General features: G+C 41.6%; 2 protein-coding genes and 3 long non-coding RNA genes across 15 annotated transcripts; 3 read left to right on the forward strand and 2 right to left on the reverse strand.

Annotated features, from left to right (window-relative positions):
- Positions 1–5,243: 5,243 nt before the first annotated feature.
- On the reverse strand, positions 5,244–58,151 carry LOC105480241 (uncharacterized). 5 transcript variants are annotated; one of them, XR_011619994.1, is made up of 7 exons: positions 57,883–58,151; positions 55,489–55,533; positions 55,314–55,387; positions 48,656–48,753; positions 44,049–44,207; positions 31,305–31,484; positions 5,244–5,385 (listed from the first exon to the last, which is right to left on the reverse strand). It is a non-coding gene; the product is annotated as an uncharacterized lncRNA (long non-coding RNA). The 5 variants fall into 5 exon arrangements; XR_011619995.1 differs by lacking the exon at positions 5,244–5,385 and adding an exon at positions 26,956–27,077; XR_011619996.1 differs by lacking the exons at positions 5,244–5,385; positions 31,305–31,484 and adding an exon at positions 32,365–32,487.
- Positions 26,155–67,637, forward strand: LOC105480242 (ectonucleoside triphosphate diphosphohydrolase 3). Of its 4 annotated transcripts, none has more exons than XM_071091471.1 (12): positions 26,274–26,291; positions 26,628–26,750; positions 27,078–27,129; positions 31,342–31,469; positions 40,075–40,192; positions 51,666–51,816; positions 54,521–54,680; positions 55,678–55,911; positions 61,860–62,132; positions 62,301–62,411; positions 62,848–62,985; positions 66,288–67,637. In XM_071091471.1, exons 2-12 carry the CDS (start codon positions 26,748–26,750, stop codon positions 66,522–66,524), a joined length of 1,605 nt encoding a protein of 534 aa, XP_070947572.1. In that variant the 5' UTR covers positions 26,274–26,291; positions 26,628–26,747; the 3' UTR covers positions 66,525–67,637. The 4 variants fall into 4 exon arrangements, with proteins under 4 accessions (XP_011737127.1, XP_070947574.1, XP_070947572.1 ...); XM_071091472.1 differs by lacking the exon at positions 66,288–67,637 and adding an exon at positions 63,792–63,991; XM_011738825.2 differs by lacking the exon at positions 26,628–26,750 and having other exon boundaries at positions 26,155–26,291.
- Positions 67,638–82,716: 15,079 nt separating this feature from the next.
- Positions 82,717–85,471, forward strand: LOC105480244 (uncharacterized). 3 transcript variants are annotated; one of them, XR_986367.3, is made up of 4 exons: positions 82,717–82,813; positions 83,334–83,513; positions 84,407–84,446; positions 85,337–85,471. It is a non-coding gene; the product is annotated as an uncharacterized lncRNA (long non-coding RNA). The 3 variants fall into 3 exon arrangements; XR_011619997.1 differs by lacking the exon at positions 82,717–82,813 and adding an exon at positions 82,883–82,903; XR_986366.3 differs by lacking the exon at positions 82,717–82,813 and having other exon boundaries at positions 82,988–83,513.
- LOC105480243 (uncharacterized) lies at positions 85,024–92,080 on the reverse strand. The gene is made up of 3 exons (XR_986365.3): positions 91,897–92,080; positions 90,486–90,563; positions 85,024–85,600 (listed from the first exon to the last, which is right to left on the reverse strand). It is a non-coding gene; the product is annotated as an uncharacterized lncRNA (long non-coding RNA).
- A 4,263-nt stretch (positions 92,081–96,343) lies between these two features.
- Positions 96,344–101,076, forward strand: LOC105480614 (ribosomal protein L14). Of its 2 annotated transcripts, none has more exons than XM_011739700.2 (6): positions 96,344–96,464; positions 96,985–97,086; positions 97,736–97,830; positions 100,240–100,339; positions 100,432–100,485; positions 100,744–101,076. In XM_011739700.2, the coding sequence occupies exons 1-6, from the start codon at positions 96,462–96,464 to the stop codon at positions 101,032–101,034; spliced, it is 645 nt and encodes a 214-aa protein (XP_011738002.2). In that variant the 5' UTR covers positions 96,344–96,461; the 3' UTR covers positions 101,035–101,076. The 2 variants fall into 2 exon arrangements, with proteins under 2 accessions (XP_011738002.2, XP_070947576.1); XM_071091475.1 differs by lacking the exon at positions 96,344–96,464 and adding an exon at positions 96,554–96,575.
- Positions 101,077–111,772: the final 10,696 nt, after the last annotated feature.

Genomic DNA, 111,772 nt, shown 5'->3' on the forward strand with positions numbered 1-111,772 from the left:
ATTAGCATGAGTACTGAGCTAATGAATATATTTTATTAATTGCATGTTTTAGTATTTCAGGTTCCTAATTCTTCTAAAAATTGTGTGAGATGTATTTTATTTTCTGTTTCAAAAAGTAATTTAGTTACCATTTACTTTCTAAAGATGCCTGATTGCTTTATTCCCTCTGGACCAGAAGCTCTTGTCAGGATAGAAAAAGGCTGCCAGTCTTTGTCCTGAGCTTATCAAACTACATACTTTTCACTTGAGGACTCTGCTTTTTGTTCTCTCAGAAACCTGTGAGCACAGCAGTTCCTGGTGAGTTGCTCCTCAGTGCATGGCAAGCTGCAGGTCTCCTGTCCCTTCATTCCACACACATTCCCATCTTTATCCCACCTTGTCTATGGATATCACTGGAGACTTGACTTTATTTCTGGTTATTGCATGTCCTGATTTCTCCACTTACAATTTCCATTATCTATCTATCACTTCCTGAGGGTTTACTGCTGTGGTCGCCTCCCAGCATGTCCGCTCACGTAGGCCGTGCTGTTGACCAGGAGGGTCGGCGGTGGGGAGGTTCCTATGGGGGCAATGTCCTTCTCTTTGGAAGAGAAGAGAAGGAAATTGCCCAAGAGAAGGAAAATGCCCCCATAGAAACCCCTGCCCCACCCCTGACCCTCTTGGTTTCTTTCTCTCTTCCAGTTGTTCAGTTGGAAAAAGTCAAGGAGCCCATTTGATCACATTTCCAGAGCCTTACTATGAAGAGTCTTTGTTGTTGTTGTTGTTGTTGTTTTAACTATAAAAAGAGTTGTAGAACATCATTGTCTACAGTTATTTTCCACCTTTAATAATCTATTGCATGGACCACAAGCAGATTGAAAGGTGATTTTTATCTCAGTTCCATAAATACTGGTGAAACTCTGTGGGCCAGTTGCTTAATTTCACTGGGCCCTGGTAGGAAAGATCACTTCTAGGAAAGCTTCCAGCTCCAGAATGTATGATCCCATCAACTTCTCCAGTTAATTGGCATCACAAAAAATAAAGGGCATCTTCCCTGTCTGCCTTACTCCTCCTCTTTATAGTTCCCGAGCATAGCCCAGCACTGCCACATGGTAGACACCCATGGCAGACTTTTACAGACTACATGAAGCCTGCTTTGTCATGAACGTGGCATGTGACATGCCCATCATGGAGTTATAAGGACTGGGCTTCTCACGCCCTTTGAGATGCTGTTCTTCTTCTCCTCACTCCTTACCTTAGTCTCCTCTATCCACCAAGTATCATGCTTGAGAATGAATCCTGAGAGTCTTAAGGAAAAGTGTTTACCAAGTACTGGATAAAACACATGGTGATTAATAAGAAGTTAAGCTGCCCAAAATTTCATCTTGTCTTTATCAATATCTGTAATTGACTTTTAGCTAAACCAGCAGCCAACGTCATCATTAGCTCCAGAAGCAGCGTCTTTTATCAAGTTTAAGGGCACATGATTTGGCTAGTAGTCAGCATACTTCCATTCTAAAAATGGCAGCAAATATGAGAAAATTAAAATCTAGGACTCGCACTTCTGAGAAAGAGAGGGGAGTTATAAGAATTGCAAATTCCTTGATTTATAATTTAATGATATAATTATTTTTTCCAGAAAAACTTTTATTCAACAGTGGTATGGATTGATGGTTCCAAGGAATTATGACATTCTATTAACTTTCCACAGGAATTACTTCATTACATTGAGATTAAATTTATTTTATTAGACAGTGAGAACTATGTCTCAGCAGATTTCCTTTTTGCTTCAACCCTTTTGAAACTATTTATTTTAATAAAAACAATAAAAAAAATCATCTTTGTTTCTTATTATCTTATTCACCACTATGCCCAAGATAACTTTTTATTATTGCCATGTTTTATCTTTGGAACAATACACAAGAAAAAAAAAACTGTTGGTTGCTTTTGCAGAGGGAAAGTAGGTGGCAGGAAACAGGGAATAAGGCCAAATTTTTATTGTACCACTTAAATTTTGAAACATGTGAAAAGACTTTTTATTTGAAAAAATTAATAATGAAATAATACAGGCACATAACTAAAAAGATCAATAGTATTAAAAGACATTTCTCTGCCCCACCTATCATTATTCCCTCTACTTCTTTAGAGGCATCGGCTTTCAACTCTTTCACCTGCTTCTCATACTTAGCCTCACATTTCTAAATAGGATGCTCTTATTGCTACTTCTAAATTTATCAACTGTAGAGAGTGTCTGTTAATTTCCAGTTATGGGATTGGAAAGTTTAATCCTTTTATACATCATGACAACTAGTTCCCCTTTGTCATTTTTGCAATCTGGTGTATCATAGTTTTTTAGTTTAACAAATAGCTAACGTAAGTATCATATACTGGTAAATCAAGTTGGTTTACAATTTTCTTCCTTCCTCTTAGGGTTTTCTACTTTCCCTCTGTTTTTATTTGCTTAATTTTCTGTGATATTTTTTCAAGTGATTCGATAGAATTGTTATTACATGTCCAATTTTTTCAAATGCTCAAATGCATACCTCACATTTCCCCCAGAAATTTTTTAAAGAATTCTGGCTATGCTGAGATTGTCAACTCTGGTTATCAACTAGGGCACTCAACGTTACTCACTCCCTTCTTAAGAGCCTTCTTTGTTCACACTAACTTTTCACTGCAACTCTGTTACCAATACAGTTCTACTTGGAAAAAGGTAAATTAAATTCTGTTTCCCCAAGGGACATTTCCTCCTCTCCAGGAGCTGCCAAAACACCATGACTCTTCTTCCCTTGAACACCCTCTCTTTCTTCACAAAGTCAGTAAGGGCTCAAGATAATAAGCTTCATTCACTGCCAGAACACATTTTATTTATTTTATTTTTTAAATTATACTTTAAGTTTTAGGGTACATGTGCACAGAACACATTTTAATGTAGCGAACTTGTGTATCAGTAGACAAGTGTTTGTTTATATGCCAGCATCACAGTGGATGCCAAGTATCAGACATGTTCCCTAATGTCAAAGACTTTACAATCTGTCTCACATAACAAAGGAGTGAAACAGAACTAAAAATCAATAGTTCCCTTCTATCTCTGATTAATAGTTCTTCTATATCTTTAATGTATTAATCTTTGTAAAATTCTTTTTTTTTTGTTCTTTTCTTCTGTCTTTTTACCGTGTATGCTAGCTATGGCACTAAGGGCTCACTGCCTAATCATTGTTTTTTTTTTTTTCTTGAAACGGAGTCTCGCTCTGTCGCCCAGGCTGGAGTGCAGTGACCGGATCTCAGCTCACTGCAAGCTCCACCTCCCGGGTTTACGCCATTCTCCTGCCTCAGCCTCCCGAGTAGCTGGGACTACAGGTGCCCGCCACCTCGCCCGGCTAGTTTTTTGTATTTTTTAGTAGAGACGGGGTTTCACCGTGTTAGCCAGGATGGTCTTGATATCCTGACCTCGTGATCCACCCGTCTCGGCCTCCCAAAATGCTGGGATTACAGGCTTGAGCCACCGCGCCCGGCCTTAATCATTGTATTTTTATAATTTTTGGAAACTGTCACATTTTGCCTCCAAAGCTGACCTTTCACAAGTTACTTAATCTTTTTGCATCTCATTTCTTCATATGTAAAATGGGAATAATAATGTTACCTTATAAATTTGTTGTGAGCACTAAATAAGATCAATGTGATGAATTTAATCCGGTTCCTGACACTTGATAAAATAGTCAATAGATAGTAACTACTGTTTGTGTATTGGAATTATTTGTTATTATCGTCATTTTACTTGGACACAGGAGAGAATCTTAAAGCAACACTTCACTATCTTCTAGTAGTCAGTGTTATTATTAAGAAGTCTAATGCTAATTTCATTTCCATTACTTGTAAGTTACCTTTTCTCTTTCTCTTTCTCTCTCTCTCTCGCTGCCCTCTCCCTGTCTCTCATTTTCTCTCCCTCTCTCTTCTCTCCATCATCAATATTTTAAAAATTCATAATGGCATGTTTTTATTTAGCACTTTTAATCTGGACATTTCTTCTCTCCACTTTTGGAAATTTTCGTTCTACTTCTTTGATAATTTCTTCCCTCCATTTTCTCTGCTCTGTTTCTGGAACTTCTTAAAACTGCCAATTTTCTTTTATTTCCATTATTCATGGTCTGATTTATTTTTGGTATTGAGTTCATGCTAATATCTGCAGCTGTCAGTGTAATTACCATTGTCATCTTAGTGTGATGGTTCTAGAGCTTGAAATTTCTATATTTAAAAACATTATACTTCATAATTAAAACTAAAAACTTAAGTTGGAAGTGTAGGCTAGCAGCCTACATATCAATCTTTTGACTTTGCTCTGGAGTAATTTTTTTTTTTTTTTTTTTTTTTGAGACGGAGTCTCGCTCTGTCTCCCAGGCTGGAGTGCAGTGGCGCGATCTCGGCTCACTGCAAGCTCCGCCTCCCGGGTTCACGCCATTCTCCTGCCTCAGCCTCCTGAGTAGCTGGGACTACAGGCGCCCACAACCGCGCCCGGCTAATTTTTTTTTTTTTTTTTTTTTTTTGTATTTTTAGTAGAGACGGGGTTTCACCGTGGTCTCGATCTCCTGACCTTGTGATCCGCCCGCCTCGGCCTCCCAAAGTGCTGGGATTACAGGCGTGAGCCACCGCGCCCGGCTGCTCTGGAGTAATTTTTAAATTACACTATTCAAAGGAATACATTTTGCTCTGTTCTCTTCTCTGTAAAGAGTAATAGCAGAGGAATTTAAAAATGAAAGAACACAACAAAGGCCTTGAGGATGAAATGTGTTTCATCCATCTCTGAATTTTATCTTCTTTTCATCAGCTGGGCTATAGGATGGACCTAAAAAATTGGAGTTCTCGTTTATCAGCATGTAACATAGCTAGCAGTCCTGACTGTATCTAAACCCATCTGAACTAGTTAAGACCTTTGTAGATCTTCAGCATTCTTGTTTTGGAAAGCCCCACTCAGGGTCTTATTAAAACTTTTAAAATGCACTCATATCACGAATAATGTTGTCCCAGGCACTGTTCTAAGAACTTGGCATACATTAGTGAACAATACTAAGACCCTTACCTTGTAAAATCTTTATCCTATATAATGTATATCCAACTAAGGAAGAGTCAGGGTGAACTGAGTTGAGTATAATTAAATGGTTGGCATGTTATGTTAGGTAGACACGTTAATATGTCAGGGGTTAGTCTAGACTGAACTGAGGGAACAAACAGTCCCCCAGATCTCAGTAGCTTAACATAATAAAAGTTTATTTCTGGCTCACGACATGTTCATTGTAGTTTAGAGGGGCTCTGCTCCATAGATGTAGTCACTGGGAACCCAGACTTCAGAAGGCATCACTGTCTTCTAGCTGCACCAATGAGTACATACGACCTCTTCAGTCTCCACAACTGGGAAGGAGTAAGATAGAGAGTCATTCATTGACTTTTAAATGTTTCATACTAGAAGTGACAAAGGCCATTTCCAGTCACACCCAATGGCCAGAACCAGCCACAGGCCCCGCCTAATGGCAAAGAGATCGGAAAATGTGGGAAAGCCCAGGAATATTCATGGGTAGTAAATATCTCCAAAATAAAGCTTATTTTAATACTTATTTGTTTCATTCTGAAGTTTTCCTTTGACATTTTAAGGTCAATAAATGTTTTCAAGTCTCAAATATTTGCATGAAGAATTCATAGGCCCTAAGCATTGTTCCTACAATTACAATAGTTTGCATTATATTTGCTGAAAGGTTATTACATGAAGGCATTGTTTTAGGTGTTTTATATGAGTATGTAAATGTGTTGCTCATTTACTCTTCACAACAATGCTATGATGTAGGTACTGTTCCTACCCTCATTCCACAGCTGAGGAAATAGAGGCACAAAAAGGGTAAGTCACCTGCCCAAGTCACACAACTAGTGAATGACTATGCCTGAACTTGTGCCATCTAGTCACACTGCCTTTCGGATGTGAAGGATAAACAGCCTGTGGGACATGCAGCCATTTATCTTTTCTGCCTGTACCAACACTTATGGTCACAATAATGAAAGAGGAAAGAAAACAAAAAGGAAAAGCAAAACTGCTGTCCAGTGTGAGACCAGCAGTGAGCAGTTCTCATTTTCCTTTGGGTGTGTTTCTAGGCAGAATAGTACATAAAGAGACAGGAGAAATAGGAGATGGCTTTCTTCCTTGTAAAGTTTGAGATTACAATACCCACTACAGCCTGCATGCTGGAAAAAATGGGATAAAGCAGCTACCTAACCAGTACTATCCTAATGGAATTTATTTTGCCTTCAAATGAGCATCTAATGTGATTAAAGAATGGAAGTTATTAAACAAACAAGGTTTACCAAGGCATTTATTTCCATTTTTGTGTGTGAAACAAATGTAAATGTAGCCAATTCGCTCAAGATGTTGCCTTACCCGAAACCTTGCAATTAGAGCTTGCAGAACATTCATGACTCAGCACATCTATTCACAGTGCATGCTGTTTATTTCTGGTTTTGTATTCAATGTGTCACCAAAAACTGCAAGCAAGACTCAGCAGCATGCAAGCCTGCACTAACATGCACATGCTCAGTAAACTTACACTAAGAATCTACACTAGACCAAGAGCACATACTGTGCAATCCCATTCATAGAGTTCAATAACAGGCACCAACCAAGAATTTCATATCTTGCCAAACTAAACTTTATAAGCAGATGGGAAATAAAATATTTTCCAGACAAACAAGTGCTAAGGTAAGGTAAGGCAAGTGATCGTTACCACTATACCAGCTCAAGAGATCCTTAAGGGAGTTCTAAACATGAAAACAAAAGAATAACACCTGCTACCACAAAAACACATAAGTATGCAGCCTGCAGACCCTAGAAAGCAACCACAATAGAAACCACAATAGAAACCACAATAGAAACCACAATAGAAACTACAAAGCAACCAGCTAACAACTTCACAATAATATCAAACCCCACATATCAATATTAACCTTGAAATATGTAAATGGCATAATTGCTCCCACTTGAAAGGCACAGAATGGCAAGTTGGATAAAAACATACAAGACCTATCCATCTGCTATCTTCAAGAGACTCATCTCGCACATAATGACACCCATAGGCTCAAAGTAAAAGGTTGGAGAAAAATCTACCATGTAAACAGAAAACAAGAAAAGAGTAGGGATTGCTATTCTTATATCAGATAAAGCAGCCTTTAAACCAACAACAGTTTTTAAAAAAAAAAAAAGGACAAAAGGGTATTATGTAATGATAAAATGTTCAATTCAACAAGAAGACTTAACTAAATATGTATGCACCCACATTAGATTAGCCAGATTCATGAAACAAGTGTTTCTAGGTCTATGAAAAGACTTAGACAGCCACACAATAATAGCGGGGGACTTCAGCACTTCACTGACAGCATTAGACAGATCATCAAGGCAGAAAATTAACAAAGAAATTCTGGACTTAAATTCAACACTTGACCTATTGGACCTAATGGATATCTACAGAATACTCCACCCATCAATCACAGAATATACATTATTTTCATCTGCACATGGAGCATACCACAAGATTGACCACATGCTTGGACATAAAGCAAGTTTTAATAAATTTTAAAAAATCAAAATCATATCAATCGTGCTGGACCACAGTGAAATAAAAACAGAAATCATACCAAGAAAATGTCTCAAAACCACATAATTACATGGAAATTAAACAACTTGCTCCCAAATGACTTTTGGGCAAACAAAATCAAGGCAGAAATTTTTTAAAATCTTTGAAATAAATGAAAACAGGGACACAACATACCAAAATCTCTGGCATGCAGCAAAAGCAGTGGTAAGAGGAAAGTTTGTAGCACTAAATGCCCACCTCAAAAAGTTAGAAAGATCCCAAATTAACAATCTAATATCACACCTAGAGGAACTAGAAAAATAAGAACAAATTAACCTGAAAGTTAGAAGAAGAAAAGAAATAACAAAAATCAGAGCTGAACTGAACAAAGTTGAGACCAAAAAATTATACTAAGAATCAACAAAACCAAGAGTTTGTTTTTTGTAAGGATAAACAACATTGATAGACACTAGCTACATAAAAAAAGGAAAGATTCAGATAAGCACAATCAGAAACAGCAAAGGTAACATTACAATTTGTTCCCCAGAAACATAAAAGATCCCCAGAAACTATTATGAACATCTCTACACACACAAACTAGAAAATCTAGAGGAAATGGATGAATTCCTGGAAACATACAGTCTCCCAAGATTGAATCAGGAAGAAGCTGAAACACAGAAAAGACCAATATTTAGTTCTGAAACCAAATCAGTAATTTAAAAAAACCTATCAAACAAAATAACCCAGACCAAATGGATTCACAGCCAAATTCTACCAGACTTACAAAGAAGAGCTGGTACCAATACAACTGAAATTATTTCAAAAATTGAGAAGGAGGAGCTCCTCTCTAACTCATTCTATGAAGCCAGCCATCATCCTGATATCAAAACTGGGCAAAGACACAAAAACAACAACAAAAAACTGCAGGTCTATATCCCTGACGAACGTAGACACAAAAATCCTCAACAAAACTCTAACAAACCAAATTCAACAGCATATCAAAAAGTTAGTTAATTCACTATGAACAAATAGGCTTCATTCCTAGGATACAAGTTTGGTTCAACATATGCAAATTAATAGATGTGACATAAACAGAATTAAAAACAAAAGGCATATGTGTTAGTTCATTTTCATACTGCTGTAAAGAACTATCTGAGACTGGATAATTTATAAAGAAAAAAGGTTTAATTGACTCAGTTCTGCATGGCTGGGGAGGCCTCAGGAAACTTACAATCATGGCAAAAGGCTAAGGGGAAGCAAGGCACATCTTTCCAAGGTGAAGCAGGAGACAGAGCGTGAGCAAGGGAAGAAGTGCCACACTTTACACTATCATATCTTGTGAGAACTCACTCACTATCATGAGAACAGCATGAGGGAAACCCGCCCCCATAATCCAATCACTTCCCAGCACGCCCCTCCTTGTACATGTGGGGATTACAGTTCGAGATAATATGAGTGGGGACACAGAGCCAAACCACATCACCATATGATCATCTCAATAGACACGGAAAAAGTTTTTGATAAAATCAAGTATCCCTTCATGATAAAAACTAGGCATTGAACGAACATACCTCAAAATAATAAGAACCATCTACAGCAAACACACGACTAACTGGAAGCATTCCTCTTGAGAAATGGAATAAGACAAGGATGCCCACTCTCACTACTCTTATTCAACATAATTCTGGAAGTCTAGCCCAGGCAATCAGGCAAGAGAAAGAAATAAAAGGTATCCACATAGGAAAAGAGGAAGTCAAATTATTTCTCTTCACTGATGGCATGATTCCATACTTAAGAAACTCTAACTACTCCACCAGAAAGCTACTAGAACTGATAATTTTAGCAAACTTCCAGGATACAAAGTCACTGTACAAAAATCAATAGCATTTCTATACACCAATAATATTCAAGCTGAGAGTCAGATCAAGAATGCAATCCCATTTACAATAGCCTCAAAAACATAAAATACCTAGGAATACACCTAACCGAGGAGGTGAAAGATCTCTACAAGGAGAACTACAAAACACTGCTAAAGAAATTATGGATGACACCAACAAATAGGAAAATCATTCCATGCTTGTGGATTAGAAGAATCAATATCATTAAAATGGCCATACTGCTCAAAGCAATCTACAAATCTAATGCTATCCCTATCAAGTTACCAACATCGTTTTTGGTAAAAATGAAAAATCTCACCAAAGATAATTTTGGAGAATTGGAAAAAAAAAAAAAAAAAAAAAAACTGTGCTAAAATTCATATGGAACCAAAAAAGAGCTCAAATAGCCAAAGCAATTCCAAGCAAAAAGAACGAAGCTGGGGGCATCACATTACCCTACTTCAAACTATACTATAAAACTACAGTAACCAAAGCAGCATGGTGCTGGTACAAAAACAGACACATAGACCAATGGAACAGAATAGAGAATCCAGAAATAAAGCCACACACCTACAGCCATCTGATCTTTTGACAAAGTTGCAAAAATAAGCAATGGAGAAAGGGCTCCCTATTCAACGAATGGTGCTAGGATAGCTCTCTAGCCATATGCAAAAGAATAAACTGGACCCCTACCTTTCACTATATAAAAACTTAACTCAAAACAGATTGAAGATTTAAATGTAAGACCTCAAACTGTAAGAATTCTAAAAGAAAACCTAGGAAACACCATTCTGGAAATGGGCCTTGGGAGATAATTTATGACTAAGCCCTCAAAAGCAATTGCAACAAAAACAAAAACTGACAAGTGGGACCTAATTAACTAAAGAGCTTCTGCACAACAAAAGAAACTATCAACAGAGTAAATGGACAACTTATAGAATGGGAGAAAATATTCACAAACTATGCATCAGACAAAGGTCTAATATCCAGAATCTGTAAGGAACTTAAACAACTGAACAAGCAGAAAGCAAGTAACCCCACCTTAAACTGGACCAAAGATCTGAGCAGACACTTCTCAAAAAAAGACATACCAATGACCAAAAACATATGAGAAAATGCTGATCATCACTAATCATTAGAGAAATGCAAATCTAAATTACAATGAGATACCATCTCACACCAGTCAGGATAGCTATTATTCAAAAGTCAAATAACAACAGATGCTGGAAAGACTATGGAGAAAAAGGAATGCTTTTACACTGTTGGTGGGAATGTAAATTAGTTCAGCCACTGTGGAAAGTTGTTTGCAGATTTCTTGAAGCACTAAAAATAGAATTACCATTTGACCCAGCAATCCCATTACTGAGGATATATCCAAAAACAAAAAATCATTTCACCAAAAAGACACACCTATGTGACAGAGGCAATATTTTTGGAGATAAAATCTGAGAAGTTTTCAAAATTAAGGTATAAATTTTCAGACAAAAGGATCATGGAACACCCAAAGCGAGAATAAAACAAATTATTAATTCATTATAGTGAAATGAGCGATCAAAAAAAATGAGAAAATCTTAAAGACATCCAAAAAGAAAACAGATTATCTCAAGTGGAACTGCAATTTGGCTGACAGCACTTATTATCAGCAATAAATAAATGCCAAAAGACAATTTAATATCTTCAAAGTGCTGAAGGGAAATAACTGCCAGTGTTGAATCCTATACTAACCAAATTCTTAGTCAAGAGTGAGAATAAAATAAAATGTACCAGTTGGGGTTGAACCAGATAAGGAGAACCATTAGGAGATGGGAGAGAGAGAGAGAGAGATTTGTCAGAAATAATTGATTTATGCAACTGTGAGGGCTGGGAAGATCACAAATAGGCTGGAACTTCATGGACAGGTGCTGAAGCTTATTGTCCACAGATGGCAATCAGGAAATCAAGATCCAGGGAGAAGGGAGAGCCATTGCAGACCCATAACTGTTTGGAGTCTCCCACACAGGGAACGGCTAGGCCTTCCAAATGATGTCTTCACAGCAGTACCTAAATTAGTTTACTTGAATAGTTGAGAGAAGGTGTGTATACTAGAAAATTGCTACTATCTCTCTTCCATCCTCCAGCTCTTGGAGGAGAATATTCCTTGTGGCCCACCATAACTGGAAACATTCTGTAAAGGAGATTCTGGAGATTGTAGTTCAGTCTAGCCAAGTTGCCTCCCATTGGCAATCCAACCACAAGGCGGTTGGCAAGAGAGCGTGGGTGACACAGCTTGTGGGCCAGAGCAGGGAGAGAAGGGTGGAGAATGTATTTAGTGCACAAAGGACATAACAGCATTTATGTCTGGTAGAAAGGACTTTAAGATCAAAGCATTATTAGTAGTGAAAAGGAGCATTACTAATGATAAAAGGAATAGTTCACCAAGAAGATATAACAATACTGGACCTATACAAATCTAACAAAATAAGCTTTGATATTTAAAGAAAACATCACAGGAGTTATAAGAAAACATCCACAAATACACTATCGTAGTAGGAGGTTATAACAAAAATCTCCCAGAAAGTGATGGATCCAAATGACAAGAATTTTCTGTCTATAGAAAATATAAACAACCCAGTAAGCTTCATATAGTGAACATATTTAGAATTCTCCTCCCAATAATTAAGAACATACAGTATAACTGAAAACCATTCAAATGTCCTTCAGCTGGTGAATGGATAAACAAACTGAGTACCATTCAGCAATAAAAAGTAAATGAATTGTTGATACATGCAACAACATGAATGAATCTCAAATGCATTATGCCGAGTGAAAGAAGCCAGACTCAAAGGGTCACATGTTATATGACTCCATTTATATAATATCTGAAGGAGGTAAAAATTAAAGAAATAGAAAACAGATCATTGGTTTCCAGAAGGGTAGGGAAGGGGTTGACTACAAAAGAGTAGTACAAGGGAATCTGTGGGGGGGGCATTGAAAATGTTCTGCCAGCCCAGGCAACATGGCAAAACCCTGCTTCTACCAAAAATACAAAACAAAACAAAAAAATTAGCCACTGGTGGTAGCATGCACCCGTAGTCCCAGCCACTCTGGAGGCTGAGGTGAGAGAATCACCTGAGTCTCGGAAGTCAGGGCCACAGTGAGCTAAGATCATGCCAGTGCACTCCAGCCTGGGTGACAGGTGTGAGACCCTGTCTCAAAAAAAAAAAGAAAAAAAAAAAAAGGAAGAAAGAAAAATAATGTTCTATGTCTTGATTGTGGTGGTGGGGTGGTGGTTACATGACTCTATGCATCTGCAAATCTCACAGGACTGTACACCAAAAAACAGTGAATTTTTCTGCGTACAAACATGTTTTTAAATTAAATGTTAAAAAGTCTTTTCAAGCTCAATAAAATAACTACAAAATTGACCCAGAACATGATCACAAAGAATGTCTTAAGAACTATCAAATGTCAACACCTCAAACCCCAAATTTTCTAACTATGGCACAATAAAACTCCCGATCAGTTATAAAAATTTAGTTCCCAAATCTTCTACTTTTGGAAACCAAAAAAATACTTTGAAATAATTCAAGGCCAGGCACTATGGCTCATGCCTGTAATCTCAGCACTTTGAGAGGCCAAAGTGGGCAGATCACCTGAGGTCAGGAGCTTGAGACCAGCCTGGTCAACATGGTGAAATCCCATCTCTACTAAAAATACAAAAAATTAGCTGGGTGTGGTGGTGGGCGCCTGTAATCCCAGCTACTCAAGAGGCTGAAGTAGGAGAATCGCTTGAACCTGGGAGGCGGAGGTTGCAGTGAGCAGAAATTGCAGCATTGCACTCCAGCCTGGGCAACAGAGCGAAACTCTGTCTAAAAAAAAATACTAAAAATGAAAAAAATAATTCAAGAAGAAATCACAATAGAAATCATCAAATATTTAGAACTGAATAATAACAAAAGTATCAAATATAAAAATGTGTTGAGCATAGCTAAAGCAGCACTTGGAGTAAACAGTATAGTCTTAGATGAGTATATGAAATACAGAAATTTTTAAAATAACAAGCCAAGTGTTTTGCTTAAGAAGCTAGAAAAAAGACACAAAAATGTTTTTAAAAGTAGAAAGAAGAAGATAATACAAATAAGAATAAAATTAGCCATAATTGCAAACGAAGGCATATAAAGAGGACTATTAATAAAATGACAGTAGAATTGTGGCTGAGAGCCAAATAGAAAAACTATGAAAAAATACAGAATCCAATCAGGTAGAAAAGAGATAAATTGAAGCCAGTCAAGTGGAGAAGGAAATTAGGCGTATTCCAGCTAGGAGTATAGAATTTCATTTCCCCAAATCAGATGATAAAAACTGGAAAGCGATTACTATTAAAATTGCTGCCCAGGGAACATGTGAGGCACTTGTTTATAAACTAGATCCCACTGAAGGGCTTTGGCTGAACCTGTCCATGCCTGCTTGGTCCCAGGCATAGGCAGAGTCCAATTCTTAAAAAGGGTTTAGTGTGTGCCCATCTCTGCTTGGGTAGAAATTGGCTTAATAAAGAAGTTCTCAGGAACCCCAAAAGCGTTTATTTCCATGAGGTTTAGTTCTCAATATTTAATGCATTAGAGTTAAAAACTTTATTCATTTAAAAATAAAAATAATAAAACCAATACAACATCATTTGCAAACAATGCAAAAATGAGAACAATCAAAATATCCACAAGTAGGGAAATCCATTAGTGAACTGTAGTTTATTTATATAGTAGAATACTATACAGCCTATTTTAAACTAAATCTATAAATATCAACATGGATAAATCTCAGGGAAAAAACATTTTGAGTGAAAAAGACACGTGGCCAAAAAAGTGGAATATACAATATCATGTATGTAAATTTTTTAAGTCAGAAAAAATTAATTGGTAGAAGCAGATCTCCAAATGCCAGGTTGCCTTTGAATTTATTCCAGCAGGCAGTAAGAGATCACTGTTGAGTGAATGAGTCATAAAAAGAGTTTGAGCAGGAAACCCACATAACTTGACCTTTGCTATAAGGAGATCAGTCCTGCAGGGTTCTTAGCCTGGGAGCCACATAGAGAATTCAGGGGGTTGTGTCCTTACATGGGGAAAATATACATCTTTATTTATAGAAAATGTAATGTTTCCTTCAATTATGAACACAGGTAATGAAGCACAATATTAGCAAGACCTTAACATTGTCCCCAATAGACATCACACATATTTTCATGTCACATTATAGTTGTGATGGATGTCTTTAAATATTCTTTATGTTCATCACACTTTAAAATGAGAGTGGAAGTTAGACCTGCTTCTGGATTTCATCATGTAATGAGTTAATAAAGAAGCACATATATATATGTTAAACCACAAATTTGATTTTTGATATGGTTTGGCTGTGTCTCCACCCAAATCTCATCTTGAATTTTAGTTCCCATAATGCCCATGTGTCATGGGAGGGACCCAGTGGGAAGTAATTGAATCACAGGGGCGGGTTTTTCCCATGCTGTTCTTATGATAGTGAACAAATCTCATGAGATCTAATGGTTTTATAAAGGGGAGTTCCCCTGCACATGTTTTTTTGCCTGCTGCCATATAAGACGTGATTTTGCTCCTCATTCACCTTCAGTCATGATTGTGAGGCCTTCCCAGCCATGTGGAATTATGAGTCCATTAAATCCCTTTTTTTAAAATAAGTTACCCAGTCTTGGGTATGTCTTTATTAACAGAATGAGAAGAGACTAATACAATTTTTAAAACATTTTGAAATGCATTTAACATAAATAATTTATTGGTAATTCTGTTTCATTTTATATATTTAATAACATGTTTCTGAGAACATCCATCAGCTTAACCAGACTGCCAAAGGGGTTCATTGCACAAAAGTGGTAAAAACTAAGTAAAATGGCTAAGAATAGGAAGAAGCCTGAACAGACCAATAACAAGTAACAAGATTGAATAATAAAAAGTTTTTCATCAAAAAAAGTCCAGGACCTGATGGTTTTACTGCTGAATTCTACCAAACATTTAAAGAACTAATATCAATTATTTTCAAACTGTTCCAAAAAATTAAAGAGGGAATTCTTCCAAACTCATTCTATGAGGCCATCATTACTCTGATATGAAAACCAGAGTGAAACAACAAAAAAAAGAAAACTATAGGCCGGGCGCGGTGGCTCAAGCCTGTAATCCCAGCACTTTGGGAGGCCGAGACGGGCGGATCACGAGGTCAGGAGATCGAGACCATCCTGCCTAACACGGTGAAACCCCGTCTCTACTAAAAAATACAAAAAACTAGCTGGGCGCGGTGGTGGGCGCCTGTAGTCCCAACTACTCGGGAGGCTGAGGCAGGAGAATGGCGTGAACCCGGGAGGCGGAGCTTGCAGTGAGCTGAGATCCGGCCACTGCACTCCAGCCTGGGCGGCAGAGCAAGACTCCGTCTCAAAAAAAAAAAAAAAAAAAAAAACTATAGGCCAATGTCTCTGATGAACATAGATGTTAAAATTTTCAAATAAATGCTGGCAAACCAATTCAGCATCATATTTAAAACATTTTTCACCATGATCGAGGAGGATTCATCCCAGGGATGCAAAGATGGTTCAACATATGTAAATCAATAAGCATGATACATCACACTAACAGAATCAAATACATAAGCCATATGATCATTTCAATAAACACACAAAAAAGCATTTTGTAAAATTTGATATCCCTTCATGATAAAAACTCTCTACAAACTAGATATAGAAGGAATGTGCCTCAACACAACAAAGGCCATATATGACAAACTCACAACTAACATCATACTGAACAGGGAAAAGTTGAAAGCTTTTCTTCTAAGATCTGGAAAAAGACAATAATGCTCACTTTCAACAATTTTATTCAACATAGTACTGAAAGTTCTACAGATCAGTTCGGCAAGAGAAAGAAATAAAGGGCAACCAAATTGGAAAGGAGGAAGTCAAATTATTCCTGTTTGTGGACAACATAATTTTATACGTAGAAAACCCTAAAAGCTTCACAAAAAACTATTGAAACTAATAAACAAATTCAGTAAAGTTGCATGACATAAAATAAACATACAAAAATTGGTAGCATTTCAATACACCAATAGTGAACTTTCAGAAATCAAGAAGCAATCAAATTTACAAAAGCTACTAAAGAGAAGAAAAAGAGAAAGACAGGCGGAAGGGAAGAAAGGAAGAAAGGAAAGAAGGGAGGGAGGGAGGGAGAGAGGGAGGGAGGGAGGGAGGAAGTAGCTCATACCTGTAATCCCAGCACTTTAGGAGGCCAAGGTGGGCAGATCACCTGAGGTCAGGAGTTAGAGACCAGCCTGGCCAACATGGCAAAAATCCATCTCTACAAAAATACAAAAATTAGCCAAGTGTCATGGTGAGCACCTGTAATCCCAACTACTTGGGAGGCTGAGAAGGAAGGAAGAAAGGAAAGAGAGAAAGAGAGAAAGAAAGAAGGAAGGAAGGAAGGAAGGAAGGAAGGAAGGAAGGAAGGAAGGAAGGAAGGAAGGAAGGAAGGAAGGAAGGAAGGAAGGAAGGGAAGAAAGGGAGAAAGGGAGAAAGAGAGAAAGAAGGAAGGAAGGAAGGAAAGAAAGGAAAGAAAGAAAGAAAGAAGGAAAGAAAGAAAGAAAGAAAGAAAGAAAGAAAGAAAGAAAGAAAGAAAGAAAGAAAGAAAGAAAGAGAAGAAAGAAAGAAAGAAAGAAAAAGGAAGGAAGGAAGGAAAGAAACTAAGTCTAGGAATAATCTTAATTAAGGAAGTGAAAGTTTTATACACTGAAAACTGAAAAACATTAGTAAAAGAAATTGAAGAGGACACAAATAAATGGAAAGATATCACATGTTCATGGATTTGAAAAGGTAACATTGTTAAAATGTCCATAGTATACAAAGCAATCTACAGATTCGATGCAATCCTTATCAAAATATCAATTATACTCTTCACAGAAATAGAAAAAACAATAATAAAAATATTTGTATGGCACCACAAAAGACTTTGAACAGCCAAAGCAATTTTAAGCAAAAAGAACAAAGCTGGTGGCATCACACTACCTGACTTCAAAATATACTACAAAGCTATAATAATCAAAACAGCCTGGTACTGGCATTAAAAATAGACACATAAGCCAATGAAACGAAATAGAGAACACAGAAATAAATTCACACACTTACAAATTTATAGCCAACTGATTTTTGACAGAGATGCCAAGAAGACACACAGAGATACTGGAGGGGAAAAAAAAAAACAGTCTTTTTAAATAAATGGTCCTGGGAAACTGGATATCCACATGCAGAAGAATGAAGCTAAACCCTTTCTCTCACCACATACAAATAACAAATCAAGTGGATTAAAGACTTAAATGTAAGATCTGAAACAAAAAGACTACTAGAGAAAACATATGGGAAATGTTTCATGATATCAGCTGAGCAAGAAATTTTGGATCAGACTTCAAAAGCACAGGCAACAAAAGCAAAAATAGACAAATGGGATCACATCAAATTAAAAAGCTTTTGCACAGCAAAGGAAATAGTCAACAAAGTGAAAGAATAATCCACAGAAGGGAGAAAATATTTGCAAACTATGCATTTGACAAGGAGATACTACTTAGAACATGCAAGGAACTCAAAACAACTCAGAAAAAAAAACCCACAAATAATACAATTTTTAAGTGAGCAAAAAACCTGAAGCGATATTTCTCCAAAGAAGACATACAAATGGCCAACACATATATGAAGAAATGCTCAATATCATTAATCATCAGGGAAATGCAAATCAAAATGACAATGAGATATCACTTCACCCGAATTAGAATGGCTACTATAAAAAAGACAAAAAAATAACAAATGCTGGCATGGATGTGAAGAAAGAGGAACTCTTTATATACTGTTGATAGGAACATAAATTAATATAGCCATTATGGAAAGCAGTTTGGAGGCTCCCAAAAAAGTTAAAAATGAAACTAGTATATGATTCAGCATTCCACTGCTAGTTATATATCCAAAGGAAATGAAATAAATATGTCAAAAAATATCCACACTCTCATGTTTATTGCAGCACTATTCATAATAGCTAAGATATGGAATCAACCTAAGTGTCTGCCAACATAAGTGTCTATCACTATCAATGGATGAATGGATAAAGAAAATGTGGTATGTGTACACTAGAGAATACTACTTAGCCATAAAAAGAAATGAAATCCTGTCATTTGTGACAACATGGATCAACCTGGAGACTATTTTGTAAAATGAAATAAGCCAGGCACAGGAAGACAAATACTGCATAATCTCACTCCTATGTGAAACCTAAAAAAAGTTGATCTCATAGAAGTAGATAGAATAGTGGTTACCAGAGGCTGAGGAAGATAGGGAGGAGTGGGGCATAGGAAAAGTTTGGTCAACAGGTACAAAGTTACAGTCAGATAGAAGGAATAAGTTATAATATTCTATTGCACAGTAGGGTGACTACGGTTAACAATATTATTATGGTATATTTCAAAATAGCTAGAAGGAGGACTTTCAGTGTTCTTATCACAAATAAATGATAAATGTTTGAGGTGATGGATTTGCTAAATATGCTGGTTTAATTATTACACAATGTGTACATGTATCAAAACATCACACTACATCCCATAAATATGTACAATTATTATGTGTCAATTAAAAATAAACAGGAAAAAAGAATAGGGGAGAAGGTTGGGGTAGATTCCTGGAAGGCTGTTGCAGGAGTCTGCAGTCTGATTCCATGACAAGAGGGCCCAGATAAGGGTATAGTAAAAGGAAAGGACTGAAGTTCTGATACACGAGTGTCTGACTCATTTCCTGCCCAGGCCCAGTATCTAGCACAGTGCCTGGCACATAGAGGCCACCAAGTCAAATCTGTTAAATGAATAGAAAATGAAACTGGCATGAGAGGCAAGTGTGAAGTGTAATACACTGGGTTGGTCCAGCGAGTGGGCTTACGAGGTTAGGAAGAAGGAAGGACGAAAGGCATAGATGCTGTTGCATCAAACTCTGACACGTTCCAGTGAGGTCTGAAGCTAGAGCAGGTGCAAGTGGATGGCAGACTTGCAATGTGCCTACCAAAAATAAAGGGCTCATTTGTCTTCTGAGCCTTTGGATAGCCCATTATCACACAATGCTCTTAGTTTTTAATTTCACTAGATCTTGTTCCAGATTTGCTTTTAATCCTTTATAGATGGGACTCTTGAACATACTTGTCAGTCCTCCTGGATGTTTTCCACAAAGTCAAGTTTGGATGAGGCTTTTCTTAACCCAGAACTTCTATTGCAAGGAAGAGTTTGCCCTATATAATACCACCCAGGCAAGACCTGAATGTAGGGCCACAATCACAAATTTTTTCAAAAGCAATTGGATTTTATGATGGTTAATTTTACATATCAAGTTGACTAGACTGAGGCAGGGGGTAAGATATTTGGTTAAACAGTGGCTCATGTCTATAATCCTGGTGCTTTGGGAGGCTGAGGCAGGAGGGTTGCTTGAGGCCACAGGTTCAAGGCCAGCCTGGGCAACATAGCAAGACAGCATCCCTACCACAGAAAAATTTTTTAATTAGCTGTGCATGGTGGTAGACACTTGTGTTCCCAGCTACTCAGGAGGCTGAGGGAGGAGGCCAAGAATTTGAACTCAGGAGTTCAAGGTTGCAGTGAGCTATGATTGTGCCACTGCACTCCAGCCTGGGCAATAGTATGAGACCCTGTCTTTAAAAGTAAATAAATAATTTTTAAAAGGTGGAATAAGGGAGAATTCACTGTCTTTGCCTGCTGTCTTTTAGCTAATACGTTGGTCATCTCCTGCCTTTTGGCTTGGGCTAAAACCGAAATTTACGCCATCAGCTCTCCTGGTTTTCAGGCCTTTGACCTCAAATTACAACTATATCATGGGCTCTCCTGGATTTCCAGTTTGCTTACTTCAGATCCTGGGGCTTTTCAGTTTCCGCAACCACATAAGCCAATTTCTTATAATAAATCTATTTACATATATACATATATATGGTTCACTTTCTCTGGAGAACTCAGATTTATACAATTCATTTTGGAAATTTTAGTTGGACACAATCTTCTTTGTCTACAACTCTCCATCCACAAAAACATTACAAGACCATAAATTTAGAGCAAAATTGTTTGTTCCTTGTGCTTGTCAGATTTGCTGGACCAACAAGGTGCATCAAGAAAAATGAAGAAAGCAATAAATTTCAGAAGAACTGAAGTCTGGCTAAAATGGGGAGGGGGAGGTCTGCTTGGAGGGAGGCAAAAATGAGGGTTGTGTGGGACACATGCACACATGGGCACACATACATGCACGCATGCACACACACACACACACACGCACATCTGCTCCACTTCCTCCTCATTTACCCTTCATGACTTCTGGCAGTCTAACTTCCATTCCAAGGCTCCACTCTTAGCCTTTTACTCCTGTTCATCTCTACTTTCTCTGCAAACTCCAACTATTCCCTTTGTGGTAATGATATATATCTCTAGCCTTGTGCTTTCACAAATAATGGAATCACGGGCTGTCTGATTCATTTAACGCCTTCATTTCACAGATGAAAAAACTGAGGATCCTAGAGGTCTACAGATATGTCTCAGATAGCACATCTGCTGGTAATTAGCAGAGTTGAGACTAGGAGCCAGGTTTCCTAACTACCGGTATAACACTCTCTGATAACTTGGTTGTCCCTCTGGTCCGTAGTTAGCTATGAATTGTCTCCAATACTACAAGCCTCAACATACAATCAGAGAGATAGCAGTCACTTGTAAAATGTTGAGTCTTAAATAGAAAACTGGAGAAAAGTATTTATCATATAAGGTAGTAAAAGGGTTAATATTCTTAATCTATAAAAGAGCATCCTATTCATTCAACACATATTTACTGAGTGCTCACTAGACAGTTAACAGTGCTAGGCACTGAGAATGCAAAAGTGATGTAAGGAAAGCATGACTTCTGCTTGCACATGGTTTACTGTCTAGCGGACAGAGAAATACTGAGAGAATTCCTGTTACGAAAGCTAGTTGAGAAAGAATAACAAGAGAATTCCTGTTATGAAATGCAGTTGTGCACAGCTTCTCACCCCCTGCATGGTTACATAAGAGTAGCCTCGGACCTGGAACATTTTCTTGCACAGAGATAAAGAGTCCTCATAGCCTGTGCTAGGCATATCTCTGCTTTGTAATAACTTTCCCTGTTCCGGGTTTCATGTGTACTTCTTTGTTCTCAAGCGCATGGGTCAACAGCCGTCAAGTGCACCTCCAGCTTCCTATAGTTCTGGCCCCAGGGGGGATGGGTTGAGGATCTTCACCTGCAGCAACAGAGTGGTGTATGCAGTCCATCTCCCTGCATCAGTTAGAGGGTAAGACCCGCAGCCATGGGGACACACAATCATCACTGAAGCTAATCTTGTTCCGTCTCTTCTCTATATGAGTAAAGTGTTTTCCATCCAGTGCCTGTGTGAATCATCTTTCTTGGTGACATGGACATCTGCAAACCATACAGTGAGTTAACATCCTGGGGCTGCTGCTTTGGTGATAGGCAACAGGGGTCATTTGCTCAAGAATGGCGATAATGAAACTCTAGCTGAAAGAAAGGAATGCCTGATTTAAAAGCACATAGTTGAGGGACTTGACCCAGGTTGGATGTATGATCCAGATTAGGGGATGTCAGGGAAGTATCAGTGATGTGACTGAGGTGAGAAAAAAAGTATAAACAGGTGCTAATTAGGAAAATAATGTACAAAGGTCCTATGGCAGGAGTAAACATGATATACTTGAAAAACTGAAAGAAGGCTGGTTTGTCTTCAGAGCATGAAGTAAGAAGTTGTATGGGCTGACAGAGACTGGAAAGAGAGATAGAGAATATACCTTGCAGGGCCTTCTAGATCACGTTGAGAATTTGATTGTGAATCCACTAAGAAACGGACAGCACAGAAGAGTGTTTTACAGAGAGTTTTGACAGAGAGATCTGGGTTTTAAAGAGACGGGGCCTGGTGGCTTGGGAAAATAGATCAGAAAGGAAGAAAATGGACACAGAGAGATTTGTGAGACTGTTGCGGAGATCCAGAAGAAAGAGCATAGTAGCTTAGACCAGTGGTTCTCACCAGGGAAATTTTACTCCTCTGAGGACACTTGGCAATGTCTTGAGACATTTTTGGTTGTCACACCATGTGTGGGAGGATGTTACTGGCAACTAGTAGAGAAAGGTCAAGGATGCTACTAAATATCCTACAATACACAGGACAGCTCCCTCAACAATTATCTGACCTGAAATATCAATAGTGCTCCAACTGAGAAATCCTGGCTCAGACCATGATGGTGGCCGAGAGAGAGAAGGAAGTACATATTGGAGAGACGATTAAGAGGTTAAAATCAGCAGTAATTAGTGACTGATTGATCTTGCGGAGTGGGGAAAAGACTATCAAAGGCAACGCTCAGGTTCCTGACTTGCTCACCTGGGTGAGTGGGGAGTGCCGAGATGAGAAATGCTTGAGGAGTTGATGGTTTGGTAGGGGAAGATAAGGAGCTCTGCTTGAAACCCTGTAAATGTGAGGTGCCTGTATGACACTTGAAAGATGAAAAACACAATTCTCTAGGTCTACAGATCAAGAGCGGAAGCCTGAGCCCTGGATTTGAGAGCTTCTGTGAATAAAACAGAAGACATAGGCATGGATGAGATTACCTAGGAAGAGAATACAGACTGAGAAGAAAATAATCCTGAAGACTGAGTCTTGAGAAACTCCCAGGAAAGGAGCATGAACCAGCGAAAGTGTCTAGAGAAGTGGGAGGACATGGCACACATCAGATGCTTCAAGAGGGCCTGTTTTCTGGCACCTTCTCCAACACAAGCACCACTGATTTTTTTTTTTTTTTTTTTTTTCCTTTGGAGACAAGGTCTTGCTGTGTAGTCCAGTCCAGGTTGGAGTACAGTGGCATAATCTCAGCTCCTCAGCTCATTGTAGCCTCCACCTCCCAGATTCAAGCCATCCTTGTGCCTTAGCCTCCCGAGTAGCTGGGACAGGCATGCACCACCACGCCTGGCTAATTTTTGTATTTTTTGGTAGAGACGGAGTTTCACCATGTTGGCCAGGCTGGCCTTGAACTCATGACCTCAGGTGATCTGCCCACCTTGGCCTCCCAGAGTGCTAGGATTACAGGCGTGAGCCTCCGAGTCTGGCCTAGATCTTTTCAAACTTTGCTAAGCTAATCAGTTTGTTTTTAATCTTGTTTAAATATACCAAAGTTTTAGTTTTGGTAAATAATGAGATTAAGCATCTTTGCCATGTTAGTCAGCCATTCATATTTCTTTTGTAAATTGGCCAGTGCATGTGACTTGCCCATTTTCTATTTCAGATATTCATATTTTTCTATAGACTTTAGTATATATTTATGGTTTTAAACTCTTTACTGTCACATTCTTAGGCATTTCCTGAGAATTTATCTTTCTTTAGGGGGGTATTGCGGTGGGTGGTGTCTTTCTATTCAGTTGTTTTTCATTTTCATGGATTCAAATTTGTTGACATTATTTCTCTTCCTGCTTTGACCGCATAGTAGAAGAGACTGTTCTTTTCCAAGGATGATAAAAATGTTCTTCTACATTTTTTAGCACATTAAATTATTTTATATATTTAAATTTTTAAACCACCTAAAATCTATTTTTGTGGAGGATGAGTAATTAGAATCCTTTTCCAAATGAGCCAGTAGTTTCAATACCAGTTATTGAATAATATGTTATTTCAACCTCTTCTTTATCTTATAATCCTATATCCAATAGTCTGTTGTGGCCTATCTTTTTTGTTCTTTAGATCTCTCAGTATATTCCTGTGCCCAAGACAGGCTGTTTTTATTACTGTAACTTTACAATATGTTTTGATAACTGGTAAGGCAAATCTGTATTATTTGATAATCAGGAAAACTCACAAAGGTGAGTGTGTGTGTGTCTGTGTGTGTGTGTGTGTTCTTGCATGTGGAAGGTCAATGAGGAAATGCCTTTGAATGACTAGGTCTACTTTGGAAGCTGCAAAGGAGTTTGACACAGTGCCTGGAGCAGAGAGTTTCCAGAAAAGCTTGGAAAAATAAAAGGAGAATTAGAGACAACAGGGCTCTCAAAGGAGGCTGATGCTCACACTTACAAGGTCTGTAGGTTGATGCAAGCAGAGAGGAAAGCTGGCATGAACTGAACTCTGTTATTTTTATATACTAGCACTAACTGCATTTCAAGGCCCATTAGGCCTGGAAACCTTTTCCCAGCCCCTGGGAAGTCACTGGGGATGCTAAGGTTAGTCATTCACCCACTGGGGCTATCTTACTGAGCTCAGGTCTGGGTGCACTGCCAGCAGCTGTTTGTGTACTTACAGCCTCCTGGGTGCAGACAGACTTCAGCTGCCAGCCATATGCCTTACGTTTCACTGGCCCACAGCTTTCAAAGAAAACAAGTCTTTTAATTCAGCAAGTATTCACTGAATGTCTGATACCGCCAGTGCAGACCCTGTCCCAATCCCCCAACGGGGTCCACCTCCATCCAACTCTGGGTGAGTGACCATAGCTCAGGCTTGGTGACATAGCTCAGGCTTGGGGCCCACCTCTCTGGGCTCACAGGTCTCAAAGCAGGGGCATTCCTATCTTAAGGACTTCTTGTCTCAGGGACTTTGGCCCCACCTGCACAGGACAGGAAATTAGTGGATTTCTAGGAGAAAGCAGGCCATCGCAGGGTATAACCAGGGATTCAGCTCTTCCTTCCAGGCATGCAGGAACCACAAGAAGGGATGGTCAAACAGGGCCTGCTTAGGCCTCTTGCTGGGATCACTCCAAGGGTCTTTGGGGTCACTCAGAGGAGCAGGGCGGCTGCCTGCTGCTGTACACTGAGACAGACCCCTGGGGTGTTTGGATCAACGTAGCCCGCATGCTGCCTTTTTGTTATCTTTTCTGTTTTGCCTCTTCCGGGCTGTGCTTGTCTTGAATTTTGGCCTTATGACACCCGTGTTAAATGGGGTAGGGCAGAGCATTGCCCAGTAAACAACAAGAATGTCCCTGGGCATGGCCAAGGCGGTTCTGCTAAGTATGAAAGGGAATGTGCCTGCCATACTTTGTGCTTTAGGCCCAAGTGACCTAGGGGCCAGCCTGCCTATTGGTCTCACTCCCAACATTACAGGTGTTTGACTCCACTCCACCCCATGGAGAGACAGACCACAGGAGCCACCCACCGGGGGACCGCATGAGGTCATGCACACCCACAGAGTGCCCAGTCCCTGCCTGGCCTTTTGCCCATTTTCCCTTCCCCTAGGGTGGGGGTGACAATGGAGGTAACTAGAAGACAGATCAAAAGGTTCTTGGTCTTGACACAGATGCAAGAGGGAGGCAGATAATAGACACCTCCCTTCCCCCTCACCCACATAGGCTCCAGTGGGTTCTCAGGGCAAGGCCTGGCGGCTCTGTCCTCTCTGACTTCAGGTAGAGGTGAGCGTGGAGGAAACTGAAAGAGGAAAGGTGAAGTGCTGTTTGGCTTGGACCTGGAGGGGGACAGAAGGCTCTCGGGGCAGGCAGGGTCGGTCTTTCGGCAAGAGGCGCGCTCTCTCTCCCTTCCCCTTCCATCGAGGGCTGGGTGTGAAGGTGAGAGCAACCAGAAAAGAAGGTGAAGAGGCCCTTGGCCTTGACACGGACGCGGGAGGAGGTCCCAGGCCGAGGCCGCCCCGCCCCCGCCGCCGCCCCGCCTCACCCGGCGCCGCCTCCGGTGTTCTAGGTTGACACCTCCTCAGCGCTGGCCGCCGGCAGCCTCTGCGGCAGCGCTAGTCGCCTCCTCCGAATCGGCTCCGCATAGGTAAGGTCAGGGAACCCGGCGTCTGAGCTGCCAAGGAAGGAGTCGGGGGTGCTGCGTGAGACTAAGAGTTGAGGGGCAAGGAAACAAAATCGGATTTCCTCAGAGGGCCAGAGGAAGAGACTGAAGCACGCGAGCCCTAAATCCTTGGGAGGGGGGAGGTGGTCCCTGCCATGCCCACGACGGGTGGGCGCGTCTTTACCGACTGCCTGCACGGATCCGCAGATGTGCTGGGCGCTTAGATGCCTGCGGCTATGCAGAGACGCAGTCCAGAGCGGTGACCCCAGATCCTGGTGGGGGCTGGATCCCAGGGCCCCGACATCCCTTTGCAATTTCCAGCCAGCAGCTAAAGACTCCCCTCCCGGGGCTTTAAAGAGAGGCTCCAGGCTCGCGATCCACGAACACACAAAAACCTTCCTTGCTGATGTTCTGAAGAAAAGCCCCGCCTCAGCCCTATGAATGGTAATAATAGGGGGAAGATTTATTCTTTCTTGGGTGTGTGTACAGGTGGAACAATCTGCAGAAAAAGACCTTTTTTTCGGAAAATCTTTTCAGTTTGAAGTTTCAGCAAATCTATGTTTGATTTCCTTGCATTTGGGGAGATGACATGGAATTTCAGCTCCAGCTTTGGGGCTGTCTCTGAAGTCCTGGGTTGGGCTGACCTTTCCCGGGATGAGGTTTTGATTTGGAGGAAGTAGAATGGGTTTTGTCTGAACCTGTGCTCGTTCTTTAAACTTCTGAGGTCGGGGGCCGTGGACTTACTGACATCCTGTCTTCTCTCCCCTGCAGCTGGGAGAAAAGATGTTCACTGTGCTGACCCGCCAACCATGTGAGCAAGCAGGTTAGTATCTCTCAGCAGGCAGCAAGCGTGGTTTTGCCAAATCGCAAGAGAATCCCAGGTTCGGCCCACAGTTTTTCATCCATATCCCCTGCAAATTATTGTTTAACTTTGTTGGTTTGAGACTCAGTATTCAACTGGGTTTCGTCACTGGCATTCCTCAAATAAAAGTAATGCTCTTCATCAAAGCCACACAAAACAAGGACTAACATGCATGTTTCACTTAAAAGGTTTTTCCGGTTTGTATAATCCATTAATTTGGCCCTTGTGGTTTCCCTTACCTAGCTGTATGTAAGGTTTGCTTTAGAATACTGTATTGTTGATTTTGTGATCAATTGTAAAGTACTTGGATCTTTCCTGTATTCCCATCCAAATGTTGCTGGCACAGTGCCTACAACACCCCCACCCCTCACCGTGGGTCAGTGTTGTTATGATTGATACTGCAGGCAGGAGTGCGGGATTTTCTCAAACTCGCAGGCACCAGCGCGCGCGCGCGCGCACACACACACACACACACACACACACACACACACACACACTTCTAAGCTTGCCCCGCCTGTCTCTAGAGTACTTTTTGGAGTTGCTCATGTGGAAGCCCAGAAGGCTCTGGCTTCTCCACGCTCAGGTAGGTACCTTGCAATTACCATGTTTGTCCAGCCCTAATGACAGCGCAGCTCTAGGCTGCATTTCCTAAATGAATAAGACCTGGTCTCGTCCATTTTGCTTTGTAATAAGCTTTTCTGCTGGGACAAGGGTTTGCTTAAGGTAATCATAGCTTTTTACTTGAAAACTGCTGAAACACAGAAGACTTAGGAGGCCAGCCACGTAGCTGTGGTCAGGAAACTGCATACATATCACACACTCCTTCCCCATGGATAGACATTCTTTAGTCATGCCCCTGAACTGGGTATTCTTGTCTTCTAAAAGGATATGATTTTAGGATAGTAAGGGCAATCTATGTGAACTTTTATTTTTGTAAAGGGAGATTGCACGTGAGGAGCTGTTTTCCTTTGATTTTTAGGTTTTCCCCTGAAACACTTTGAAATGTTAACACAGAGATTGTAACATCACTCATATAGACTAACCTGTTACATTCCTTCCAAAGGAAAAGTTTAACTTGGCAGATTAAATTTCTACCACATTTTATTAGGGGGAAAAAATCCCTTAAACTTCTATAGCTGACACTGACAAATGCATTCTTTGAAAGCTGATGCAAAAGTTCGCCTCTGTGGATTAACTGGTTCCTGGCTGGTTCTTGTACTTTTATTTGGAATCACAGAAAAGTGATATAGGACCTCTTCATATGCTCTGCAGGTCAACTCCATGGCAGTTGGCTCTCCTTTCCATTGCTATTACCCACAATTCTGTAATGAGTAACCTTGTGTCTAAGTCATTTTACACATGTGGAGCTGGTTCTGTGGGATATTTTTCCAAAAGTTGGATTGTGAGTCAGATGGCATGCTTATTTGCAGTTCTGATAAATATTGACAAACTGCCCTCCATTGATGCTGTACTAGTTTACACTTTCAATGACAAGGTAGGAGGATTAAGGTGTTAAGTGACCAACTTTGACACCAAGAAGTGTCTGTGACTGCAGCTACACTGCAGGGGAATCAGTTGAGATGGAAAGAGTTAGTTGTTCTGAGCCACGAAGACCTACTGCGTGACTGCCCTCCTGTAGCAAATGTTGTGATGTGACTGAATTTGTGGGCTGAATCTGATTATATCCTGGGTGCATAGACACGCCCTTTTTTTCTTCTGGGCAAATGTCTTACAGAAATAATGAAAGGGTAAAGCATAGGTTATGATGATCTAGGAATAATGTTCTGGAATAAGACAGGATCTATCAAATTGCTGTTCAGTTGATCTTCCTATAATGATGAAAATGTTACATGGCTGCACTGTCCAATATAGTAGCCACTAGCCCACACGTGGTTATTGAACACTGGAAATGTGGCTAGTAAGATTGAGAGACTGCGTTTTTATTTTATTTTATTTTAATTAATTTACATTTAGATAGCCAATTGATTAGATATATATTGGAATTCGATGAATCTAGTGATCCTTCTATTAGTGTTCATCATATTTCAACCATTTGGGTGTCATTTATGCTTATGTCCCAGTAGTTCTACCAAGACTATTATTATTATTTTTTTAGAGACAAGGTCTCACTCTGTCGCCAGGCTGGAATGTAGTGGTACAGCTCACTGCAGCCTTGAGCTCCTGGGCTCAAAGGATCCTCCAGCCTCAACCTCCTGAGTAGCTTGGACTACAGGTGTGCACCACATGCGCAGTTGATATTTTTTCATTTTTTGTAGAGATGGGGTCTCACTATGTTGCTCAGGCTGGTGTCTAATGCCTGGCCTCAAGTATGTTCCCACCTCAGCCTGGATTACAGGCATGAGCCACTATACCCGGCCCAAGATTATTATTTAGTCAATATTTTCATTGAATGTCTTTTTATCTTTTTTAAAAATTAGATATAACTTCTATTCAGTGAAATGGATAGATCTTAAGTTGTGCCCCTAAGTTGGGTTTCTTGCCTTCTAAAAGTATGTTTTTAGAATAGTAAGGGCAATTTATAAGAATCTTTTTTTTTAAGGGAAATTATACCTAAGACACTGATTTGCTTTCATTTTCAAGTTTTCTCCAAAGGACTTTGAAAGGTTTGATGAGTTTTGACAAATACACACATCCATATACCCCACAATGCTATAATGTATAGCGCATTGCCATTACCCCAAGAAAGTACCCACATATTCCTTCCCAGTGAATCCCTGCCCCAACTTCCACCCCCTGGCAATCACTATTCTGATTCCTGTTACCTGCCTACTTTAGAACTTCAAATAAATGAAATCATCTCGGTATAGTATAGTGCTAATTTTTTATTTTGTTTGTTTATTTATCTATTTATTTATTTATTTTTGAGGCAAGGTCTCATTCTGTCACCCAGGTTGGTGTGTAGTAGTGTGATCTCAAGTCATTGCAACCTCTACCTATCGGCTTCAAGCAATTCTCCCACCTCCGTCTCCCGAGTAGCTGGGACTACAGGCGCATGCCACCACACCTGGCTAATTTTTGTATTTCTTGGTAGAGACAGGGTTTCACCATATTGGCCAGGCTGGTCTTGAACTCCTGACCTCAAGTGCTCCCAAAGTGCTGACTTTGGCCTCCCAAAGTGCTGGGATTACAGGGGTGAGCCATCAGCCCAGCCTAATTTCTTTTTCTTTAACTGAGATTATTTTTAAATGAAATATTCTATCACCTGGTTTAATTTTTTAAAAATAGATTTTTTGAATCTCCATTAAAACAAATGTTAGCTGGGCATGGTGGCTCATGCCTGTAATCCCAGCACTTTAGGAGACCAAGACAGGCAGATCACTTGAGCCCAGGAGTTCGAGACCAGCCTGGCCAACATGGTGAAACCCCGTCTCTACTAAAAATACAAAAATTGACTGGCGTGGTAGCACGCACCTGTAATCTCAGCTATTCAGGAGGCAGAGGCAGGAGAATCGCTTGAACCTGGGAGGCAGAAGCTGAAGTGAGCCGAGATCACAGCACAGCAGTCTAAGCTGGGCGATAGAGTGAGACTCCATAAGAAAGAAAGAAAGAGAGAGAGAGAGAGAGAGAGAGAGAGAGACAGAAAGAAAGAAAGAAAGAAAGAAAGAAAGAAAGAAAGAAAGAAAGAAAGAAAGAAAGAAAGAAAGAAAGAAAGAAAGAAAGAAGGAAGGAAGGAAGGAAGGAAGGAAGGAAGGAAGGAGAGAGAGAAAAGAAAGAAAGAAAGAAAAGAAAGAAAGAAAGAAAGAAAGAAAGAAAGAAAGAAAGAAAGAAAGAAAGAAAGAAAGAAAGAAAGAAAGAAAGAAAGAAAGAAAGAAAGGAAGGAAGAAAGAAAAGAAAAAAGTAAAACGAATGTTATTGTAATTCATCTCAGGGATAACCACAATATCAGAAAACTAGACCATGCATACCTTCCCTGCAACACTGTTTTAGTACACAATTTGTGAGGAAGGGCAAATGCGTACTGTTTGTCCTTCCCCCAAAACTGGGGAGAAGGGGAGCTTATTTGCTACTCCGTCTTAGAAGTGTGGGTCTCGCTAACACCAAAGAAAGTGGTTTATGCATGTGATTATGGGGCCAGTCCATCGATTCTACAAAGAATACCAGTGCCTGGTTTTTACCTTCCCCTCAAGTGCCTTCTGGGTCTTCTCGTTTTAGGCCTCAAGGCCCTCTACCGAACTCCAACCATTATTGCCTTGGTGGTCTTGCTTGTGAGTATTGTGGTGCTTGTGAGTATCACTGTCATCCAGATCCACAAACAAGAGGTCCTCCCTCCAGGACTGAAGGTAAGTGTGAAGGGACTGGCAACAAAGGGAAGAAATGGGCATAAAGGGGAAGAAATCAATTATTCCAAAACCATGAGTTAGAAGAGCAGAAAATCCTTTCCCCCACCCTCATTTCTGGCTTCAGCCAGGAGAAGGCAGTGTAAGACTCAAGGGAGAAGGTCTGGACATGCTGGGTTTGTGATATTTGAGGCTACAAATTGAGGGTAGTGACACCTTCTCCAAAGACTGTGTTGTCTTGCTTTGACTTCTGACTCCAAAGCTAAAATTTGTAACCAAAAGTTGCAGATGGCTATCAAAGATTTACCAGTTCAGCCAGGTGCAGTGGCTCATGCCTGTAGTCCTGGCACTTTGGGAGGCTGAGGCAGGTGGATCGCTTGAGCCCAAAAGTTTGAGACTTGCCTGGGCAACATGGTGAAACCCGTCTCTACCAAAAAAATAAAAAATAAAAATAAAAATAAAAAAAATTTACTGGTTAGTACAGTTTCCATTTTGACCAGTTTATTTGTTCTCCCAAGCACACAACCCTGATAATGAGTAAAGACCAAGGCTGAGCACAGTGGCTCATGTCTGCAATTTCAGCACTTTGGGAGGCCAAAGCAGAAGGATTGCTTAAGCCTAGGAGTTTAAGACCAACCTGGGCAATTAGAGAGACTCCATCTCTACCAAAAAAAAAATTTCCAAAAAAAGGAAAAAACAAGTCAAGACCAGGAGACCAAGGCACCTCTTCTGGCCTAGGCTGAGTGAACAAAAAAATCAAGAACTTGAGAAGGTCTCCTTGAGCTCTATTTGTGCTGCTACTCTTGAGTCTAGAACATGTGCTGTGATCCTTCCAATACTTCGCTCAACAATCCCGCCCCCACCAAAAAAAATTACTCAGGACCTTGTGCTTAGTCCCAGAGGCCCCTCTTAGCTCTCAACAAGTCCATCACCAAATGATCTTTAGGCTCAGAATCATAATACATCCCCCAAGCTTGGCTCTGAGGATGCCGTTGGAGACGGGAGGTGATTCCATGAGAGGCTGATAAAGGAAAGGTGAAGCGAGTTGATGAGTCCTCCAATCATTTTAGGTAGGGGTCAGCAAACATTTCTCACAAAGGGTCAAATAGTACGTATTTTAGGCTTTGAGGTCCATTTATAGTCTCTGTTTTATAACTCTTCTTTGTTTTTCGACTCATTAAAATTGTACAAACCCTTCTTAGTTGTGCCGTAGGGACCAGGTAATTCAGCCATGTTCTTTGAATCTCATTTAACCTTTACACTTGACCTCGCAAGTCTTTTCCATATCTTCCTACTGTTAGTGACTATTCAAAGGTAATATTTGAAATACATAGACTTTTTAAAAGAAAAGAAACTAATATTGTTTTGGACTCTCAGGACGGGTTTGAGCTAACATTCTAAGGTGGCTTTTCTAAAAGATTAGAGTAAAATCTCCAGTAGATAATATAATAGCATTTAGTTCCCTGATAAGATATTTTATTTAAGAATCTCAGCCCTCATTAATAACATGAATAAAAAAGAAAAAAAAAAAACAACCTTATGCAATCACCCAATAATGAGAAGAAAGCAAATTACCCGATTGTCCAAAGATACTAGCTAAGGCCTAAAAGAAGCTGTTTTCCCAAGCTCCAGGCACTGCCTTTTATAAACTACCGTATATAAAATTGGGACTTTGGGAGGCCGAGGCAGACGGATCATGAGGTCAGGAGATTGAGACCATCCTGGCTAACATGGTGAAACCCCGTCTCTACTAAAAATACAAAAAGTTAGCCAGGCCTGGTGGTGGGCACCTGTAGTCCCAGTTAGCTACTCAGGAGGCTGAGGCAAGAGAATGGCATGAACCTGGGAGGCGAAGCTTGCAGTGAGCCAAGATGGTGCCACTGCACTCCAGCCTGGGCGACAGAGCGAGACTCCATCTCAAAAAAAAAAAAAAAAAAAAAGGACTGCAAGTAAGAGTAATATGTTTTTTATTTTGAGACAGAGTCTTGCTCCGTCCCCTAGGCTGGAGAGCAGTGGCGCGATCTTGGCTCACCACAACCTCCACCTCCTCAGTTCAAGTGATTCTACTGCCTCAGCCTCCCAAGTAGCTAGGATCACAGGTGCCCGCCACCACACCCAGCTATTTTTTTTGTTGTATTTTTAGTACAGACCATGTTAGTACATCACTGTGTTGGCCAAACTAGTGTTGAACGCCTGACCTCAGGTGATCCACGCACCTCGGCCTCCCAGAGTGCTGGGATTACAGGCATGCGTCACCGCGCCCAGCTGCAACTAAGAGTAATATCTCTTTACACTTCGTATAGTGCTATTCAGTTAAGTGAGCACTTGTCCCTGATTATGTCACTTAGGTCTTATGCCAACCATAGAAGGTGGGCCGGGTTTGGTCAGTGAATGACAGGTCCTGAACTGAAACCTGGTTCTTTGTGTTCCCAAGGCCAGGGCTCTCTTCACTGTCTCCCACTTCTCCCTGACCCTGAGTTCTGAATGGAGATCCAAGTGGAGGGAAGGGATTGACCTCAGATAGGAGAACACTTCTTGCTTTGCACAGGAGTGAAGGCAGGGAGGCTGGATGCAGATGCAGGAAGGTTTGTTGAATTGAGGGCGAGGAGTTAAGCCTAATACCACCCTTAGACCCTGATAGCTGGGCTGCCTGCCCTGGGCCCCACATTTCAGAAAGACCAGCTCTAGCTGCACTTCAGGGTTATCTCTCTCTATGACCCAAAGGAATATGCTTACCCAGAGCCCATACTTCCCCTTCTAGAACATACTGTGGTGCCCAAGACTTCAGAATTTAGGGTCTTCATGGACCTCCAGAAGGTGGACATCACCAGTGGTCTGAGGGGTGGCCAAGAGGCAGCTGCTTACAGGGAGTGTAAACAGAGCATAGCCGTGTGGTCTGAACTGTCCCCACACAGATGCATGGGCTCTTTATTCTGTAGATTTGCCAGGGGTGGGAAGAGAACAGGTTTGGGAAAGTGACAGGGCAGAAGCCTCTATTCATAAAATTTTGTCTCTAATCCTACAAATGTTAGAAATGGGCTGGTTAAGGCAGTTGCCAGCTGATGGCTTCTACTTGTTCTGGACAGTAACAGGCAAGCCCTCTGTTCTTGCTGGAAGACTAGAAAATGAGTAGAGAAAATCAGATGGAAGACTAGTAAAATGAGTAGAGAAAAATAGATCCCTGGGCAGTCTAGAGGGCACTGTTGAAGGAGAAGACCACACATGTTGAATGCTAGTGTCTTAGGTTGGGCTCTCCAAGTCAAAGACATACATGCAAGTAGATCATCTGGGGATGATCCCGGGAAACACTGGTGTGGGACTAGGGAGCTGAGATGGGCAGGCAGCCAAGAGAGGGCCTGTTATGCAGCAGGTCAGCACTGTGGGCAACTGGGACTCAGTCCTGCTTGGGACCCTGTGAGATGGTACAGAGACCTCAAAGTTGTCCCATATCAAGGGGCATACAGGCATGTACCTCCCAGATATCCCACTCAAGGGCATATTTATCTACCAACTTCCATCAGTCATTAGCTGAGAGGCTGCTCCCTGGATGTTAACTCTCTAGTCTTTCTGGCATATTTTGTGATCAGGTAGACTCGGGCCACTAGATAAAGCCTTCAGGCAGGTGGAAGATGGATGGTTGTACATCACAGTAGTAAGGTCTGAGGGGATGTGGGCAGAGAATTGCCAGTGACTACTCCATGTAAATAATATTGTTACTATCCCTGTATTGCAGATGAGAAAACAGGAAAAGAAAGGGCAAATAGCTTCCCGTAGTTACACAGATTGAAAACAGCAGAACTGGTGTAAAGGAAAGAAAAGAGAACAGACAACAGTGGTCTTAAACAAGGGTTTGGAGGAACCAGGAGACACACCCTCCACCAATTAGCAGGCAGTTCAAAGAGGGGATTTAAAATCTCTTCTGAATCTTGCTAACAGACCCTAGCCACCATTGCGAGGGGCAGGAAATTGTAAAACATGGGAAGATGAGCTCGGAAGGTCCATTCTGCTTAATTGGGTGGATTAAATGTGAGAAAAGACAGATGTTCTGGGCCAGTTGAACCAGAAACAGAATGACAGCTTTGGAAGAGAGTGTTCCACATGCAGTTTTTCTCAGGATATGGAGAGATCTGTCTTTTTTTGTTTTGAAGAGCATTGCAGGTGATGAAGTTGAGCAAATACGAGGGATTTTACATTATTTGTTATGTTTATTTTTTTATACCATGAGCCCTGTTTTGCTTTTGTGTGCAGCTGACAGTTGGTTCTAAAGGGCCAGCTCTACAACAGCCTATCTGGAGGGCTCTGAAATGTTACAGGGGATTCTCATGCAAGGTCATACCTGGCTATTAAATCTAACCTTGGCTTGCCTAACCTTGGCTTATGTGAGGTTATGGGCAGAACTATTAAAACGCAGTCAAGGGGCAAAAATGTCCAAGTCTCTTGTGTTACTGGTCTGACTTGCTCCACAAGCTTGAAGAGTAAACATGATGCCATCACTTGTAATTTTCACTCAGCCCCCACTCCCGCGCTTTATTATCATGAAGTCCAACACCTTCCTCTTGAGGCTTCGCCCTCCCTACCCTTTAGAACTTTAGAGCTTCTCAGCCCAGTAATCAATACTATTGAACTGTCTCTTGCAGCCATGTGATGTCACTGCTGAAGATGGGTTCTGCACAGTCTTAAAGTTTTAAGGATGGGCTTTTCCACTGTGACCTGCTCAGTCCATATTAGTTCCCCACACTAGGTTCAAGATCATAAGCCATTTTAGTCTACACTCCCATGCTCAGCCATTACTCTCCAAAGCACAACCACTGGCCCAGTCTGTGTTGAAATCATTCCCTCATTGAGCCTTGCTCATCAGCGTGGATTTCTGGTGCCTTGTAGCTCACCCTGGTCTATTTCTTGGAGAGCAAGAGTTGAATACTTAGTTTCTTTTTTCTTTTCTTTTTTTTTTTCAGAAAAACTCGGGCTCCTTATAAAAATGGGTCCTCTTTTCCAGCCAGATCTGCACACCCCTTAACTAAGAGTTTACTTTCAAGGGACTTTTTGTTTAAATAAGAAAGTCTGCAAAGCGCCTGATTACTGAACAGTCACACCATTAGACTTGGTTTCCTTGGAGCTCAGTGAAAACATCATGGCTCTGAGTACAAGTTTTAGAGTCCGTTAGACTCAGGCTTGATCTGAGGTCTGTGATCTTGGGCATTTATGTACTACTGTAAGCCTCAGTTTGCCCATGTGTCGAATGATATGATATGATATGACATGACATGACATATGTCTTATACAGGCAATAACACAAAGCACTTTCTGCAGTGCCTAGAATAAGTGCTGGACAAGATTTATTACTACTACTATTCTTATTATCATAGTAATAATGATAATAATAATAAACAAATCTAAGAAAGTTGACCTTATGACTCTGCTTTTGCTATTGCTTTAGACAGATCACCCAATCCTTAAGTGTTGGACCACGGAGACTGGCCCTTTCAGTTAACATTAATTGCATTCACTGTTAGATAGAGAGTAATTTAGCCAATTTCCTGATTCTATACATTTCTAAACTGAAAGACTGTTTCCTTTTAGTTAACCCACTGCTTCAGATCCACATTCAAGCCATGATTTTTTCTGACACTGCATTAGACAGAAGATTACTTATTACTTTTTATCCAAACATCAACTGGCTAGCTGAACTGAAATTGATTCCCATCCCCTCTCCCCCAAAAGAATCACACTGAGTTTCACTGTTTAGGCAAAAGAGCTCTGAAAACTGGTTAAAGACCATTTTTCCCACTTTCAAAAATGTGAGTAAATGATGGTAGGGCTAGAAGAGTGTGAGTCAGTAGAGGTGGGCCTACATCAGCAGGTGCCGGAGGGACAGTTGTTTCTCCAGTCTCACAGAGCAAAGTCTGGGTGCCGCAGATCCTGGTGAAAGCTGGATCCCAGCTGGAGTTACAAATGATAATGGATTCGATTCTTCTCTGATCTTGGCCCAGCAGCCCTGAGCTTCACACACAGGGAAGACATGCACCCTTTTAGAAGGGTTGGAATAAAGATTTGAGGAAAGGAAGGTGATAGTTTTTCACTTATTCTCTCTCTCCTCTTGTTTTATGGGTCAGCACCAGGCGTGGCAGGGCCAGTTGGAGTGGTGGTGATCAGGAGGGAGGAAAGAAAGCAGACCAAGAATATAGAGGCCCGGACCTCTTTAATTTAGTGCCTGGTTTCCTTCTTGCCTTCAGTTTCAACCTGTGCTTTAATCTCCTTGTGAGTCGCTGACTGTGACAGATTATGAACAATGCCACCCTTGTTCCCCATGAGGGATGTCAGGTCAGGATCCCGATCAATGTTCATCATACTGAAGGGCTGAGATTAAGAGACTGTCCAAATTCGCATACCAGTGGACACAGATGTTCTATTTCAAAATAATGGAGAGGCTATGATTCAGGAGCTGGAGCAACTTTTTAAAAATTTGGTCCCATTTCAAACAAAACAAGCATTTGTAATACAGATAATAAAAAGTTGGAAACCTTCTAAATGTATAGGATCAGGAAATTGGTTAAATTACTCTGTATCTAACAGTGAATACAATGAATGTATGAAAATGGTGATATGAATCTGTTTCTACTGTCAGGAAGACATGTTCATGATATACTTTTAAGAAAAGAGCATTGCATGGTCAGATGCGGCGGCTCATGCCTGTAATACCAGCAGCATTTTGGGAGGCCAAGGTGGGTGAATCACTTGAGCCCAGGAGTTCGAGACCAGGCTGGGAAACATGACTTAACCGTCTTTACAAAAAATACAAAAATTAGCCAGGTGTGATGGTGCACGCCTGTAATCCCAGCCACTCGAGAAGCTGGGGCTGAGAATCGATTGAGCCTGAGAAGTTGAGGCTGCAGTGAGTCATGATGGCACCACTGCATATATACAATGATATATGTATATATCCAGATACATATATACATATATCATTAGAAAAGATATAACAAGGGCTAACGCAATATCTGGATTTGAGGGATACTTTGTTTTCTTTTCTGTTTTTCTTGTTTTGTGATTTTATTTGTTTATTTTGTTTGACTGGCTTTTCTATATATGCTAATAGCCTGTATTTATGAGTAGCCACTAAGCATCAGGCATATAGCCTTCTATTTACTTCTGCAAATAAGTCCTCTAAAAATGAGGGAACCCGGAAAGGTCAGGCAACTTACCCAGGCCAGCATCATAAAATCAAGAATCGATCTGAGTCAGCCTGCCTCCAGACCCAGCTTCATCATCTTCTGTGGGACAGGCTAGGTTAACCCAAAGGTGGTGGAGTGGGGGACTTCGGGCCACCCTGAAGGCCTCTGGATGCCCTGGGATGACTGTGAGCACAAGCAGATACTCGGCTTCGGTATGCATTGCTAATTCCAAACTCTATAGGCTACTAATACATGCTCTTTCCTGGTCAGGTTTGGTCCAGAGCCTGGGCTGGGCCAAACCTGCAGGTGAAGCTTTCTAGTGCCTGCTCAAGTTGGGCAAATCGGTCCAGGACTCTCAGCCTACTCTCCTGCACACAGGCAGCCCCAGCACTGCCCAGCAACACCTGCCTGTTCGTTTGTTGACATACACATTGCCAAAGTGGGATCAATATGTCAATATTATTTTATTTTGCTTTTTTTCTCCTTAATTATGAATACTTTAATTCTGAGCACTGATGCAGGTATTAACATGCCTCAGCCGGGCACAGTGGCTCACATCTGTAATCCCAGCACTTTGGGAGGCCAAGGCGGGTGGATCACCTGAGGTCGGGAGTTTGAGACCAGCCTGCCCAACATGGTGAAACCCCATCTCTACTAAAAATACAAAAATTAGCCAGGGATGGTGGCAGACACCTGTAATCCCAGCTACTTAGGAGGCTGAGGCAGGAGAATCTCTTGAACCTGGGAGGCAGAGGTTGCAGTGAGCTGAGATCGTGCCATTGCACTCCAGCCTGGGTGACGAGAGTGAAATTCCATCTCAAAAAAAGAAAAAAAGAAATGCCTCTGCCATGTGAAAAACTTCCTATAGCTTCTTCCTACGCTTTCATTTTGGTTGTTTATTTTTAGACTGATAAACCTAGAAGTTTGGAAATATAGGGCATCCAGGTGACTATTCATTTTCCTTCTGAGATGAAGATGGCTTTTGTACCTCCCCCCAGAGGTCTAAATGAGGAAGAACCAGGCAACCCGATTGTATACAAGATCTATGAAGTACAATTCTCAACCTTGGCTGAGTGTTGGACTCACCTGGGACTTTTAAAACCTGTTGATGCCTGAGTCCACTCTCAGAGATTCTGATTTAATTGGTATGGGGTGTAGCCTTGGCACTGGGGGATTTTTTAAGCTCTCCAGGTGATTCTAATGCATGGCAAAGTGATAATTATTTCCTGGAACCTGCCCTACCTTTCTTCATCCTCTTCCTCCACAATCCAAGGAGACAAAATTGGTTTGGAGGAAATAGTTTTTCTTATTGATCAGTCCTTCCCTAAGTGAAGCAGTGCGGATTAAGGTACTCAGGGTTTTCAGTGGCCCACCGAGAAAGCAGTGATCAGAGGAGTCCCGCCCATTTCTGACTCTCCCTTTCCCTTTTTATTCAGTATGGTATTGTGCTGGATGCCGGGTCTTCTAGAACCACAGTCTACGTGTATCAATGGCCAGCAGAGAAAGAGAATAATACCGGAGTGGTCAGTCAAACCTTCAAATGTAGTGTGAAAGGTAAGGACTGAAGTGTGTCTGGGAGTTGCAATGGGAAGCAAGGTGAAGTTCTAAGTGTCTTGGAGGCCTGGAGAGGTCCTTAGATGTTGCTGGGAGGCAGGGAATGAGCATTGGACTGGGAGTCAGGAAATAGGAGATCTTGTGCTAGTGCTGCTACTCATCAGTGGAATAAACTTGCTCTAGTCACTTCCCTTCTCTGGGCCTCAAGTTTTTAATCTGTATACATGGGAAGGGGTGGTGTCAAGAACTGTGGATGGTCTGAGATTTTACCCTGCCATATTTTCATGGGTGCTGGAAGACATAAGACTCCTGGTTCAGAAACAAAGGATAATTTGTTACTCACAGGAGTAGCCCAGAGTATCAGCATTTTCTTACACTGGTACTGATTCCCAATTTGCCCAGGATGATGGAAAGAGGGACAGAGAGTATGCACTCATGCAATAGGTTCTGTCATAGGAAAGGAAGTCTGGGATTTTAGAGAAGCATTTATAATGGGCAGTGAGCATGTCTGCCTTTTGCTGTGGAGGGAAACACAAGGAACACATGGAAAGCTGTCTTCCAACAGTGATAAGGAGTAGTCGTGTGTACTGACGGGCAGGCAGAGAGAGAATGACAATATATAAACAAATGGACATGGCTCTGTTCCAGTAAAGCTTTATTTATGGACACTGAAATTTTGAATTTCATATAATTCTCACATCATGAAATGTAATTCTTCTTGTAAATTTTTTCCCAACATTAAAAAATGTAAAAACTCTCTTAGCTCACAGGCTGTACAAAAAAAAGGTGGTATACTGGATTTGGCTCATGGGGTGCCAGCCCTTGAAATGGAGTATTAGCAGCAATGATAATAAATGATCCTCCATGCAGCTCCCTGCCTTTTCCACAGCATATTCTGAGTTTTATATTAACTGTTTCCTTGTTCTTTATAGTTTCGTCTTATGTATGTAGTGTTTCTGTTTTTTAAAACAAAATCAAACATGTATTCATATAAATGGAATCAACATATTTTATGCTGTATTTGCTTTGTTCACTAACAACATTGGATTTTTAAGATTCATCTGTGTTGGCCGGGCGCGGTGGCTCAAGCCTGTAATCCCGGCACTTTGGGAGGCCGAGACGGGCGGATCACGAGGTCAGGAGATCGAGACCATCCTGGCTAACACGGTGAAACCCCGTCTCTACTAAAAAAAATACAAAAAACTAGCCGGGCGAGGTGGCAGGCACCTGTAGTCCCAGCTACTGGGGAGGCTGAGGCAGGAGAATGGTGTAAACCCAGGAGGCGGAGCTTGCAGTGAGCTGAGATCCGGCCACTGCACTCCAGCCTGGGCGACAGAGCGAGACTCCGCCTCAAAAAAAAAAAAAAAAAAACAAAAAAAAAAAAAAAAAAAAAAAGATTCATCTGTGTTGATATGAGTAACTATCTTGCTCATTTTTTTTTTTTTTTTTTTTTTTGAGACAGTCTCCCTGTGTTGCCCAGGCTGGAGTGCAGTGGCACAGTCTTGGCTCACTGCAATCTCTGCCTCCTGAGTTCAAGCGATTCTCCTGCCTCACCCTCCCAAGTAGCCGGGATTACAGGTGCCTGCCACCACACCTGGCTAATTTTTGTATTTTTAGTAGAGATGGGGCTTCACCATGTTGGCCAGGCTGGCCTCGAACTCCTGACCTCAAGTGATCCACCTGCCTTGGCCTCCCAAAGCCCTGGGATTACATGCATGAGCCACTGCACCCAGCCTCATTTTTCCTTGTTGATAGGCATTTGTATTTTCTTGGTTACTTAATATCTTTACATATATTTATAGCTATTTCTGTTTTCTGTGAAATGCATGTTCATGTCTTTTGTTCATTTTTCTATTGAATTATTGAATTTTTCTTACTAATTCATTGAAATCTTTATAAATATTCTAAATATGAATTCTTTGCCATTAATATTATCATATTATTGCTAATATCTTCTCACAGTTTGTAGTTTGTCTTTTTAGTTTGTGATGTCTCTTGATGAATAGAGTTTCTTGATTCTTATGTAAATACAACCATCAATATTCCCTTTTGTGGCTTGCTTTTTTGTATGTTTTATTTAAGAAATCCTTTCCTATCTTGAGGTCATACAGACATTTTTCTATGAAAAGTGTTATAATTTTGCCTTTTACAATTAAGTAATTAGTCGAAGTAATCGAGCCTAGTTAGGGAGTGTGTATAATTAGGAGTGTGTATAATTAGTCCAAGTAATCGAGCCTAGTTAGGGAGTGTGTATATGTGTAAGCCTTTTCAAAGCCACTTATCTTCCTCATTCGAGCATTAGGATTTTTGAGTTGGCCTGTAGCCTCCCAACCAGGGTGTTCTGAATGTGCCCAGTGTATCCTTGAGCCCACAGGACCACAAGTTAGAGACTCCAGACCTGTCCTCCCAGCCCAGCAACCTCCTTTGTTTCCCTCAGTGAGCTGCCAAAACATTTTAAGTTCATGGGGATCATGGCATTGAAAAACTTGGGGAGCAGAGTTAGTCTTTCTCACTGGGAGACCAAGAGTCTTCTTTGGATAATCAGTGAATTCTGATCATCCGCCCTCCGAGGAGGGCAGCCAGGAGCTTGCCTACCCTGATGCACAGGTGTTCCAGGTTAGGCTCTCCAGAAGCAGATGTAGAGACAGATTATGGAATGCAAGGTGGTTATTAGAGATGCACCATTATAGCAGAAAGCAGGCAGAGAGAAGGATTGGACAAAAAAAGAAGTCAAACTTCAACTCAGGCCTGATGAAGCTTCAACTGATCTGTTATGCTGCACTGGGTTGAAATGATGCGAAGTGGCTTGGCTGTAATACCCCTGTTGCTGCCACTCATCGGATGTTTGCCACCCTGGAAAGAGCAACATCTTGAGCAAGGCAGCTCTCTGCAGCTCAGGCAGACCCTGAAGAAGCTGACAGCTGGAACAATAAGTCTATTTGAAGGGGTATTTGCACGCCATGTTTTTGGGTTCACTACACAGGGGACTTGGATATTTTCCCTTCTTTTTTTTTCTTTTTGAGATAGGGTCTCACTCTGTCTTCCAGGCTGGAGTGCAGTGGCACAATCATGGCTCGCTGTAGCCTAGACTTCCTGGGTTCAAGCAGTCCTCCTATCTCAGCCTCCTGAGTAGCTGGGACTACAGACAGTGCCACCACATCTGGCTAATTTTATTTTTTGTAGAGATGGGGTCTTACTATGTTGCCCAGGCTGGTCTTGAATTTCTGGGCTCAAGCCATCCTCCTGCCTCAGCCTCCCAAAGTGCTGAGATTACAGGTGTGAGCCACTGCACCCAGCAGATATTTTCTGAGTGTTGCTTGCACTGTTATCCACAAGACACAGGCAGCTGTAGGCCTGCTGTGACCTCAACCAGCAATTCTCTATCTGCTCGGGTAACTCCTGAGCAATTTCCTCACCTTCAACCATGAAATAGGACAGCAGGCTGCTCCTTTCAAAGAGACTACGTGCTCTGAGTAAAGAGAAGAGAGTGTAAGATCGAGATTAAGACTTCACCTCATCCCTACTGTGTGAACCTTGGAAAGTTATCTAACCTCTCTGAGTCTTGACTTCCTCATCTCTAAAGTAAAAAACGTAATAGTAGTTATACCTACCCCATAGGAGTGATTTGAAGATTAAATGACATAATATATGTAAAAGAAATGCCTGGCATACAGTAAGTGCTCAATAAGCATTAGCTGTTATTCGTGGGGCACCACAATCCAGAGCTCCTGGTGGATCCTCTTGCCACTTGTTACTCTGTCCCACAGTTACAAGATCTCTGTTTTTAGACCCAGGAGGGCAATTCAATCAAGTTAGTCTTGACAGCCTTACGACTGTGGGGAAAAATAAGACTTACGTGGGGAGGTGTTACAGCAGTCCCTCAGGGGAAGGGTTCCTTGGCCCACCCTGGATGGCATATGTGATTTGAGGAGGCACAGAGTCATGGAGGCCACAGCACATCCATAAATGATCTTCCCTTCTTTGATCACAGTAGTCTCAGGGATCCATATATACTCTGAGTGAACAGAAGACCACAAACTAAAGCTTAAATTACAGAGTTGAAGTTCAGCAAGTGTCATCCCCTCAAAGACTTGTGGCTTCTCCAAGGATAATTTGGGTTTCTGGTTCCTCTGTTGCAAACTTCCCAGGACTCCCCTGTCTTGGCCAAACAGAAGAGGGTGATGAATGCTTGCTCACCCAGCAGGGATTCCCAGATGCCTAGGCCCTCAGAAATTTCTTTCTAGTAGGTATCAACCCCCAGTTGCTACTGTTTTCCATGAGTTCATTGCCTTTGCTGGCGGTTTCTGTGCTGGTGTCTGTGCCTCTGGCTGCTTGTGGCGAAGCCACCCCCTGGAGGTGCTGGATTCTCTGCCTATGTCTCATCTCATCTGCAGTACTCATGCCTGCTGCTGCCTTTCCCCACAAGGGACATTCACAATGTCTTTCCTTTAAACCAGTAACTAAAAATTACTTAAGCTCCACTAGAGCCTAAACTTAACTATCTCCTACATTAAAATCCCTCAAAGAGTTGCATCAGAAACCAGGTCACCATAGCATTAAAAAACATCCTTTGCCACTGGGCGCAGTGGCTCATGCCTGTAATCCCAGCACTTTGGGAGGCTGAGGTGGGTGGATCACCTGAGGTCAGGAGTTTGAGACCAGCCTGGCCAACATGATGAAACTCTATCTCTACTAAAAATACAAAAATTAGCCAGGCGTGGTGGTGGGCGCCTGTAATCCCAGCTACTCGGGAGGCTGAAGCAGGAGAATTGCTTGAACCCAGAAGGCAGAGGTTGCAGTGAGTGGAAATCACACCACTGTACTGCAGTCTGGGTGACAGAGTGATACTCCATTTCAAAAAAAAAAAAAAATCCTTTGCCAATAGTTGGCCGGAGCTCAAGCTGAGGCGCGTGTCTTGGCTTCTGTTTCCCCTCAAGTAAGTTTTGTGCCATCTGTTTAACCCTCTCTCCCCATATTGAAATAGCAATTTCCGTGCTCCTCTCATGGGACCAAGTATCCAAGTCCAAGTATCCTAGGAGCCTGTGAATCCTATCTCCTTTTCCTTCTGGGAGGCTTAATAGACCTTATGCAAACAGGCTCTCTGGTGACATACTCCCAAGGTTTCACCATTCTATCTTGCCTCTCACCAGCCGCTATCCAGAGACCAGCTGTTGCAGATTATATTTTGTTTAGCCCAGATTGGACTAGCCAATCTCCTTACTGTAGAGATGTATGGTGGTTTGAAAGTCTCATTGATTGATTGATTTAATAAATATGTATTAGGTGCCTGCTGTTTGATACGAACTGTTCTTGGCACCAGGAATTCAGAAATAAACAATATATACAAAATCTGTGGTTATGTGTTATGAGACTTGCATTCCAATGAAGAAAATAGACAAAAAAATAAAGGGCATATAACGAGTGTCAGGGAGACATGATGTGAAGAGAAATCAGGCAGGGTGGGAAATAGAAAGTGATCATGCTGTTTTGAACAGGACTGTCAGGGAAGTATGAAGAATATGACAGCTAAGCAGAGACAAAAGTGAGATGAGACAGTGAGCCATGTAAATGTCTGGGAGAAGAACATGCTGAGCAGAGGCATGGTAAGGGAAAAGGCCAAGCGTGGAAGCTGCTCAGCATTTTCTAGGAAAAGCCAAGGGGCCAGTGTGGCTGGAAGAAAGATGAGAAATGAGACTGAAGCTATAGCCAAGGCCAGCTCCTTGGAGGGCCTTGAGGTGTCATAAGGGTTTGACTGTGACTCAGATGAAGTTTCTTCAAAGTATATTGGGAAGCCATTAGAAGATTCTAACCAGGGAACTAATATGATATGACTTCTGTTTTTAACGGATCGCTCAGTTGATATAGAACACGTAGTCAGGGGCTAAGATGGGAAGCGAGGACACCAGTTAAGTGCTGTTAAATCAGTATAGGTGAGAGATTAAGTGATGGTCAATTTGTCCTTGACTGGTGCTTCTCAACACAAGGTGAATTTGTCTCCCAGGAAACATTTTGCAATGTCTGGAGATCTTTTTGATTGTCATGACTAGGTCTGTGGTGCTGCTAGCATCTAGTGCATAGAGGACATTTCTCATCTTTCTTCCAGCCACACTGGCCCCTTGGCTTTTCCTAGAAAATGCTGAGCAGCTTCCACGCTTGGCCTTTTCCCTTGCCATTCTACAATGTTCTAAGCATTGTACAATGCACAGAACAGCCTCCACAACAAAGAGTTATCTACCCCAAAATGTCAGTAGCACCAAGGTTGAGAAACCTTGGTTTACAAGGTTCTGGGGAAGGGGGTGAGAAGTGCTTAGATTTGCAAGGTATTTTGAAGGTAGGACCAACATGATTTTATGATGGACTCGATGTGAGGCATCTGAGTTGATACTGCATGAGCAAGAGTTTGGATATGAGCAACTGTGTGCATCACAACACCATTTACTGAGATTGGGGAACACTGGGAATGGAGCATACTGGGGGCAGGGCAAGACTTAAAGAGTTTGGTTTTGGGCATATTAAGTTGGAGATGGCTATAAATCATGTGAGTCAGGGGACAGCAAACTTTTTTCTGTAAAGAGTTAGACGATAAATATTTTAGACTTGTGGGCCATATGGTCTCTGTCATAACTGCTCAACTCTGCCCCTTTAGCATGAAAACAGCCATAGACAATGTGTAGATGAATTAGCATGTTTGTATTTCAAAAAAAAAAAAAACTTTACTTATGGACACTGACATTTTCTTATAATTTTCATGTCATGAAATGCTGTTCTTCATTTGATTTTTTTCCAACTACTTGAAAATGTAAAAATTATTCTTCACTCGCAATCCATACAAAAACAGGTATTGAGTCAAATACCTTCCTCACTCCTGATCTATATAGTGAGTGTGGTTGTCAGATAGGCAAGTCAGGAGTTCAGGGGATGGGGAGGTTGAAGAAATAAAGCTGAGGGTCATCAGAATACAGATGATATCCAGCCCCAGCTCATCTAGGGAGTGAGTAGATACTAAAGAAAAGAGATCTGAGGACTTAGCCTTACACACTCCAGTACTGAGAGGCTGGGGAGAGGAGGAGGATCCAGCAAATGAACTTAGGAGGAATGGCAGCCAGTAAGGGGAGAAGAAGTTCAGAACCCAAATCCAAGGTATTTGAAGAAAGAGGAAGTGCACAATTAGGTAAAAAGTGATGGGGAGCTTATAACCTAAGAAGTTAGACAGACATGATATGCCCTCAGTGTGGTGATGTACAGTAGGAAAAACCTAGCACACCTAGGAAGTGCTCTTGCCAAAAAATCAAACCTGAATCTGATCACATTTCTAGAAATTAACTCCCAGTTTATAAAAAACACAGGAGATAAAGGAACATGTTCAATGACACCTCACGGATCCAATCAGCAAAATCCAAAATGAGAGAGCTACTCCATTAAAATTATTTCTTTAATAAATAAATGGCAAGAAAAAAGGGGGTCATGAAGACTGTTACAGAATAAAGAATCTTAAAAAACATCCAAATGCACATACAAGGTATGGACTTTGGTTTCTTCATCACACTATAAAGAAAAAGTTATTCTGGGAAATTTGAACACTGACGTGTCTTTAATAATATTAAGAACTTTTTTAGGAGTGATTTTTTTCTTAGGTATCATGGTTATACTTTTCAGAGTCCTTCCCTCTTCAAAACATATACTAACGTGTTTGCAGATGAATTAATATAATGCCTGGGATTTTCTTTACAATAGTTCATAGAGATGGAAAAAAGAAAGCATATAGATGAAAATAAGGTGGGCTGTGTATTGATTAACTGTTGAAGCTGAATGATCAGTGTATGGGGATTCATTTTACTAGTTTCACAGAAAAGAATTATGAGGAACATGAACACTTACCTGTGATGTTCAGCACAGTTTTGTTGTTTTTATTGGCATTGTGGAAAGAAAACCCTGTTAAATAACCTGTCACATAAGAATATGCCTGAGAGCTTAATCTGACATTTTATTTACTGAGAGAGTTGTGTCTTTTTTAAAATAACTTTCTAATTACAAAATAATATATTTTCATTGTGTGAAAATCAGAAAACATAGGTAAATAAAATGGAACCAGGCACAATGGTGTGCACCTATATTCCCAGCTACTCAGGAGGCTGAGGCAGAAGGATCACTTGAGCCTAGGAGTTTGAGACCAGCCTGGGCAACATAGCAAGACCTCATCTTCATCTAAAAGTAGAAAAGGAAGTAAGATCATCCATAATCCTTCACACCAGAGGGGAAAATAATTCTTTTTTTAGGATTAATATATTTTTGTATTAAAAATTATTCATACAGGCTGGGTGCAATGGCTCACTCCTATAATCCCAGCACTTCAGGAGGCCAAGCAGATCAACTGAAGTCAGGAGTTTGAGACCAGCCTGGCCAACATAGTGAAACTCCGTCTCTCCTAAAAATACAAAATTAGCCGGGTCTGTTGCTGCATACCTGTAGTCCCAGCTACTTGGGAGGCTGAGGCAGGAGAATCACTTGAACCTGGGAGGTGGAGGTTGCAGTGAGCCAAGATGATGCCATTGCACTCTAGCCTGGGTGACAAGAGCAAAAAATTCCGTCTCAAAAAAAAAAAAATATATATATATATACACACACACACACACACACACACAATATATATATATATATATTTATTTAATTGTTGTTATTAGTGTTTCTTACAGCTACTTCAGTTCTGAACCCCTGAGATCAAGCCACCAAGCTCATTAAGCCCAGGGCTTATGGTGCTGTCATTTGTCTGTTGTAGGAGGTCATTCCCCCAGGAGAGAAGATTACATTAGAGGCTCTCTCCTTGGCCAAGGTTGGGAAAGCCTGTCCTTGCTTCTCTGGCACTGTCGATGAAATCCACATGTCTGTGCATCTTAATGGACACATCCAAGTAAAACTTGTAATTAGAGAGCTCAGGGTTTTTTTTATTGGTTTGTGGTAGTTAGAAGATGGGTGGGAAAGGTTAAGAAAGGGCCGTTGAAGGAGGCAGTGGCTCTACCAATTCCAAAGAAGGAAGTTTCCAGAGGGACCATATTCCCTCCATCTTCCTTGTCTGTCCTATACTTAGTCTTCCTTCAAGTAGGACTTATTTAAACTCAGAGCCTGGACTGGGAGAACAAATTAAGTTACGTTCATGCAATGGCATGCAATGCAACTGTAAAAAGAAATGAAGAATATTTATATACTGCTATGGAGTGGCTACTAGGAAGTATTGTTGAATGCAAAAAAAAAAAGTGGAGAAAGGTATATATAGTAAATTACCATTTATCTAGAAGTTGGGGTGATTAAAAATATATGTACTTGCTTATTTTAAACAAACATTGGTTAAACTTTTTTTAAAAAAGAAACTACTTACAGGAAGAGGAGACAAGGAGAGAATCTAGATGTCTCTGAATATACCTAGTTTTGTAGATCTGATGTTAGAACTATGTAATTATTTTAATAACTATAAAACAATATCGCTTTTTAAAAAGTAATACCTAAAACTCAAAAGTAAAATGCAACAGGCCAGGCATGGTGTCTCACACCCGTAATCCCAGCAATTTGGAAGGCCGAGGAGGGTGGATCACTTGAGGCCAGGAGTTCGAGACCAGCCTGGCCAACATGGCGAAACTCTGTCTTTACAAAAAATACAAAAATTAGCCAGGCAAGGTGGCATGCGCTTGTAATCCCAACTACTTGGGAGGCTGAGGCACAAGAATCGCTTGAATCTGGAAGACGGAGGTTGTAGTGAGCCAAGATCACACCACTGCACTCCAGCCTAGGTGACGGAGCGAGACTCCATCTCAGAAAAAAAAAGAAGATATCACCATTTGCAACCCCTAATGAAATAATGGATCTAAGCCATTTTCACTGATAATGCTAACAGCACAAAAAAAGAGACAACCAGACACTGTGCCTCCTATTATAAGTCCACACTAATCCCTATATATTTTTTAAAAAACTCAAACCTGATCTGATCAAGCCTCTACATTCAATTAACAATTTATAGAAATACAAAGGACCAAGAAAGATGTTCATTGAATTATGAGGGTACAATCGACAAACTCAAGACTGTGGAAATTCTTCAGGATAGAGAAATTGCAATAAAAACTTTTAATAATTAGGAGGAAAAATAGAAAGGGAGGGCAGAACCAATAGACAGAAAGAGACTTAAGATTGCACTGTACGGAATTTATTGGGATCCTGACTCATACAAATGAGGAAAGGGTGGAGGAAGAAGGAGGGAGGAAGAGGAGGAGGAGGAAGAGAAAGAGAGAGGATGAGAATGAGAATGGATATGGAGGCAATGTGAACCATGACTAGATAGTTCATGATATTAAGAAATTATTTTTTTGGCCAGGCATAGTGGCTCACGCCTGTAATCCCAGCACTGTGGGAGGTCGAGGCAGGTGGATCACCTGAGGTCAGGAGTTCAAGACCAGCCTGGGCAACATGGTGAAACCGTGTCTCTACAAAAAAAAAAAAAACAAAAATTAGCCAGGTGTGGTGGTGCACACCTGTAATCCCAGGTACTCAGGAAACTGAGGCAGGAGAATCACTTGAACCTGAGATGTGGAGGTTGTAGTGAGCCGAGATCATGCCACTGCAATCCAGCCTGGGCGACAGAGCAAGACTGCCTCAAAAAAAAAAAGAGAGAGAAAAAAGAAAAAAAAGAAAAGAAAAATAAATTATTTTTAATTTGTACAGGTATAATAATTCAACTGTAGTTAGGGCTTTTTCAAAGAATTTTTACTTTTTGTGATACACACTGAAATATGGGAATTAAATGACACATCTGCAGTTTGCTTGGTGGGGAACAAGTGGAAGACTGTACAGATGAAATAAGAGTCGATTATTGTTGAAGCTGGGAGATAGATGCATGAGTTTCAATATACTATTCTCTCTACTTTTACTTATATTTGAAATTTTTATAATGAAAACTTTTTTTTTTTTCTGAAACGGAGTCTGGCTCTGTCGCCCAGGCTGGAGTGCAGTGGCCGGATCTCAGCCCACTGCAAGCTCCGCCTCCCGGGTTTACGCCATTCTCCTGCCTCAGCCTCCCGAGTAGCTGGGACTACAGGCACCCACCACCTCGCTCGGCTAGTTTTTTGTATTCTTTAGTAGAGACGGTGTTTCACGGTGTTAGCCAGGGTGGTCTCGATCTCCTGACCTCGTGATCCGCCCGTCTCGGCCTCCCAAAGTGCTGGGATTACAGGCTTGAGCCACCGCGCCCAGCCGAAAACATTTTTTAAAAGTAGGCCCTGGCTTACTTTTTTCACAATTGTAATTCATTCCTTTAGAGGTTGCAAGTAGACTGATCAGTGTGACCATATAGGACTTACCACATCCAGCTGTTTTCAACCCCCTACCAAACCCCAATAATTTTCAAAGCCAGTCTGTTTTTTATTTAAAGGTTGTATTACCGCTGTTGGTTCCTGGAAATGCTGACAGATGCTGACTGCTTGCTTTTCAGGCTCTGGAATCTCCAGCTATGGAAATAACCCCCAAGATGTCCCCAAAGCCTTTGAGGATTGTATGCAAAAAGTCAAGGGGCAGGTTCCATTTCACCTCCACGGCTCCACCCCCATTCACCTGGGAGCCACAGCTGGGATGCGCTTGCTGAGGTAAAGGCTAAGTGGCACAAAGGGGCCCATTTGACCAAAATAACCAAGAATGTGTTGAACCTGGCCAAGAATGTAAGTCTATTTCTGGGAACAACCCTCGCCCCCCAAAAAGAAGCCATATTCTGCCATAAATTTGGGCTTTAAAGATTGGGAAACTTTTAGTCTTTATTTTAATACCCAGAAAGAAACAGTTCTAAAATTGTTTCCCTCTCACTTGGTGATTTTACTGGGAACTTTGAAAAAGAGAGAGGTAATATGAAATCCGCTCATGGGATATAACTCTACTGCTTTGGAAAAGTAGCTGTTTTGACACTTGGTATTTTGACACCTGTGGACAACCAGCTAAGTTTGGTAGTAAGTACAACCCATAGCTATGTAGCTTCTGCTTGTGTACAAAATACCACTGAAATCTGCTTTAAAACAATGGCATGTCTGCACCTCAAATCAGTCAAAGCTTTTGGAGTTGTTATGAAACAAGCATCTCATTTCACTCACTCAATTAGTTACTTCTAAATTTGTAGTCATGGCTTTTGGCCCAGTTGCATGTTTTTGAATGTCTTTTCTCTTTTTTCTCCATTATAGCATTTCCTTGACCTTGAAATTTAAAAAAAACAGTTTCCAAAAATAAACATCAAACTTAAATCTACTCAGAGTAGAGGCTACTCCAAGTGTTGGAATAAGGTTTTATCACAAGAAGACATCACTTATTCTGCTTCAAAGGCACTTTATGATTCCAAGCATGCAAAATTATCTATGTCGGAGTATTAAGAAAATAAAAAAAGAACAAACAGAGCTCCTTTAACATGATAATGAAAAGAAATCATGACGTGCTCTCTGTTAGACTGGGCCTTTTCCTTATAGTCTCATAATTCTCATTTCTAATCTGATTTCCTGGTTGACCACATTGAATGTGAAAAGAAGTCAGATTTCTTTGCTCACTCTTGGAATCTGCAGTGTATTTCTAAATTATTTCATTTACATGTAATAGAAATGACTTAAAAACTCCTTCCTTTTGCCTTTTCTTTCTTATAAAAACAGTTATTTCAACAAGGGTGGAACTGAAACCTTGTAATCTCAGAGAACACAGCAAGGCAGCCCCTTTACAGGCTCTTAATTCCATGGACCTAAAATCCTCATCTGCTGTAGTGGATGCTTCCTTAACACGACATGTGTGGAGCTACTTATAGAAAAGTCAGCTGCAGGATGTGCTCATGAAGTTTTCAACTTGGAGACTGAATGCTTAGGGCTTAGTTTGTGAAATCCTTCTGCTTTCACTCTATTCAATTCACATTTTCAGGCTGAATTTCCCATTTCAGAATACATTAGGATGCTGTTTACCCTCCCTGGGATTTGACTTCAGGTAACAAGTTTCAGCACAGGACCTAAGCAATACCAACAATATGAATGGGATAAGTGACTACAATCAGAGAGAAATACTGGTCCAATTCCATTAAATGTCTGTAGAAGTTACTCTAAAATATCTTTGCTTTACCAGTAGTGTTTGTACCTATGTAAACTTCTTGGTTGAACTGGCTCTGACCTTATGACTTAAGTAGACTTCTACTACTCTAAAAACAAAAACAAAACAAACAAACAAACAGCTCTTAAGAACCTGACTTTTTTTTGGTTGCTTCCCCTCCCTCCCCCAGTCTTTCAGTGAGAAATAATTAAAAGGCTCTGCAATTTACAGCTCATGACAAAAACCACGGAACAGAAAACTCACCCCTTAGGAAAAAGTGAATGTCTCCTTTGAATAAATTAAGTACTAACTTTTTCTTGTAAAACTGTTTTCTGATGATGATCTATTTCTTCTGAGGAACTAGCTGATATTTTAATTACTAGACAAGTAAAACAGAAAATAAAACAATTAATGAGAATTAGCTGGGATGAGAATTGATGAAACTGGGAAAACTCTGAATTATTTTCCAAGCAGTGATAACTGGCCACTGAATTGGAATGGATCCTGCTTATAGCCTTGCTCTTTCTTCTTCCTGATTGTCAGCCAGTGCCCCTGGCTGTCTTAACCCACGGATGAAAGAGGAAATAATCTCCCAAGCGAGCTCTTTCATAGCGTAAAATGGCAGCGATGGATGCCATAACATTCTGTCACTAAGGATAGAATGCTGTGTTGCCACTTGTCTAAGAGTCAGCACACCAGTGGTTTTTCAATCCAGTGACAGCCATGATGACTGTCATATCCCTTCATGCTAAAGCTCTCCCAAAGACTGAAGCAGAAACAGCTGAAAACTCAATGTTCTTCCTTTCCCCTTTCCTACTAAGCTCCCCTTCCTTCTTGTCAGATGAGGGTTCCTTCGTATGGTGCCTTCAAGAGATTATTTATGCCACTCTTATGCCTTCATCAATCTCCTTTCCTCTGCTGATCTGAGAGAGCAATGGCAGTTAAATAGGAGGCTCTTTTGATACATGAACAGATGATATAGGTGGGGAGAACAAATTGTACTTTTACTGAAAGCAGTTTTCCTACTTGGCAGCTTGACAGGTAACAAGTGGATCCTGCCTTCACAGTTGCCCCAGAAGACTTCAACTTGCAAAAGGGATTGTGGTGTACAGCACACATCTGGAAAATCATTCATCCCCACCAGCAGGGAGATGGGGAAGTTTGCATTTTCACCTGAGTGAGACTATATATTTTAAGACTCTATTGTCTGGGCACTCAGACTTGTTTGTTTTGTGCCTTGCATAGGTTGCAAAATGAAACAGCAGCTAATGAAGTCCTTGAAAGCATCCAAAGCTACTTCAAGTCCCAGCCCTTTGACTTTAGGGGTGCTCAAATCATTTCTGGGCAAGAGGAAGGGGTATATGGATGGATTACGGCCAACTATTTAATGGGAAATTTCCTGGAGGTGTGTGGAAACAAATGCATGGTTTTTAATCTTACTGTTTATCCTATCTCTTGTGAGTGATAGCCTAAGTAGAGGTACACACCATTAGGGATATCTGTCCTATATCACTCCTATCATGTAATGCATTAGGGAAATACCTATGAGACAATAGCTAAGAAAGACCTATATAGCTGGGGAGAAAACATGGTCATAAATAGGACTAAATGCTTGGGAGGGAGGGAATCTCATCACTTTACTAGCTTGTAAGAAATGGAAGGGGGTGGGATCTAAATTTAACACTAGGCTATGGGTCTTTGGGAGGGCAGTTGAATAATCCTTCAGAGAGGCTCCATGACCATTTGAAATTTACAAAGCCCTCAGGAAGTCTGCATCCCTAAGTCCCCAGAGACAGGAGGAAGTCTTCACTCTTTGTTCCCAGGTCTCCTCACAGTCCAGTCCCTGCACTCCCTGCTCCCTTGGTGCAGAGGAAAGTTGATTCCAAGAGACAACTGCCATGTTACAGGGGGCACAAAACGGGAGTTACTCAGAGCATATCCAGCCCAAGACCTATTTTGTTCCCCTTCAAATGTATTTTAAATTTTTAAATAGTTACCAATAATTAACGTTTGGGAAATTTCACATAAAAATCCATACTTCTAGCTTCTTCTGACCTCCTCACTCCTCCCCAAAATCGGAGGAACTGGTCACAGTAGATGCACATTCCTGCCCTGTAATGGGAACAGAGTGTAATTCGTGGACTCTCCAGTTTGCCACAGACCCCACCACTCCCTGTTATACACCTAATCTACTTCACTCATTTATTACTTACCTATGTTACTTGCCCAGCTCTTGTAAGCACGTGAATTCACCACCTCTGAAAGAAAAGGAGAGAATTGGCCTCACATGCTCTCTCTGTCCTACTTCTTAGTAATAGGAGACGAGGCTTGGGTGGAGAACTTTGGGCAAACAGAGATGGTGCCTTTGGCTTTCTTTCTCACTTCCTTTTCCCACTGTGCAGAAGAACCTTTGGCATATGTGGGTGCACCCGCATGGAGTGGAAACCACGGGTGCCCTGGACTTAGGTGGTGCCTCCACCCAAATATCCTTCGTGGCAGGAGAGAAGGTGGATCTGAACACCAGCGACATCATGCAGGTGTCCCTGTATGGCTACGTGTACACGCTCTACACACACAGCTTCCAGTGCTATGGCCGGAATGAGGCTGAGAAGAAGTTTCTGGCAATGCTCCTGCAGGTACTTGAGTCGGGGGTAGGGGGTGGCAGATGTTGTCTTGAGGGTTTGAGCTGAGGGGAGAATGCCCTGCCTTCTGGAGTCTGTCCTCTCCACTTCAATTGAAAGGTAGATGGAAATAACCCCATTTTCCAATTTACTCCTGGGGGTCCAATTCCCTTTCCCCTCTCTCTCTCTTTCTTCCCCTCCCTCTCCCTCTCATGTTGCCCACTCCCAGTGAATTTGAGTAAGAAGTCTAGGGAATTTCCAGAGCTTCACATGTTTTGTAAATGACTCAAGACCTGGAATCCCTTTATGGACACAAACTGTTTTAAACCGGAAGCTAAATAAGCCTGAGATTTTTGAGACTCCCCTGGGTGTAGACAAAATAATATTAGTGGTCACAAGAGAAATGTGTGCTGAAGGGGGAGAGGGCAGAGCCTTCCCAGGCTTAGCCTCCTTTTAGATGGGTCTATATTAGGCAGGCTTGATACCCTTTATACGGTGGAACTTTAGAGCAACCACATTCCATCATGTTGATCAGTAATTCATTTGGTAAGTGTTTCAGAGCCCAGAAGGCTAATTCAGGCATCAGCTAGAAAGTTGTTGCTGATATTAAATTCAACATTATGTAGTGTGTGTTCATGAGGGCACTAACTCCATAGGTGAGACCCCAGACCCAAACGCTACTGCTCTGGGGACATCAATCTTAGCCATGGCTAGGTGGCTGAGAGGATGGGCCTTGACTACCTAGAGGGGTATGAGGAAATCAGAAGCCACAGATTCTGGCTTCTTACGGGACTCGAAGGCAGGGGAATTAGCCTAGGAACAAAATGGACACAACATCAGTAGGTTAACCCACATTCCTCCAACCTACTCTGATAACTGAAGACAGGAGCAGACTCTATCCTGCAGAAGAGTTGAGGGGGATCACATAAGTGCATCTTCAGCAGGACTCACAACTTCAGACCCCTGCATTTACCCAGTGTTCATGCAGGGTGGGTTGTGGGAACTCAGCTTCCACTTCTGGCCCCTCCTCCAAACCTCTCCCCAATCCTCCCTGAAACGGCTGAGGCCCTGGGACACACGCATGGGACATTTATTGTCAGGAGAGTCTGAGCACTGCCTGGAAAGAACAGATGTGAGAAGCCTGCAGACAGCCCTCAACTACCCTTCTGTACTAATCCGTGCTCACACTGCTATAAAGAAATACCTGAAACTGGATAATTTATAAAGAAAAGAGGCTTGTTTAATTGGTTCATGGTTCTGTGGGCTGTACAGGTTTCTGCTTCTAGGGAGGCCTCAGGAAACTTACAGTCATAGTAGAAGGCAAAGGGGAAGCAAGCACTTCTCACATGCGGGAACAGGAGGGAAGACGCCACACACTTTTAAACAACCAGATCTCGTGACAACTCACTCACTATCATGAGAACAGCAAGGAGGAAATCTGCCCCCATGACCTAATCACCTCCCACCAGGCCCCTCCTCCAACAGTGGGATTACGATTTTACATGAGGCAAAGCCAAACTATGTCACCTTCCATGGCTCCCACCCCAACTTCCACTTCCCTCCCCAGTCAGCCAAACCAAGCCCTACAGGTAACTCAATCAATGCTCCCTATCAGGGGTCTCAATACTCATCACTTATCCCCACTTGCTCATCAAAGTAGTTCAACCAACATGCTTCTTTCTTGCTGGGAGAGAAGCTCTAGAAAATCCTCTTTTCTCCAGCTCCTTTTACTTCTAGCAATGCTTAATGTCCTTTGCTCCAGCTCTGACTCTAGCAGGAGTAGAATGTGGAAGCTCAGGTGAAATCCTCCTTTTTCCAGGGTGAGTGGGGATCAGAGAGGCTAATCTTCTAAATTTGGCTGGCCCTGTGGAATGTGTGTTTCTGTCTGTCTGCATGTGTCTGTGTGTTTTTGTACTTATACAATGTTTACTAAAGAATGATTATCTATATATCCAGCAGTCCACAGAAGAGAAGTAAATACTTTACCTTTCTGAGGTCTGATTTAGGCTTGAGAATGCCAGTCTCCAAATGTGAGCCCAGCACTGGGGGTGGAGGAGTGAGCACCCATCCTCTCACAGTCAGCTCACAGGAACAGGGACACATGTCTTCAATTTGCCTGGTAACCTCTAAATGCCTGATAGGGTGACTCTGCCCTCGGAGGCTTCTGACTCATCCAAGAGGAGAGATTCAGATGAGATGAGGATTACTGACAAATTCATGTCAAGACCTGCCTGACCAACAATTTCATAGGTCAAATATGTATTGCCAAGCCTTGACTTGGAAGGTTCACACAAATTATTGCATCATAAACACTGACTGAGTAAATTCCATCAGTCTGGATCTTGTTTCCTCATCTGTAATATAAGGAACTACGTAGTGTGGTGAGAATGATAGCTGGATATGTACTTTGCAAATTACTTTCATATTAATAAGTCTCCAGTCACCTTGGAGCTGAAGTCTCATTCTGACAACATGTTGGATATTAGGAATATGTATTCACTTTCTTTCCATTTTTAAGTAAGAAATTTGTCTTCTGTTTTTAATGTAATATATGTTCAGTGAAAAACATTTAGAAGATGCACACCAAAAACTATAAAGGATTTCTTTAAAAACGGAATTAACCACTATTAATCATACTATTGCATTTTCTTCCACTTTTTTAATGTATGAAAGTTTAAAAACTTGGCTTCATATGGTATATATAATTTTATATTTACCTTTTATTTTACCTAACCATATATTATGGTCAATTTCCTGTGTTGTTAATGTCCTTTTAAAATATTATTTTTATGAGAGCATAGTATTCCAAGTACCATAACTTAAAAAGAAAAAGAAATTGACCATTTGATTATGAAAGAAAGTACATTCTTATTGTAAAAATTTAAAGCCATACAAAGAGTGTTAAAGTCAAAATGAAAGATCCTCCTTCCAATCCCATTTACTGAATGCCATCACTGGTCAAAGCTTAATATGTTGTTCTTCTACACTTTCCAGGTCAGTATATTAACTTATTTTCTTTACTATTTAATATCCCATAATGTATCAATCATTCCCTTCTTCATGGACATCAGGCTGTGTCCTGTTTTGTTGCTACGACAATAATATAATAAGCCTTCTTACCCATATAACCTTATGAACCAGTGATTTTATTTCTGTAGGATAGGTTCAAAGGACAGGTGTATTTTTTTCATTTAAATGAACAAATAGGTAATCTTCCAACAAAATTAAAACCATGCAGATTACCACCCATGTTGTGATGACTTTTTGAAATAAGCTTCAGGAATTCCAAAACATTCTAATAATAAGTACTTAGATAATGAGGATCTGTTTCTGGATTTTCTGTTCGATACATTCATTGTTCTATTTTGGGACCAATATCATGTTGTTCTACCTGCAGTAGTCTATTTTTCTACTCTCAGATGTTTATCTTGAACTTCAAAGTCATTTGAAGCAGTAACAAAAAAGAAAGTTTTTTGTTGAGATTGTGATTGTAATTACATTGATTCATACATTAATTTGGTTAAAATGTGCTTATTAGTGACATCAACAATTTCTATCCAGAATTATACAGTGTATTTCCATTTATTTAATTCTTGGCTTGTATCCTTCAATAAAATGTATAGTTTTCACCATTGGTTCTGTACCTCTGTTGTTAAATGTATTTTCTTTGTGTGTATTTTTTAAACTTTCTGTCACTAATGAGAATAGTTTCTATCACTGTTTTTTCCAGTTTTAACCAGTTTAACTCTAAAATCAGATTATGCTATAGTTTTTTAGTGGACTTTTCTCCCTCGAACCCGCTGATTGACTTTTTCATGACAGTGCCCTTCAACCACTAAGCTCGGTGAAGACTGTTGAATGCTGAATGCCTGAACTTGGCACATTGGCCCATTATATGTAAAGAATGTCACAACAAAAATTCAGACACACAAAAAAGAAAAGAACTAATATTTACTAAGTTTTTCCTATGTACTAAGTCAGAAATAATTTATGTTATCTTGTTTCTTCTCTGGACCAAGCCAGAAATAATTTATAGTTTTAATCATTTTAAAAGTATAAATCTCCCTTCAGACTATACTAGAAAAGAAAAAAAAGTATAAATCAGATTTGGAAGTAGATACTAAATAGCCAATTGATTGATTCGATATTTTTTTCTTTCAACCAATATTTCAGCTATAGGGTGACCCAAGTATGATATGCTATAAATTATATGTAACGGCTTTTGAAAATCATAAATTGTTTTCATACCATAGAGGCAGAAAGGGGCCTGTTTGCCTCTTTCTCAGTCAAATGAAGATCTTTCTGGAAAACACTCATTTGGGTTCTATTTGATGAATGTTAAGCTTTTATAGGATTTTTGCAGAATCTTGTCACTGACCTTTGTTAAACAATTGCATTACTTGAATATGTACCTCAGTTTCCTCATTAGTAAAATGAAAGGGTTGGGCTAAATGTCTGAGTCAAGATTTTACTGTAGGGTGGCCAGGTGCAGTGGCTCACACCTGTAATCCTAGCACTTTGGAAGGCTAAGGCAGGAGAATCTCTTGTGCACAGGAGTTTGAGACCAACCTGGGTAACATAGGGAGAACATACCTCTACCAAAAAAAGAACTAATTAAAAAAAATTTTTTTTTTAATTTTTTTGAGATGGAGTCTTGCTCTGTCACCCAGGCTGGAGTGTAACGGTGCAATCTCAGTTCGCTGCAACCTCCACTTCCCGGGTTCAAGTGATTCTCCCGCCTCAGCCTCCCGAGTAGCTGGGACTACAGGTGCATGCCACCACGTCTGGCTAATTTTTGTATTTTTAGGAAAGATGGAGTTTCACCATGCTGCCCAGGCTGGTCTCAAACTCCTGATCTCAAATGATCCGCCTGCCTCAGCCTCCTAAAGTGCTGGGATTACAGGTGTGAGCCATCACACCCAGCTAAAAGAAAAGATTTTACTATAGGGGAGCAGTATGCCTTAGTGGCTTAAGTTGAACATAGTTCAAATCCAATTCCTTCAAAAAGAGAGTTCATAAACTGAATCAACAACATTTAGGATTTTAGCATAAAATAGAGTATTTTGCACCAGTAGATTAAAGATTGAATAGTCATATGGAAAAAGTAAAGCCAAGTCTATCTGAATCTTTAAGTCAAATAAATTGCAATGGATAAAAGATTTATATGTGACAAGGTTATTTGTTTGTAATGGCAAAATGATTGGGAACCACCTCAGTGTTCATCTAGATGATATTCCTTAAATAAGGTATGATTTATTTGTACAGTGGAATACTATGCAGCTACTAAAAAAATAGGCCACTCTGTAAGTACAATGAATGGAAATATCTCAAAGATACATTTTTAAGTGAGAAAAGCAACGGGTACAATGGGGTATATAAAGTGCTACCATTTATGGCTTTAAAAAAAGAAAAGCATGGGGGAAAAAAATATATTTGCATGTGCATGCCAGATCATTGGAAGGATACACAAAAATTGGCAATAGTGATTGTTTCCAGAGAGAGGCCTGATGGCTGCAAGTGGATGAGAAGGAGACTTTACTTTCATATGTTTATTTGTACCTTTTGGATTATTTTGCTAGGTGGATAGATGACATTCTACTTAAAATGATACATTAAATATATCCATTTTCTCAACATGTGAAGTTCATAAAACCTGGTTCACAGGGCTATCATAAGAGCTGGATCAGATAATGTGAGAGAGAGCCTAGCGCTATGCCTGGTACAAGGTAATTGTCTCACACACACACACACACACACACACACACACACACACACACACCCTTTCCCCCCACCCCCACTTGAATTATCTAGACAACCTATCATCAAAGACATGCTGACATAGAATGGTATTTTTTGTTTTTCTCTTGGCATTGGAGGATAGTGATAGAGAGAATTTGCAAAAGGGAGATACTTGGCTATCCACAAAAAACGTGGTTTCTAACACCTTACTCTTATACCTACAGAATTCTCCTACCAAAAACCATCTCACCAATCCCTGTTACCCTCGGGATTATAGCATCAACTTCACCATGGGCCATGTATTTGATAGCCTGTGCACTGTGGACCAGAGGCCAGAAAGTTATAACCCCAGTGATATCATCACTTTTGAGGGAACTGGGGACCCATCTCTGTGTAAGGAGAAGGTGGCTTCCTTATTTGACTTCAAAGCTTGCCATGATCAAGAAACGTGTTCTTTTGATGGGGTTTATCAGCCAAAGATTAAAGGGCCATTTGTGGTAAGAGCAAAACCTGAAAGATTCCTTTCTTTCCCCGTTGAATATTTATTTCTCACTTTTCTGTTTCTCCTCTGCTGACCTGTTAGCCACCTTCTAATTCCTCACCCATAAACCTTTCTATTATACCCATTCTGAGAACTAATTTCCTTCTGTATTACTTATTTCCAGGCTTTTGCAGGATTCTACTACACAGCCAGTGCTTTAAATCTTTCAGGTAGCTTTTCCCTGGACACCTTCAACTCCAGCACCTGGAATTTCTGCTCACAGAATTGGAGTCAGGTCAGTATTTAAAGAGAAAGTATCAATGTCAGTACAAAAAAATATATATATGGTAGAATCTATTCTATGTGTGTATATTCTGAATTTAGCCTTTATGCTCTTCTATTTCCATCACATCTGTAAAATAAAAAGAATAAGGGAAGCTACTCCCACACCTGTGGTGTGAATTAATGTTATAACTACATGCACAATGGTTAGAACAATATTTGGCATATAATAATAAGCACTCAATGAGTTTAAAGATTAGTATATTGTGAAATTATATAGTGATATCTTCATAATTATATTGAATAATTATGAGATTGTATTATAAAGTCTTTTCTATTATGAAATTATGGATGATAAGATTCTTTAAAACATGACTTTTAACCCAAGGTGTTCATTTTAAAACATACCTGCCTGCCCTGCCTCTAAGATGTTTTAAACCTCCTTTCAGCTCCCACTCCTGCTCCCCAAATTTGATGAGGTATACGCCCGCTCTTACTGCTTCTCAGCCAACTATATCTACCACTTGTTTGTGAATGGTTACAAATTCACAGAGGAGACTTGGCCCCAGATACATTTTGAAAAAGAAGTAAGTCAAAGCACAAATCATTTTCTCTTCTTTTTCCCAACAGAGAGATTTGTATGTATGTGTGTGGAGCAAATGTAGAAGGTAAAAGGGTATTAACGAGTTAAACTCACTGGGTGGAAGCTGATCAGACTGATCCCTTGTGAGTTTCCCAGAAGAGGTCGTGGAGAATTTAGTGGAGTTGCTCATGGGTGTCCATTCTCCTGGAAAAGACTGGAGGCCAAGGGCCAATGGACTAGGAGGTCCTGGAGGGCAGGTATCTTCTTGGTATCTTCATATTCCCAGCACTCAGCACAAGGGATAGAGCCTAGAAGGTGCTTAGTAAATGTTTGTTGAATTCGTAAATAAATATGAATTCATAAATAAATATGAATTAAGGATATGAGACTTTTCATCCTGAAAAGAAGCTTTAAATGTAACCATTTTTAAAAGAGGATAGCAACTAATTCTTCTCCATTTTATGCAGATGTCGGAGTAAGATATAGGCCTTAGAGCCTGACGGATTTGCATTAGCATTAAATAAACATTTTCTCTTTGAATGAACCTGAAGTCATTACATTCACTGACAAAGATTTGGGGGATGGAGAAGATATTCTTAGCTCAGGGTTTAATATATCTAGATATCTATAAATACATACATATATATATATGATGGTCAAGTGACCAGAATGGTCCAAAGCTGGAATCACAGCTGTCACCTGGTGACAGGTGAAAGGACCTCCATACCTTGTTTCAGGCAGGGCTCAGCCTTGCGAATATGTTCAGCCAGCACTATGTTCCCCAGGTTCCAGAGAATTTTCTCATTTCAGGAATAGCTGATATGAAGCCTGAAGGATGTCTGGAGTCAGCCTGTTCAATACCAGCTTCAGCAATAATTAGATTAAATCAATCAATATCCTGCATTAGGCCTCTGACTCTCTACTTTTACATAAATAAAATTGAGTCATCTACAAAAAAATAAGGATGTCTGGAGACACAAGGACTGTTGGTAGCATGTACTCTCTAAGCTTTGCTTCTAATGAATCTAATTACCAGTAAAGTATATTATAAGAATTGAGAATGACTTTCCATTTGAATGCCAGTTTGAGTTGATATAGTATCTAAGTTAAAAGTTCCTTTTTTCTAATTATAAAGAATGTTATGTCCAGCCAAATTAGTAATTAAATGTGAAGATGTAGGCTGGGTGCAGTGGCTCACACCTGTAATCCCAGCACTTTGGGAGGCCGAGGCAGGTGGATCACCTGAGGTTGGTAGTTCGAGACCAGCCTGACCAACAAGGAGAAACACTGTCTCTACTAAAAATACGAAATTCGCCGGGCATGATGGTGCATGCGTGTAATCCCAGCTGCTCAGGAGGCTGAGGCAGGAGAATCACCATAACCCGGGAGGTGGAGGTTGCCATGAGCCGAGATCATGCCATTGCACTCCAGCCTGGGCAACAAGAGCAAAACTCCATCTTTAAATAAATAAATAAAAATAAAAACGTTAAGGTGTAAAAAGACTTAAGAAGATTTGCTGCACAAAGACTTACATTGAAAATATTTTTGATGGAAGTAATAAAATAAGAAGAGAAATAAATCCAGGACATGTTACAAAAATACTGGAAGTAAGAATAAATGATGTTGTGGCTTAAAATTTACATTAAAAAGGCCAGGTGCTGTGGCTCACACCTGTAATTCCAGCACTCTGGGAGGCTGAGGCAGATGGATCACCTGAGGTCAGGAGTTCAAGACCAGCCTGGCCAACATGGTAAAACCATGTCTCTACTAAAAATACAAAATATTAACTGGGTGTGGTGGCATGCGCCTTTACTCCCAGCCACTCAGGAGGCTGAGGCAGGAGAATCACTTGAAACTGGGAGGTGGAGGTTGCAGTAAGCCGAGATCTCACCATTTCACTCCAGCCTGGGCAACAGAACAAGACTCCGTCTCAAAAAAAAAAAAAAAAAGATGTTAAAAAAACAGAAAACAAACACTAAAGAAAACTATAAAAATAAACGCCATTCATATGACTCAAGTATAGAAAATACCCAACATGATAAGGGTGTGGTAAGGAGTTATAAGATACAGGGACATAAGAGTAACCTAAAATTCAAATTCTCTTCTTGTCAAAGGGAACACAGAGATATCTTTTTCTTTTTCTTTCTTTCTTTTTTTTTTTTTTTTTTTGAGACGGAGTCTCGCTCTGTCACCTAGGCTGGAGTGCAATGGCGTGATCTCAGCTCACTGCAGCCTCTGCCTCTTGGGCTCAAGCAATTCTCCTGCCTCAGCCTCCTGAGTAACTGGGATTACAGGCACCCACCATCATGCCTGGCTAATTTTTGTATTTTTATAGAGACAGGGTTTCACCACGTTGGCCAGGCTGGTCTTGAACTCCTGACCTCAGGTGATCCGCCTGCCTCAGCCTCCCAGAGTGCTGGGATTATAGGCGTGAGCCACCATGCCTGGCCACAGATATCATTTTTAAGGCAGGAAAGAAGAAAAAAAAAAAATATATATATATATATAAAAGCACTAATTGAAAATTTAAAAGTAAGATATTAGAAAGAAGTGTAAATATATTAATAATCACAATAATTATAAATGGACTAAACCTACCAGTTAAAAGACAGATGTCAGATTGAATTTTTAGAAATCAAGCAGGTGCCATTTATAAGAGAAACGTGATTCAAGCATAAAGACATGGAAAGATTGAAAGATAACTTTTTTAAATTATCAAACACTACCCAAAAGAAAGCTGGTGTAACTATTTAATATCTGGCAAAGCTGTCTTTAAGACAAAGAGCCTCATTCTAGACAGCAAGGGTTACAACATAATGATAAAATGTTCAATTCACTATGAAGATTGTAAAGGTGAAACATTTATACACCTAATAAAACACCCTAAAAACATGTAAAGCAAAAATGGATAGAACAACCAGAAGAAATTGACAGTCAGCTTCCCATTTGGGCTGATTTCCTATTCTTAGAAACTGGTCCTGGGATCAGCAAACCACTCATTAGCCTCTTTCTCTAGCCACAAACACTCTTGTGCTCCTGGACAACAGGAACACTTTCACTATTATTAACTGTGCCTTCTTCACTCTTGGCTATGACAAGATTGTGAGGATTTGTTCTTTTGACTATTTCTTCTGCAGTGCTGGAGGTGAGATTCCCCAAGTCTTTGTGGCTACAGTGTGGTGTCTTAACTTGGGCAAGTCCTTTGACCTCTTTGGGCCACAATTTCCCTTGGGAGCTTTGTGAGGTTGATAGTGGTATGCCTCTGGTATGTAATTGTAGCCTTGAGCCTTGTCCTCTACTCCACAGGTGGGGAATAGCAGCATAGCCTGGTCTCTTGGCTACATGCTCAGCCTGACCAACCAGATCCCAGCTGAAAGCCCTCTGATCCGTCTGCCCATAGAACCACCTGTCTTTGTGGGCACCCTTGCTTTCTTCACAGCGGCAGCCTTGCTGTGTCTGGCATTTCTTGCGTACCTGTGTTCAGCATCCAGAAAAAAGAGGCACTCCGAGCATGCCTTTGACCAGGCAGTGGATTCTGACTGAGCCTTCAAAGCAGCTCCTGGAGTCCAGTGGCTGCTTAGAGTCAGCCTGGATGGCACCAGGCAACACAGGTAAAGTGGCTGCCTTCAGGAAATACAACTAACTAAAATCAAACACCTAGGTCACGTGCCTCTCAAATACTGATTTCTGCCACAGTACCTCTTGGGGCGTCCCTTGGCTATTCTGTGCATATTGCTCTTCAGAGACCTCACTACCCATGTGCTGATCTATTGGGGAACAGAGAAGAGACAGGCCACCAAGATCAGGCTCTTTATTTTAAGTCCCCCAGAGGAAGAGTAAGTTGAGAGGGTATCAGCTTAATGTTGAAGAATTGACCTCAGGGCTCAGTTTCTATTTCCCTCCCTCAGTATTCTTCCTGGCAGGATACCCATTAAGCATTTGGCCCAATCAGATATCTCATTTTATAGTTTTTTTTTTTCCCATTGGTCTTTAACTAAGACTTTCTTGTAGCAATCTCATAAGCAGTGAACCCCTCAGATCAGTAGAATATAGTATCTGGGGGAGAAGACTTATTTCCCTCAGGGCAGTGGCCACAGCCAGGCTTCTGTCATACAGGTGGATCCCGAAGCACAGAAACATAAAAACGGTCTCCCAGAAAACTATAGACCATTCTCCAAGTGGAATTCCCACTTAGGGCTCTGGTCACTAGATTGCAACCTTTGTGTTTGTCATCATCCTCATCTCACCACTGTATTGCTATGCCCTCCCATAAAAACACATTTATCCCTAGCAAGATTGTTGCATTCCAGATTTTACTGCCTTTGCTAGGCTTTTGTTTAGCAAAGGGCTGCCTTTCCATTGTTTTCATGGTGTATATATTTTTGTCACCATTCCCACAGTATACTTGATGTTGTCATAGAACATCCTACTTTATGATTTACTAGCCAATTACTTTCCTAGATCATAGACCTCTCTGCATAGTAGTCATAGGTCTTGACTTTGGGGAAAGAAAAGGAAGCTGCAGGAATATTTATCTCCAAAGTTGAATGAGAAAGAACTCCAGCAAATCCAATGGCTGCAAAGTAAAAATCAGCATTATTTCATATTGCTGTTTCTTAGCTGAATATGGAATAAAGAACTATTATTTTATTTTGACTTGCAGTGGGTGTGTGTGTATTAACTTACATATGGTAGTCTTCCTCCTAAGGACTCTAGGTGATATTTATGAGAGAAAATGTTTTCCCTAGTGAATTAAGAAACCCATTCATTAATATCACCTTTATTCCAGAGAGTTCAAAGTGCTTTTACTTCGATAAACCTTTGACCGCTTGAGATTATTGAGTCAAGCATTTCTGTACCTTATTTGAAATTCTAAGCCTCTGTGAGGCCACAACCTGACACTCAAATCTTATTTCTCATCCAGAATGGCTACTCCTATCCCAAACTGTACCTTTGCTCACACCATCCTCTCTACTATATTGCTAGATCATCCTCCCATCCTCCCACCAATACATGATTGAGAAGCAATCATGTATATTTCTCAAGATCCAGTTCCTTCCTGTAAGTCTTCCACAAAGCTTTCCTTGCACACACATACTATGCTGTATCTCCTGGACCACTTTTTCAAAACCAGCCACATAAGTCCTCATATTGTCATTTATCTTGGTGTATGTGTACAGCTTATTTCTAAAAGAGACAGTAGGCTTCTTAAGGGCAAAGCCTATTGTGCATCACTCCTCATTCATTCAACAGACATCTAAAAACACCTATTATGGCTGATACCTTTTAGGTGTGATCTTGGATTTGGACATATGATATGAACATAGTATTTATTCATATTTGTTGATTGAGGTTGTTTCCATGAGTGACTAAGAATGGGCAATAAACCATAGAGATAGCGGGGAAAAAACAGCATCCAAATCACCAAGAGTTTGCAAGAAAAAAAAAAACTTGTCTGTGCAAGAAAGAGAGTCAAAGCTCCAAGAAGGCAAGTCCTAGTCAACATTTCTAACTCATTTGGGAAGTTAGAATAAGCTGAGGTACTTCAGGTTTTCTGACACACACCGAAGAATTTTTGACTGGGTGCAGTAGCTCACACCTGTAATCTCAGCCTTTTGGGAGTAGCTGAGGCAGGCAGGATTGTTTGAGCCCAGGAGTTCGAGAGCAGCCTGGGAAACGTGGCAAAACCTCTTCTCTCCAAAAATTACAAAAATTAGCCAGAAGTTGTGGGCACACTTGGAGTTCCAGCTACTTGGGAGGTTGAGGTAGGAAGAGTGCTTGAGCCTGGGAGGTGGAGGTTGCAGTGAGCCGAGATCATGCCACTGCACTCTAGCCTGGGTAACAGAGAAAGACTGCAAGACTCTCTCTCTCTCTCTCTGATTCTCTCTCTCTCTCTCTCTCTCTCTCTCACACACACACACACACACACACACACACACACAAGAATTTTTATAGATAGACCATTGTGAAATCTGTAGTTCAAGTAGCATATCTAGCACTGTTACTGTGGTGAACAGAATTCTCCTTCGCCCTCTGGTGTTACTCCAATTATGTGGTTACATTGTCACATGGCAAAAGGGTTTTGCAGATGTAATTACAAATCAGTTGACCTTAAAATGGAGAGCTTATCCAGGTAGGCCTAACCTCACCACATGAGCTCTTTAAAGGCAGAGCATTTTCTCCAGAAGAAGAAGTCAGAGATTCAAAGCATGAGAAGAATTCCACGTGCAGTTGCCAGCTTGAGGATGGAGGGCGTCGTGTGCAAAGGCCCGAAGTGCAGCCTCTAGAAACTAAGAGCAATCCCTGGCTGGCATCAGCAAAAAATCAGAGACCTCAGTCCTGCAGCTGCAAGGAGCTGGATTCTGCCAACAACCTGAATGAACTTGGAAGCATATTTTCACCCAGAGCCTTCAGATAAGAGTCCAGGTCAGATCATATCTTGATTTCAGCCTACTGAGACCCTAAGTGGAGAACCCAGTTGAGCCCACCATGACTTCTGACCTACAAAACTATAAAGTAACAAAAAGATGATGTTTAAAGCCACTAAATTTGTGGTAAATTGTTACACAGTCACAGTGAACTAATACAACTATGGAACCCCAAACCCCAAAGCTCCAACCAAAGCAAGTCTCTTGATGTGAAATATGTGGTGAAGATAAAAGTGATGAGTATCACAAATAGTGTCTATTCCTAACTACAACTATGTAAAAAAAAAGCATGGGTTCCGAGGTAAAAGTACATGCCAGCATTACCCAGCCACTGAGTGCTTTGGGGGATAGGGATTGGGGCTTGAGCTTTGGGCCTGGACGAGTCTAAAACCCACTGCATAACTTTTCCTTTCACACAGAAAGGCAGTATCATATAGTAGTTAGGAATCTGGCTTTAGATTTCTGTGGTCTAACATACCCATTCACATACAGACACCTGATTTATAACAGAGGTGTCACATCAGAGCAGTGGGAAAATGCAAGACAGTTGGATATCTTAATGGAGAAAAAATGAATTTGACCCTTTCCTCACTCCACTTGCAAGAATTGTTTCCAGGTAGCTTAAAGACCTAAGTGTGAAAAACCTATAAAGGTTTAGAAGAAAATGTAGGAGAACAGTTTTAGGATCCTGGGTAAGGGAAGGGTTTCTTAAACACTACGCAAAAAGCATTAACCATAAGAAAATACTTAATACATTAAAATGTAAAACTTCTGTTCCTCAAAAAATGTCATTAAAAGAGTGAAAAGACAAGCCACAGAGTGGAAGAAGGTATTTACAACATATATAACTGATAAAGGACTACTTTCCAAATTATATGAAGAACACCTACAAATCAGTAAGAAAAAGGAAGATGATTCAATTTTTCTAAACAGGCAATAATCTTGAAAATACACTTTTCAAAAGGAGACATCTAAATGTCTAATAAACATATGAAAAGATGCACAATCTCATTATTGGGACAATGCAAATTCAAACTACAGAGAAATAGTACAACATGCTCGTTCGTTTGGCAAAACTTAAAAGTCTGACAATACTAAGTGTTAGTGAGGATGTGGAACTGGAACTCTCCTATACTGCTGTGGGACTGTAAATTAATGCAACCACTCTGGAAAACTGACGTATTGTCTAATAAAGGTGAAGATATGCACATAAAATGACCTGGAAATTCCAGTCCAAAGTATATACCTTAGTGATATATAGTCTTAGACATACCAGGATACATGCCTAAGAATGTTTTAAGCAGCAACCAAGATGCCTATCCCACGGAATAAATGAATAAATAAATAGCAATATAGCCATACTAGAAAATACTGTACATCAATGAAAACAAAAGAACTACATAGTAAAAAGGGGTTTTTTTTGTTTGTCTTTTGCTTTGTTTTTGTTTTTGTTTTTGTTTTGAGATGGAGTCTCCCTCTGTCGCCCAGGCTGGAGTGCGGTGGCTCGATCTTGGCTCACTGTAAACTTCACCTCCTGGGTTTAAGCGAGTCTCCTGCCTCGGCCTCCTGGGATTATAGGCACCTGCCACCATGCCCAGCTAATTTTTGTATTTTTAGTAGAGACAGGGTTTCACCATGTTGGCCAGGCTGGTCTCGAACTTCTGATCTTGTGATCCGCCCACCTCGTCCTCCCAAAGTGCTGGGATTACAGGCATGAGTCATTGCATCTGGCCTAATACAAGGTTTAAAAACAGGCAAAACTGTTTAGTAAACGTTTAGGTAAACGCTAAAGAAAAGCAAGGAAATTATTACTCTGAAATTTGGGAGAAAATGGAGGCTGTGTCTGGAAAAGGATAAATGGGTGTCTTAGGCTGCTTGAACTGCCATAATAAAATACTATAAATTGAGTGGCTTAAACAACAGAAATTAATCTTCTCAGAGTTTTGGAGCCTGGGAATTCCAACATCAAGGCATCAGCTGACTAATTCCTGGTGAGGGCTCAATTCCTGGCTTGCAGATGGCGGCCGGTATGCTGTGTCCACATGGCCTTTCCTCTGAGCTCACAGGGAGAGCGAGAGCAAGAGCGAGAGAGCGAGCGCACTCTGGGATATCTTGAGGGCCACTCCTTCATAATCTTGTCTAACCCTAGTTATCTCCCCTCCCAAAGGCTCTATCTCCAAATCCTATATTGGGGCGTTAGGGCTTCAACATATAAATTTGGGGGATCACAAATATTCAGTTCATAACAACAGGGCTTCTGGGATGACAGTGTTATTCTGCAACTAGGTAGTGGCTACAGATGTTCTCTTTTTCAACCATTTATACATTATCTGTATGTCCTATACTACGATATAAAGTCACAGATCTGGGTTAACTCAAGAATGTTCTCCTTATTACCTCTACGGTTTTCATCATGTCTTTCAGTCTCCTTGAATCTTGACTTCCTCATATATAAAACGGGCATAATACCTACCTCATGGGATAGTTAAGAGAAAATACAGCACTTAGCCAGTGCCTGGCATGGATATAGCCAATAAATACAAGTTTTAAAACATATTTCTTTCACCCATTTACTTGTTCATTATTCACTCATCACACTTTCACCAAAAGTCTACTGTGTGACAAGCCATGAGTTAAATGACTAAGGGTGTAATAGAAATGAGACAACTGTCTTTTCTCTTGAAACATGAGACTTGAATGCCCTCTGTTGGAACTATGGAAAAAATTCTTCCCAGCTTGAGCCTCCTGCCCTTTTTTTTTAACCTATCTAAAGGTATTAGAAAAAAAAATCATTAGTTCAAAAATATTTTTAATAGTATAAAATAAGGAGATAATTGGAAATCTGAACATTGAATATTATCAAGGAATTCCTGTTAATTTTTGTTTAGGTAAAATAATGGAATCGGCCGGCCGCCGTGGCTCTTGCCTGTAATCTCAGTACTTTGAAAGGCCAAGGCGGATGGATTACTTGAGGTCAGGAGTTCAAGACCAGCCTGGCCAACTTAGTGAAACCCCGTCTCTACCAAAAAATACAAAAATTAGCCAGGTGTGGTGGTGTGCGCCTGTAATCCCAGCTGCTCAGGAGGCTGAGGCAAGACAATCACTTGAACTTGGGCAGTGGAGGTTGTAGTGAGCAGAGATCATGCCACTGCACTCCAGCCTGAGTGGAAGAGCGACACTCTGTCTCAAAATAAGTAAATAAATAAAAAAATAATAATAATAGTATCATGAATTTTTTTTTCAAGAACCCTTGCTGTTTAGATCAATGGTCTCCAACATTTTTGGCACCAGAAACCAGTTTTGTGGGAGACAATTTTTCTATGGATGGTGGGGAGCTGGGTGGGGAGGCACAGACAGTTTCAGGATGAAACTGTTCCACCTCAGATCATCAGGCATTAGATTCTCATAAGGAGCAAACAACCTAGATCCCTCACAGACGCAGTTCACAATAGGGTTCGCGTTGCTGCTGATCTGACAGGAGGTGGAGTTCAGGTGGTAATGCTGGTTTGCCCGCTGCTCAACACCTGCTGTGCGGCCTGGTTCCTAAACAGGCCATGGACCAGTACTGGTCTACCGCCTGGCTGGGGGTTGGGGACCCCCGGTTTAGATACTTGCTGAACTGTTTCCAGATGAAATGATATGTCTGGCATATCAGCCAAAGTTCAACCAGAGAAATAGAGCCAGTATGAAGAGATCTATTGCAAGGAATTGGCTTGTGAGACTATGGGGCTGGCTAGGCAAGTCCTAAATCCGTAGGGCAGGCCGTCAGGAAGAGCAGGCTGGAACCCTCAGGCATGAACTAAAGCTGCAGTCCATAGATGGAATTTCTTCCTTCTCAGAGAAATCTCAGTTCTGCTCTTATGAACTTTCAACTGATTTAATCAGGCTCACCCAGATTATATAGGTTAAGTCCCCTTAAAAATCTACTAATTATGGGCAGTAATCACATCCACAAAATACTTTCACAGCTACACCTAGATTAACGAATAACTGGGTGCTATAGTCTAGCCAAGTTGACACATAAAATTGACCATTACATCTGTGAATTGATTCAAAATCACAGGGGAGGGAGAATGTAGGGGTAGAACTGGCCCATACTTTGATGATCCTTGAGGTTGGGGTGATGAGACATAGGGGTTTATTATAGTATTCTGTCTGCTTTGTGTATGTTTACAATTTTCTAAATAAAAGTTAAAAAGTATATTTTGAGGCTGGGCGTAGTAGCTTACGCCTACAATCTCAGCATTTTGGGAGGCTGAGGCGGGCAGATCACCTGAGATCAGGAGTTTGAGACCAGCCTGACTAACCTGGAGAAACCCTGTCTCTACTAAAAATACAAAATTAGCTGGGCATCGTGGTGCATGCCTGTAATCCCAGCTACTCAGGAGGCTGAGGCAGGAGAACTGCTTGAACCCAGAAGGTGGAGGTTGCGGTAAGCTGAGATCATGCCAGTGCACTCCAGCCTGGGCAACAAGAGCGAAACTCTGTCTCCAAAAAAAAAATATATATATATACACACACACACACACACACACACACACACTCAGAATCTCACGCTGTATATTTGATATTTTTCTTTCCAAATCTTTTTCTTTACACATTTGTACATAGTTAAGATCATGCTGAAATTACAAAGCTATATTTCATTCTTTCATAGCATTATAGTATTAGCACTTTCAGATCTCATTAAAAATTATTCCCAAATGTCAAACAAAATGATTAAGAACTCAGGCTTTGGCCGGGCGCGGTGGCTCAAGCCTGTAATCCCAGCACTTTGGGAGGCCGAGGCGGGCGGATCACAAGGTCAGGAGATCGAGACCACAGTGAAACCCCGTCTCTACTAAAAATACAAAAAATTAGCCGGGCGCAGTGGCGGGCGCCTGTAGTCCCAGCTACTCAGGAGGCTGAGGCAGGAGAATGGCGGGAACCCGGGAGGCGGAGCTTGCAGTGAGCCGAGATCGCGCCACTGCACTCCAGCCTGGGCAACAGCGTGAGACTCCGTCTCAAAAAAAAAAAAAAAAAAAAAGAACTCAGGCTTTGACATCACAAAAACCTGGTTCACACATCCTGGTTCTGCTGTTCATTGTTGTGTGATCTTCATCTAAAATTCTTAGGTTTTCTATGCCTCAGTTTCCTTTAATATAGCCATTCAATTCAACTGCTTGTTCATTTGTTCATTCAACTAATGTTGATTGAATTCATCCTCTGAGTAAGATCCTGTGTAGGTGGTGTAACTCCACCAATTAACAATGTAGACAAAGTCCTTGCCTTCAGGGAACCAACATTCTAGTGAGGGAGAACTAAATACACTAACCAACTAAATACACACTGTACAAGGGGATTATAAGTGATCTGGAGAAATAAAGAAGAGTATGGGGAAAGGAAAGTGCCAGAAGCATGAGATGGGGATTGCTATTAGGTCAGAAAAGTCTTTTCAGATAAGGTGATATTTGAACGAACACTTAGAGAACGTGAAGGAGTCGGCCATTTGAATATCTGGAGGAAGAGCATTCTAAGCAAAAGCGACCACAAATACAAAGGCCATTGTGATTGGAGCAGAATAAATGACTGGAAGATGGGGGAGATAGGGTAAGGGAGTTAACAGGGAGTAGACTGTACAAGGGGACCCCATTGAGAGTTCTGAACAAAGGAGGGGTATCTGGCTTCTGTTTCTTGTTACAGTGATAAAAAATAAAGAAGACAAGGGCAGAAACACGAAAACCAGTTGGTGGGTGATTTTAATAATCCAGATGAGAACTGCTGATAGCTTGGACCAGGTTGGTAGCAGTAGAGGCTGTGAGCAATGGTCAGACTCCGGATATATGTGAAAGTAGAGCCCACAGTATTTGCTGATGAATGTATGTGGAGTAAGAGAGAAAAAGAGGGGTTAAAAGTTATTCCAATAGTTTTGCTTGAGTGACTGAAAGGATAGAGTTGCTATTAAATGATATGTGAATAAAGCAGGGAGAGAGGGCTTAGTAAGAGGAAGGTTAAGATCCAGACTATTTTCTTAAAAAAAAAAAAAAAACTATTTATACCAGCACATATCCATAGCATGGAGAGAAAAGAAGAAAAGAAAAGAAAAGAATAGTAACATTTTGGCACTCGAAAGCCTGGTGGACCAGGGGTAACTGACTTAGCAGAGGCAAGAAAGCACAGTCCTAAATCAATGAGAAAATAAAAAATCAACCAATTTAAACAGTAGTGTTCTCAAAAAGCTCAGGAATCTGTGGCATCAGGTACAGCTGCAAGTTGGTTAGTGAGCACAAAATAAAGATAATTAAACTGTTTAAGAATAGTTATTCTGGCTGGGTGCAGTGGCTCAGCCTGTAATCCTAGCACTTTGGGAGGCTGTGGTGGATGGTTCACGAGGTCAGGAGTTTGAGACCAGCCTGGCCAACATGATGAAACCCCGTCTCTACTAAAAATACAAAAATTAGCCAGGCAAGGTGGAGCACCTGTTATCCCAGATACTAAGGAGGCTGAGGCAGGAGAATCGCTTGAACCCGGGAGGCAGAGGTTGCAGTGAGCCGAGATTGCACCACTGCACTCCAGCCTGGGTGATGGAGCAAGACTCCTTCTTGAAAAGAAAAAAAAAGAAGAAGAAGAAGAAGAAAAATAGTGATTCCGAGATCTGTTCTACTCCTTGCTGATGAATGACTGCCTCTTCCCAACTCAAGCAGAGGAACTGGAAGGCACAAGGCACAGTTAGGGGTGGAGGTGTCATACCAAAACAACAAGATTAAGGAAACCAAGGCATATTCAGTGTTTAGACTCCAAGCCCTCTAACTCCATCAACTCCCAGGTTCTAGGTTAACTCCACCCTTTAGTTAGGGCTTTAGAAGATTCTTCCTTTGTGAGGAATCCAAGTAGTCCAGGAGAAAGGACACAAATGTGCTGGCATTTGGAGTTCACTAGTCAGATTATCCTACAGTGAAGCTTGAATCAATAACTCCAAACTTCCAATCAGCTTTTTATCCCCTCACCTTAAATAGAAAACAAACGAGGTGCCAGGAGTGGTGGCTCGCTCACACCTGAAATCCCAGCACTTTGGGAGGCCGAGGCGGGGTGGATCACCTGAGGTCAGCAGTTCGAGACCAGCCTGACCAACATAGTGAAACTCCATCTCTACTAAAAATACAATCATTAGCTGGGCATGATGGCGGGTGCCTATAATCCTAGCTTCTGGGGAGGCTGAGGCAGGAGAATTGCTTGAATCCAGGAGGCAGAGGTTGCAGTGAGCTGAGATTGCACCACTGCACTCCAGCCTAGGCAACAGAGGGAGACTCCATCTCAAAAAAAAAAAAAAAGAAAGAAAAAAAAAAGAAAAAGAAAGAAAGAAAAGAAAGAAAGAAGAAAACAAACAAGTATTTAAGGACAGCCCCCATTGTTGTTCTAGTCGGGCATCAGGAAGATATGCACTTAGATGTTTGTGCTCTATCAGCCATTTTTACCCAGAAGTCTGTCTCTCTTGTTATTATTACCTCCCTCTATCTTCTGTCATCTGCTTTCTTCTTTTCTATATAAAAGTAGAGTTCCAAGAAGCCCATGTTTTTATTTTACTTTATTTATTTATTCATTCATTTATTTTAGAGATGGGGTCTATGTTGCTGAGGCTGGACTTGAAGCCCTGGGCTCAGGCAATCCTTCCTTCTAAGCCTCCCACGTGGACAACAGGTGCACACCACTATGCCTGGCAGGTTCCTGCTTGTGTCTCTTTGCTCTTGTCTGCTTAAAAGTCACCTCTGAATCATCACTAGAACTTGACTTCTCACAGATGAAAAGGCGGTATGATGAATACAAGTAAAGATTGGGATGATGCACTTGAAAGATGGAGGAAGGGGCAAGTAAAGGAACACAGGTGGCCATGAGAAGCTGAAAAAGCAAGGAAACAAATTATCCCCTCAGAGCCTCCAAAAGGAACCTCTAAAAGCCAAAACGTTGACTTTAGCCCAGTAAAACTGAATTCAGACTTCTGACCTTCAGAACTGTAAGAGAATAAAACTTGTTTTAAGCCATTAAAACAAAACAAAATTTGACCTCTCACAACAGAGGGGAAGTCTTACTGCCTTTCTCTAGATTTCAGAACCATGGTCAGTGATCCAAATACACACTATGAGGGTGACACGGGCTCCATCACACACTCCTGAAAGGAGTGTAAATTAATCTAGTGTTCTGAAAAAGTAGCTATAATATGCTGCAAGATTTTAAAAGTGCATATTCTTCAACCCAATAACCGTATTTCTAAAAAGTAATTCTAAGGAAACCTTTTTTAAAAATATGGACATTGTTATTACAGACACATATTGAAGTATTTATGGACACACTGATAAAATGTCTGGGATCTGCTTCACATTAATCCTGTTTGGTGAGCATATTCACACTTTCTCATAGGAGAGCCACTAGGCACATATGGCTATTGAGCTAGTCCAGTTGAGATATGCTATGAATGTAAAGTACACACTAGATTTTGAAGACTTAGTACCAAAAAAATGAAAATATGTCATTAATAACTTGGAAACTGGTTATATATTAAAATAATATTTTGGATATATTGAGTAAAATAAAATATATTATTAAAATTAATTTCACAGGCGGGTCACAATGGCTCACACTTGTAATCTGATCACTTCGTGAAGCTGAGGTGAGGTGGGAGGATCACTTAAGCCCAGGAGTTCCAGACCAACTTGAGCAACACAGGGAGACTCTGTCTGTACAAAAAATTTAAAACTTAGCAGGCCTCTTGGCACATGCCTGTAGTCCTAGCTGCTCATGAGGCTGAGGCTGGAAGATCGGTTGAGACCAGGAATTTGACGCTGCAACGAACTATGATTGCACCCCTACACTCCAGCCTGGGCAACAGAGTGAGATCCTGTCTTAAATAAATAAATAAATTTCACTTCTTTAATATTTTTCAAATGTAGCTACTAGAAAATTTTAGGTTACAATTAAGTTATGTTTTAAATTACAAACATGGTTTTCATTTGTAGGTTACATTATATTTTTATTGGACAGCACTGGTATAGAATCCATATACTAGGGTTAAAACAAGATTGTCCACTAAACATGAACATGTTTGGATACTTGACCAAAAATGGCTATTGTTGAAACTAAATAATGGGTACGTGGGAGTTTATTATACCATTTTCTTTACTTTTGTACATGATTGAAAATTCCATAATAAGTCTGGGCACAGTAGCTCACACCTGTAATACCAGTACTTTGGGAGGCCAAGACAGGAGAATTGCTTGAGCTTAGGAGTTTGAGACCAGCCTAGGCAACATAAAGAAACCCTACCTCTAAAAATAAAAATAAAAATAAAAAATTTAATTAGTTGGGTGTGGGTCACGTGCCTGTAGTCCCAGCTTAATCAGAAGGCTGAGGAGGGAGGATGCATTGAGCCTGGGAATTCAAGGCTGCAGTAAGCTATGATTGTGCCACTGTGCTCCAGCCTGGGTGACAGATCAAAATCCTGTCTCAAAAAATATATATATTACATAATGAAAGCTTTAAAATATGTGACTAAAGCCATTTTCAGAAAAATACTCATCCCTATTTACATAATAGTAGAAAGTAAAAAGTAAACCTGATCTTCAATAGCCGTAGAGGAATGGCTAGGTGAATTATGTTCATCTGTATGCTAAAAGAATATGACGCAGCCATTAAATAATAAAATAAAATATACCATCAAACATTTGAATGCTTACTATATTCCAGACTCTGTGCTAAGCAAATTATATGCATTACATCACTTAATTTTTATAACAGCTTTCTGAGTTGGATAAAATTTTTATTCTCCAACCTCTCCCCTTGACTCCAAATTAATATATTCAATAGCCTGCCAAAACCCATCAGCTAGAGTATATGGATAAAGAGCCCAACAAACTGAAAGAAAAAAATGAATTGGAAGAAACAGAAACTATGCAAGAAAAAAATATTTTAAACATAAAAGGAAACTCATTAATATTATGAGAAAAATAAGGGACATTATATTAATGAAATGAAACAATTTTTTTCTCTCTTTTTTTTTTTTTAAGACAGGGTCTTGCTATGTTGCTCATGCTGGCCTTGAAAACCTGGGCCCAAGCCTCCCACTTCAGCCTTCCAAGTAGCTGGAACTACAGGCACACCCCACCATGTCTAGCTCAGAAACTATTTTTTAAAGGAAAGATTAGATATTCAGAACAAAGAAACAGTTCTTGGAAATTTAAAACATGATAGCAGACATTAAGAACTCGCTAGAAGGGTTCAAAGATAGCACTGAGGCAAACTCTCAGAGAGGAAAGAAAAAACACAAAGAAATGGGAAAAAGAGCAAGAAAACAAAATTCTAAGACTAGTCCACCAAAACTCCCATCTGAATAACACAAGTTTCAAAAAGAAGAATCACCCATGAAATACATGGAAAATTTTACCCTGAACAGAAGGATATGGATGTGATTGAAAGGGCCCAGTCCAATAAATAAAAATTACTTTACACCAATGTACAATGCTATAAAAATTCAGAACGTTAAAAGAAAAAGAATACCCCTTATAAATTTCCAGAGAGGGAGGAAAAAAAAAAAAAAGGCCACATACAAATGATGAAGATGAGAATGGATTTAGTTTTCTCAACAATAACTCTGGAAGCAAGAAGCCAATGGAGTAATGCCTTCAAAATTCTGAGGGAAAATTATGTCCGAGCTAGAGTTCTGTATCCAGCCAAATGATCAATTAGGTGTGAGAATAGAAAAGAGACATTTTCTGACAGCTTCCTTTTACAGGGAGCTAACTGGAGGGTGTGTTCCACCAAAAGAAGAGACTAACCCAAGAAAACGAAAGGCACGGACTCCAGAAAAAAAGGAGATCCAATATGGGAGAAAATGGGAAGGAAATCTCCAGGATGGTGATGAAGGTGTACGGGGAACCAGCCAGAATGAAGTGACTTAGTCACCTCTAAACGAAATATCTTAAAGAAGATGAAGTTGATAGAACTTTACATCTGGGCCAGGCATGGTGGCTCATATCTGTAATCCCAGCACCTGGGGAGGCAACCTAGTAAGACCCCCGTCTCTATTAAAAAAAAAAAATTAGCCAGGCGTGGTGATGAGTGCCTGTAGTCCCAGCTCCTTGGGAGGCTGAGGCGGGAGGGTTACTTGGAGCCCAGGAGGTCGAGGCTGTACTGAGCCATGATTGCACCACTGCACTCCAGCCTGGAGGACAGAGTGAGACCCCATCTCAAAAAAAAAAAAAAAAAAAATTGTGTTATACTCATGCAATGGAATACTACTCAGCAATAAAAAGGATAGAACTCCTAATACCTAGAATAACATGGATGACTCTTACAGACATAACGTTGAGCTGAAAAAACCAGACCCAAAAAAATACATACTGTATGATACAATTTATACGAAGGCCAAGAATAAACAAGAGGAACTTATAGTGAGATAGAGGCACAATAGTGGTTGACTCCAGGAAATGAGGTAAAGAAGAAAGAGGGAACTTAATTCGGCCACATTCGAAACCAGCCTAGGTAACATGGCAAGACCAAGGCTCTACAAAAAAATACCCCCCAAAAAATTAGCCAGCCATGGTGGCTGCACCTGTAGTCCCAGCTACTTGTGAGGCTGAGATGGGAGGATAGCTTGAGCCTGGGAGGTGGAGGTTGCAGTGAGCTGAGATCATGCCACTGCACTCCAGCCTGGGTGACAGAGTGAGACTCTGTCTCAAAAAAATAAAAAATAAAAAATAGAAGGGTAATTTGTTGACAAGAACTTCCAGCCCAGGATTTTATATAAGAAGGCTGTTTTCTGTGTAAGCAAAGCAGTTTCTTTTAACGTTTTATGGTTTCTCCTAGGAATATGCCATTGATGAAATTATGAAAAAGTTTTAGGCTGTGCACAGTGGCTCATGCCTGTAATCCCAGCACTTTGGGAGGTCGAGATGGGCAGATCGCCTGAGGTCAGCAGTTCAAGACCAGCCTGGCCAACATGGCAAAACCCAGACTCTACTAAAAATCCAAAACTTATCTGGGCATGGTGGTGGGTTCCTGTAATCCCAGTTACTTGGGAGGCTGAGGCAGGTGAATCGCTTGAACCTGGGAGGGGGAGGTTGCAGTGAGCTGAGATCAAGCCACTGTACTCCAACCTGGGCAACAGAATGAGACTCCATCAGGAAAAAAAAGAAAAGAGAAAAGAAAAGAAAAAAAAAAAAAGATACTTGGCTGGGTGCAGTGGCTCATGCTTGTAATCCTAGCACTTTGGGAGGCTGAGGTGGGCAGATCACTTGAGGTCAGGAGTTTGAGAACAGCCTGGCCAACATGGTGAAACCCCGTCTCTACTAAAAATAAAAAAATTACCCAAGCATGGTGGTGCACATCTGTAATCCCAGCTACTCCAGAGGCTGAGGCAGGAGAATCACTTGAACCCAGGAGGCAGAGGTTGCAGTGAGCCAAGATCATGCCACTGCACTGCAGCCTGGGTGACAGAGAGAGACTATCAAGAAAAGAAAGAAAGAAAGAAAAGAAAGAAAGAAAGAAAGAAAGAAAAGAAAGAAAGAAAGAAAGAAAGAAAGAAAGAAAGAAAGAAAAAAAGAAAGAAAGAAAGAAAGAAAGAAAGAAAGAAAGAAAGAAAGAAAGAAAGAAAGAAAGAAAGAAAGAAAGAAAGAAAGAGAGAAAGAGAGAAAGAAGAAAGGAGGGAAGGAAGAAAGGAGGGAAGGAAGAAAGGAAGGAAGGAAGGAAAGGAAGGAAGGAAGGAAGAAAAAAAGAAAGAAAGAAAGAAAGAAAGAAAGAAAGAAAGAAAGAAAGAAAGAAAGAAAGAAAGAAAGAAAGAAAGAAAAGAGAGAAAAAGTTTTAGACCCAATTTATACTTTCCATGTTTGCCTCCTCATAGGCTAATTTGTCCTCAGTTTGGGGAGTTTTTTATTGTTTCTAAAATGCTGATTCTAAATACTTACCTGCCCTAAAATGACACTTTTTGGGTTTTCAACATAATCCCCAGCTGGTGTTTTGTGACGTTGCAGGAACAAGCCCATGTTTTCCTGTATACATTTCAGTGACTACTTATGACTATCACTTCCACCCTATTTTAACTGTGCCATTCCACATAAAGTCTTAAGATTTACAATTTCACCTCCTACAGCTTGCTGCTGCCCACAGAATATGTGTAAAGTAGTAAGTACCCATTTCCTGATATTTGCTTTTGCTTTTTTCCATAGTAATAGTTCTACAACATCTGATTTTTAGGAAGGCTCATAGCCACCAGAAGCGGAGACTCCATTTCCCAGCATTGCTTGCAGGTGTGGTAATGAGGCTGAGTTCTGGCCAATGGGAAGGAAGCAGAAGTGTCCTGACGTGGCAACCAAGACTCTTCCTGAGAGAACAGTGGACACACATCTTTTGCCCTTTTCCTTTATCCTGCTGCAAAGTGTAAGGGCAAGATCTGTAGGCTTGGCCGGGCGCGGTGGCTCAAGCCTGTAATCCCAGCACTTTGGGAGGCCGAGATGGGCGGATCACAAGGTCAGGAGATCGAGACCATCCTGGCTAACACGGTGAAACCCCGTCTCTACTAAAAAATACAAAAAACTAGCCGGGGGAGGTGGCAGGCGCCTGTAGTCCCAGCTACTTGGGAGGCTGAGGCAGGAGAATGGCGTGAACCCGGGAGGCGGAGCTTGCAGTGAGCTGAGATCTGGCCACTGCACTCCAGCCTGGGCGACAGAGCGACACTCTGTCTCAAAAAAAAAAAAAAAAAAGATCTGGAGGCCTGAAGTAATGAGAATAAGAGCCACCTTATGGATGTTAGTGATGTAGGAAGAGTGAGCTGGATCCCTGAGCTGAGGGACCAGGCCAGCCCAGGACCTCCACAAAAGAGGAAAATAAATGTTTAAGTCATAGTTATTGACTCTATAACTCATTGCTAAAATTGATGCACACTAACTCCCCTCTATAGTTGCTTTCCAGATGCCTTTTCTGGGTCTGATGCTACCTCTAATGACCAGAATTGAACGTAATCAATTCTTGTTCAGACGTGACCTCTATGATTTTGTTCAAGTTTCCTGGGCTCTCCATGTCCTGCTCCTGCTGAAGCTCCAATCTGTGGATGTATCCTCGAACTCATTCTTTCAAAATGGTCAGTAGAGATTTTTATTTTCAAATGCCCAAGGGGGGTTGTTGTGCACAGAATGGACTATCAACAGTTACTAGCCATTAAAATAATATTTAATTTTTAAAGTCTTATGTTTAAAAACCTAGATTTTCTTAAGGCTTTTATTTCAACTTATAAAGTTATTATTCTGTTTTATAGGTAGTAATTTTTATGTAAATTAGAAATAACTTTAGATTGCTCTATGATGAATGTTCAAATAAGTCAAGTCTAAGAGATTAAATTTCCAGAAACATTAGTACCACTTAAAATCATGATTAATTAAATCCCCTGAAAATTTTAAATCTACTACATTAATGTCATACTGGTGGCATCAGTGGCCGATCTAGAGTGGCCACTGACAGGACATCGGCTGCAGCAGGGAGGCACTGCTGGGGTTATACACTCCACGGAACAGGCAGAAGCCCCGCCCTCCCCAGGTGCCGCTGCAGTTGCCCAAGCCCGGCTGCAAACCCAGGCATCTCTGTGTTCTTGGGGGCCCAGGAAGGCCCCCCTGCGAAGTGTCTGCTCCCACTGCCTGGCCTCTCCCTGCTCCCAGTGCCCGTTCCAATTATGGAGCAAGGTTGGGGCCGAACCCGGGCACTGTCGCAGCCCAGCCAGGTGGGCACACACTCAGGGTAGCACTGACACACCAGCCCCCTGCCACTTTGGCCCCTTCTGGACTTTGGGCACTGACACATACGGGAGGGAAGCCAAGCGGGGGCTGAGGACAGGTGAAACATGATGAATGTGTTAGATGCTCTTAAACATTAGAGATACTTTAATAAAAAATACTCAGAGATTGGCTACATTTAACAACAAAATGTATTATTATGGTGTGATTTACTAAATGATGGCTCTGTGTTTTCCTTGTGTTGCAGACTCTCTCACCCAAGTTTAGGAGTATAGCCTGGATCACAGGTGAGCCGAGATGAATGGGTCAAAGGTATAGGATAGCAATATAATTACCCACAGGTCAGATACAGATATTTGATTCCAGGACGCAGGATCTGGCTCCACGTACATCATGGATGATTCTACCTAAACCACAACTTAAAACACAGAATCTCTATATGCTATTTCAACAAGCTGCTCCAAACCTTTCAGACGGGATTTAGCTTCACAATTAATAAACTACTTAACCCATTTATTCAACACATATTATTGAGTGCAAGCAATTAATGAGGCAATGTTCGAGGCACTTGGGTTACAGCAAAGAACAAGACGTTTTCTGCTTTCCTAGAGATTAAATTTTAGTAGGAACAGAAGGAGGGAAGACAACAAAATAATGATGTAATAAAGGGATAAATTATTTTGTGTCAGAACTGAAAGAGGATAGCCAGGATGGGCCTCACTGAGAAGGTGACATTTGAGCAGACTTGAAGAAGATGCGGGAGCCAGCAGGCAAGATGTGGGAGCCCTTGAGGGAAGAGTGTCCTAGGAGAGGGGACAGTCAGTGTGTGGGCTCCGGGCAGCAGGTTGCTTGCCATACTGAAGAACAGCAGGCAGGCCCACGTGCTGGAAGAAAATTTGCAAGGGGAAGAATGATAGGAGATGGGGAAAGAGAGAGGATAGGGGATCAGACTGTGAAAGGCCTTGCAGCCCACTTAGCAAGGAAGTAAGTGTCATGATGATCTGACTTACGTTTCAAAAGGATCTCTGACTGCTGTGTGGACAACAGACTGTAGTGTGAAGGGTGAAGGAGGGAGACCATGTAGGAAGCTGTATTAAGTATCCGTTGCTGTATTAACAAATATCTCAAAACTTTGTGGCCTCAAACAACAGCATTTATTATCTCACTGCTTCTGTAGGTCAGGAATCCAGGCACAATTTCGCCGAGTCCTCTGGTTCAGGGTCCTTCACAGGCTGCAATCAAGTTGTCAGCCAGGGCTGCAGTCATCTCAAGGTTCCACTGCGGAAAGATGCACTTCCAGCTTCACTTGGGCAGTTGTCAGCAGGATTCAGTTTTTTTCAGGATATTGTATCCTGGGCCTCAGCTCTTGTCTCTCCAGGGGGCTTCTCATTTTCTTGCCATGTGGGGCTCTCCACCAGAGAGCTCACAACAGGGCAGCTTGCTTCATCACAGCAAGCAAACAGAAAAGAGAGGGAGGCAGAGAAACAGAGAGAAAGACAGAGAGATAGAGGTCACAGTCTTTTATACTCTAATCTCAGAAGTATATCCCAAAACTTCTGTCATAGTCTATGCCTTAGAAGAAAGTCACTAAGTCCAGCTCTTTCTGAAGGGGAAGGGATTATGCAAAGGTTTGAATACCAGAGGGCAGAAATCATTAGGGGCCATTTTAGAAGTGTCCACCACAGAGGCTATTGCAGTTATCCAAACAAGAGATAGTGGTGACTTGCACAAGGTTTGTTGTAACAGAGGAGGAGAGTAGTCAGGTTCTCAATAAAATTTTAAAGGTACAGCCAACAAGAGTTTTTGTCTGAATGGATATGGGATGTGAAAGTGGAAGATCAGCTGGGCGAGGTGTCTCATACCGGTAGTCCTACCACTTTGAGAGGCCAAGGTGGGAGGATCACTTGAGGTCAGGAGTTCAAAACCAGTCTGGCCAACATGGTGAAACCCCATCTCTACTAAAAATATAAAAAAATTAGCCAGGCGAGGTGGCAGGCATCTGTAATCCCAGCTACTCAGGAGGCTGAGGCAGGAGAATCACTTGAACCAGGGAGGCGGAGGTTGCAGTGAGCCAAGATCGCACCACTGCACTCCAGCCTGGGCGACAGAGTAAGACTCCGTCTCAAAAAAAAAAAAAAAAAGCGAAGGATTGAGGGTGACTTCAGGGTGTCTGCTCTGAACAACTGGAAGGATGGAGTTGCCATTGACACAGATGGGGAAAACTAAACAGTAAGGTTTAGTGGATTAATAGGGAGGGGTTGCTGAAGATCAGGAGCTCTGTGTGGTGTGTTAAATTTGAGATCTCCAACAGATGAATGGATAAAGAAAATGTGGTACTTATACACAATGGACTGCTATTCAGCCATCAAAAGAATGAGATTCTGTCATTTGCAATAGCATGGATGGAACTGGAGATCATCATGTTAAGTGAAATAAGCCAGGTACAGAAAGACAAACATCACATGTTCTCACTTACTTGTGGGACCTAAAAGTCAAAACAATTGAACTCGTAGGGATAGAGAATAGAAGGATGGTTACCAGAGGCTGGGAAAGATAGTGAGTGGTGTGGTGAGGGGAGGTGGGGATGGTTAATGCATACACAAAAAATTTAGGAAGAATGAATAAGACTAGTATTTGATAGCACAACAGGGGGACTATAATCAGTAATAATTTAATTGTACATTTAAAAATACCTAAAAGAGGCTGGGCACGGTGGCTCACACCTGTAATCCCAGCACTTTGGGAGGCCAAGGCAGGCGGATCACAAGGTGAGGAGATTGAGACCATCCTGGCTAACATGGTGAAGCCCCATCTCTACTAAAAATACAAAAAATTAGCCGGGTGTGGTTGCAAGTGCCTCTACTACGCCACACTGACTGTCCCCTCTCCCAGCTACTCAGGAGGCTGAGGCAGGAGAATGGCTTGAACCCGGGAGACGGAGCTTGCAGTGAGCCGAGATTGCACCACTGCACTCCAGCCTGGGCAACAGAGCGAGACTCGGTCTCAAAAAAATATAAAAATAAAAATAAATTAAAATTTAAATTTAAAAAAACCTAAAAGAGTATAATTGGGTTGTTTGTAACACAAAGGATAAATGCTTGAGGAGATGGATACCCGATTTTCCATGACGTGATTATTATGCATTGCATACCTGTACCAAAATATCTCATGTACCCCACAAATATATACACCTACTATGTAACCACGAAAATTAAAAATAAAATTAAAAATAAAAAAAGTCTGAGATCACGATTTGACAACTAAGTATATCACAAGTCCTTGAGCTGTCCTTCAAGTTCCCTTTAATTTTTATCATAACTTCTTTCAACTCTTAGGTTTGAGTAGATGCAGTTTTATTCCTTGACTAGGATCGCTGCTACTTTCCTCAATCTAATTGGATCCAGTTAACAACTTTACACCCTCAATGGATTCTGCACGGTTAAGAGGATGGACTCTGGGTTTGAACGATGCACTGACTAGCCATCTGAGGGGGCACAAGTTATTTAGCCTCCCTACCCGTTTCCTCACCTGCAACGTAGGGATAATAATATCACCTCTATTCTGGAGGTTACATCTTGGGCTTTTGCAAGGATTAAATGATTTAATATGTGTAAGGCACTCAGAATGGTGCCTAGTGTTTGTTATAAGTGCTACAAGGATTAGCTATGCAAATGTTCTATGTGAATGTGTGTGTGTGACTGGTTCTTAGCCACAATTCTGGAGTTATTTGATAAAAATTTAAATACTGGTCTTCCCAAAACTGATGTTGTCTCTCGGAAGGCTTTTGATTAACTACAGGTTCTGAGAAAATATGGACAAAGGTGCAAGAATCCCTCCAAAATTGGAATAAACACTTGAACATATTAGGGAATACTATTGGGGTTATATTTCTTTTAAAGAAATCATCTTTTAGATACATATTGAGGTATTTATGGCTAAAATTTCTTGAATTGGCTTTTAAAATAAAACAGAAGAGAGAGTGGTAAATGAGTAGAAATGAAATAAGATTGGCCCTGTGTGGATAATTTTTGAGAAAGCATAATGTGTACATGGGAGTTTATTATACATACTATTCTATTTTTGTACATGTGGAAATTCTTCATAATAGAAACATTTTTGATCCAGGATCTATGCCAAGAGAAACTTAAGCCCTAGTACTGCTTCCCTTGGTAAATATTTGGTACAACTTGGGTTCCGAATATTTGTTTATTAGGACCACAGTGACCTCCGAAACAGTGTCCCTGCTGGTACAGAGATACACAAAACTCAGGTTTTCAGGCCCAGCATTGTCCTTTTTACATATTACTACTGCCTTTAATGAATGTTAATGCATTTAATCCTTTAAAAAAAAAAGCCAAGATGTAACACCCATCCAACTTGTCTCCAACCGCAACCTTGCCTCCTACAGTCTATGATGAGGAGGGCATTCTTAACCCAATCTTTAAAACCTGTATAATCTTTATAAAACCTGTATAAAGCTTGTATAATCTTTAAAAACATGTCAGATCATGTCACTGCTCCATTTAAAGCATCCATTGGCTCCCATCTTGAGAGTAAAAACAAGTCCTTCCAGTGGCTTCCAAGGTTCCACATGCCCTGGCTCCTTCATCTCATACTCTCTCTCCCTCAGTCACCCCACTTCAGCCTCATTGGTCTCCCTGCCCTTCCACACACATGCTGAGAGAGAACTTGCTGTTCCCTCTGCCTGGAATTGTCATCACCCAGACAGCCACACGAAGTGCTCACTCATCTCCTGAAGTTCTCAATTCAAGTGTCACTTTTTTCCTCAAGGCCTTCCCTCACTTTCCTATTTAAAATAACTACCCTTTCCTCTTAAAGCAATTCCACCCTAGTACTCTCCATCCTCCTTTTTATTTTTCTGTGACACTTACCACCATATGACACACTATTTGCTTATTTTCTGTATCTACCCACTCAAATGACAGTTCCATGAGAGTAGAACTTTTGCCTGTTTTGTTCACTACTATGTCTTCAATTCCTTGAATAGTTTCTGGCACACACAAGGCATTCAGTATTTGCTAAATGAATTAATACATGTTCATTCCTTCTAGATGGTACCATGTCAGCATCTCTTCTCCCTGAATGCCCTGACACTTGTTCTGCATCCTTGTTTACCACTATGTTCATTATGCTGCATTATCTAGCACCTGTCCTTGTTGTCATTCCTTTGGGGGAGAGTTGTTTCCATGGTGATACAGGAGCTTTTCTCCTGCTTAGCAGGCCTCTCAGAAAGCTCTTTGCACCATGGTTCTATTTCTAGTGTTGTTAAGACTCCAACACACACAGAACTTTCCATTCTTATCCTGGAAAGCATTCTCAATCAGTATAGCTAGCTATGTGATTTGCCTGGTGCTTTTCGGCAGTTCTGTAGGCAGGTTTATTTAAGCAGACCTCTTTTGATAGACATTTAGTATGTTCTAAGGCTTTGCCTTTTCATTCATTCACTCAAAATATTTACGAAGGGCCTGTTATACTCCAGGCACTGTTTTAGTCACTTAGCATTCACCAGTGATTCACCCTGGGTTCCCAGGGTTGAATTATCATAAATTACTCCACCTATTGTTTATGTTGTGGTAAAGAGTGTCAAAGATCTTCATCTTGCTTACTGATCTCTAGCTCCTGACTTTGCAGCCCACTGATGCGAAATATGTACAGTAAAAACAAACAAACAACAACAACAAAGAAACAGGGCGTGGTACAGAGGTTCACGTCTGTAATCCTAACACTATGAGAGGCCGAGAGGATCACTTGAGTCCAGGAGTCTGAGAGCACCTTGGACAACATAATGAAACCCTCATCACTACAGAAAATTTAAAAATTAGCTGGGCATGGTGGCACGTGTCTGTAGTCTCAGATACTTGTGAGACTGAGGTGGGAGGATGGCTCAAGCCAGTAAGTCAAGGCTGCAGTGAGCTCTGATTGCACCACTGCACTCCAGCCTGGGTGACAAAGCAAGACTCTACCTCAAAAAAAAAAAAAAAAAAAAAAGGTACAGAAACCAACACTACCTCCTTGTTTGTTAAATACAAGGGACAGACCACACACACACACACAAACCTATCTAGGCATTTGAAGTGTTGAACAAACTTGTACTACTGAGGAGTTGGGCACTGCATCCCAAGTGTCCTGACCCATTCCAGAGTCTATCAGCCACTTTGGGAACAGGAAGTTGGAAGTGGGCAATCACTGAGTTGCTAAGATGACCTTCATTTGCTTCTCAGATTTCTGTAATAGGCCAATGTTCCTCCTCATCACGGACATTTTTTATTCCAGAGTGTGTCATTACCTGTGGTTTGTGAGCTTACCTCCTGCTTTGCGAAAGATCTAGAACCTCCCCATTGATATAATGCTCAGAATACCTTCTTGCTATACCATCAGCATTCCTAAGGAATAAGTAAATACAAGCTCAGTTGAGAAGAAAAATCTGCGTGGTTATTCATCAGGCAGGAAAAACAAACACAAATAAAGACAGCTGCAAAGTTAACAAGAAACTATTGTTGCCAAGGACATGCTTAATCTTTAGTGTCATAATAACCCTCTTTGAGTGACTACTGCTTTCTCACTTTCTCACTAAGAAACTTTGTTCTCTAAAATCAAAGACCCTCAGAAATTTGCTGTTTGAAATTGTGTCAGTAAGAATAAAACATCTTGCTTGGAGGATCTAAGTCACTTTAACACAGAGACACAGCTTCAATTTACAAGCCAGTTGCAAAGCTTCAGAAAAGAGGTTTTCAAAGAAACAGGACCATGGGTCCACTCCGCAGTCTAGGCCTGATGTCGACCCTTTTTCACAGACCTGATTTGCTTTGAGGCTATTAAAACCCTGTTTCATTTAAGTTCCATTCAAACTTTAAACTTTCTCAAAATTCCGTAACTTTATCTTTTCCTTCCTTTGGTAAAATGTCCCATGGTGTCTCTGGTGTGCAATCTCCCTCATTAAAAAAGGTCGATAGACCTGGTTTTGCTGACTACTGGTTCGTCCCTGGTGGTCTTAGGCTGACTGGGCTTGAACAGTCTGGCTTAGCTTCAGGGTTCCTAAGATTACAAATTTCAAAAACAGATACAACAAACATTTTTTCACTCCTAAATATAAATGCTCCTGTCCACGTTGCCAGGTAGTTATGCACATGGCTATCACGTCAATTTGGTCATAACTAGGGTTAGTTCACTTCTCGGGAAGGTTAGTTACAGGAACAAGAAAGAAAGTCAGGGTTCTGCACGGCTTTTGGCTCGATTCTTGTACTGGCTTGTATTTCTTTTTCTTTGGGGTTTCAGGTAAATATTTTGTCTGCTAAACCGACGCCCCCGTTCCCAGTGCCTGAACAAACAAAACGAGACACAGCTAATTAGCTGAAGCTGACAGAAATACAGGTATCAATCTGGTTACAGGCAGGCAGTTCTGGCCACGTCAACACCGCAGAGACTGTGGGACAAGTGGACGTGCTACAACTGTCCCCCGCATTCCCATCTGGGCCGCGGGACCAGTGCCCTCAGGTCTATGCCCCACTGCAAGAACCCGAAGCTCGACGCCCGCCCAGCCCTTCACATCCGTCCCTTGCAATAAGCGGGAGGAGTGCGGCTTCAGGGGACGGGCGACGGCTTACAGGACAGCTCGTACACAGTACCAGCTGACATCTCCTAAGTCTGAGTTCCTAAGCCCCTGCCTCCACATCTAAGAGCGGACTGTGCCCCTTGGTGATTGGACATCCGATGCACCTTGAGTAGTGGCCAAGCAAACTACAGAGCACGTCCAGAACGCCATATTTGCGCCTGACGTCTTCCTCATGTTGCCTTTCCTCTCTGTGATTGAAGAACCAACTGGTTGGGTGTAGCAGACGGGGCGTGGCTCTTCAGGTAGAGACCGAAGTGGCTGAGAGCGGACCGAGGGCGCCATCTTGATTCCTGGCATCACCCTCAACGTGCCCTCCCTCTCGGTGATTGGACGAGCACGGCCCTTCCGGAGGCACACAGCCGACCAACCAGAGATCTGCGCGTGCTCGATCTGGTCATCTGTTTTCTGACATCTGGAGCCACTAGCGGTTATCCTGTTCATTCCTGGGCGCCTGCGACTTTCCGAAGCAAACAAGACTTGCTTGGGGAAAGTTGCCTTGCCAGTATAGTGGAGCTTGGTAGAAACTTAAAAACTGCCTGGGGCTGCCTGGGATGGGGATCTTGAGATGCTTGTGGGGAGCACATATTAGGAAAGCAGGGGGCTCAAGCTGCATAAAATGCTGCGGGAAATAGAAATGGGAGACGCAGAATGGTGGGAGAAAAAAGCTAGGAAGGTGTTTGGGAGTAAGATTTTGGAGCGCCTTGAATGCCAGACTAGGGAGTTTGGACTTTACCCTGTAAGATAGGGGACAAAAATCAACTTTAAACAGGAGTGACATAACAAGATAATGTACTTTAGAAAATAATTCTGTAACTGTAGGGGGAGTCCCAAAGTGTTTCTCAAAATGTGTTCAAGGAAGTTCAAAGTGTGTTTGAGAGCTTGTTTTTATATGCAGATTCTTACCCCTCCCCAGACCTGCAAATAAAGTTCTCTGGTTGTGCAGCCAGGAAACTGCATTAAATTTTTTTTTTTTTAGGTTAACATACATTTTGTGAGAAAATGCATAAACCATATGGATAGGGCTTTGAATTTTCACAAGCTAAACACTTCAGCTGGGCAGGGTGGCTCGTGCCTGTAATTCCAGCTACTCAGGAGGCTTAGGCAGGAGAATGGCTTGAGGCCAGGAGTATCAGATCAGCCTGGGCAAGATAGCAAGACCCCTGTCTCTAAAAAAATTAAAAACAAAAATTACACACTCCTGTAGTTAATACCAGATGAAGAAACAACATGGCCAGCAGCTCAGAAGCTCCCTTTTCCCCTTTAGCCACTGCTGCTTGCACCAAAGGTAAACATGATCATTACTTATAAGAACCGTAGTCTTGACTGTTTTGAATTTGATATAAATAAAAGCATACAGCATATATTTGATATAAATAAAAGCATACAGCATATGTCAGCTTATTTGTTAGTGTTATTTATGAAATTCATCTGCATTGTTCCATGTAGTTGCTGTAGACTCCATTGCTATAGATTATAACAATTTATCCAGTCTCTTGTTTATGGGCCTTTGGGTAATTTCGAGTTTGGGGATATTACCAAAAAAAAAAAAAAAAAAAAAGCTAAAATGAACATTCTTCTTCATTCATATCGTTTGCTTTGTAAATTATAAAGCAAGACACCAAGACCTAAAGACTGATTCATTCACTACCTATTTATTGAGCCCGTTACCAGACTAAGGTCAGAAAATAAAACAGAAAAGACGGCAAAGGTCCTGCCCTCATGGAACTTACTCTAACTGAAACAAAACGACACCTAAGTGGGCAGAAAAACAAGTCAAACAATTGCAACTGTGATAACTCTGAGGGGAAGAAGGTGAGCTAGAAAAAGAAGGGTGGGGACTTAACCTATTTTTTTTATGTGGTAGCCTGGTTAACTCTCAGAAAAATATCTAGGAAAAAATACAAGACATAAGTTGGCACTGCTACACAAGGAGTATTAACAGAAGGAAGAGCATTCCTGGCAGGAGAGACACCATGTATAACGGTCCTGGAGGAAGAGAGAGCTTGGCCCATTCAAGACCAGTGTGGCTGCAACACAAGGAGGGATGGCATAAGGTGTATCTGGGTATTAAAGCATATGATACAAGGCCAAAGTAAGAAGTTTAGATTTTATTCCAAATGTAGTGAAAAGCAATTTTAAAAGTGTTAAAAACAGGAAATAATGTGATCTGATTTATTTCTTTAAATGATCCCTCTAACTGCCAAGCAGAAAACAGATTAAAGACAGAATTTAGGAGGCTACTAGAGCAGTCTCAGGAAGATATGCTGGTATAGAGCTTAGAGGAAAGACTTGAAACACATCTGGGAACTGTCATGGCAAAGATCACCTTAATCAAGTAATAAAAGGTAACACCTCTCTCCACTGGCATGGGTAAAAATCTAAAAAAAAATAACACCACAATATTGGGAACCCATGTGTGGTGGTGTGTTCCTGTAGTTCCAACTATTCCAGAGGCTGAGGCAGAACTGCTTGAGCCCATAAGTTCAAGGCTGTAGTAGGCTACAATCAGACCTGTGAATAGCCATTGCATTCCAGCCTGGGCAACACAGCCAGACCCTATCTCTTTTTAAAAAGCATATGTGTGTGGCCGAGCGCGGTGGCTCACGTCTGTAATCCCAGCACTTTGGGAGGCTGAAGCGGGTGAATCACAAGGTCAGGAGTTCAAGACCAGCCTGGCAAAGATGGTGAAACCCCGTCTCTACTAAAAACACAAAAATTAGCCAGGCATGGTGGCAGGCACCTGTAATCCCAGCTACTTGGGAGGATGAGGCAGAGAACTGCTTGAACTCGGGAGGCGGAGGTGGCAGTGAGCGGAGATCGCCCCACTGCACTCCTCTAGCCTGGGCAACAGAGGGAGAGTCCATCTCCAAAAAAAAGAAAGGAAAAAATATATATATGTGTGTGTGTGTATAGATATATATAGAGAGAGAGAGAGCGAGAGAGAGAATGTATTCTGATGTGATACACCAAGGACATAGCATTTCTACCAAAAATTCACTATCTGAATAAAACTCCAACAAACCCATGTTACAAATTTGAGTTAAATCTAAAACTATCAGTTAAAAACTAGAGACCTAATAAATAAATGTAATTTGTAATCCTCCATTAGACCAAGAGCCTGGAAAAAAATTTTTTTTCCCCATTTGCTCCAAAGAACATAGGAGCAACAACTTATAAATTTGAATAAGGACTGCAGGTTAGATAACAGTACTATTGCAATATTAATTTCCTGATTTTGATAAGTGTACTGACGACATAAGAGAATCTCTTTGTTGTTAGGAAATACACATTTTAAGAATGTATAGATAGGCTGGGCATGGTGGCTCCCGCTGGTAATCCCAGCACTTTGGAAGGCCAAGACAAGAGGATCATCTTCACCCAGAAGTTAGAGGCCGCAGGGAACCGTGATCACACCACTGCACTCCAGCCTGGGCGACTGAGGGAGACCCTGTCTCTATAAAAGAATGTAACACTGGGCGCGGGGACTCACGCCTGTAATCCCAACACTTTGGGAGGCCAAGGGGGGCAGATCACGAGGTCAGGAGTTAAGAGACCAGCCTGACCAACATAGTGAAACCCCGTCTCTACTGAAAATACAAAAAACTTAGCCCACCATGGTGGCGCGCGCCTGTAGTCCCAGCTACTTGGGAGTCTGAGGCTGGAGAATGGCTTGAACCTGTAAGGCGGAGGTTGCGGTGAGCCGAGTTCCCGCCACCGCACTCCAGCCTGGGCAACAGACCGAGACTCCGTCTTAAAAAAAAAAAAAAGAAAAAAAAAAGTAGAGATAAAAGGACATCAGGTCGGCAATGTCCTCTCAAATGGCAGAATGATATAGCACGTGCAAAACGGTAACATTTGTGGAATCTAGAAGGGCTTATGGAAATTATTTGTACTAGTTTAGCAATATTTCTGTAAGTGTGAGTTACTTTAAAATGAAAGGTTGGCCGGGAGCGGTGGCTCAAGCCTGTAATCCCAGCACTTTGGGAGGCCGAGACGGGCGGATCACGAGGTCAGGAGATCGAGACCATCCTGGCTAACACGGTGAAACCCCGTCTCTACTAAAAAATACAAAAAACTAGCCGGGCGAGGTGGCGGGCGCCTGTAGTCCCAGCTACTCGGGAGGCTGAGGCAGGAGAATGGCGTAAACCCGGGAGGCGGAGCTTGCAGTGAGCTGAGATCCGGCCACTGCACTCCAGCCTGGGCGGCAGAGCGAGACTCCGTCTCAAAAAAAAAAAAAAAAAAAAAAAAAGAAAGGTTAACAAAGTTACTGAGATTAGGGAGAGAACGTGAGGAGCGAACAGGCTTAGTACTAAGCCATGAATAACCAACAAGTAAAACTCGGGGAAATAAAAAGGAAGTCAAATGGCATGCGATCAACGGAAGACATAGCTTCCGTACTCTTAACCCTAAATTACTAAGCGATGATCTTCCTGCAGCTCTCCAATCCAAATCACCAAAGACAATCTCGCCGCCCAACTTTGCCAAAAAGCAATTCGGCTCCAGCCGGCTCCGCCATGTTTTTCCAGCGAGCTGCGCCTACGCACGCACGGGTTCACGCACCAACCAATCGGTGCCCACGTCGGCGTCTCGTTACCGAAGGGGCGGTGCGTTCTTCTACACATGCGCACGGTTGGGCGGGCCTCCTTCCTTCTTGCCTAACGCCGCCAACATGGTGAGTCTTATTGATGCGGGCTCAGGGGCTGGCGACCATGCAGCTCGACCTCCACCTCTGCTGGGAAGCTGAGGCGCCGAACGGCTCCCAGAGGGTCCCGGGAAGCGCATGGTGAGGGTCCCCGGGCCGGCTGTGCACCGGAAACTGACCCTTCCCGGACTCGCGGCTGGCGAGCGCGTGGAGGGCCCGGCAAGGCCTGGCGCGCCTTGGGCCACGCTTGCGCGCCTCCGCCGCTGGAGCTGGACGGCCGAGGCGGCTCGTGGTGCGAGAGCGTTGTCCCGCCCGCCGCCTGGGCCTTGCGGAGCTGAGAGCTGGCAGGCGGTGGCGGTGGGAGCGGGCTTTAGCTACTGAGGCGTCTGCCGATTTCGTCCATCCAGGTTGGCGCCTGGCGCTCGGGCGGGTGTTCCCCTGCAGCATTCCTTTTCGCTGAATTTAACCATGTCGTCTTTAGCTGTAGAAGGTAACATATCTAGTAAGTATTTATAAGTAAGTTTCAGTGTCCTTTCTCCCCCACTTTTAGGTGTTCAGGCGCTTCGTGGAGGTTGGCCGGGTGGCCTACGTCTCCTTTGGACCTCATGCCGGAAAATTGGTCGCGATTGTAGATGTTATTGATCAGAACAGGGTAAGTGTCACAACTTCTTACTAAACATGGCAGTGGACATGTGCTCTGCAGTTGACAATAATGAATTGTCTCGATGGCTGTGTAAGGTGAGGTTGCTGTGGGTGGTAGCTTTATTTTACCATTGAGGAAACAGGTAATGGTAAGGGTTGTAAGCACAGTCTAAAATTAGCTCTTAGTATTGAATTTAAGTGTTAGCCACTTAAGGTAGAGCCAGTTATGGACTGAGAAGTTGGTTAGTTTTAAATGAGTTACTATACATAAAGTGAGTTTAGAACAGATCCAACACATAGAAAGCACTTTTGTATTTACTGCTGTGTATTTGAGACAGGCAAACTAAGAAGTTGACCACTGGCTATAAATGAAAAGGGATCAGAGTCCTAAAGTTGCCTGTAAATTACATGTGGTGGGTTTCTATTGGGTACTAATAGTTTAAAAAGGAGCATTTAATGGTGTGGAGAAATGTTTGTGTTGAGCAAAAGAAGTAAACATACGTGACCCAGATAGGACAATCCTTGTCTTTTCTGAGCACTTTATTTAAATAGTAGTGTGGGTTTGATGGCCCTGAACGGATAAGTAATTTTACAGAACCATCTGACCATTTTAATTGCTGTTAGATTTTGCACTGAAGTTCTTGATGTTTGTGTTCTAGGCTTTGGTCGATGGACCTTGCACTCAAGTGAGGAGACAGGCCATGCCTTTCAAGTGCATGCAGCTCACTGATTTCATCCTCAAGTTTCCACACAGGTAACTATCCACTAATCATCACTCCTCCCTCCCATCCCCAGATTTGTTTATACTAGTAAAAGTTTGTTTTAGAGTAAACAATATGGAAGATTCCGAGCCATCCTGAAGAGGGATTTACGTTATAGAAGTAGACAGAGATTATTTACTTTTAAAATGTCCTGGGGGTGATAGCTCACGCCTGTTATCCTAATATTTTGGGAGGCCACGATGGGAGGGTCTCTTGAGCCCAAGAGTTTCGAGACCAGCATGGGCAACATGGCGGAAACCCCTGTCTACAAAAAATACAAAAAAATTTGTTGGGCATGGTGGCACGTGCCTGTAATCCCAGGTAGGGGGGCCGCGGGGGCGCTGAGTTCGCACGATCACTTTAGCGAGGTCAAGGCTGCAGAGAGCCATGATCATGCTACTGCACTCCAGCCTGGATGACAGAGTGAGACCCTGTCTTGAAAATAAATAAAATAAATGCCTTAAAGTCACTTTTCTACCCTGGTAGTTTAGGGCTTTGCCTTTGTTTAGACTTGCCATCCTCTTTTCTTCTGGTCTCTGCCAAACTTTTAGCTTAAAGTAACAAAAATACTAAGTCTTACGTTTTTTGATACTAGCTATCATTAGGCGAGCTCTTAGTGTGTGTCAGTTACACAGTATTTAACATGAAAGGTTTTATCCCTAGCTTACATTTAAATGAGACGGTGAATAGCGGTTCTTTTTTGACATGAAAATTAAAACACTTTAGTGTGTTGCTGTACAGTTAGTTCAACTCACAGTGATGGTTGCAGTGGAACACGTACTATCACGTGGCCACTACAGATAAAGTAGATCTAAATAATGTAATTTTGCATACTTTAAAAAATAGTCAAAAACTTGCTGTATGCTGAGTGCTACAGACACTGCAGTACGTGTATTAACACATAATGGAAGTACTGGTGGTCCCCTCATGCCACTTGAATAGCCTCAAGTGAACATAGCCGTGCTGCTGCTACTGTGACATACCGCATTGTTTGCAGCACAATTAGGAGTGAAGCTTGAGGATACTTGTCAAAGTTCAAAGCAGTAGAAAATACTTGGTAACCTGGATTTTTCACTAGGTACTCTTGTAATTCTGCCTTGGATTCCGGAGCACCTTGGATTTTATTTTTAGGATGTTTGGCCACAAATTTTTACCATAAAATTTTTTTTTTAAGAGCCTAAGAGTTAACATTAATTACTTTGTTTGTTATGAGAATGAATGGCTTGGATGGGTGCAGTGGCTCCTTCCTGTAATCTCAGCACTCTGGGAGGCCAAGGCGAGTAGATAACTTGAGGCCAGGAATTTGAGACCAGCCTAGCCAACCCCGTCTCCACTAAAAGTCCAAAAATTAGTCGGGTGTGGTGGTGTACTCCTGTAGTCCCAGCTATTTGAGTGAATGAAACAGTAGAATTGCTAGAACCTAGGAAGTGGAAGTCGCGGTGAGCCAACATTACGCCAGTGCATTCTCCAGTCTGGGTTACAGAGCAAGACCGTGTCTCAAAAGAAGGAAAAAAAAGGTTTTCAACACATCCAGTGCCCGAGTGGAATTATATATAGTCAGAGGTGGGGTTTTTGTATTGTTTGTTTTCGGGTGGGTCTGTCTTTTTCTTTCTCTTTTTTTTTTTGACACAGAGTCTCTGTCACCCAGGCTAGAGTGCAGTGATGCAGTCTCGGCTCACTGCAACGTCAGCCTCCCAAGTAGCTGGGATTATAGGCACCTGCAACCACGCTCGGCTAATGTTTGTGTTTTTAGTAGAGACGGGGTTTCACTATGTTGGCCAGGCTGGTCTTGAACTCCTGACTTCAGGTGATCCACCCACCTCGACCTCCCAAAGTGCTGGGATTACAGATGTGAGCCACTGCGCCTGGCCGAGAGGTAGTTTTTAAATTCGTAAAATGAACTTGGCTGGGTACAGTGGCTCACACCTGTAATCCCAGCACTTTGGGAGGCCAAGGTGGAGGATTGCTTGAGCCCAGGAGTTGGAGAGCAGCCTGGGCAACATAGCAAGAACCTGTCTCTACAAAAAGTACAAAAATTAACTGGGTGAGCTGGTATGCACCTGTAGGCCCAGCTACTTGGGAGGCTGAGGCAGGAGAATGCCTTGAGCCAAGAAGGTTGAGGCTGCAGTGAGCTGTGATCGTACCACTGCATTCCAGCCTGGGTGGCAAGCAAGATCCTCTCTAAAAAAAAATGGAACTGGATTACAGTTTTGATTAAAATATGCTTGAAGTTACAACCTTTTCTGGCTTAACACAAAAATGAGTAAAATACATAGTGTGCCAGCCATTGTGTCTTATGTAGAGAAAAAAGTGTAACAGGAAGAGTGCTTTTCAAGGAACAAAGAAAGTGTCCTTGATAATGAGTGACTTCAAAGCTGATCTGTGGTCTTGGCTCGTTCTAGTGCCCGCCAGAAGTATGTCCGACAAGCGTGGCAGAAGGCAGACATCAATACAAAATGGGCAGCCACACGATGGGCCAAAAAGATTGAAGCCAGAGAAAGGGTAATAACTTGGGGTCATTTGAATTCTGGTCCTTTTGTTGGAGAGTTCAAGGTAGTGTGAGAGAGATAATTTTTATTTATTTTTTTTAACAGAAAGCCAAGATGACAGATTTTGATCGTTTTAAAGTTATGAAGGCAAAGAAAATGGTAAGATTTAAGATTTAACAGCTTTAGAATAATGGGGGAGCAGTAGCCAAACCCCATTTCAAGCTGCCAGCTTCTTGGGAGTTTTCTGTAAAAAGGGAGAATTTATCCTCATTTGTATTTCATGATGTACTTATGGAATTGTTACTTTTCTTCAGATGCAGGGGAACAGATCACTTAATACCCTTTCTGAAACCAGCATAAATTGGAGTTTATTGTATGTATACACAATAAATGCTTTCTTACATTGATAATTTTCAGAGGAACAGAATAATCAAGAATGAAGTTAAGAAGCTTCAAAAGGCAGCTCTCCTGAAAGCTTCTCCCAAAAAAGCACCTGGTACTAAGGGTACTGCTGCTGCTGCTGCTGCTGCTGCTGCTAAAGTTCCAGCAAAAAAGATGACCACCGCGAGTAAAAAGGCTCCAGCCCAGAAGGTTCCTGCCCAGAAAGCCACAGGCCAGAAGGCTGCGCCTGCTCCAAAAGCTCAGAAGGGTCAAAAAGCTCCAGCCCAGAAAGCACCTGCTCCAAAGGCATCTGGCAAGAGAGCATAAGTGGCAATCAAAAAAAGTAATAAAGGTTCTTTTTGACATGTTGGCAAATGTATTTAAGCCTTTGGATTTAAAGCCTGTTGAGACTGGAGTTAGGAGGCAGATTGATAGTAGGATTACAATAAACATTAAATAATCAGTTCCTTAATCTCACTCTCTGCCCATACTTGGATAGATAGTGCAAAATCATTGCAAAGTCATAACTGGTCATGTCATGAGAAATCATGATAACTTAGAACACCAAGTGACACAAGTGACATTTTTTGTTATGGTCACATTGGCTTCAGATCATTTTTTTTTTTCCTTGTACAAATATGTTTGCCATAAATAGGTAAAGTGACAGCTTCTTGATGCTCAAGAGTCTAGCAGTTTTTTTGTTTTTTGTTTTTGAGACAGTCTTGCTATGTCACCCAGGCTGGAGTGCAGTGGCGTGATCTCAGCTCTCTGCCACCTCCACCTGGGTTCAAGTGAGTCTCCTGCCTTGGCTTCCCAGGTAGCTGGGCCTACAGGCGCCTGCCACCACGCCCAGCTAAATTTTTTAGTATTTCTTGTAGAGATGGGGATTCACTATGTTGGCCAGGCTGGTTTTGAACTCCTGACCTTGTGATCCGCCTGTCTCAGCCTCCCAAAGTGCTGTGATTACAGGCACGAGCCACTGCATTTGGCCTTTTTTGTTGTTGAGACAGTCTTGCTCTTGTCACCCAGGCAGGAGTGCAGTGGAACGATCTTGGCTCAGTGCAACCTCTGCCTCCTGGGCTCAAGCGATTCTCCTGCCTCAGCCTGAGTAGTTGGGACTACAGGCATGTGCCATCACGCCTGGCTAGTTTTTGTGTTTTTAGTAGAGATGGGGTTTGCCTGTGTTGGCCATGCTGGACTCGAACTCCTGACCTCAGGTGGTTACACCTGCCTTGGCCTCCCAAAGTGCTGGGATTACAGGTGTGAGCTGCTGTACCCAGCCTGCAAATTTTCTTACAAAAAGTAGGAAAATAGGGCAGGTATAAAAATTACAGGTTGAGCATATTTCTAATCCAAGAAGCTCCAACCTCTGAAACTGAGCTGTGACACAACAATTATAAAATCCCTAGCCTACCCTCATGGTGGTTTATAGTCAAAATGCAGGTACACAACACTATTCACTGTCCCTGAGGAAGAAGTAGTTAACCTTCAGGGTCAAAATGCAGGTACACAACACTTCATTGTCCCTGAGGAACAAGTAGTTAACCTTCAGGGTATGTGGATATGAAGCATAAATTTCCTGTATAGACCTAGGTCCCAAGTGTTTCAGATAAGATACTTACCTTGTATATAGTAGGTTGGACTTCTGGTTCTCTCTACCACAAAATTTAGGTAATTTGGGGCAGTCCTGACCTCAGGTGGTCTGTCTGCCTTGGTCTTCCAAAGTGCTGGGATTATAGGTGTGAGCCACTGCTTCTGGCCAGGAATACATTTTAAATGAAGCTCATTTTGTAACCAAAAGCTAGCTTCAAGCTTCACTGAGGTAAAGGAAAAAGCACATTGATTTGCTTGATAATAGGTAAGTGGTATGGTGTGGTGAGGAAAATAGGGACAATTTGGGATTAGCTATTCTACTCTGGGAGGTAGAGAATTGTTTAGAGAAAGTGGAATCTACAGCTAAAATGAGAAGGTGGCGTAAGGGGAAGAATGACATCAGATAGGAAATAAACGAATTGATAATGTAGACTGGCTTGGGACCACAAGGAAGTAGGTTAGTGGTTAGATCCTGTAGGGGAACACAGGAAGCTACTGAGGGTTTTTTTAAATGGAGTGATATCTCAGATTTAGATCATTGAACTGGTAAGACTGAAACTTACGGGATCAAGACTGGGAATGCCGGGGTTGGCAGTATAATCCAAGGAAGTGGCAGTGGTAATGCCATTTACGTGGTCTTGATCATGCATTGGACTGCAGAAATAAGTGAGAAAACAATGTGACGGGGTTTCTGGTTTGTACCTCTGGCTCATTGGTTGTGAGGGAACATGAGGCAGGGTAAAGTTTATCCAGGTAAAATGAGTTAGATATGTAGACTATCTGGGTGTATATGCAAAGACTGCAGACAATCATACTAAAATCCTGGCTCTGCCTCTTGAAAGCTATGTAGTTTAGGCACATAGCCAAAACCCAGTTTCCTCATCTATGTGGTAAGCTTCAGAGCAGTTAATAAATCGTGATATGTAGTCCAGTGACTGGTTCCCCTGGTAAGAGCTGTGATAATGACACAAGGAGGAGAGGTTTCAGGACAAACTTGGGATTCATGAATATATAAATAGTCACTGACTGCCCAGGGGTAGAATGACAACAATCAAGAGATGAGTAGAGAGGTTGGAAAGGAGTCATGAGGGGTGGGAAAGTAGCAGGGCACATGGAAGCCAGGGAAAGAATTTTGCTTGAGATTGTCAAAGTGAGGGGAAAAGGGCAGTAAGTGAAGGAGAAATGTATGGGGTTTGGAGGTTTTGTTTTTGTAAATCTGGAGTGATGGGCATGTTCAAATACTTCTGGGAAAGGAGCTAATAGTAGAGAAGCTTGGCCCTTCAAAAAACAGGAAGGGAGGGATCCTAGGGGAGAGGAGGAAGGATTAGCTTTAGAAGAAAGATGCCCTTTACATGAGGAAAAGGAAGAAAAGGTGGGTTTAGATGGTAAATCTGTAGGTTTGCTGTTAGGAAATTGAAGACACTTCACCTTGATTTCTGAAGTTTTTCTGGAGTTAGCAAGGCAAGGTCATATACTGAGAAGGAGGGATGAGGGAATGTAGATTTGCAGACATACAGGTTGTAATTGCTTATGGAGGAAAGGGGAGAGCACTTCTGTCAGACTGCCAGCGGCCTTGAGGGCCCTTTGGCTACAGTCCATGAGGTGCTCAGAGGATAAAGCTTCAGGGTAGAAGCAGTATTCAAGCTGCACCTAGAAAATAGTGCGATATAAAACAGTAGAAATTCGAAATTCCAATCTTGGAATCTCTAGGAAAGTAACTGAGGCATATGATGCCTGAAAAGGAGTAGAAAATAAAATTAATAAGGTGGGGCCATATGATAAAAGATTTGAGGCCTGGCACGGTGGCTCACACCTGTAATCCCAGCACTTTGGGAGGCTGAGGCAGGCAGATCACCTGAGGTCAGGAGTCCAAGACCAGCTTGGTCAACATGGTGAAACCCCGTCTCTACTGAAAATACAAAAATTAGACAGGCATGGAGCATGCCTGTAATCCCAGCTACCTGGGAGACAGGCAGGAGTATCACTTGAAACCAGGAGGTGGAGGTTGCAGTGAGCTGACATCACACCATTGCACTCTAGCTTGTGCGACAGAGGGAAACTGTCTCAAAAGAAAAAAAGACTTGAGCAAGGGAGTACTCTTCAGGAAGTTTAGTAGTATAGTATGGATTGGATTGGGGGATGGGGAAGGAGAGCAGAAAATTGTCGAAATATCCAGGTACATAAAAGTCTACTTTGATAATGGAGAACTACACACTTGTTCAGTCACCCTCATTGGAGATAGGGGATGGCATACGAAAAGAATGCTGATTTTGGGCTGGGCACGGTGGCTCACGCCTTTAATCCCAGCACTTTGGGAGGCCGAGGGAGGTGGATCACGGGTTCGAGACCAGCCTGGCCAATGAAACCCAGTCTCTATTAAAAATCCAAAAAAAAAAAATATGCTGATTTGAGTCATATTCAGGTTCAAATTCCGTCATTCAGCCCAAACTCATTACGTTACTTATGTGAGTCTCATCTAAAAAGCAAAGATCCTGATACCTGCCTCATATTATGGCAAAGATCAAATGAGTCAAATAAGATGCTTGTGAAAGTGAGGACAGGATCTATCCTCAACACCTGGCGCAATTCTTTTTACACATTAGGTACTTACTAATTTGGGTTGAATTGTGTTGAACTAACCTGGCGGTATAGGCAAAATTTGGAAGTTTGTTTTTCAGAAAGTCTTGACTTCCTCTAATCTCTAAGTAACTGGCATGTCCTCTAATTCATATTTTTCCCCTCTCATCTGTTGGGTGAAATACTGTTTATCCCTTAGTACTAAAATTAAAGGCTACCTCATTCTTCTAGTTAGCTGATTTTTTTAAAATCTAGACTAAACCATAAGTCATTTACATTTAAATAAAATATTACAGTTGAAAGTAAACGATCGGCCGGGTGCGGTGGCTCAAGCCTGTAATCCCAGCACTTTGGGAGGCCAAGACGGGCGGATCACAAGGTCAGGAGATCGAGACCATCCTGGCAAACACAGTGAAACCCTGTCTCTACTAAAAAAATACAAAAAACTAGCCGGGCAAGGTGGCAGGCGCTTGTAGTCCCAGCTACTTGGGAGGCTGAGGCAGGAGAATGGCGTAAACCCAGGAGGCGGAGCTTGCAGTGAGCTGAGATCCAGCCACAGCACTCCAGCCTGGGCGACAGAGCAAGACTCCATCTCAACAAAAAAAAAAAAAAAGAAAGAAAGTAAACGGTCCTTTCATTATCTCCACTTCCAATTCCAGTACCCTGTATAAAGGAAAATAAACACATCTTGCAGACATTTTTTAATGTATTTGTAGTATAGGACATAGGACATAAAAATATATGTGCTTGTTTTAAGCAAATTTCATACTCTGCAACTTGTTTTTTTTTCTTAATATGTTCTGGAGATCTTATCTAGTCAGCCTCTAAATTAGAGTTCTTCAGAAAAACAACCAGTGGGATGGATGAATGGGCTCAAGAGATTATGGAAACCAAGAAGTCCCACAAAATACCATCTGCAAGCTGGAGAACCAGGAAAGCTGATTGGGATAATTCAAGCTGGATCCAGAGGCCTGAGAACTGGAAGTGCCAGTGGTGTAAGTCCTGGTCTGAGACCAAAGGCTTGATCAAGATTCAAGAGCATCAACAACTGAGGGCAGGAGAGGATGGGTTTCCCAGATTAAAAAAGCAAATTTGGCTGGGCTCGGTGGCTCTTGCCTGTAATCCCAGCACTTTGGGAGGCCGAGGCAGGCAGATCACCTGAGGTCAGGAGTTCAAGACCAGCCTGACCAACATGGAGAAACCCTGTCTCTACTAAAAATACAACATTAGCCGGGTGTGGTGGTACATGCCTGTAATCCCAGCTACTCAGGAGGCTGAGACAGGAGAATTGCTTGAACTCGGGAAGCGGAGGTTGCGGTGAGCCGAGATTGCACAGTTGCACTCCAGCCTGGGCAACAAGAGTGAAACTCCATCTCAAAAAAAAAAAAAAAAAAAAAGCAAATTCACACTTCCTCCCCCATTTTGTTCTATTTGAACCTTCCGTGGATAGGATGATGCCCACCTGCGTTGGTGAAGGTCATCTTTACTCAGTCTACCCATTCAAATGCCAATCTCTTCCAGAAGTAATCTCACAGATCCAGAAATGTTTTGCTTATTAATCTACCTCATTCTTTTGTATCTTCTGCATAATAATCCACAACATGAATGTTCACGTTTGACTCTATTGATAGACGTTTAGGATGATGCCAATTCCTTTTTCTGGTTTTTTGTTTTTTATTTTTTGTTTTTTGTTTTTTTTTGAGACGAGGTCTTGCTCTGTTGCCCAGGCTGGAGTGCAGTGGTGCGATCTCGGCTCGCTGCAACCTCTGCCTCCCCGGTTCAAGCAATTCTCCTGCCTCAACCTCCTGAGTAGCTGGGATTACAGGAGCACATCACCACACCTGGCTAATGTTTGTATTTTTAGTAGAGACGGGTTTTCACCATGTTAACCAGGATGGTCTCCATCTCCTGACCTCATGATCCATCCCTCTCTGTCTCCCAAAGTGCTGGGATTACAGGCATGAGCCACCCCAACAGGCCCTCTTTTTCAATTTAAACAGTGCTTCCATGAATGTCCTTGTATGTACCTCCTTCTGTACTCAATGGTGTTTATCTGGCGCACATCACCAATCAGTGCACTTGCTGGATTGAAGAATATGAGTGTTTTTACCACTCTTTCAGTAGGCTGTACCAATTTAGACTTGCTCTACCAATTTAGATTTCCATCAGCAGTAAACAAAGACATTCCTGCCTGGCAGTCTTGAACTCCTACTGTTATCTCTTAAATTTTTGCCAATGTGTGAAAAGTAGTATCTTACTTTAACTTGCATTTTCCTGGTCCAATAATGCACTAAATGCCTGAGTTCTGTATTTATTCTATTTGGATAGCCATTAGATAGCCATTAAGTCCACTCATAGAGTTACTTTAAATGTTTTCCTTTAGTTTTCTCCCACATTTTCAAATAAAATTTAGAATTAGCTTGTCAAGTAAGTTAAATCATATTGTGATTTTTGAGATTGCATTGAATTTATAGATGTGTTAGATAGAACAAACTCACCATCTTCATACCAACTTTTCCATTCAGGAGCGTGGTATATTTCCAGTTACTTGGGCTGTCATTCTTTTCAAAACAAACAAACAAACAAACAAACTATATATTGGCTTATTCCTGGCGATTGTTTGAGATGGAGTCTCGTTTAGTTGCCCAGGCTGGAGTGCAGTGGCGTGATCTCAGCTCACTGTAGGCTCCGCCTCCTGGGTTCACACCATTCTCCTGCCTCAGCCTCCTGAGTAGCTGGGACTACAGGCACCCTCCACCACGCCTGGCTAATTTTTGTGTGTGCGTGTGTATTTTTAGTAGAGATGGAGTTTCACCATATTAGCCAGGATGGTCTCGATCTCCTGACCTAGTAATCCGCCCACCTCGGCCTTCCAAAGTGCTGGGATTACAGGTGTGAGCCACCACGTCTGGCCTTTGTTTTTGAGATGAGTCTCACTCTGTTCCCCAGGCTGGAGTGTAGTAGTATGATCTCGGCCCATTGCAACATCTGCCTCCTGGGTTCAAGTGATTCTCCCACCCCAGCCTCCCAAGTAGCTGGGATTACAGGCATGCACCACCACACTGGCTAATTTTTGCATTTTTAGTAGAGATGGGGTTTCACTATGTTGGCCAGGCTGGTCTTGAACTCCTGACCTCACATGATGCACCTGCCTGAACCTCCCAAAATGCTGAAATTACAGGTATGAGCTGCCACGCAGGCCATATTCCTAGTGATTTTGAACTAGTATCAGTTCCTAGTATTTTATTTTTATTTTTTATTTTTATTTTTTGAGACCAAGTCTCACTCCATTGCCCAGGCTGGAGTGCAGTGGCGAGATCTTGGCTCACTGCAACCTCCACCTCCCAGGTTCAAGCAATTCTCGTCCCTCAGTCTCCCGAGTAGCTGGGATTACAGGTGCCCACCACCATGCCCAGCTAATTTTTGTATTTTTAGTAGAGATTGGGTTTCACTGTGTTGACCAGGTTGGCCTTGAACTCCCGACCTCAAGTGATCCACCTACCTGAGCCTCCCAAAGTCTGGGATTACAGTCATAAGCCACCGTGCCTGGCTCCTAGTATCTTTTCTAATGACGTTGACGGATGTAAAGGGGCTGAGAATTTTTGTATTTAACATCTTGTGTGTGTCCACATTGCTGAACTCTCTTTTTGTTCTAATATAATTTTTAGTTGATTTTTTTTAATTTTCTTTTTTTCCTTTTCTTCCCCCCCTTGAGACAGTGTCTTGCTCTGTCACCCAGGCTGAGTGCAGTGGTATGATCATGGCTCACTGCATCCTTGACCTCCCAGCCTCAAGTGATCCTCCTGCCTCAGCCTCCCAAGTAGCTGGGACTACAGATATGTGCCACTATGCCCGGCTAATTTATTTTTATTTTATGTATTTATTAATTTATTTTTGAGATGGAGTTTTGCTTTTGTTGCCCAGGCTGGAGTGCAATGGTGCGATCTTGGCTCATTGCAACCTCCACCTCCCAGGTTCAAGCGATTCTTCTGCCTCAGCCTCCCGAGTAGCTGGGATTACAGGCGCCACCCCCGCCGCCACCACCATGCCTGCTAATTTTTTTGCATCTTTAGTAGAGATAGGGTTTCACCATGTTGGCCAGGTTGTTCTCGAACTCCTGACCTCAGGTAATCCACCTGCCTTGGCCTCCCAAAGTGCTAGGATTACAGGCATGAGTTTTATGTTTTGTAGAGACAGAGTCTCACTATGTTGCCTAGGCTGATTTCGAACTTCTGAATGCATACAGACCTGCCTTGGCCTCCCAAGGTGCTAGGATTACAGGTGTGAGCTACCATGCCCGGCTGGATGTCTTGGATTTTCTATGAGGATGATGATGAAAACATCTTATCCATTAAAAAATCGTATTACATGTCAGTAGGTATAGAAAATCTCAATAAAATGATATATTCTTAGACATTTTAATGGATAAGCATGCAACTCTTTTCAAATCTATATTATTGCCACTCCTTTCAAATAACTGGAACACTGCCCTCCCGGATGAGTACCACACTGTCTTATCTCCCATTCCTTCATGTCACAAGGCCCCAAGGCAATTCTTAGAAAATGACTCCCTGTTTTTATATTTTTATAAAACAAATCCTGTAACTGTGATGTGCCAAGGAATAGAAGTGTAATTTACCCAGCCCCTGGTTAGTGAAAATTCATCCTTTCCTCCAGTGGACATTTTATAATGATGAAGTCTTATCGTTAAATTCTGAGTCTGTGGTCTTTTCTATAACAATAATTCTGTGATCTACAAATAATGATAATTGTTTCCTGTATCTGCTACATATTATTTATTTATTTTTATTTTTGCATTTTTTTCTGATTTCTTCATCCTGTCCAACTGAAACTTTGTACCCTTTGACCAGCATGTCCCCATTTACCCATCTCAGCTGCTGGCAACCACCATTTCACTCTGTTTCTATAAAGTTAACTTTTTTGAGAGAGAGAGTCTCGCTTTGTTGCCCAAGCTGGAGTGCAGTGGCGCAACCTTGGCTCACTACAACCTCTGCCTCCTGGGTTCAAGTGATTCTCCCGCCTCAGCCTCCCGACTAGCTAGGATTACAGGCATGCACCGCTGCGCCCAGCTAATTATTTTTTTTGTTATTTTTAGTAGAGACGGGTTTTCACCACGTTGGCCAGAATGGTCTCGATCTCTTGACCTAGTGATCTGCCTGCCTTGGCCTCCCAAAGTGCTGAGATTACAGGTGTGAGCCACTGCGCCCGGCCAACTTTTTTAGGTTCTACATATAAGTGAGATCATACAGTATTTGTCTTTCTATGCCTTATTGACTAAGCTTAATATCCTCCAGGTTCATCCATGTTGTCACAATGACAGGATTTTTTTCTTTTAAAGGAGGAATTCATTGTGTGTGTGTGTGTGTGTGTGTGTGTGTGTGTGTGTGTGTGTGTATGCACATTTTCTTTACCATTCATCCATTGATGGACACATAGGTTGTTCCATGTCTCAGCGGTTCTGAATAATGCTGCAATGAACACAGAAGTACAGATATCTCTTTGACATACTGATTTTATTTTCTTTGGAAATATATCCATGTAACAGGATTGCTGAATCAGCTGAATCATATGGTATTTTTATTTTTAATTTTTTTAAAGAAACTTCCATACTGTTTTCCATGATGGTTGGACAAATTTACATTCCCATCAACAGTGTACAAGGGTTCCATTTTCTCCACAACCTACATGTTATCTGTTGTCTTTTTTTTTTTTTTTTTTTGAGACGAAGTCTCGCTCTGTCGCCCAGACTGGAATGCGGTGGCATGATCTCAGCTCACTCCAACCTCCACCTCCCTAGTTCAAGTGATTCTCCTGCCTCAGCCTCCCGAGTAGCTGGGATTATGGGTGCCCACCACCACACCCATTGTCTGATTTTTGTATTTTAGTAGAGATGGGTTTTTGCCATGTTGGCCAGGCTGGTCTCAACTCCTGAGCTCAAGCAATCCACCTGCCTCGGCCTCCCAAAGTGCTGGGATTACAGGCTTGAACCACTGCCGCCAGCCATCTGTTGTCTTTTTGATAATATCCATTCTGGTTGGGCATGATGGCTCATGCCTCCCCTGGGAGGGGGAGGTTGCAGTGAGCCGAGATCGCACCACTCTACTCCAGCCTGGGTGACAGAGGGATATTATGTCTCAAAAAAAAAAAAAAAAAAATTAGAGAAAAATAAGAATAATCAAACGTGAGATATGATTAAAACAGACTCAGAAGAAAGCTTATAGACATAAATACAAGTATGAGAGAACAAAAAAGCTATAAAAAATTAGGCATGCTATTCAAAAAAAGCTAGAAAAAGAATATACGTCTCCCAAATTTTAAGAAATAAATCAATAATGATAAAATGAAACACAATGATATGGGTATTAGAAGTGTTCATGAAAAATAAAGAAAAATGATATTAAAAATCAAACAATGGGCCGGGCGCGGTGGCTCAAGCCTGTAATCCCAGCACTTTGGAGGCCGAGACAGGCGGATCACGAGGTCAGGAGATCGAGACCATCCTGGCTAACACGGTGAAACCCCGTCTCTACTAAAAAATACAAAAAACTAGCCGGGCGCGGTGGCGGGCACCTGTAGTCCCAGCTACTCGGGAGGCTGAGGCAGGAGAATGGCGTAAACCCGGGAGGCGGAGCTTGCAGTGAGCTGAGATCCGGCCACTGCACTCCAGCCTGGGCGACAGAGCGAGACTCATCTCAAAAAAAAAAAAAATCAAACAATGATACAGAAAAAGAGCAGTGAAATATGAGAAAAAGAAGACAATAAAACTAAAAGTTGGTTCTGTGAAAAATTCAATTAAAAAAAGTATAGGTAAACAGTAATTGATACAAGAAAAGGGACAAATCCCTTCAGACGTGGACATAAAAAAAGTAAGATG

Source organism: Macaca nemestrina, chromosome 2 (assembly GCF_043159975.1).
Source record: "Macaca nemestrina isolate mMacNem1 chromosome 2, mMacNem.hap1, whole genome shotgun sequence".
Lineage (NCBI taxonomy): Eukaryota > Metazoa > Chordata > Mammalia > Primates > Cercopithecidae > Macaca > Macaca nemestrina.

What these genes read in the sequence shown, in the direction of transcription:
- LOC105480242 (XM_071091471.1), top strand. An exon ending in TCCTCCCTCCAGGACTGAAG is followed by an intron (nt 31,470 to 40,074) that starts GTAAGTGTGAAG and finishes CTTTTTATTCAG; the next exon opens with TATGGTATTGTGCTGGATGC. An exon ending in CTTCAAATGTAGTGTGAAAG is followed by an intron (nt 40,193 to 51,665) that starts GTAAGGACTGAA and finishes CTTGCTTTTCAG; the next exon opens with GCTCTGGAATCTCCAGCTAT.
- LOC105480614 (XM_011739700.2), top strand. An exon ending in ATCCTCAAGTTTCCACACAG is followed by an intron (nt 97,831 to 100,239) that starts GTAACTATCCAC and finishes GGCTCGTTCTAG; the next exon opens with TGCCCGCCAGAAGTATGTCC. An exon ending in TTATGAAGGCAAAGAAAATG is followed by an intron (nt 100,486 to 100,743) that starts GTAAGATTTAAG and finishes GATAATTTTCAG; the next exon opens with AGGAACAGAATAATCAAGAA.